Below are 125,905 nucleotides of genomic sequence, written 5' to 3'. Positions count from 1 at the left end.
GTCACGATCCTGTTAGTTGCCCGCTGATTGCCCTCACCTGCGCTCACTCCTTCAGCCCCAGCTGCTACTCATTTCCTAATTATCCCTCTCCTTGTTTAAGCGCTTCCTTTCCGGTCACTCTTTGTCAGTCCGTCAGCGAACCTCAGCACATTCAAGGCAAGCACTTTTGACTCAGGCTCTCGTTTATATTCCCACCTGTTCCTGCATCCTGCGACCTGCCTGCCTACCTCGTCTTCCTGCCTGATTCCCTCCCCTGATTCCTGCTATCGATATAATATAATTTCTTACTAGCTCGTAATATACTTATCAATTTATCTGTATAGATTTTATATTGGGATTCGGCTTCCTTGGTTCTTTAAGAATTGTATATATAAAGTGTTTCACTTCTTACAAGCATTGTATAAACCCTTAGTCATCCAAGTAGGCTTTACTGATTTATTATTATATTTTTTCTCATCAGGCAATTTTTATTACATTATATACTGAATATTTCCAAAAATATATCAAAGGCACTATCAACATCATCTGTACCGTATATAGCAGGAGTCCCCTAACTTTTTCCTATGAGGGCCACATAACCTTTCCCTTCTCTGATGAGGGACCAGGGTCAGTTTGTAACAGAAAAAGTGTGATGATTGCAGGAGTGCCTAAATGTAAAAAAAAATTTTTTTCCAGAAAGTCACATTTAAATAACCCTTTCTGGATTCTTCAAATAACAAAAGTCAGAAAATAAATAACACTATTAATGAAATAAATGATAACCAAATAACCCTCTCTAGGCTCTTCACAGAAAAAAGCCAGGAAATAAATAACACTATTTATGAAATAAATAATAACCAAATAACCCTCTCTGGGTTCATTTGTTTTATATATTTTTGTTTTTGTTGTTTTACCTGCAAAATAGATGGTAAATGTCAGTCTCACACGACACCATTTACTTGTTGACATTAAGAGTGATTTATTGAACAAATCTCATTAAATTACGTGAGGTCCCGTGAGACTTGCCCCAAACACCCTTCCCTGACCTGTGAGACTATGTCATCTAGTGGTGATATACTGGTAATCACTTTTTCTGCTTTACAAAACAACACCAAAATCCCAAAATATAACATTTTAACAAGTCAACAACCCTTGTTGCGCCGTATAAAATAGTTACTAACTAATAGTTAATAATGAAAATAGTTCATAACTAAGGAACATTTTATTGCAAAAGACCAACTTTATTATCAAATACAAATACACATATATGAAAAAAAAAATCAAAATGCTTTCTGGTATTGTTCAGGGGGCCGGACCAAATGCGGAGGCGGGCCGTATCTGGCCCGCGGGCCGTAGTTTGGGGACCACTGGGGGTCTTGTTGGACTTCAACAAGACTGGAATACTCTACAGTATACTATATAGTCTTGTTGAAGTCCTTATAAAGTGATTTAATTGTCTCTTCATTTCTTATCCATTAGCCATCCATTATCTGCACCGCTTATCTTTAGTTGGGTCGCGGAGGTGCTGGAGCCCATCCCAGCTATCTTCGGGCAGTGGGCAGGGGACATCCTTAACTGGTTGGCAGCCAGTCGCAGGGAACACAGAGACAGACAATTCACTCGCACATTCACACCTAAGGACAATTTAGACCGGCCATTAACCTGACATGCATGTTATTGGGAATGTGGGAGGAAACCAGAGTGCCCGAAGGAAACCCACGCAGACACAGGGGCTGCAGTAGCTGGACTTGAACCCTGAACCTCCACACCGTGGGGCTGCGCGCTAACCACACAACCACTGTGCCGCCTACTCTTCATTTCTTATTTGTCATGATTACTGATTCGGGGCACTGTGTCTGCCCCGTTCGCCCCAACAGCCACGGGACCTGATTGGCTGTTGGACTCTTTTTAAACTCCCTTCTTCCGAAAATAACTCGTCAGACCGTCTGCAAACCTATGCTTTCAGCTAGGCAAGCTTCTGTACTCTCCGACACTATCTTGCCCTGTTTCCTGCCTGATATCTGTTGCCGACCTCTTCTCTGAACCTGTTTCTGTTTTTGCTCCTTCGCCCTGGCCATCGACCTGTTTTTTCTCGCTGCCAACGACTACCCTTGCTCGACACGAAAGTGCCACTTCCGCGTTCCTGCTATCTGCTACCCGTGACCGACGATCATCGGATCGTGGATGCAAGCACTGTTCTCTTTCTTAATAAAAACTGAGTAAAACAAATGCAATTGGGTCCCGTTCCTGGTCCGTGACATTATTTGTTTGTAAATATATTTAATATTTGATTTTTGACTAGTTACCTCATCATTATACACTGTAAAGACTGGCAGGTGGTCAGAAATATCACGAACCAATAATCCACTCACGTTTGCACATACTATATTATTTGTTAATAATTTTTGCACTGTGTGAAGTACTTCTACTCGGTCTTAATATAGTTAGGTATCAACTCATGTTGTACATTCTGTTAATACAGTCATCATTTTTTTTATGATTGTTTGGATTCATCAGGTCAATGTTGAAATCTCCACTAATGAATAGTGGTTCGTTGTTTAACACTGAATATGTTCTTTCAGTCCAATTTGGGAAAATTTCTAAATTGAGCCCGGTGATCTGTACACCCGACAATATTTTTCCCTTTTTTGTTTATGATTTCTAATGTTGAGCATTCAAGCAAATCATTGATTACCATTGACATTACCATTATTTTATAGCAATTCCTTCTCCTGTTTTATTTGATCTATTTCTATAGTTTAAATTATAATCACTTATTTTAAAATCGACTCCCTTTTCCTCATTTACCCAGGTTTCAGAGACTGCAATAAAAATCACTGCTGCAAGTATTCTGCAATTGCTCCAAAATTTGCACGCTTGATTGATGAACTAATGCGATGTATGATAAGAGGTAGACCTAAGATTTATGGCCCGAGCCTGAACCCGAACCCGAGGCAATTTCGGGCCGGGTCGGGCCTGAAATGTCAGTCATACGGTCGGGTCGGGTCGGGTTCGGTCCTGCTTTTTTTTTTTTTTTTTTTTTTTTTTTTTTTTTAAATTAATTAATAATTATAAATATATGTTCATTAAAAATATATACTTAAACTATGTATGGATACTAGACCAAGAAATACTTGTTATAAAATAAATAATTTGGATAAAACGGAGAAGGAGCTGTAATTGCTTTTAACGGAGCCAGAGCATGCTCTGTGCACGTGACGTGACGTGAATGCTGTCCTCTTAATAATCTTCCCCTCCGCAAATTCGCGTGATTTTGGCCTGGTATCCCCGATATGGAGTCGGACCAACAAGAAGTTAAGGATAAACTCAAGAGAGGAGAACTGACGAGGAAAACGCACTCTGGTAAGAGTGAAGTGTGGAGCAATTTCAAATTGATAGTAGAAAATGATACAGAGACTTGCGTTGGCTTCGCTGAGTGTCAATGTGGCAATTTGCTCGCATACGATAGCAAAAAGACTGGGACCTCGACGCTGATCAGACATTTAAAAAGCTGTCCTGGCAAAAGTAATGAACGTCAGACATCTATATTATCATTCGTCCCAAAGACAGTCCCTCTTCGCGCTAAGCAAGCCATCACAGACAAGTGTGTAGACTTTTGCTGTCGAGACCTCAGACCCTTCTCAGTAGTTAGTGGCGAAGGTTTCAAATGTCTGGCCCAAGAATTAATCAATGTTGGGTCAACTTTGCTGCTGTGGATTATGGCCCAATGATCAAGTCGTCAAAATGACGGACGCCCTAAATGTTTTCGCTACCTCAAAAAAAAAAAAACGTCAATGACAGATTGTCGCTTAATGTAACATCTGCAGTGCAGACACAGAAATATAAAAGATGTAAATGTTTATACAGTTTTATTTAACTTAGGCCTAGATGTTGTAACAAAAGGCAGAGTTTAATTTGTTATCATAAATCACCCCTCCTTATAAATAAAATATGTAATTTCGGGCCCCTTTCGGGCCGGGCCAGCAAATCCAGTTAATTAGTCGGGCTCGGTCCGGGTCGGGTTTAATACCCCTCGGGCCTGCGTCGGGCTCGGGTGCTTTTTTTTGGCCCGATCTTACCTCTAATAAGAGGTAACATATCAGTCTCCGCCTGAACGTGCTTCCCTAAAACAAGTTACTTACTTTTTACGCTATCTCTTAATTGCAAACACGCTTTTCCATCATAGACATAGGCATGTCGGGATGAGTTAGCTGAGCTGCTACTCTCACGTTATTGTTTCTGCTTCAGTGGGTAGTGAGGAGGCGAGGAGGAAGAGGGAGTTTTGACAGCATCTGAGACTTAAAAATCGGTTCATGAAATTTAAAAAAATGTAGATACTAATATCCGTCATATCCGCAAATACCGTAGCCGATAATCGGCCCGCCTGACAATCTGCTCACCCGCTATTTGGTCGACCTCCTGAATCCAAAAAACGAACAAATATAATCTTTATTACATTAGAAAACAATTTGATATTCTGCTTTTGTTTTGTGGTGGGTATATCATTTTGACCCTGTCATTTTTAGAAGGTCCTAAGCGGAAAAATTGCGAGCACCCGTGGTCACCCGCTATTTGGTCGACCTCCTGAATCCAAAAAAATGAACAAATATAATCTTTATTACATTAGAAAACAATTTGATATTTTGCTTTTGTTTTGTGGTGGGTATATCATTTTGACCCTGTCATTTTTAGAAGCTCCTATGCTGAAAAATTGTGAGCACTCGTGGTCACCCCAAGTGGAGTGCTCCTCTACAAAACGCACTTCTCGCTTCCTCTTTTCGTCACTCAGTAGCACAACTTGCGTCCCCTCCTCCGTTCACCAAAATCGAGTAAGATTCAAAAAGTTATTGAGAAGAGCGGATACTTTGAGGTGCAAACCCTTAAGGATATGGTTGAGCATGAGATAGTCAAGAAAAGTTGAAGAAGTTTAGCGTCAGGCGGAAAAAAGGCCTCGGTTGGTTTTTCAACTCGTCGTGTTTTGGAAAGAAATGAAAAGATGGATGTAGAAGAAAGCTGTGAAACAATATTATCCTGGTATGTCATTATGTACTATTCTTGTTTTTTTTAATTTTTGTTTTTATATTTTAAAACAAAAAAATCTTTCTTTTTTGGGGGGTTATTTGTCTTGCCAATAAAAAGCCCATTTCTGGAGACTGATAAAAATAACTGATATTTTTAACATATTAGATATTTTTTAACACATGATATATTTAGGATTAATACTTTGTTATTCTGTAATCTTTCTCTCTCAATCTCTCTCTCTCTCTCTCTCGCTCGCTCGCTCTCTCTCTCTCTCTCTCTCTCTCTCTCTCTCTCTCTTATATATATATATATATATATATATATATATATATATATATATATATATATATATATATATATATATATATATATATGAGTGTGTGTTGTGTACATGTATAGAGAGAGAGAGAGAGAGAGATGTATATACTACAGAAATAAGGGTGTCGAACTAAATAACTTCTAAACAATACACAAGCAGTGCAAGACTAATCAGAAGAAATGTCTTGGCCAAGTAAAATATATCACTCATTCATACCAAGTGGCCTTAACTTAGCTCAAAAATTTGGTAAATGTAACATTTGGCCAATTACAGCTCCAGAGGTCCTAAAGTGGCACACTTTAAGTATATTTATGGGAGCAATAATTAACTAACTGTAGTGTGGCATCAAGTTACTATCAGGTCTTAGTTAGAGGTAGAGGGGAGAAACGACCAAATGATTCCATAGAAAATCAAAACATATTCGAAAGAGCTACATAGATGATCAGAATCTCACTAGTAGTGTCGCCTGTTTGAGTATTGTAGCATGGCTAAATGTGATAAATTATTGAGGCGGTAGAGAGGAGACACGACCAAGTTGTGCTAGTACTTACATAGGAGATCTAAAAAAATATTTAATGAGGAACATAAATCTTCAGGATCTTTTTAACAAATAGTATTGACTGTTTGAATATTATAGTGTGTCTAAAAGTGAAAAAATATTGAAGAGGTAGAGAAGAGACATGACCAAGTTGTGCTCCTACCTTAATAGGCGAATTCAATATTTTTTAATGTGGAACACAAATGCTCGTAATCTTTCTAAGTAGTATCGGCTGTATCAATATTATAACGTAGCTAGAAGTTACAAATTATTGGCAAGGTATAGAGGAGATATGACCAAGATGTGCTATTACTGGAATAGGAGATCTAAATATTTTCTAATGAGGAACATAAATGCTCAGAATCTTTCTAACAAGTAGTTTTGGCTGTTTGAATATTATAGCGCGACTAAAAGTGACAAATTGTTGAAGAGGTATAGAGGAGACACATGTTATTCTTGCAAGAGAAGATCTAAACACAGCATATTCCAATGAGGAACATAAATACTTAGAATCTCTTTAACTAGTAGTGCAGCTGTTAATATAGCTTGTCAAAACGGGACTATTAACTGGGTCTATTTTTTTTAATATCGGGCTGATGTCATAGTAACACATTCTGAGTTTGATCAGTCTGATAGTTGTAGTGCATCCTTTATTTTGAGTATAAACACTGTTTTTTGATGGTTGTACCTCGGTTTTACGTAAGAAACTGGTAGTAGTTATGTTTCAAGTCAAGTCATGTTTATTTGTATAGCCCTTAATCACAAAGAGTCTCAAAGGGCTGCACAGATCAAAGACTATTGCAAACTATTATTACAGACTATTAAGTGAATTGACATCTTTGATATATCTATTTTCAAGTTCCCAAAGACGAGAAATACAGCCCACTAGTGCTTGTGGCCATGCCGGCGTAAGTCGATTACCTTCAGTGACTTCAAACTTCTGTATCATAAAATGTTCAACTCTCTTCTTATCTTAGAAGAAGAGGAAACAGGACTCACCCCCTGAACCTGTGACCAGAATCCAAGAAGTGAGTTTGGTCTTCTTTTACTTAATGTTTGTGGAGTACACGGGTTGTGATCATTTTCTAACCGATTGTCTTAAAACCTTGAGTGTTTTGATCACTGGTAAGGCGTCGTTTTGCTGGGCTTTCGACACTCTTCCTCTTCGAAAGAGCCACACAGGAAACGAGAAGGCCACGCCACTCAACCGCTCTCGTTCCACTTTCCTCATCGTATTTTTTTCTTTGTGTGTCTGTAAAACTCGATTTGTTAGTTTAATCCTGACCAGTTACGTCAGGGGTCAGCAACCCAAAATGTTGAAAGAGCCATATTGTACCAAAAAACAGAAAACGGTACTGTTTGTATCTATATTAGGTATATTAGCCTACTATCAAAATGACTAAGTTTAATGCAGCGCATCATGTGGAGAACGATGCACCACATGACTAGTATTTGTTATTGCAACATCCATTGCAGCCTAGTCATCCAGAAGGGGGGATTTCCTCATGTGCCTTCTCAAGGTTTCTTCATTTTCCTCATGTTGAGGTTTTCTTTGCCCTCATGTAGGTTTTGGATCAGTGGATGGTGTAATAATAGTCTGTGGTTTGCAATAATCTGTGGTCTGCGCAGCCCTTTGAGACTCTTTGTGCAGTGTCTGAAACTCATGAGAAAAAGTTACTGGGCACAACTTTTCAGAGTTGTCTGCCCAGCCATAAAGTTGCCTGCCCCATTTTTCACAAATTGAAAAACAATAAGACAACTAATTGCAAAAAAAAAAAAATTGTTGCAAAGTATTAAGGATTGATAATCAGAATATATAATGGAACAACACTTTAAAATAAAATTTATTATAAATCTACTTATTACATTCATTGCATGTATACGACATCACTGTTTTCCATCTGCCATCAGTATGTGCCTCTATTTACTCATCTTCACTCATGCAATGTTTGCGTTGCGTCGTCTGCTACAAGCCATGTGAAATCCTCTTTCCACAATGCTTTCAATGGACGTTTACATTTTGTAGCATCATACATTTTATTAGCTTCTTTTGAATCTTTCTTCTGGGGCTGAGGTTTTGGCTTGATTCCTAAGCACTTTACCATTTTTATTGCGTTTTCTGTGCGTCTACTTTGTAAAATTATATGCAAATGCACAACCTCATAACGCTCGGGAAAGTCCGGAAGCACAAAGTTATTCGATGCAGGCTTTTGATTGGCTGCCAAGCATGCAAATTGCCAAACAAACCGAAATTTCCAAACCAAATGAAGATTTCGAAATCAGAATAAAGCAAACGTTTGATTTTTTTTAAAAAAAGAAAAAAAAGAATAATAAAAAAATAAAAACAATTTTTTTTTTTTCCCTTTCGTTAAAAAGTTTTTGGCAACCCGGGCAGAGACGTTGTGTTGAGTCAGGGTAATGTAAGCAAAACAAAAAACAGAAACACATAAAGTAGATAACCAAATTGTATTAGATAGACCCAGAAACCTGGTGGGTATCTCTTGTACTTGTTTTGAACTGTTTTTTTTCCATCCTCACAGAATGGCCTTTCAGAGTAAGTATGGATGTATATTTCTCCAGAACCCATGACATTACATGTGGGGTTCCCCAACTTTCAATTCTAGGCTCGCTACTTTTTAATCTGTATATGCTTCGCCTTATGTCATCAGGACACACCGAGTCAATTTCCATAGCTGACGAAACCTAGCTGCACATTTCCATATCTGCTGATGACACAAGTCCAAAAGATACACTTTCAAAAAAGCATTTTAGATATTAAGCGATTTTAGACATTCAAATTGTGTTAAAAGTGTGGGCGTTATTTTCAAATTCGAGCTTGATTTTATTATACAAATTAAAAATCTAATTAAAATTGGGTTCTATCATCTCAAGAATGGAATCATGGTCCACCCATTTCTTTCTCAGGCAAAAACAGAAGTGCTGATGCATGCTTTTATATCTTCTCGTTTAGATTATTGTAATGCCCAGTTATCCGATCTTCCTAAAAGGAACATTGCCAGCTTGCAGCTAAAAAATTCAGCAGCACGTGTGCTTTCGGGGGACGGGGGGTGGTATCACATTGACACAGTTTCAAAATCGCTGCATTGGCTCCCTGTGCGTTTCAGGGTCGATTGTTAAGGTGCTTTTACTAGTTTTGAAATGTCTTAATGGTCTTGGGCTATCCTATCTGTCTGATTTACTTTTATTATATGGGCCCTCGCGGCCCCTGAGGTCCTCTGGCAGCGGTTTGTTGACTGTTCCTAGGGTGAGGACCTGCACCTATGGTGAAACAGCATTCAGACACTTTGGTCCTCACTTATGGAACAGTCTGCCAGAGGACATCATGTCTGCAGGGACCCTTAATATTTTACAGAGGAGGCTTCAGACCCATATTTTTGTATATGGTGTTTAATCAGAGGTGGGTAGAGTAGCCAAAAACTTTACTCAAGTAAAAGAACTGTTACTTTAGAATAATATGACTCAAGAGAAGACTTGAGGTAAAAAGGGATCATCTATGTACTGTTTAACTGTAGTAACATCTTATTTATTGTTTTTTGTTAAAACAATCTTTCAATCAGATCAGCAAATTATTCAAGTCCATCCAATCAACAATAAATTACAAGTCCGTGCAAATGTAACAGTTTGTCTGGGTGAAGCCTATGTGGATTAGAAGAAATATATATGTGGGGCTACAGCTATATACACTTGTATACAGTACAGTAATAAAAACGTTTTAACCCTGCTAACAAGTGCCAAATGGTGGTTGTTTTGGTCACTGGTCAAATCTAAACAAAGAAACCGGGTCTCTGACAAAATAAATGTGCCGTAGCAAAGACAGACAGACACGTTCCTACATGGAGGGGATTTAGGTAGCGGGTTCATCGTAGCCTAATGTAGCGGAGTAAGAGTGCTGTTTATTCTTCACATATCTACTCAAGTAAAGATTATAGTGATTTAAAAATACTTCGATGAGTACAAAATGCCCCAACGCACACTCAAGTAAATGTAACAGAGTAAATGTAACTCGTTACTACCCACCTTTGCTCTTAGCTGATCTTTTTTATTTTGTTTTCATTTGTCTAACCTCTAACCTTTTACTGTAACACACTTTACTTTTTATTTCACATTTGTATGTTCTGTTCTAAAGTTGTTTCTGTTTATTTTTGCATATTTCAGTGTTTCCCTATTTGGGGGGCCCACACTTGTAGGGTATGGTTCAATGACTGAAAATCCTGAGGCAATTTCCTGCCATCACTATCAGTGTGGATAATCCTCTGGCAGATCCCTTTCCTCACATATATAAAAACAATTCAAATAGTATAATGAATAGTCCATACCATGTTATAAATAGCATATAAATGCTATGATTGTATTAAAAAAAACGTTGTGCTTTATATCCATTCAAAACAGACAATGATTTGTAAAAAATAAAATAATAAATCCATTAAAGGCCATTACTGAGAATTGATGAGAAATAAGTGGTAACTTACGAACCAGTTACATAACGAATCGATTGATTTCAATTCAACACAAATTGATTTATTGAAAATTAAAAGAGTGAATATTCAAGCTCAAGCAAAAAAATTAATACTGAGAATTTTAAAATTTCTTAACAATCAGTCATAGATTTATCAATTCGATGATCAATTAGTTAACAATAAATCATTTCACAGCAAATGTCCTTGTGAAGTTTTGGGGAATTTTCAAAGCACTAAAGAGGCATCTAGAATTTTTCCCGCAACACACAAAGACGAGACAAAAGTGGTACCAAAAAACAACATTTTTTATCAGTATTATTTGAATTACCATTATACATATATTATTATTACTTTAATTATTTTTATTTTCACCATGTTTGGCTGAGCCAGATGGAAAAGCCAGATGGGCCACCTGTGACCCGCGGGCCATACCCACCCTCGCCTTACATTATCGCTAATCCTATCTTTTCATGAGGGTTTTATGAAATCCCAATACTTGGTAACTACTATTGGCTAATCATATCTGTAAAAAGGATTATGGAATTTTTTTTCAGTATGCCGTTTATCTGTTTTGATAGGACGAGGAAGAGGAGGCGGAGCAAGAGTCTGAAATGCAAATGGAAGATTCAGAGGTAAATTTTATTGACAGGACTTTTTTTGGACTGTTTCACTCCTATTCTGGAGGGATGCAAAATAATTATTGAATCAGGAGTTGTTCATTAAAATATGATTTTCTATTGAAGTAGTAACACAACTTGGTCAGGTCTCCTCTGTATTCCTCCGTAAATTGTGCAAGGCACTGAAGGACTACATTTATATTGATTCATTGTATCTACAAATGTGTACAGCAGTGTCTGAAACTCATGCGAAAAAGTTACCAGACACCAGGGCAGGTAATTCTGAAAAGTTGCCTGCCCAGCCACAGTTGCCTGCCCCATTTTTCACAACTTGAAACGCAATAAGACAACTAATCGCAAAAAAACAAACCATTTTTGCAAAGTATTAAGGATTGGTAATCAGAATCTATAACAGAAGACTTTAAAATTAGGTTTATTATTATTCTACTTATAACATTCATTGCATGTATATGACATCGCTGTTTTCCATCTGCTATCAGTGTGTACCTGTATTTACTCATCTTTATTCATGCAATGTTTGCGTTGCTTCATCTGCTACAAGCCACGTGAACTCCTCTTTGCACGAGGCTTTTAATGTACGTTTACATTTTGTAGCGTCATAAATGTTGTTAGCTTCTTTTGAATATTTCTTCTGGGGCTGAGGTTTTGGCTTGATTCCTAACCACTTATCCATTTTTTTGTGTTCTCTGTTTATCTACTTTGGAAAATGATAAGCAAATGTACGACCGTAAAAGACTCGGGAAAGTCCGGAAGCACAAAGTTATTCGTTACAGGCTTCTAATTGGCTGCCGAGTATACAAATTGCCGACTGAACCGAAATTCCGAAATTTCCAAACCGAACGAAGATTTCCAAATCAGAATAATGATAACGTTTGATTTGAAAAAAAATCTTTCTTTTTTTTCCCCTTGAGAAAGTTGTCGGCCACCCGTGCGGCGACGTTTTGAAAAGTTGTACGCCCGACGTAAAAGATGCACGCCCCGGGCGCCGGGCAGACGTTATTTCAGACACTTAGTGCACAGCTAAGATAATGCTGCTTAATAAGAATTAGTGAGATTTTTTTTAGCCAAGGCATGTGTGCCGTTCATTATTGGAACACTTGGATAATGTTAAGAAGTGACTTGTTTTCGCATCATGAAAACACTCATAAACCGTATGCACATTTTGCAATATTCATGTCAATGTTTATTACTTTTATAACACTATCTTGTCATTATAGCTATTAAGTATTGATCACTGTATTGACAAAGTCATGTTCTAGTCCATGGATCGTCAACGGAAGAGCCATAACAGACCCAAAACCAAAGAACAAATCTGTCTGGAGCTGCAATGAATTAAAATCCTTATATAAACCTATTTTTACATTAAAATGGAAACGGTAAATATTTCAAAGAGATAGGGTGTGTGATTTAGCACCTCCTAATAATAACATACTTCATTCATTTTAACATAAATAAATTACCTCTCCTTCTGAGTCCTTACAAATAAAATATGTACTTCAGGGTGTGTCCAGGCTCGGTCCTGCAAATTAAGTTAATTGGTCGGGCTCGGGCTAGGTCGGGCTTTAACATCTGCGGTCCTTGGGTCGGGTCCGGCTGAATTTTTTTTTTTAGGCAAAATCTTTCCTGTGACGAATTTTTACACCTATATTTATATGTACTCTCTGGAATATTCATGACACTTTCATGGTATTGATTATAATATTGTGTCTCCAGGATCTTTGTATCATTGTTATTAGTAGGATATACAATTATTGTGCATGGGTATCATTCCGGTTCAAGTATCTTAGGGTCTTGTTCACGAGTGAGGGTAGGATGGAACGGGAGATCGACAGACGGGTCGGTGCAGCGTCTGCCGTCATTCCGACCCTGTACCGGTCTGTCGTGGTGAAGAGGGAGGTGAGCCGAAAGGCAAAGCTCTCGATCTACCGGTCAATCTACGTTCCTACCTTCACCTATGGTCATGAACTTTGGGTTATGACCAAAAGAACACGATCCCGGATACAAGTAGCCGAAATGAGTTTCCTCCGCAGGGTTTCTGGGTTTTCCCTTGGAGATAAGGTGAGAAGTTCAGTCATCTGGGAGGGACTCTGTGTAGAGCCACTGCTCCTCTGCATTGAGAGGAGCCAGTTGAGGTGGCTCGGGCATCTGTTAAGAATGCCTCCTGGACGCCTCCCTCGGGAGGTGTTCCGGGCATGTCCCACCGGCAGGAGGCCCCGGGGGCGACCCAGGACACGCTGGAGAGACTATGTCTCTCGGCTGGCTTGGGAACGCCTCGGGATCCCATCGGATGAGCTGGAGGAGGGGGCTGGGGATCGGGACGTCTGGGCTTCCCTTTTAAGGCTGCTGCCCCCGCAACCCGACCCCGGATAAGCGGAGGATAATGGATGGATGGATGGATGGATGGATGGATGGATGGATGGATGGGTATTATTCCGATTCAAATTTCCCTTGCAGGAGCCGAGCTACAAACGGGTGAAACCGGTGGTCAAGTCCAACAGCCTGACGGGCGCCGTCAGCCCGGCAAAGACGCCTGCCCTCAAACGCATTGGACAATCCATTTCGGTAACAGCGCCAAATCTTCCGCCCTCTCAAATTATGTGCAGCGTATTATTTGAATAATTAATCGATTGACAAATGAGTTTGCCTTTTGGAGCAAAACAGTGAATTTTGATATTTTAATCGTGATAAACGGCTGACAAACCTTGTGATTACAAGTGTGGCTACATGCACAATTCATATACTATTTCTGTATTATATATGTATATTTTAATCAAGACACGCACAATCGAATATCTTTCTGGAATTCCTTTACTTCAAATCTACTGAAGAAAATTGAATAAAACACAACACTTGGTACTTAATAATAAAACTGAGGTATAGAAAGGAAGATAGGCACTTGTAGGATATGGAGAGGGAGAAAAAATGGTTGTATTTAAATTTTTATCAGGAAAACAGGGCAGTTATTCCAATCCAGTGTTCGGCAACCCAAAATGTTGAAATAGCCAAATTGGACCCCCAAAAAAACAAATAAAACAAATTTGTCGGGAAGGAGGCGCAGCACGGCAGCGCAGTGGTTAGCGCGTGTGCCGCACAGTTCTGAGGTCATGAGATCAAACCTCCTGTGTGGGTTTGCTCCGGGCACTCCGGTTTCCTCTCACATTTCAAAAACATGCATTTCAGGTTAATTGGCCGGTCCAAATGGTCCCTAGGTGTGAATGAGCGAGCAGATTGTCTGTCCCTGTGTGCCCTGGCTGGCATCCAGTTCAGGGTGTCCCCTGCCCACTGCCCGAAGATAGCTGGGATAGGCTTCAGCACCCCCCGCGACCCTACTGAGCATAAGTGGTGCAGATAATGGATGGATGGAATCGATGTCGGGAAGGATAAAAAAAATTAAAGCTTATAATGAATGCAACTTGTGCTGTGTGTTCCATTTTTAGCTATCATAGCGTACTATTAAAACCAAGTTGAATGCCACGTGACTACTCTATTGTAGGATACCTTCTCAAGTTTAACGTCATTATAATATGGATGAAATACGGCATATTTAGTTTCTTTAAATATTAAAGAAATTGAATTTTTGATGTCTTTTTCATTTTGAAGATTTGAAAAAAAAAGAATGTGCATAAAGTACTCCTTATCTGGGCCATAAAAAGAGTGAAATTAAACATAGCATTTCTAAAAACAATAAAACAACAGCCTTTTGATAAGGTAAAGTACATAAAATCATATTCATGTAGTTTGAGTTTAATTTCTATGCAAATGTCCAAAAAGTCGGTGCATGGGGTAAAACACAGCAGCAGCATTTTCTCTCTCTCTCTTTCTCTCTCTCTCTCTGTCTCTCTCTCTCTCTCTCTATCTCTCTCTCTCTCTCTCTCTCTCTTTCTCTCTCTCTCTCTGTCTCTCTCTCTCTCTCTCTCTCTCTCTCTCTCTCTCTCTCTCTCTCTCTCTCTCTCTCTCCTGATACTATACTAAAAGCAGCCATCCTCAGACCTAAAAAATATTCCGACGTGTCATACAAAATATGTACAGACAAAAATCATAAATCACTTATTAAAAACAGCTACTCTGTTACTAAAAAGTGCTTATGATAGCATTATGCTTTTACCCGTTTATTGCGACTCCTGTGTTGAAATTAGGCCCATACAGGAAAGACGAGAGAGGAACTGCCGATTTACCTCTTGTCTCATAGTTACGTACGTAGTAACACCCAAGGTTGAGATGTAATATTTACACATTTTTAGTTTATGTTATGTTTGTCCTTCGATAGAAACCATATCTATAGGCAAGTAAGTGTGTTTCCCTCCATTTTTTTCCAATTTGTAAATGTTTTGGGAAAAGTGCCAGGGAACCACTACCCCAGTTCCAACCAGATATTCCCTGGACCACCACAATTTGTAATCTGACTAATCAAGATGTTTTAGGTCACTTCTTGATCAGGAGGGTGAACCAGTCCAGATTGGGAAGGTAATCGTAGAAAATCAAAGCACAGAAGATAAACTGAGGCCGAAAATATCCTCTTTCTGGACGAAAGCTTGCAGGTAGCATCCACAGAGTCTCATTAACTCACTGGGACCAGAATCGCAGCCTTTGGTGACGAGAACACAGGCGAAATGGCGAGTCTTTGTCACCGCAGGTCGACTTCTGGCAGCATGAATGAATAGAATTTCTTCTTCACATAGATCCGGATAGGCCTAGATTTTTTTTTGGGGTGCCTTAATAAATGGAATCAACATTCCAATACTGCATTTCGTATTACCTTGGGTTGTCTCTGTTCAATGGTTAAATTGGTTTGATGATCTGAAACCTTTGTGAGTGATAAATATGCAAACAACACAGAAATCAGGAAGAAGGCAAGTACTTTTCCACGCCACTGTATTTAACCTCAGTGATGAACAAGCGTCTCTGTATTCTCATTGGATTTGTTCTCTTAGCGCTCCATCAGTTTCCGCACGGAAGCTCGGCCTTTGCCGCCGCCGCCGCCGCGTTCTCGCTCCAAGAATTCGTCTTTTCTTCGCCGGCGCTCTAGCCAATGCTGGAGCGACACAGTGGAAAGTCACAATCTGACCGCTAAGGAAATCAAACGGCAGGAGGTAAGTGAAGGGGGCGGAGAATAATGGCCAGGCTTAGGGAGTAACAGAATACATGTAACGACATAAAGTAATTGAAATACAAAGTAAATGTAATTGTATTCCGTTACAGTTACAGAGAAAAAGATGTACAGTGGTACCTCGTTTAATGATCAATCCATCTTACGAATGTTTCGGTATCCGAATTTTGTATCCGACTAAAATCTTCCTCCTTATACGATCAGTTTTCCAGTATCCCAAGTCAGTGACGCTACCCCTAAGGGTTATGTAGGTACCCATCAAAAGCGTCCTCATGGTTCATCCGCTAGGCTGACGCTTAACCCCCCTGCATCAAATTGCCAAATGGTTTAGTCCGTTAATTGATTGGTTGCAGCCATCAGGGTTGACTGCGACGGGTATCACTGTTATATGTACAGTGGTACCTCCACTTACGAATGTATCCACATATGAAAGTTTCAGGTTACAAAGTACCTGAATGGGAAAATATTGCCTCTGGTTACAAAGTCAAAAATACAGTACAGTACACACTGCTATTCGCCACTCCCAGATTTTCCCCAACATAAACAAACGGACTATCGCTTCAAATCTCCTTGGCAACCAGTGTGCTTTCGTGTTCCCAGCAATGACCATCATGTCACTGTCACAGTTCCGAGATCACAGACAAGGAGGAGGAGGGGTTCAATCAGACCAGAGTTAAGACATTTGAGCAAAATTCCACCAAGTCTCGGAATTTGTGGAAAGGAATCACTCAGAAAAAGTGTTGACAAGTAGGGCTATTGCTACATCTGCTCTGCTCATTTCCGACGGAGTGTCAAAAGTTGGCGAAGGCAGACGTCAATTGATCAGTTTTTCAATAAACACGAAGCAATAAGGCAAATATTTTTTTTTACATTTTCCTTTATTCTTCATTTTGTATGTGCAGTATTCTAACTTTAACGTGTTTGTTTCATGTTCTGATGCTCTCTTATTGATTCATTAGAAAAATATCCTACTGTACTTTTGCGGGGCTTGGAACGGATTAGCGCACTTACATGCAAAATGCATCTCTACTTACAAAGTTATGAGGTTACAGTACTCAGCGACTCTCAGAGTGAATTAAATTCGTAAGAAGAGGTACCACTGCACTTGTAAATGTATACAGCCCTTTAGGACAGTCGTTTCAGTGTACCAAAGTGCTTTCCAGTAAATCAGTGCTTTTCATTCTTTTTTAAACCAAAGCACTTTTTTTTTCATTGAAACAAATCCCGCGGATCATCACCCGTCATTGTCATTGCATCTTTGCTTTAAGTGAATCCAAATAAAAGATAGCTTTTGCTAGACAGCACAGGCACACAAATTGGATAATTTCTCAAGGAGTATGACAAATATTTACTGTGCCGCAGCATACAGTGTGTCGTGGCGCAGTGGTTGAAAAAAACAAAACAAAACAAAACAATAAAGACAATACAACAGAATCTAATAAGATAAAAGATAATAAAAGTTTTATAATACTACTGGGTATTAAAAACCATCATGAAGAGGTGAATTTTAAGAGGTCTAGGTCAGAAATTAGACACATCTTGACCGGTAGCTAATTCCAGAGCCTGCTGGTGGCAACAGTAAATGATAGGTCACCCCAGTGTTTGTATTGTGACCTGGGGACTTCCACCAGAATTTGATCCTTGGCTTTATCAAGCCAGAAAACAGCGATAAATGGAGACATGGAAAAAGAGCTTGCTCGGGACATGATCATCTTATAGATAGCACAAACTAAGGAAGCGTTCGCCTGTTGGGAAAAGCTGCAGGATTTGATCACAAATAGACATCCCAATAAAGCTAAAAGCGGACGGTCAATAGAGATGTTCAATGAAAACTGTCTGAAACATCTAGATAGATAGATAGATAGATAGATAGATACTTTATTCATCCCCTAAGGGAAATTCACATTTCCAGCAGCATCCCTGAGCTGAGAACAATAAAATAATACAGCCAAAAGAATATGACAGACACATCAATCGCTCGATCGCGAGCGCATGTGCGGAACAGTTCTCTGATCATGAGATCCAACCTTCCTGTGTGGAGTTTGCATGTTCTCCCCGTGCTTGCGTGGGTTTCCTCTAGCACTCTGTTTTCCTCCCACATTCCAAAAACGTGCATGTCAGGTGAATTGGCCGGTCTAAATTGTCCCTAGGTGTGAGTGAGCGAGTGCGTTGTCTGTATCTGTGTGCCCTGAGACTGGCTGGTAACCAGTTTAGGTTGTCCCCTGCCCACTAACCGAAGATAGCTGAGGTGGGCTCCAGCACCCCCGTGACCCTACTGAGGATAAGCGGTGCAGATAATGGATGGATGGATTATTACACCTTTGGCCAGTTTTTCTAAGCACTACGTTGTAAATATTTATTTTTTGCCCATTTATTCTGCTAGTCGTTTTTTATCTCTTCAAAGTCTTCATTACATGTTTTACCCTGGAATGCCATGTCTTAACTCTTTGCATAAAATATTTCACAACGCTCATATCAATGACAATAAAAACAATTTTAATTCTATTCTATTCTATTCTATTCTATTCTATTCTATACTAAGGCTCTGCACTGTACAGTAACTATATCCTTTGCATTTACTTAGCCCCATTTCTTGTTTTATTCATGCTATGTGGTATATCTATAAAGATTGACTGTACATTAGTGTATCTCCAGGGCCGTTGCAGTTCATTTAATGGGTGCTTGGCTGAATTTGACGACCTTGGAACGGATTCATGTTGTTTTAATCCGTTTCAATGGGAAAACGTGTTTCCATTTGAAACGGTTTCATTATACAACATCACTGCTGGAACCAATCAAAAGTATAAGTAGAGGTACCACTGTACTCAAATCATAGGTATATTTTGTTCTAATACGGATGATTTGGCAGGATTACAATTACTGGTAATTTTAAAGTACGGTATATTTACATATACATAATGCGGCAATAGACGTATTGCGTCTGTCATAATTTCAAACACTGACACTCGATAGACAAAAAAAAATGCAGCGCGCATGTGTTAGTAGCGTGGTATATTTTAAAGTTAACCCTCCCAACCGTGTTAATGGCGAAAGAGGAAGTGAACTCATCTTTCCTGTATTATGTTTTTAGGTGATCTACGAGTTGACAGAGGGAGAGAGGCAACACATCAACGACCTTAGTCTTGTCAAAAAGGTATGCAATCCAACAATAACAATTGGTTTGAAAAGCTCTTAAAAGGATATTGTGTGGTGGAAAAATGCCATTCTTAGCATGTTCTTACCAGCTGTCACTGAATGAGTTATTTTCAAGTTCATGCCAGTGACAATTGTTTAATGGGTGGCAGGTATACTATGAACCCATGCTGAAATTGGACATCATGTCGGAGTGCGAGCTCAGGAAAATTTTTGGAACTCTCGACTCACTCATTCCTCTTCACGAAGGTGAGTGACTTAGACTGAAGACATGTCTGCAATAGTGGTAGTAACGAGTGACTTTTTTTCTTGGTGAAAAAGAAAGTGTACGCTTACTCCGCTGCATTAGGCTACATCAAACCTGTTACTTGAATCTCCTCCATGTAAATATGCGTCAGTCTCTCTCTGCTAAGGCACATTAATGTTGTCAGAGACCTTCCTTCTTTCATTTAGATTTGAAGAGTAACCTAAACAACCACCAGGTGACACTTGTTAGCAGGTTTAGTAACATTTTTTTACTATGCTTTATGTGCAGTGGATATTGACCCTTTTCACATGATGTTACGTTGTATTTCCCGGAAGTATGAGCCATGACAGACGGCAAAAGCATCCCAGTTGAATGAACATTTGAGTTGAAACAACCACAACTTTTTACGGTGGTGATTTCTTTCTGGGCGGTGGGCTGTGCGGTGGGCTGTGCAAACCAGAAAGGTTCTAAGCCAAATTCGGCATTCTATCATATTTGTTTTGATGAAGTCAGAAGACGGTGATGCATATATCCAATCAATTGGAGGGACTCATAGCCCTCAAAGTAGTCTGGGATTTGCAGCAAGCATTTTTTTACAAGGTACTTTTATGTCAAGTAGGTATGAGTCAAGGGCGGCACGCTGCTGAGAGGTTAGCACGTACGCTGCACAGTTCTGAGGTCATGGGATCAAATCCAGCTTCGATCTTCCTGAGTGGAGTTTGTATGTTCACCTTGTGCTTGCGTGGGTTTCCCCAGGACAGTCTGGTTTCCTCCCACATTCCAAAAACATGCATGTCAGGTTGATCGGCCGGTCTAAATTGTCCCTAGGTGTGAATTGAGCAAGTGAGTTGTCTGTCTCTGTGTGCCCTGGGACTGGCTGGCTTCCTCTCTCGGCCCACGTTTTTCCGCAAGCTAGTGTGCCGGCTCCTCCCATGGGCATGCCAGGAAAGCCCCCACGTGGGCCCCACCATCTCGGTGAAGAGTGTCGCGATGTCTGGAAAAACTCAAAACAACTTTTCCAAACAATGCCTGCCGTCCTGTGTCAGAGTCCTGTTATCAAAATTCCGCAGGCAAAACATTCCGCATTTGGAACAGCGTGACCTGAAGCCCACTCAGTGAAAATCTTCATTGCACTCAATAAATGTAACTTGTTTTCAATCGTATAAAATCCCTTATCATCAAATGTATAAAATCTTTCAGCAGCAATCACATATTTAAATGCAGTGTATAATGTTGGTCACTAGATGGCGTGAGAGTATAATAAATGATACATCACAGCAGTTGATTGTTTGCACATAGATAGGAGTCTTGGGAAAATCACCAGTGGTCTCCAAGTTGTAGAGACCTTTGGCTTGGGAAACTCATGCTCCTGTCCTTGGGTTGTTTGGGTCAACCGAAAGGAGCTCTGTGCACCTGTTTGATACCAGATAGGGAGCCTCCAGAGCTGGAGAAACAAAGGTCCTTTGGCTTGGGAAACCCACGCTCCTGACCCTGGAGACGCTCGCTCCGGAAAACAACTCGAAAATGCAAATGCACAATTATTGAGTATAAAATATAGTACAAAAGGCACGTTTAGACCACAATTTCCCTTACACATTGGCATATTCAAAATTACCAAAAGATTATTAAGGATTCGATGGCACCCAGGATGAAACATGTTAGTTTACACAGCTAACGTTTGTGTCTTACCGTTGGGATTTCTTACCAACTCAGGGATATGTAAACAATTTGCCAATATTGCGATAAACCAGCGATTCAAAACAGTAACCTTCCGAATATCACGTGTTAAAAACTGTTATGTGCTCTACCACAAAGCGACGAGACGAAAGTGCATAGGAAAATGCGGTGTCGTTTCACCAAAGTAGATATTTTCAACTTGCTCAAAAGTGATTTCTATACAAGGTGCAAATTCTCTGTGCTTTACTATTTTTTATGTCATTTTTATTTTGAGAATAGGAAAAAAACTACAACAAAGTTGCAGAATATGCAACAAAAAGAGTGCAATGAAACGTAGCATGCATTTATAAAACTAAAAAAAAAACATTGAAAAGGTGTCACAAGCCAGGAACGGAGACAGGACCCAATAGCGTTACTCAGTTTTTATTGAGAAAGAGAGCAGTGCTTGCTTCCATGATCCAATGATCGTCGTACACGGGTAGCTGATGGCAGGAACGCGAGCGAGGATAGTCGTAGACAGCGAGAAAACAGGTTGATGGCCGGGACGGAGGAGCAAGAGCGGTAACGAGTCCAGAAAAGAGGTCGGCAACAGGTATCAGGCAGGAAACAGGGCAAAACAGGTCGATGGCCGGGACAGAGGAGCAAAAGCATAAACGGGTCCAGAAACAGGTCGGCAACAGGTATCAGGCAGGAAAACAGGGCAGGATAATGTTGGATAGTGTTGGAGAAATTGGAGGTTCGATAATCGAGAGAAAAGTCTTCTCATATGTGGATAAGGAAAACAGGAGCCAGCCTCGTGCGGAGGGAGATGTCACTTTATTGATGCGTCAATGAAGATCTCAGAGAGCTGGGAACATGATAATGTATTTAAAGCTGGTAGTGACGATTAGGCTTCGATTGAGTACACCCCAAAAGGCGGTCCTGTATCACGTATCAAGTACAGAGCGTCCCGTCCCTTGCACGCTATCTTCAAGGAAACTTAATGTCTGCCAAGAGTATCTTCAAGGATGTCTACCCGACCTTTTCCCACACCTGTAAGCAAGTCTTTCTAAATTTCTACATGTAAGCAAATCTATTCTACATTTCTACATGTATGCAAATCTATTCTACAAATGCAAGTGTATTTACCACAACATATCCCCCCATTGGGAGTTTATACTCCCATTCTGAACAGAAATTAAAATCAAAAATGAATACAGGGTAGTGGTAAAGTATTACAAATCATAGACATCAATACACGGACAGAGTTTACGCAAATCGAAAATAAAATTCTGGCGGTCAACCTGCTGTGATCATTCTAACTTTCATTGTTCATGTTTCATTTACAAAAACCCCCAACACTCCAAACATCTGACCCATGCACTAACCCCCCCCTTCATTTATCTTTATCCGTACATACTGGATTATACACGTGGACCGTCGACGGTTGATCGGTACGTGATAAAGGTAAATGAATAATTGAACTGATAAGTGATAACAAATTTTGGTAACAGTCGTCGATACATTTCAAGATGAGTGCATGACTGGATAGTGATACAGCATACACACTGGCCTTTGGCCTGACCCCCGTGAACAATTTGAAGACCATGCACTGTCGTATTCGTCAACGGGTGTCGTGAAGTCAGATGTTGGAGTGAGTGTTCATCCCAGCAGGCATCACGCTCAGTTTCCATGCAGCCAAAAACCCGGAAGCGACGATGCATCCTGACCATCCCAGACAGCAGCTTGCTCCCCGGCAGTGTGACATACCAACAAAAGAATCACAATCAGAAACCAATATATTTGTTGCTGTTATTCCTAGTGCTATATAGTGTGTTGCGTGTTTAACAATAGTGCTAATTGATATCGTATTCAGTCCAGATCATCATATGTGTCTCTTTCCGCAGATGCTCCATTTTTTATTATAATGTAGACTGACTATTAACGTTTGCCAGATAAAATTCAAGGCGTTGAATTTAGTTGAGTCATCTGTTCTTCCTCACTAAGGAATAGGCTTGGATATTTAATCACTAACTGTGCTCATTGAGCTTCCGCCACCCTAGTATTAGCCACTACTGTCATTCGTTCTCCAAAAGTCTTAAGAATTCCTCTTTTAAGAATAGGTATGGCACAGAAACACAACAAACACATAATTATTACGACAGTTAGTACAAAAATTTCCCCTTTCGCTAACAGACTACCCCAGTACCCCAATGTAGACGAGAACCAATCAAAAGAAATACTGTTCTTCTCAGTATTCACTGTCACTTCATTGCTCAACTCACGAATTTTCGACAGTGCTTTTGTGAAGCTTCCTGCTTCGGCTGTGTTTAAAGGTATATAAGTACAGCATTCCTCCTTTATCATATGACACACGCCTCCTTTACTGGCTAAGAGAAAATCGAGGGCCTGACGATTCTGCCAGGCCATCCTAGATGTCTCATGTAATTGTTCTCCTATTGCACTAAAGGCCTCGTTAATGTAATTAATAAACGTTGTTGGTTGTAATAAATGTAATTAATGTAATTAATCCATTCTGCGTTCTTTTTCGGAGTTATCCAGATAAATATCGATTCCAATCCAGACTTAATTTCATTCCTAGCTTTAAATTCATCTGGAATTCCTCTCGGTTGTCCGATGGTATCTAGCTATACACGTCCACCCGGAACATATGCTTTCTTTACTCCGGCCAATTGTCAACAAAAATATTTCATTCAATTACCTTTTCCCCTTTACATTCCTTCCCTTTGTCACTTGCATGTCCCCCTCTTCTCTTTTCCTCAATGCCTACTATCTCTTCCCCTTTTTACCTTCTTTTACTAACTTTTATCTTTCTGTATTTGTAACTTCCTTACTTGCTCTGCCAACAATCCATTTTCTACATAACTTTCCCTTCTCCTACGCCCTCTAACACTTTAGCCCATGGGAAATTGACATATAACCATCTCACTTATTTATTTATTTATTTATTTTTCTTTCCAAACCAATTCAATCTACTATCTTAGCTTCACCTACTTAATGTGAAAATGACGTGCATTGATCTACAATGATTCATCTTACTCATTTTTATTCGACTCAATGAATTTTTCCTCCATATTCAATGAAAAGAAAGAATTTACTCACGCTATTCCACTACTTTCGTATAACAATGCTTCTCATTCTCAAATTACTCCATTCCAATTCACTCAATTGGATTTTTCCTCGTCTTCACATTCCTTAATTTTCCAATTTTGACCTGAAAACCGGAATAGGTTAACTTTTTTCTTTTTGTTATTATTCTATCCTTTCTTGGTGTTATTCCGGCATTAACACAATCTAAAGCACCTAAAATAACCAAACATAATTTTTCTAGACTTTTCACCCCTAAATTCATCGTTTTCCAACTGAAAAAACATTTATTATTCTGGGAACTCCATAGGCTCTCGGACGTTATGTTGCACACCCTTAGCTTCAAAACGATTTCCCAAAAAAAAAACGAACGTTTTCGATTCCTAACGAGACGTGCTATCGGTTCGATCTAAAACAATACATTTTAAACCGTCTTACTCTTTAAAAAAACGTTTTTCTCGTCTTAATGAGTACTGTATTGTTCCCTTTTTCCTTTTCCTTCGATATTTTTCTGTTAATCCTTTCAGTTACGTGGGCCGATTAAACGCTGGACAACCATATAGACAAGAAAGATAAGAATACAGGAAAGAATACAAACACTTACAACATTGAACAAACATAAAACAAGACAGATGGCCCACAAAAATTTAAGTTAATTAGTCTAATTAAGGCAGTGCACATTGAGACCATGTGCCTACACAACTACCGAGTTAGGGTTATGGTTTTCCTCTCCTACACAATTTCCCGAAATTTACGTACTGGCCGTGCACTCATTTTTGGCTGTCGGCGTTGTAACCTCACTCTTCAGTGCTGTCGCCGTAGGTGTAGGTTTTTCTGGACTTTGGTGTGTCGGTACCCTTCTCGCCTGTATCGTCACATTAAGGTTTAGCATATTATCCGTCACTTTAGTCTGTACTGTCGTTAACACATTTGGTTTCTGGCAGTCCATCGGCACTCCGACTGGTTGCACGTCTTTATATTTATTTTAAGTGAAAATCAAAATCCCCACTATAAGATGCCCTATCCATTTTGAGCATTCTATCCCAAAATTCTAACTAGAAGATAAACAATTTATTTTTTAAATTGTCAGTTCTAAATTTCAAATTTTGCTTTTTCACTAAATACAGTCACTGGATCAGTTTAACCATTATCCTTGTCAGAATTATTTACCCTGATTTGAGTGTTTGAGTGTTCTCTTTTGTAGATTGATCACATCCGAGAAAAAAATTTGTATGCACTTTTTATTTGCATTTTCTTTTGATTTTCAACGTGTTATCTTGCTGTTGGCCATTCCCCTCGAGGCAGATGACCAGGATAGATTGTTAAATTGTCAATTTAACCCAAGAAAAGACGTTTTTATTGTTATGATTCACTCTTTGTTTTGCCTTTTATAAAAATCATAACCTATATATGATCTTTTCAGTAAGTAAATTTGTTCAAAATAACAGCATTTTGCAAAGAAAGCAGGTAATTCACGCTCAAAGTGAATGATTTTGCCAAAAATGAAAAATACCATCCCAAAATGTTCTCAATGTGGGCGATTTTCTAATGGTGAATGGTTATCTTAATTGATTTTTGTTAATCAATTTGACAAACATTGTAAATTTTGTAATATTACAACATTTCTTCTGTGTAATATTTTTCTATCCGTCCAAATTTCGTAATTTGAATCTCAAAAAACAGTTATATGGAGAGCTTATTCAGAAGACAATTTTTCATCAATTTCGGAAAAAACTAGGTTTTAACTTATTTTTACGGAATGTCTCAACTTCCCCCTTGAGTTAAAACCTAAGTTCACAATCTATGTCTCTCTTTCGTCTGACTCATCCCATAATACTCGGAATTTCAGTAATTCAAACTTGTCTTCTATCGCAATCGCACTATTTATACACGTCCTTCTACTCAATCAAGGAAGCAAGGTTTAGGGCGCTCTGAGGAGAGGGATGACTGAGTATGGGCGCCAAGAGTGGACTGAGAGTGTGATCGTGGCCACTGTGTTGTGCGGTGCAGAGACGATTCAGTTTTATTAAGACGACAGCAGTGTGCGTGTGTGTGTGTTGTCGTATCGATACTAATAACTAAATGGAGTGGAATGGACCTATGATGACTATAACATGAAACCAAACGAGACGTCACGCTCTATAGAGAATTTATCGACCTATTTCATCATCGCCTACAATCAGCTCAAAAAAATTTTCCAACATTCTGCTTCTTAAAAAGAACCTAAAAAGAAATCCGTCATTAAAAGTGCAATTAACCACCAGTCCATCGTCCCAAAAACAATGGTTCTAAGTCAAGGGTGGGCAAACTTTTGGCGTCACGAGCCTGGGGACACATCCAGTTTTTCTCATTTACAGTTATGATGTTATATTTCATTATATTTATTTCATGTTTATCTATTTTGTGTATATGTATGAACCCCTACTGAACACCAGCATACCTTCAGGGCAATTGCAGTTGATTCAACAAGGTTTGTTTGCTTTCGGAACGGACTAATCCCGTTTCAATCCAACTGATTCAAATTGATAATGTGTTTCGATTTACAATAGTTTCATCATTCCATATTTACTGCTAGAACTAATTAAACGTATAAGTAGAGGTACAACTGTGTTATTGTAGTTGTGCACGTATGTAGTATTTCTGTCATGTCCAGCATGGTCGCCGTGGCGACCGTCTAATTTGCGTGTGTCCTTCTTAAGGGCTTGCCCGTTCTGAGTAAAAGCCTGTTTTATGAGTATTCCTAGTCTGAGTTCCTGTTTGCCTGTAGGCCAGTTGCTGTTTTGTTTTTTTCCCTGAGCGTTGGACAATTTTGCTGAATAAAAGTAACTGGTCGTTAAGCGATTGAGTTCAGGTCCGGTCTGCACTTAACTCAACCATTCCTGCAGTAGTATCTTATAATATTTACAAAATAAGATTCTGTAATATTTTCGAAGTCTGTTGTAGTATTTTTGAAGGATTTTTTTTTTTTTTTTAGTAGCGCTAGTATTAATGCTGTTGTAGTTTTGTAGCAGTATTCTTGCAGAATTTCTGTAGTTGGTCTTTTTAGAATTATAGCCGTACCATATACTATGTCCCGGTTTTCAAGCTCTATATTCCGTTTTCTAGTAATTTCATAGAATTTCTGTAGTAGGATTTACATTATCGTAATACTTTACCATCCCATTTCTTGTTCTCCTTTGGTTTACTGCACATGAATGGCTGGATTAAACCCTAGAGGTTTAATTCTGACCCAATTGTGGAAAAATGTATTTGATAATGTTACTTCCGGCGCCGTCACGAATGGCAGCCACTCCAGCAGCTCCCGTGTTATTTTCGCTACTTTTGTGATTTATTTATTTGTTTATTTATTTTTGCTTACTTTATCAGTGCCTTGCAACACTTGGATTACTTTCTATCCTATGGATATGGGTTTCAACTCGCAAAAATATGTACATTAAACAACACCACCTACATTGGACATTACCGAATCTTACTGCAATATGTATTCTGTGTAGCACTATTTAGTTACTCTATATAACATGCTAAAGTGGGCATTTGCACGTCACACTGGGTATTTGTATATTGTATTCTTTTGGCTTTATTATTGTATTGTTCTCAGCTCAGGGATGCTGCTGGAAATGTGAATTTCCCTCAGGGGATGAATAAAGTATCTATCTATCTATCTATCTATCTGATTAATTCGTTCACCCCTGTGCTCAGCATCTTTTTCTATAACAAAATTTTATGTATTGCGTGGTACGTATCTTCTTATTCTAAAGCAAAACAACATGTTATGTCTATGTTTATTTGCCTTCAATTAGATATTGATCCTTTTAATTTCCTTTTATTTTTATAGCTTATCTATAAAAATACTGTTATATGTTTTGCACAATGCTGACAACTTCTTTTTTGCACTACAATGACTATTTTTCACCAAATGCATATTTACACAAACCTCAACTGTATGTAACATTTTAAATGCACATTCTTGTGTAAATATTGTATTAATTATAACTATAACCTTATCTTTTCCGATCCTTTACCTAACTCTGAAGATGGAGTGTCATGCCAAATTTAATTGTCAGTTACAATATGTGAACCCGTTTTGTAATTATGTCCGTAAAGGTATATTCCATTCCATCATAAATGGTCTGGATTTATATAGTACTTTTCAAGACCCTGGGGAACTCCAAAAACACTACCTAATGTGTTGTTTTTCATACTTTTGTCTCAAGTTTTTCATACCCAATTTTCAGCAAATTATCCTTATTTAAATAACTTATGTTGTATGTTTGTCTTAGTGTTTCTTTTTCCTTTTCTTTCAGAATTAAAGCAAAACAATATACTAGATTAACTTTTTGGTGGAATTCAGGGGCACTTAGAGTCTCGTTAAGTTTTATCGTGATTACGTACTGAGATGTTTTAGTGAACAGCTGTCAAACAGGCGGCCCGCGACAACACTCAGTGAAGCGCAAGAGAAAAACAAGCTGCAGGTTGAAATATGTCAACTTGATGTTGGCAAAGCCAGGTGGCTCTCACAAACGCTGTACTTGTATATTCTTTCTCTCTCTTCCTCCCTTTTTCTCTCAACCATTATCTCTCTTTCACTCCCCTCGTCTCTCTTTTTCTCTCAGTCTTTTTACTTTATTTTGCTCTCTCTTCATTTTCTCTTTTTTTTTCTCTTTCTCTCTATTTTGCTTTCCCCTTCTCTCTTTCTCTATCATTTTCTTTTGCACTTTCCCATTTTCTTTCTCTCTAATGTACTAGTCCGGCCCCCGAGAGAATGTTTGTTCTTTAGTGTGGCCCCCGAGTTAAAATGAGTTTGACACCCCTGTTTTAGTGAATTAGCCAGGTTATTCAATTTCTAAATTTTTCTCTAAATTTAAGTACTAGTAGACATTATCTTAGTTTAATTAATTTCCATTCATTTCCCATGCAGTTATATTTTTAAATCACCATGATATGTCTCGAAATCCATTAATCCGGTATTTTTAATTCATTTAATCCTTTCCAGGATTGATCAATCTTTTTCTCATTGTCGTCCAAAAAAAAAATGCTCTTTTCCATAGACAATGTTTCATTTTAACTTAACCAAACCATAAGTCAGCTATTGTTTCACATTTATTAATCATTTGTCGAACGTAACACTCATTCTAAAAAATTCAGTGTGGAATCAATTGTCCTAAAAAACTGCCAACTCGAACTCAATGTCAAAAATTTCTAATTGTCTTTTCATCCCTCTGTAATCATAATCTCTTATTGTTGATTCGATATAAAGCAATACCTACTTGTCACTCATGAATTATCTTGTTGACTCGTATTTATTTTATATTACTATCTTAATCTTTTATTCCGTGCAACAATCTTCCTTTTTACGCAATTGTCTTAGTTCCCTTTGTTTCTCTTTTTCTTTTCTTTTTAAAAGAAATATTTCATTCAGCTGAAATAGCTTCAGCTACGCTATTAATGATTTCTAGTCTCCAATTTTCTTCCCTGTGATAATATGTCGTCATTTTCAAACTCCTTTCAATTTTTGATAATTCGAAATCATTCATACCACTAGTAATCTATTATTGAATATGAGAAAAACTAAGGAAACAATCCTTTTACGTATTACGCCTCTTTTGAATTTGTCCATTTATAACCAACGAAAAGATGGACACTGAAATTATGGACGGTTTTCAGTCGTCTTCTTTGTTTTACTCGCCCTTGCTTTATTAGGAGCATAACTACACGTCTTAAAAATTCTTACCCTTTTGCCATTCGCATATTCAACGAGAGATGATTAGTTTTGTTATTTAAACATTCTTTCTTTTTAAACTATTCTGTATAATTATCTTGTATTATACACTCAGTGTTTTCATTTCACCATGTACCTGTGTCCCAGATGCATCATTCATGCTGGGGACGCAAACTTTTCCTTTAAATTGTCATTATCATTTAATTCCTCTTTAACAAAGATTCAACGCATTACATCATCGTTACTTTGGTCTTGCTGTATGAGACTTTATTCTTCTGCACGCCGATCTTAGCTAATGAGATCTCGTCGCTTCGAGATTACGTCATTGCTGTTGGTAATTGGTTAAGTCAGTCTTTTTCATTGGACAAAACTGCTTTTTTCTCAATTTATTGAAGAGAGCCAGCTCATAAATGCCCTTCTTGCACTTAACTTGGTAATTAGTTCCGTAGTTATTTTATTTTTAATTGATGTAGTGTACTATGTCTTTGTTTTAAAGTACTATATTGAATCGTTAGTTTTGTGATACTGTTTAGTATACCTCTAGGGGCATTTCTCTATTACCGTATTACTGTCGTAGTATTTCTACGGTACTTTCATTCAGCGATTCTAATTTTCACTGTGTGACGTTTTGAGTGTTGAGTGACTTAAAATTCGACTCCCTCCCGCCGTCACTTATGAGTGCTGAGGCTCATTTTGTCTGTCATTTTGTCTCAAATTATTGATTCAAAACCTGATGCAAGCCAAGTTATTTTGTAAAAATGTCAAAAATTCTTACAACTGAAGATACTTACGTATTTACTTTTAGCACAGGCGCTGGGCAATGGAGTAAAAGTGCGCATGTCCTGTTTATAGTTCCTAGCACTTACCCAATCAAAACGTTTGAGTTTCTTTGCTACAGCTTCTGGATAAAACGTTCGTTCTCGGTTAAGGTTTTTTCCTGCGAGTTTTTATTAGAAATGTCTTGATAGTGAACCTAAATCGTTTAATTAGCTTTCTTATAAAGTATTTTTATCAATTTACATCCAAAACAGGGACTGCTGGTGTGACTACGTGACTGTAAACTGGAGTTACTGGAGTTTTCCATAACATGAGCATCACCTAGAGGCAGTGAAAAATAGTGCTTATGTGGGCACTGTGACTCTCCTATTCATCCTGTTAAGCACTTTTATTTCGGTTGCACTCCACACTGCAGAGACATCTTGGGGTCAATTTATACACACTGTCCCTTTAAAAGATTTCGAGTGCATGTTTCTTATGAAACCATATTCTAAAAATTATATTTTACACATTTTCGTCATATCTCACATTTTTTCTTTTTTCCTGTAATATTTTTAATTTTGGTACTTTCGAGCTTCCATACCTCAGGGCCATTGAGCCCTTCATGAGGTAAAATGTACTTGTACTTTCCAAATCCTCAACCGTTTTGGCATGTTATACAGTAGTGTCACACTTAACCGGGCCGCTGTCTCTAGGATGCGTCGTGGTCTGCAACTGCAGCGTCGCTTTTTGGATCTCCGGTTGCACTTTCGGAACCGCAATTTCCATTCGCCGCTGCGATTTCTCGAGCTCTGCTCCTAGTAACAATCATATCAGACAATTTATTATCACACACAGCTTTGTCACCCACACCTTGTTTTCCTAATTTAACGTTACTGACCTGTTGATCTTGCTTGGTCTCGTTGACGGCGGCAGCGTGAGCCGTGGTACCGTGGTTCAGATGGTACCCTTTTGAGCTGCCCTCGACCTGGACTGCGGCCAGCGTTGCCCTCACGACGGTGTACGGTCCCTCACGCCTCGGATGGTTCCACTTTCGTTGAAACCTTGTTGTAGACGAGATCCCCTGGGACGTCTTTTCAAATGGTTGTTCGACCTTGGACTCTTGTCAGCCGGTAAAGCTTGCCTAGCTGAGAGCAGAGATACGCAGACGGTCTGACGGTTCCCTCTTGGAAGACAGGGGTTTAAAAAGAGTCAGGGAGCCAATCAGCGACCAGGGCTGTTGGCGCCAACGAGGCAGTCGCAGGTGCCCCAAATCAGCAATCATGACAAAAGGTAAAGTAAATAAAATCACAATAACACAGTTAAAGTTAGATTTCTGTGCAGTTAGTTTCCTCTTTTTACCTTTGGGTTCCTTGGCATTTCACACACACGCACATGCCAGTTTTCTACCTGTACTGCTCCTTTAAAAAGGGCGGGACACAGCCCTGCTCCCAGTGAGAGCCTCTTACTCAAGGGACACAGGAGACAAGAAAACAAACAAAGGAGGAATGTGCAAACTTACGTAAGTAACGGGTGATGCAGCAAAATAACAGTAGTTTATTCTTCACAAATCTACTCAAGGAAAAGTAAAAAGTATCGTCCCAAAATGTCGCAAAAGGTATTCAAGTAAATGTCACTCGTTACTACCTACCTCTGCTTATAGCAGCCACTTAGATTCCACACCCGAGCCATGCATGTGATGGTCTCTAATGACCCCATGGTCATTTAGGCTTCTGGCACTTTTTTCCCCACTTTTTCTTTCTCTAGCCACTCATCTTACTTCTAAGGAAGCCCGTAGTAGGTAGTTTGTCCGTAACCTTCGCTCTGAAAATTCTGGTCTACTAGTGATCCCAAGAGCCAAGAAGAGATCCGCAGGTCCGAGAGCGTTCTCCATTCGGGCCCCAGTGCTGTGGAATGCTCCTCCCCCTGCGATTCGATCTGCAACCTCAGTGGAAATGTTTAAATCTAAGCTTAAAACACAATTCTATTCTATAGCATATGAAACACCTATATTTTATGTTGACAATATCTGTGTATTATTTGCCCTCATATAGGTTTTAAATCAGGGGATGGTGTCATAATAGTCTGTGGTTTGCAATAATCTGTGGTCTGTGCAGCCCTTTGAGACTCTTTGTGATTAAGGGCTATACAAATGAACATGACTTGACTTGACTAGCACTTTACAGCCACTTCCACAACTGAGCCCAACATGTGATGGTCACCTAGTACCATGTTTCAGTCATCTGATCATTTTTTTTTCACTCTTTTAGCTTTAACCACTCATGATAGCCACTTAGCTGCAAGCTATGACAAGCCATTACCTGCTATTGTTATTTGGTAGCTTCTCTGTGAAAAAAAAAAGATAGCTTAATCCTTAAATTCCACAGCTAATTTCCCCGATTCTTGATGTTTTCTGGTTTGCTCTTGCTGTAATCTTTAACTGGGCATTTTAGTAGCCTCTCCTGTTAGCAATTCAAGTTAGCCACTTACCTAAGCTCCAACCAAATTCAGCTATTTGCTCTTTTCAGGTGCTCAGGGTGTATCTGGATACATTTATGCTCTGTATCTGGATACACCCTGAGCATCTCTTGGTGTTTTGTTGGGATTCAGATTAGATTTCATGTCCTGTTACAGGCAGAAAATCATCCTTGTTTAGACAAGAATATTTGGAGTAGGCCTAGAAATGATGCAAAGCGGTATGCTTCAGGCTTCCGTAGAACGTCTTCTTCAAATACAGACTCTTCAGCTCCATTCCAAGCTAGTAGTAAATTATTACATGCCGTCACTTCAAGGCAAAATGGCTGTTTTTTTTCTCCCCAAAAGATCTGCTGAGCCGTCTGGAACGTCTGAGAGGGTCCAAGAAAACTGTAGGTGAAGTAGCTCCCACCTTGATGAACTGGGTGGGTCCATTATCCTTTTTATTTATTTCTCCTAACAAATAATTGAGTTTCCTGAAGTTGTTTAATCTCTTCTCCCCGAGCAGTTTCCTTGCCTGGAGGCTTACGTGACGTACTGCTGCAACCAAGTGGAAGCCAAAGTGCTGCTGGACCACAAGAAACAGGAGAAGCGGGTGGAGCAGTTCTTGCGGCTCTGCCAGGAGTCCTCTTTCAGCCGCAAACTGGACCTGTGGAACTTCCTGGATCTGCCGAGAAGTCGCTTGGTGAAATATCCGCTTTTGCTGAAAGAGATTCAGAAGTGCACGCCTGCCGAGCATCCCGATGAGTTCACCTTGCCTGACGCGGTTAGTGAGCGGGGAAATCAGATCTGCTGTACGGCAATTTTGGATGCAAAGAAATGACGCAGTACTCGTTTTCGTTCATTGTCAGTTGGAAATGATCCAAAGCATCGTGGCCGAGGTGAACATAAAGACGGGCGAGGCCGAGTGCCAGTTTTACCGTCGGGGGTTGGCTTACCCGGAAGACTGCCAGCGCCTTCCGGAGATCCAGCAGTCTCGTTTTCTCTATTGCCACGGGAAGCTCAAGTGCAACAAGGGACAGGTTACTAAGGGGAAAATTCTTACCTCGTTGAAAATCGTTTTCTAAGAAAAAAAAACATAGAAAAGAAGTTTGTCACACTTTTACAGTAGCAAATATTATTCGCCTTTTTTTGAAAAACTCTTTTAAAACTGTCAGTTTATCTTTTAACACTTGTTTTTTTATGTTTTAATTTGTCTTTTTTTTCACAATACTTATTTTCTAGTTTTTCAAGGTGAAAAAAAATTCTCTTTTTTTTTAGGTTTTTTTTTTTAGTTTTTTGACATATATTTTTTCCTGTTATAAAAAGAAATAATTTTCTTATTTGCCCTAAAAAATAAATCATTTCTTCATGCTTTCTGTTTTTCTGAATGTTTTTCTGTGTTTTTTTTGTTTTGTTTTGTTTTTAAATATGTTTTTTTTTTTTTTTTTTTTAGTATTTTTACAATTTCTTTCTAGTTTTTCGGACTAGACTTTTAGGGGAATTCAAGCTTCGGTTCTTCTAATATTCGGGAATAGTCTTTGCGCAGACTTTTTTAAATTAATTTAGTTTCTTTTTAGAAATACATATTTTTCAATTTTATAAATGGTTTAAGTGGTTTTCAGAAAAAATAATTTAGTTGTTTTTTTTTAATTCTAGTTTTTTTCGAATATTTCTTGCTGTTTTCTGTTGTCTAAATATAAAAAAATATATATTTAAAAAAAATAATCAAAAATCATAATTGTTTTTCTCTATTTTGGGGGGATTTCGGGCATGTTTTTTAGGGGGTTCAAATTATTGTTTAGTTTAGTTTTTCTGATTATTTTATTGTATCTTTTAAAGAAACATTTTCTGTGTTTTTTTTTTTACATTTTGGGGATGGCAAAAAACGTAATTATTTTTTTTACAATTATGAGTTATTTTTTTCCCATTAGGGAAAAAATTATGTTCAATTTCCAGTGTGATTGAAGCATGCCGGTTTGCATGCCCCCAATGTCCTTTACAAACTTTTTAAAAAGATGACTAAATCTTACATTACAACGGTGCTTCTCAATTATATTCTGTTAACCACCCCCCCATCCCTCGCTTTGATAAAATAAATTCTAGGTGCCCCCCAAATAAGTCGGTGTCCTTATCCTGGTTAATTATTTTTTCATGGGGTCACTTAAGGGTCTTCTCTACTTCATGTTTACACTTCATGTTCAATGCTAATACGGGTGTGGAGGGTAAACGTAAACAAAACACTGCCAATGAGACCACCACTGATCCCTAGTGTAGCACTTGATTCTTAGAAATTAAAAAAAAAAGTTCCTTGAGATCAAATGCACCCGCACACCCCTTGACGGAGCCCCTTTTTTTGAGAACCACTGATTGCTTGTAAGACAACTGTTTTTTTTTCCCCTCATGTGTATTACTTTAGCGGCTGCACGTTTTTCTATTCGAACTGGCCCTGGTGCTGACCCGGCAGGGAGAGGACCGTGACGGGGTTCAGGTCTTCCAAGTCTACAGGCGACCTCTCCCCAACGCTTCCCTCAACTTGGAGGACATCCCAGACGGGGAGGCAGCAGGAGGAGGGGGCTCCTTCAGGGGAGCCTTCACGGGGGGCAATGACAAAGGTTAGTGATCATATTTGAGTCAGCCCCTACTGGAAAACGTGGCCTGAAGAGGGATAGGGGCCCACAGGCTTTACTTGTCTCAACACAGCACCTAAAGTGGGGCCTTGGGCTCCATGAACCGTGGTATTTTTTAGGAGATTTCTGAAACGAATTTTCACGAGAGATCATTTGCATACCTGTTATAACTTATTTCATGTTGTACTCCAGAGGTGGTCAACTATTTGAAATCGCGGGCCGCATTGACTTAAAAAACATGGCCAAGAGTGTGATCGTGGAGAGAGATCCAATTTTTTCATCTATGAATAAATATAGACATTGACATGTATTTTTATTTTGAAAGATAAGTGTCATTGAATTAGTTTTGAATGGATCACAATCAAAGCAAAATAATATATAAAATACTGTACTTGTTTTAAGTAGTTTTGAAGTATTAATGTAGTTGTATATTTTTTTAGTAATATTTTAGAATTACTGGAGTCGTAATTTTTTGGGGAAGTTCTGTTGTTGTTATTTTGTAGTATTATTTCCATAGTAGTATTTTCCTAGTATTTTGTTGTATTTCAATAGTAGAATTGTTGTTGCATTTCTTTAGTATGTTTGAAGTATTACAGTAATTTTATGATTCAAGTATTTTGTAGTATCACTGTAGTATTATTTTTTTTAGTATTTTTGTTGAATATTTGTAGTATTTCTGTAGTACAGTATTACTGTAGTTTTATTTTTGTAGTATTTTTGTTTTATTTCCATAGTACACTGTAGTTTTGTTGTAGTTGTATTTTTGCAGGATTTCTGTTGTAATATTTTAAGTAGTATTTCTTTAGTAATATTTATCTAGTAGTGTTTCTTTCTTTCTTTCCTTCTTTCTTACCCCCTCTTTTCTTTCTTTCTTACTTTCTTTCTTTCTTTCTTATTTCCTACCCTCTTTCTCTACTTTCTTACGCTCAGTTTTTTTTCTCTTTTTTTCAGTTTTTCTCTCTGTTTCTCTTGCTTCCCTTCTCTCTTTTTTCTACTTCAAATAATTAACTTGGTAATAACATTGTAACTACATAGTAAGTATTACACAATGAGTTGTTATTTTAGAAATGTAACTCAAACTTGGGGCCCTTTGTGCCAATAAGTTGCAAGAGGTAGCTCTCAGCTTGAGAAAGGTTGCTCTAGAGTCATATATTTACTCCACAAATTTCTCACCTTTACAGTATTTCCATTGTTTTTGATGATTCTCATGCAAACAATTTGAATTTCTTCTCTTTTAAATCAGTCCAACCCTTATCTTCCTTTGGCCCCCACCCTTTCCAGTGAGAAACTGCTTCCGCGTGAGCAGCAGAGGGCGCTCCAAGGCCCCCTCGTACCACCTGCAAGCCAACGATTCCTTCAGTAAGCAACAATGGATAACAAGCTTGCGGCAGGCCGTGGTCCAGTCCCGAGACCGCAGGACCCACAACAGACAATCGGGAGCCCAATTGGGGGCCCATCTCCGCTCCGAATCCCCCTTGTGCCATATCGCGCACCTTAGTCTCGACCCTGTTACCGGTCGCTGACGAGTCGGATCTGGTTTATTTTCTACAATACAACTGTATTGTTTGTTTTTGTTGTATATTAATAAACTTGCACCTGCAATTTTTTTGATGTGAAGGCGTGGCTTCTAAGTCGAGCTCGAAAAGATTATAGATGATTATCCTCTCTCTCTCACCTCCCTTGACACCGTGACAGGGAACAACAGACTTTCATTTCCAGGCTGCACACACACTCTCAGTGAAACTGTAGACAACCTTCCCTTCACCCTTCCATGCATTTTTCAAAGCTCAGCAGGTGACAGGAACATTTCGGCCAGGACTCTCGCGCATAAGTTGAACCCGGTGAGCAGGTGAGTGCAAAATGTTTCTATTTACTGGCTCGGTTCGCTTAAAACAACATAGCGTAAGAGTGTTACGTAATAGTTGTCCACTAGTACTGTCAGTGTTTTTCAGGAGGCTAATTTGGGTTAATTTTACAATACTTAGAACATATGCTTTCCCCTTTACAGTTGGGCGAGTAAATATTTAGTCAACCACCTATTGTCCCAGTTCTCCTACTTGAAAGACTATGGGAGCAATTCTTAGAAAATTATAATCTCCCTCTATATGAGGCACCATGCAAGATCTCACCCTGTGGTGTCAAAATGATCACAAGAAAGTGAATAATCTACAGAGAGCTGGGACCACAATAAGAAAGGCTACTTACAGTAAATCAATGCACCACAAGGGACTTAAATCCTCCACAGCTAGACGTGTCCCCCCTGTTGAACCCAATACATGTCGAGGCCCGTCTGCGGTTCACTAGAGAGAATTTGGATGATCCAGAGGACTGGAAGAATGTGTTATGGTCAGGTGAAACCAAAATAAAACCTTTTGGGAGAATACTGAATTGTATCCAAAGAACACATTACCCACTTTGAAGCATTGGGGTGGAAACATCACGGTTTGGGGCTGTTTTTCTGCTAAGTGACCAGGACGACTGATCTGTGTGAACCATGGGGGTGAAAACATCATAACTTGGAGCTGTTTTTCTGCAAAGTGACCAGGACGACTCATCTGTGTAAAAGAAAGAATGAATGGCGCCATGTATCAAGAGATTTTGAGTGAAAAGCTTCCATCGGCAAGAGCATTTAAGATGAGATGAAGCTGGGTCTTTCAGCATGACAATGATCCTAAAAACACAGCCAGGACAATAAAAGTGGCTTCGTAAGAAGCATTTCGAAGTCCTGGAGTCGCCAGGACAGTCTCCAGATCTCCATGACATAATGCAGTGCTTCAGTTGTGGCAAGCGCCCTTTTCTATGCGGCAGTGTGTTGAGGAGGCAACGCTAAAAAGAAAGATGCCTCTCGTCTTAATAAACTGGTGAGGAAGGCGGGATCTGTTGTGAGTGCAGAGTTGGACAGCCTGAGCACTGTAGCTGAGAGACGGGCACTGAACAAGCTGCGGTCAATCATGGACAATTCATTAGATCCACTACACCGCATCATCTCCAAACAGAAGAGGAGCTTCAGCGACAGACTGCTGTCACAGTCTTGTTCCAAGGACAGACTGAGGAGTAAATTTCTTCCTCATGCCATGAGGCTCTTCAACTCAACCCGGGGGAGTAAAAGCCCACATTAAACCACACCCACACATTTGCATATTACCCTATTTGTATTACAGTGTGTATTTTCCGTAGCAATATTTAATCTATAGCAAAGCGTTATATTGTGTACTTTGTATTCTATATATTAATTTTATTATTTTATTTTTCAACACAAGAATACGGCTGGAAGTGTGAATTTCCCTACGGGGATGACTAAAGTATCTATCTATCTATCTACCTACCTATCTTCATCGGCTAAGTATTGTCTTTCCATCCTGCCCAAGTCAGTGTTGGTAGGTAATGGTCGCTGGGTTGAGTTGACCGACCACAGAATATATTACTACTTTGCATTACAGTGTATTTTGCCTGAGAGGTCACGATCCACTCAGATTCAAACAGCTGACTGTAAATAGTTGAGAGTTGAACTTATTTTTATTTGAATTGTTTACCTTTCCCATGGGAATCATTCAGATGCTTCTTTCTCACGAATCAACACGCAATTGCATTGCTTTGCAGAAACTTTAATGCAAAAGAAACATGACGCGTGTGATGTGCCACAGTGTGCAATACCATTGTTGTGACACGGCAGTCAGTAGTTTGCATGCAAAATTATTATCATTAATATTATATTTAGATTTTGTCTCTGATCAACAAAATGTTTTACTTTGCATACAATTGACTCCATGGCACTGAAGAGAAAAATACCAAAGATTATGAAATATAATGGCTGTCCAAACAATGTACATAGCACACTTTGTGTGTAGTATGTGATTTGGTCCTAAATGCAATAACACATACATTACAGCACAATGCCATTTTGAACATCCATATGTTCTCAGACTCTTTGGGAAGTTTGAGGTCCTATGTGTTTACTTTTCAATGCTCTCCCTTTGATTGAAAATGTACATAATATGTACTTGCATGCCACGCAGGTTGAAACATCAAAAAAAAAGTAGACTACTGAGTGGTACTTACGCTTCTCCTTTTATGTCACTGGGACCAAATGGGACCAAAAAAGAGGAATGACCCAAATATAAGAATAATAAATCTTGAACAGTATATTTTTTGTAGGCCTCTGAAAAATGTAAAAAAATATATTCCTGTCCATGACGTTAGAACACACTTTGGCACTCATCAGGTTACTGTAAAGAAACACTTCCAATTTGCAATTTTTAAAATGACCTCCATCCTCTACGGCTCAGTTGAATTAATTTGAGGTAAAACACTTAAAGGGGAAGCTGGTTTTCCACCTAATCCTGGTTTTCCACCTAATCCTGTTTTTCAGGTGCATCTGCAGAAATAGCGGATAATACCATCTTCCTCTCCGTGGCGAAGCTTATGATCCTCCGGCGCTCTAGAACCTTGTCCCCCTCCCTTGTAGGATGCCCGGCACCGACCGGGAAGGTTCTTGCGAGGCTTTGCGCCGGAACCTGGTGACCCAAAACGGGCTTCCAAAAGAAACGGCTGACATCTCACAATCAGTTCTCTATACGTCCCTGATGGGGCTCCTGCTGGTCGCTGACAATGAGGTGCAGTTTCACACCGGCCCTATATTGCAGTAACGAGTGAAAGTGAAAAGCTTCACCATGCATCTTTAAATACAGACGGTTCACAGCCGAAGGTGGAGGCAAAAAAAGACACAACACTGATTAAAAGACTGAGGAAAGCTGGCTTGCTGCTAGTTGGGCATTAAAATGTCATCATGCAGTGTATTTGGCTGCCAGAATCAGAGATTTTTTTTTTTGTGATCATAAATTGGAGTTTTACAGGATCCCAGCAGACACTCCTGCTCAAAGAAGAAGAGAAATTAGGTGAAATGCAAAAAAGCGAAAAAATTGGATCAAGCAATTCATCAAAAAAATGCTCAGGTTTGAAGTGCATACTTCAAATCGGGTACGAGGAATTTAACGTTAATGATTGTTGCTATCGAGTTTATTTTACTTATTATATCAGCTAAATCTCTTGTTATCTTCTTAGCTTCAGCTAGTTGTTAGCGTGTAGCCTAAATACCAGAAATGCTTGAAGAAATACTTCTCCTTAAAAAACACAATAAAAATATGAATAATTAAATATATCTAACAAATAACCTGGATTGTGTACCTAATGTTTGTCTGCAATGTGTACCTGTTTTTATTTTAGACCAGTGTTTTCAACGCTACCGTTGGCATTTAAGTAAGAGCAGTTAGCTGAAGCTAAGAAAAAAAAAGATATTTTGTTAATATCAGAAGTAATATGGACTCGATAGCGGCAGCACGGCTGCTGAGTGATTAGCGCGTCCATGGCACAGTTCTGAGGTCATTTGATCAAACCTTCCTGTGTGGAGTTTTGCATGTTCTCCCCTTGCATGCACTGCGTTTTTTTCCCGTATTTCCAAAAACATGCATATCAGGTTAATTGGCCGGTTCAAATTGTCTTTAGGTGTGAATGAGCGAATGAACTGTCTGTCTCTGCATGCACTACGACTGGCTGGCAACCAGTTCAGGGTGTCCTCTGCCCACTGCCCGAGGACAGCTGAGATGGGCTCCAGGATAAGCGGTGCAGATGATGGAAGGATGGATGAATGGACTTGATAGCAACAATCAGAAACGTCTGATCCCTCACATGGTATGAAGTGTGCGCTGCAAACAAAAATGTTTAATTACTGTGTCGCTCCAATCTTTCTGCTTTAGTTCATTTAATTACAACTCTCTACTTTTTCTTCGATTACAATTCCTTGCAAAAAAATTGAATCACCTCACTCAGACATTTTATTCTGTACAATAAAAAAAATTAGAAAAACATTGCAATGGTCAATAAATGTTACTTTTATAGAGGAATTGAAGGGAAATACATGTGGAATCACTCAATTCTGAGGAAAAAAATATGTAATCAGTGCATTTTGAGTAGAAAATAAGGACACACCCAGTCAATTTCCTTTCCATAATTGGGCACCTGGCTTAGATGAAGTCTGCTCGTTAGTCAGCAGTTAAAAACAGTGCAGGTATCACACCTTGGAGGGCTCCTGGGATAAATGGATTTCCAAGAATCATGGCTCAACAAAAAAAATGTCTCTTGAGATCAAAGACAGGACTTCTTAAAGAGGGTAACTCTACCTGCATGGTTGCCAAAGATGTTGGCTGTTCACATTTTGCTGTATACAAGATTTGGACCAAGTACAAACAGCATGGGGAGGTTGTTAAAGTCAAACATACTGGTAGGCCAAGGATGACACGTAGGCGTCAAGACAAACAACTAAAGGCCATATGTCTTTAAAACTGAAAATGCACAACAAAACAAATAAAAAGGAAATGGGAGGAAGTTGAAGTCAATATATGTGACAGAACTGTGCAAAACCGCCTAAAGGAAATAGGATTTTCATATAGGAAAACCAAAATGAAACCATCGTTAAAGCTTAAACACAAAAGAACAAGACTGCAATGGGCTAATGAGAGTCACTTATGGACAGTAGATGACTGGATGAAGGTTATCTTCAGTGATGAGTCACAAATCTGTATTGGACAAGGTGATGATGCTGGAACTTTTATTTGGTGCCCTTCCAGTGAGATTTACCAAGAGGACTGCCTCAAAAAATGTCCAAATTCCCACAGTCCCACAGTTATATGGGGCTACATGTCAGGCAAAGGTTACTGACTGGGGAGATGGCTGTAGTCAAATCTGCAATAAATGCACAAGTTGACAGTGACATTGGACAGCTTTCTTATTCTTTCAATTGAAATGGGGATGATGAACTCATTTTCCAAGATGACAATGCATCATGCCACAGAGCAAAAACTGTGAAAGCATTCCTTGGAGAAAGACACATCCAGTAAATGTCAGGGCCTGCAAATAGCCCAAATCTCAACCCAACTGAAAACCTGTGGTGGAAATTGAAAAAATTGTCCACAACAAGGCTCCGATCTGCAAAGATGATCTGACAACTGCAATCAAAGAGAGTTGGCACCAGAATGATGAAGAATACTATTTGTCACTCATTAAGTCCATGCCACAGATACTGCAATCTGTCTGTCATAAAATGTGGTGCAACTAAATAGTAGTCAAATGTTTTGATTGTTATTTCTTTGTCTGTTTTTCATGATTCCATATTTTTTTTCCTTAGAATTGAGTGATTCAATATTTCTTGCTCTGTAAAAGTAACATTTACAGACCAATTTAATGTTTTTTTCTTAAATTATTTTAGTGTTTCTGAATGCCAATATCTTGCACTTAGGAATGAGGTTACAATTCTATACAGAATAAAATGCCTGAGTGATTCCATACTTTTTGCTAGAGGTTGTAGGAATGCCCGTTGAAATCCTGTAAAACTTCAATTTACGATTAAAAAGGTTTTTTCTCCGCTTCTGGCACCCAAACACACAACATGACAGTAGGACCCCGAGCAAAAATATGCTCGATTCAGGTGAAAAATCAAATTTCTGCTAACATCTACACCAGAGGTGGGCAGATGAAGCCCATCAGTATTTTCATCCAAATGAAAATGGTCAAATTTAATGACAGCAGAAAGGGCAGCTTGGTTTTCCTCAGTCTTTTGATAAGCACGATGTCTTGTTTTGCTTCCACCTTCTACTGTAATGTCACAGTGATGTAGAATATTAAAACTAACATTAAAGCCATCCATTTTGATGATGCAAAGCTAAACTTACAGCGCAGACCCTTGTTGACATATTGTCTAAGTGTAGCTTTTGCCTCCAGGCTAAACCCTGCCCACAATATACATCAAATGTTTACAGACAAAGTAAAGGTTCTATAGGAAACAATTACAATGTAGTGTGTATTATATAGCAATCTAAAGTGGTGTTTAAATACTTTATTCAGGTAAATAAAAACTAAAAATATTTGATTCAAATAATAAGCAAAAATACATCATCATCAATCATAAAAATCATTTTACGTTTTTAAATTAGTAATCATATTTCACATCTTGCTGACATGTTTGGCCACCATCTTACTATTACGGAAGCCCGAATAACCATTTTGCCAAGTTAGCTTGCCGCAGTGGGGCTTTTAGCACTTAACTGCCACTTATCCAACAGCGGAGCTCTGCCTGTGATAGATTCCGAGTCCCATGTTTTAGGCATCTTTTGCTTTCTTCCACTGTTTCCCTTTTAAGCCACTCATGTTAGCCATTTGTGTACAGGCAATAGCTCTTCACTAAATGCTATTGTTATTGTTAGCAGCTCTGTGTAACCAATGCTCGTTTCATCCAAGATTGGAAAAACATATCAGGCATTATGTTAAAAAGATAAGAAAAATTGTTAATTGTTTGGGGCGGCAGTAGCTCAGGAGGTAGAGATATCGTTTTAGGATTAAGGGATCCCAGTTCGAATCCCGGCTTGTCCGTGTTACATGCCGAAGTGTCCTTGGGTAAGACACTGAACCCCCAAAACCCCAATAAGCAGGTTCGCGCCTTACATGGCTGCACAGATTACGGCCGCTATTGGGAAATGTGAAGCACAATGTAAAGCGCTTTGGGAAGTCATTGACTTGAAAAGCGCAATAGAAATGCAGATCATTTCATTTCATTAAACATTGAATATATTCGATAATTATAAAGCAAAATATAATTTTTTATTTAAGCTGCAAAAGTTCCCTTTAAATAAGAGAAAAATAAGTGTTAAAGAATATCTAAATAAAGAAAAAATGAAATACATTTCTAAACATAGCACAATTAATAAAGACTCCAAAGTATATTGTAACGAAAAAACGCACGTTAAAATTTTATTGGAATTCTCAAATAAAAGTTTCTCTCGTCAGCATTTCCTTAATTGGAATGGTGAAAAAACACAAAGAGCCTGATATTATGTGAACACTATGAGTGGAGCAGCTCAAGCCGAAAATAATTCTCGAAGGGGCGAGTGTAAATTGTTATTCTTTGCAAACAATTCCTGAAGTAATCCAATTACACCAAGAATATATAAACATGTACATGAGAGTTAAAAAGAATGACATGACCTCTCTCCAAGGTTTCTTAATTTTCCTCATGCTGAGTTTGAGCTTTTCCTTTCCCTTGTGTCATTTTTCGATCAGGGGATGTTGTGATGGTGTTCTGTGCAGCCCTTCAAGACTTTTTGTGATTAAGGGCTATACAAATAAACATGACTTGACTTGACTTTTACATTCTAACAACTTTGCATTACTGTATTTTTGAATAACATAGCCTGGTCAAAATCTGGTAAAAAAAAAAGAAATGTAGATACATGTATATGTACCAACAATGAGACATTTTATATATAAATGTATAAATGGACTGGGTGGAAACATATGTTAGCCTTGAAAGGGATGGGCGCCCCCAGGCTGTACTTCCCAAGACACACAACAAGAAATGTGCCACTACAACCTTAGTGGTTAACGGATATATATCTATTCTAGTTCTGAAGTCAGGGCAGACATGGGACCAAGTCACACATGTGCAAGTCTCAAGTAAGTCTCAAGTCTTCACCTTCAAGTCCCAAGTAAGTCCCAAGTATTTTTTTCTTGGGCAAGTCAAGTCACAAGTCAAGTCCCGAGTCTTAGATTGCCAAGTCCAAGTCAAGTCACAAGTCATAAAAACAGCGACTCGAGTCGACTCGAGTCCAAGTCACTAAGTCTCAAGTCCCCATGTCTGAGTCAGGGGTTCAAATCCAGCTACCAACTTCCTGTGTGGAGTTTGCATGTTCTCCCCGTGCTTGCATGGGTTTCCTCCGGGCACTCCTGTTTCCTCCCACATTCCAAAAACATGCATGTAAGGTTAATTGGCTGGTCAAAATTGTCCCTAGGTGTGAATGAGCGAGCAAATTGTCTGTCCCTGTGTGCCCTGCGACTGGCTGGCAACCAGTTCAGGAGGTCCCCTTCCCGGAGATGGCTGGGATGGGCTCCAGCACCCCCGCGACCCTACTGAGGATAAGCGTTGCAGATAATGGATGGATGGATGGATATATATATATATATATATATATATATATATATATATATATATATATATATATATATATATATATATATATATATATATATATATATATATATATATATATATACAGTATATATCAAGCATTGCATTTTTGGTCAAAATAAGGAAAACAAAATAATGCCAGATAAAGGAAATTTAATGTTTTCCTTTCACAATTTATACAAAACCGATGACAATCAAAAGTAATTCTGTTTAAAAGAAAATAAAGTTATTTAAAAAGGAATACGTTTTCCGAGTGAAAGAGGACTACAGCTGATGGGCATAAGTTTGCCCATCGTCTGCGCACACACTGACACACAGATGCTTAAGCACTCCATGATAAATAATTGAATAAATGTTTGATTTATTCTTCTAAATAATTGAACGAATAATTCTCAAGATGAGATAAAAAAGACGGATGAATAAAAATTCAAAATATCTGAGAAACCACAGCTGCTGGGCGAAAGTGCCAGGCCGCAGGTTTGCCGTCGTGCACACACGGACAAGCGGGCGCTTAAGCACCTGTCAGCATTCCTGGCTCTCTAATTGGATAAACTTTTGTCACTGCCCTCCCTTTAGACTTTCTTGTTTCACTAACGCGATAAGAAGGCTAAATGTGTCCTAACATACATACAAATAGATCCAGTGACACGCTAGGGCTAATGCAGATGTACATGGATTATTTTCATTTTTTAGACGGATCTCCTCGCTTTGGGAAACGGAAGGGTCGGTCTGAAGAACATCGGCAACACGGTGAGAACAAACTTTGCTTTTTACAGAAATGTCATTTGTGGTCAGCAGGGTAGGGGAGTTATGGAATACATGTAATGGTGTTAGGTTATCAGAATACAAAAAACATATTTTTTTCCGTAACAGTTACAGAAAAAAGGATGTAATCAGACTACAGGTACATTTAGTACAAATAGGGATTACAATTTTATTTTAAAACTACATTTCGTATACATAATGAGCCGATAGACAAATTGTGTCATAATTTCAATCACTGACACAAGAGAGAAAGAAAGAGATTAGGTTTACACACGGTGCGCACAAGCCACATCTGTTGCGCTGATTTAGAAGTAAATTCTTGAGCCCAGGCCCGAACCCGAACTTGAGCCTTAAATGTCAATCATGAACTTAAGCCTGGGCTGAGCTGGGTTTCTCTCTCACGTTGTTTTTTGTTTGTTTAATTACGTGTTATGCAGCGATAAAAAACGCTTGTCCCGCAGTTTAAGGTCCGTCGTGTACTCAGCTCGTCCTCCAAACATCTGAACCTTCACTGTGCCAACACTGCCGTAAGATAATTCGGGGCATCATGATGAAATGTTCTGAGAGCAATGCAATACAAGTAGCAAATTTCCTGGCAGGCCCGAGGCTTCATAAGATGCGTTGACCCTCACTGCATAGGTCCTCAAAAGCCACATGCCCTGCATGTTTTGGAAGTTTCTCTTCTCCAACTCAGGTGATGCAAATGTTCAGCTTGTTAGCAGGGGTTGTGAGAGCTTGATAATGATCCAGAGGATTGGAATCACCTGGATTCAAGCAGAGAAAATCCAAAGACATGCAGGACATGCAGTATTCGGATTGCGTCACTTACTACTTTTTAACAGGTAACCGCTAAATGTTTTGGATTACATTTTTAAAATCACCCTCCCAACCCTGGTGGTCATTTAGTTTACTGTGCTTTTGGGTTTCAGTGTTTCCTGAACGCAATGGTCCAGTGTTTGGCCCACACACGCGTCCTCCGGGACTACATCCTCCTGAAGTCCTACAAACTTGACAAATTCTCCAAGGAGGAGCCAAGACTCACAGAAGGTAAGCAAAAACACAATTTTGGATATTGGTTTGAGTTCCTTTACGCTTATTGCTGTTATCTTCCAATACAAGCTTTTTTTCAGGTGTTGTCGGAACTTTGGGACACAAAAAAGCAGGACGCGGTTGTGAATCCAAGACACTTTTACAATACCTTCCAAGACGCCGTGCCTTACTTCAGTGGTTACAGGTAGGGAACATTTTCTTGAAGAATTGTTGTTCACTAACAATGAATATATTACAATAGAATTTTCTTCATTGTCATTGATAACAACGTTGTGAAATATTGAATGTAATGATTTTAGATTCCAGGGTAAAACATTAATTAAACAGTAATTAAAGACTTTTATATATATATATATATATATATATATATATCAGACATGGGGACTTGAGACTTAGTGACTTGGACTCGAGTCGACTCGAGTCGCTGTTTTTATGACTTGTGACTTGACTTGGACTTGGCAATCTAAGACTCGGGACTTGACTTGTGACTTGACTTGCCCAAGAAAAAAATACTTGGGACTTACTTGGGACTTGAAGGTGAAGACTTGAGACTTACTTGAGACTTGCACATGTGTGACTTGGTCCCATGTCTGATATATATATATATATATATATATATATATATATATATATATATATATATATATATATATATATATATATATATATATATATATATATATATATATATAAAATCCAGCTACAGGCCTTACTGTGCGGAGTTTGTATGTTCTCCCCGTGCTTGCGTGGGTTTCCTCCAGGCACTCCGGTTTCCTCCCACATTCCAAAGGCATGCATTTCAGGTGAATTGGCCGGTCCAAATTGTCCCTAGGTGTGACTGAGTGAGTGAGTTGTCTGTCCCCGTATGCCCTGCGATTGGCTGTCAACCAGTTCAGGGTGTCCCCTGCCCACTGCCCGGAGATGGCTGGGATGGGCTCCAGCCCCCCGCGACCCTAATAAGGATAAGCGGTACAGCTAATGAGATGAGATGAGATATACATATATATATATATATATATATATATATATATATATATATATAGATAGATAGATAGATAGATAGATAGATAGATAGATAGATAGATACACTTTATTCATCCCCGAAGGGAAATTCACATTTCCAGCAGCATCCCTGAGCTGAGAACAGTACAATAATAAAGCCAAAAGAATACAATATACAAATACCCAGTGTGACGTGCAAATGCCCACTGTAGCGTGTTATATAGAGTAACTAAATAGTGCTAAATAGTGCTACACAAAATACATATTGCAGTAAGATTCGGTAATATCCAATGTAGGTGGTGTGGTTTAATGTGGGCCTTTACTCTGCCGGGTGGAGTTAAAGAGCCTCATGGCATGAGGAAGAAAAGATCTCTTCAGTCTGTCCGTAGTACAAGACAGTGACAGCAGTCTGTCGCTGAAACTGCTCTTCTGTCTGGAGATAATGCTGTGTAGTGGATGCGATGGATTGTCCATGATTGACCTCAGCTTTTTCAGTGCTCGTCTCTCAGCTACTGTTGTTAGGCTGTCCAGCTCTTTGCCCACAACAGAGCTCGCTTTCCTAGCCAGTTTATTGAGACGAGAGGCATCCTTCTTCTTGACGCTGCCTCCCCAACACGCTGCCGCATAGAAGAGGGCGCTTGCCACTACTGTCTCATAGAATATTTTCAGGAGCTTTTTGCAGATCTTGAAGGATGCCAGCCTTCTGAGGAAGTAAAGTCGGCTTTGCCCTTTCCTACATAGAGCTTCTGTGTTGGCAGTCCAGTCCAGTTTGTTGTCCAGCTGCACACCCAGGTATTTGTAGGTCTGGACAAATTCTACACATTCTCCCTTGATGGTTACAGGAACCGGGTGAGTTCTGGTTCTCCTGAAGTCCACCACCATCTCTCTGGTCTTGGTGGTGTTTAGGTGCAGGTGGTTTGCGTCGCTCCATCGGACAAAGTCCTGAATCAATTTCCTGTACTCCTCCTCCTGCCCGTTTCTGATACATCCCACGATCGCAGTGTCGTCGGCAAACTTTTGCACATGGCAGGACTCAGAGTTGTACTTAAAGTCCGATGTATATAGAGTGAATAGGAACGGAGAGAGAACGGTCCCCTGCGGAGATCCTGTGCTGCTAACCACAGTGTCCGATGTACAGCCCCCCTGTTTCACATACTGGGGTCTGCCTGTCAGGTAGTCAGTAATCCATTCGACAAGGTGTGAGCTAACTCCCATCTCTGTCAGTTTCCTACTCAGTAGCAGAGGCTGTATGGTATTGAAGGCACTGGAGAAGTCCAAAAATGTAATCCTCACAGCCCCCTTCGCCCTATCCAGGTGAGAGAGGGATCGGTGTAACATGTATACTATAGCATCCTCCACTCCCACCTTCTCCTGGTAAGCAAATTGCAGTGGGTCGATGGCGTGACGGACCTGTAGCCTCAGGTGGTGCAGCAGCAGCCGCTCCATGGTCTTCATCACATGTGATGTCAGGGCGACCGGCCTGAAGTCGTTGAGTTCCTCAGGTCTTGATTTCTTTGGGACTGGGATGATGCAGGATGTTTTCCACAGCTGAGGGACCCTCCCCTGTTCAAGGCTCAGGTTGAAGATGCGCTGTAGAGGGTCTCCCAGCTCAGACGCACAGGCTTTCAGCAGTCGGGGGGATACTCCATCCGGACCAGCTGCCTTGCTGGTTCGTAGCCTTCTCAGCTCTCCACATACCTGGGCTGAAGTTATTTTTAGTGGGGGGATGTCTTCCATGCTAGTTTCCAGAGGGGGAGGGGGAAGGACAGCTGCATTACTCAGGCGTGAGGATGAGGCGGAGTGGTCAAACCTGTTGAAAAAGTTGTTCAACTGGTTGACTCGCCCCACATCTATATCCACAGCCACACCCTGCTTGGTGCTGCAGCCAGTAATTGTTTTCATCCCTTCCCACACCTCCTTCATGTTGTTGTTCTGCAGCTTTTTCTCCAACTTCCTCCTGTACTGCTCCTTCCCTTTCCGGAGCTGGACTTTGAGCTCCTTCTGTACTCGTTTTAGCTCCTGCTGATCACCATTTTTAAAGGCCCTCTTCTTTTGGTTCAGAAGGCACTTGATGTCGCTCGTGATCCAGGGCTTGTTGTTGGCATAGCAGCGTACCGTCTTTATAGGAACAACATTGTCCATGCAGAACTTAATGTAGTCAGTAGTGCAGTTTGCCATCTCAAATACATCATTTGTGCAAAAACTTTTGATGAATAAAAATATTGCCAACTTTTTCCCCCTGACATTTGTTTCCCCTCCAGTCAGCAGGACGCTCAAGAGTTTCTTCGCTTTTTTTTGGAAAAACTGCACACGGAAATCAACCGCAAGCCATACATCCGACGCCTGCCCAAGGACCCCGAGCAAAAATATGCTAGATTCAGGTGAAAAATCTAATTTCTGCTAACATCTACACCAGAGGTGGGCAGATGAGGCCCATCAGTATTTTCATCCAAATGAAAATGGTCATATTTAATGACAATATATATAATAGTAAATAAAGTATTACTAAAAATATTTTCTGGGTGCCAAGTTTGTCCCATTGTCCCTTTGTATCTACAACAGAAATAATAGTCAAGAAATGTCTGTGTGTCTGTCTGCCTGTCGGTCCGTCTGTCTGTCTATCTATCTATCTACCTTGGTCATATCCCTCAAGAGGGGTTGACCGACAGCAAGACAAACACATACAATAACAAAGAAAATAAAAAAGGGAAAACATACACAAACATTTTTGGACCATGGCCAACCCAAATGCCCAAATAAGTCAGGCACCTCCGCATCTAAGTTGGTCATGCTCCCTCCCGATGAAACGGGACACAAGAAAGCGGCCATGTCACTCGGGTCAGTGTGACACAACACACTCTTTTGTTCAACAGCAGGGCCCGACAGCTTTCACTGGTTTACCCCTGCCGCATCATACAGGTGCTCTGCCCATCCCTTAGAACGCGTCCAAACATCCCACTATCCTTTTACAACACCTCTCCACTCATTCCTATTACCAACAGGAGCTCAAGCTTCCACTAGATTTAGACCTCTTTCCTGCAGTGCATTCATAACACCATCCATCCACGTCAATCGCGGCCTTCCTCTTGGTCTCCTTCCATTCAATTCTGCTCTGTAAGATCCTCTTTAACATTCACCCCTCATCCATCCTCTCCATGTGTCCAAACCAACCGAGTACTCTCTTATCCACACGCTTGCTCAGTTCCACAACTACTCCAGTTCTGTCTCTCACAATTTCATTTCTCAATCTATCCAATCTTGTCACTCCTAACATTATCCTCAAACACTTCATGTCAAAAACATTTAATTTCCTTCTCAAATCTGTGATCAGGCTCCAAGTCTCTGCACCATACAACACAGTCGGCACAATCACTCTCATAGTCCCCTCATAACATCCATACTCATACTCTCGTTGCTCATCACTCTCCTCAGAGCACCCAAAACCTTGCTTCCTTGATTCACTCTGTGCAATACCTTACACTCCATTCCACCAACTGCTGTCTCATCACAACCCAAGAACCTAAAGCTTTCAACCTCTTCCGGCACCTGTCTATTCAACCTTATTTCCAACGCCATGTCTACTCCATCACGTGAACACTTCATCACCTTACTCTTGCCAACATTCACACATAACTTACACCTATCACACACTCTTCCAAACTCCATTACCAACCTTCTCAATGTTTCCTCAGAATCGGCCCGAAGCGCTGTGTCATCTGCAAACAACTACTGACTTACCTGCCACACCGTTCCACTGTTATCCATCATCTCTACACCTCTGCCAAATACTTTTGTATTCACCTCTCTCACCACACCATCCATGTACACATTAAACAGCCCTGGTGACATCACACACCCCTGTCTCACACCAGTCAACACAGGGAACCACTCACTCCCTACTCTTACACATGCTCTGCTGTTCACATAAAAACTCTTAAATGCTGCAAACAACTTTCGACACACTTCATACATTGCCATCAACTGCCACAACGCCTCTATATCAACTCTGTAATTCGCCTTTTCCAAGTCCATGAAAGCCAAATAAACATCTTTACCCTTTGCAAAATATTTCTCACATACCTGTTGTACTGCAAACACCTGATCCACCAATCCTTTTCCTTTCCTCATCCCTTCTTCCTCTCTCTCTCTTAATCAAGACTCTTCCAGACATCTTACCCGACACAGACAACAAACTGATACCTCTCGAAATGCTACACTCATCCTTATCACCTTTACCCTTACAATGGCACCACACATACACTACAACTACACCAATCAACAAGAACCACACCACTTAAAAAGCATACATTAAACAAGCGTACTAACTAGTCAATCATAGCCGTGCCACCTTTTTTCAAGCATTCAGCAGTACAACAATCAGACCCAGGCGCTTTCCCCCGTTTCATTTCTTTTACTGCCTCTTGCACCTCCCATTTTTCCACAGGCTTCACATTTAAATCACCCAACGCGGGCATTCTCTCCAAACCATCGATAGCCTCTCACTTCTCTCCCATCCTCCACATTTTGCAACTCCTCAAAATGTAATTTTTCATTTACATACACACACACACACACACAAATACATATATATACATATATATACATATATATATATATATATATATATATACATATATATATATATATATATATATATATATATATATATATATATATATATATATATATATATATATATATATATATATATATATATATATATATATATATATATATATATATATATATATATATATATATATATATATATATATATATCGTTGCTGTCATGATTGCTGGGATGGGCTCCAGCACCCCCGCGTCCCTACTGAGGATAGGTGGTGCAGCTAATAAGATGAGATTTATATATATATATATATATATATATATATATATATATATATATATATATATATATATATATATATATATAATATATTTATTCATACTAATATGTATTGTGATCGTATACCTTAATTTATACTATTTTGGTATTTTGATGTTTATCTGCCAGTACCAGGGGTTTAAAAGTCATTAGCTACATATAACTACAGGTGTCCATCCCCCGCCGTAAGTCAATTTTGCTTAGCAATCCCACCTCAGCATGGATCAATGTCGAGTCCCAAGGGCGCTACCTGATTTTCTGAAATGTTTCCTTAGAATATCTGAAGAAGCAGCTGCAACGTGGAAGAAACATTTGGAAAACGACGACAGCAAGATCGTGGGTAAGGAGTGAGCTCCACACTAGCATATTTTTCCTTTATTTGCCTTTCAGAAGAGCGCTTCTATTCTTGTGTCTCGATTTTCAGATGTGTTCTCAGGTCAACTACGAAGCTCACTCCATTGTTCAGTGTGCTCCCACTACTCCAACACTTTTGACGTCTTCTGCGATTTGTCGCTACCCATTCCCAAACACTCCGCTGGCGGGGAAGTGACCCTCAAGGAATGCTTGGACCTTTTTACTCAAGAGGAGAGGTTGGACAAGGAGAATTCACCTGTGAGTTCAAAGACTCTTTAACTTAAATGCGCTTCTTGTATTTTTTTTTGACCGGGATCAGATACATAGTATCATCAGGGGTGTGTGCGACATGCAAACATGCAAGCCAAAATAGTGAATACAGTGGGACCTCGCTACTTCGCGGTTCCACGTTTGCGAGTTCAGAGCTTCACGGGTCTAAAAAATAATAATAATAGAATAAGATTTTTTTTTTTATTGTAAGCATTTTTGAAGGGGCGTCGCTACTTCGCGGTTCCACGTTCGCGGGTTCAGAGCTTCGCAGGTCTCAAGAATAATAATAATTAAATAAGATAATTTAAAAAGAAAAAAAAACTTTTTTTTGTAAGCATTTTTGAAGGGCCGTCGCTACTTCGCGGATTTTCACTTTTCGCGGGTGGTTTTGGTCCCCATTAACCGCGATAACCAAGGGATTACTGTACTAACTTTTTAATGTTGATGCCTATTCTTTCCACTAGGGGTCATACTGTGAAACTGTATTTTGTTGCATTACCATCCCAAAAAATAGACATACTGTTTTCTGTCACAAGCCAGGAACGGAGACAGGACCCAGTAGCGTTAGTTTTACTCAGTTTTTATTAAGAAAGAGAGCAGTGCTTGCATCCACGATCCAATGATCGTCGGTCACGGGTAGCAGATGGCAGGAACGCGGAAGTGGCACTTCCGTGTCGAGCGAAGGTGGTCGTTGACAGCGAGAAAACAGGTCGATGGCCGGGACGGGGGAACAAAACAGAAACGAGTCCAGAAAAGAGGTCGGCAACAGGTATCAGGCAGGAAAACAGGGCAGGATAATGTCGGAGAGTACAAAAGCTTGCCTAGCTGAGAGCATAGGTTCGCAGGCAGTCTGACGGGTTCCTTCTGGAAGACGGGAGTTTAAAAAGAGTCCAACAGCCAATCAAGTCCTGTGGCTGTTGGCGCCAACGGGGCAGCCGCAGGTGCCCCAAATCAGTAATCATGACAGTTTTCTTCAAGTGACAGTTTAATAATTCATCACTAGACGTCATTTTCGGTTAGAATGGTGCTGGGGAGTGTGTTTTGGAATACACTCTACGGAAGCCTAAAGTAGAAATTTGAAAGCCTACTTCTGCATTTCATCAAGAGAGCAGAGATGAATTTCAGCCAGCAACGGGCTTTCTATCCAGTGACAACAAAAGACTGAGCGAACTGGATACACCTAGAACAGCTGAAAAGAGCCAATAGTTGGAGTTGGTCGGAGCGGCTAGAAGTGGCTAACTCGGCTAGTAGTCGAAGATAATGGAAAAATCGAGCAAAAGATAGCAAGAGCCAGCTTTATTTACATGCAGCAACTAAGAATAATTACAAATAATCACGGCTAACGGCAAGCTATACCCTGCAACCAAGTGGCTAACGTGAGTGGCGAGGGAAGGAAACGGCAAACAGAGTGAAAGATGCTTTAACCATTGACTCAGAGACATTCACTTACATGAACAGTTATGGAAAGCAAGTGACACTGAGGGATGTCGCAGAAGCAGCTACAAATAGCAGCTAGCAGTGACACACGGTCTGTGGCCAAGGTGCTAACATGTGTGGCTTGAGAAGGAATCTGTGGGGAAAAAAACTTGACAAGCACAACATTCTTAAATCACAGGACTTTGCAACGTTACATAGAGCAGATAACAATAATAATATTGGCTAGCAGTAAACCATAGCCTGAAGCCAAGTAGCTAACAGGAGTGAGTAGAGAAGGAAACCATGGAAAAAGGAAAATATGTCTGAATCACCTGATCCATACGTGGAAGGAAAGTAACAGATAATCTAACATGAGTGGCTAGAGAAGAAAACATTGAAAAATGTGGCAGATGCCTCAATGACTACTTAGCGACCATCACATGTACACATTACTCAGCTTGTACGGCAAGTGGTCATGAGTGCTAAAAACACCACAGGGACCACTTACTTTGGGAAAATGGTAATTCGGGCTTCCGTAGTGGTAAAAAGGTGGCCAAACATGTCAGTCTCTTAAAAGTACATCTCAAGTTGCGTAAGATAACTGCCTATTTCTAGACCCATATAGTACATGAGTTTTAGCATCTTATTTGAATGCATAGAGTTTTACTTAAATGATTTAAGTATTTCTACACAACTTGTGGTCACTATATAATACACATTGCAGCTTTAAAGGCACCGTGTGTAGTATTTAGTGGCTCCTAGTGTTACAAAAAGCTTTGATTCAGTAAGAAAAATGATTTGAATATCGGGCAAAAATACATGAACTATAAAGCAATATTAATTTTTTGTATGAAAATCGTAGGTCGAGAAGTTTGTATTTCTTTTACATAGTGGAATCCTTACTTAGAATTTGCCGCCGTGTTTGTCGGGAATTTTGCTACTACATTGTGCACTTGTCACTGGTTTTCGTTTATGTTAGACAATAGAGTGCCATCCAGTGGTCAAATATTACACCTCGGGGGTTCAATGTGTATTTTCATGATAGCAACGCAATCGTCAACGACGGTTCTGGAAATTCCCATGGACCTTGAAATCACTACTGACTGAAAACACGATGGGATGAAGGCGACATTCCTGCTCAACTGTGCAAAGACGATGCCAGGCCGCATTCCTCGGTTATGACTTCTTCGGGGGACGATCTCCGAGATCGATGCAGAATAACTCACGCTGCGGAAACTTTTGTGTTTCAGATGTGCGAGAGGTGCAACAAACATACAGAGAGCACCAAGGGGCTGTCCATCCAAAGGTTTCCTCAAGTACTCGTCATACGTATCCTTAATCAGCATGTCTTAAAGAGACAGTGTGTACTGTATAGTTTGACCACCAAATGTCACCGTATGGTGTCGTGCAACTGAAAACGAGTGCTAAAAAGCACAAGGATATAAACTACGAAGACTCAAAGTGACCAAAGCTCACCATTTTACCTCTCATTTTTTCCCTAGCCTTTTTGAGGTTATTGGGTACCCATACCTGTCAACCTGTACGGTTTTGCCGTACAAAGTACGTTTTTTATGCATTTTAAGACGAGTATGACGTACAAGTAAATCGGTACGGAAAAACGCAAATTTGTCAATCGCATGCATCTGCCGCCTGGGCATTTCCCATCATGGATCATTCCAGAAAAAAAAAATATGGTGTATGATTATTTTGTATTTTGTACAGGAAAATACGGCAGTTTTTACGGGCATGGAGCCGTGGAGGTTGACAGGTATGGGTACCTGTCGCAACAAGTTGGCTGACAATTATGTCATCTCCCTTTAGGTCAGGTGTCTCCAACCTTTTTGGAGCTAAGAGTTAATTTTGTTACTAATTAGCGCAATAGACTACCAGTTTCATATGCATCCCTAAAATAACTATGTATTGTGTTATTATTGTGTTGTTAGTATGTTATTACTGAGTTAAGTGTTGGGAATAGGGGTAAATAGACTCATTCATCTTTGAGTATTTAAAGATAGATAGATAGATAGATAGATAGATAGATAGATAGATAGACAGACAGACAGACAGACAGACAGACAGACAGACAGACAGACAGACAGACAGACAGACAGACAGACAGACAGACAGACAGACAGACAGATAGATAGATAGATACTTTATTCATCCCCGAAGGGAAATTCACATTTCCAGCAGCATCCCTGAGCTGAGAACAATACAATAATAAAGCAAAAAGAATACAATATACAAATACCCAGTGTGACGTGCAAATGCCCACTGTAGCGTGTTATATAGAATAACTAAATAGTGCTACACAGAATACATATTGCAATAAGATTCTGTAATATGCAATGTAGGTGGTGTGGTTTAGTGTGGGCTTTTACTCTGCCGGGTAGAGTTAAAGAGCCTCATGGCATGAGGAAGAAAAGATCTCTTCAGTCTGTCCGTAGTACAAGACAGTGACAGCAGTCTGTCGTTGAAACTGCTCTTCTGTCTGTAGATAATGCTGTGTAGTGGATGCGATGGAATGTCCATGATTTACCGCAGCTTTTCCAGTGCCCGTCTCTCAGCTACTGTTGTTAGGCTGTCCAGCTCTTTGCCCAAAACAGAGCTCGCTTTCCTAGCCAGTTTATTGAGACGAGAGGCATCCTTCTTCTTGACGCTGCCTCCCCAACACGCTGTCGCATAGAAGAGGGCGCTTGCCACAACTGTCTCATAGAATGGGACAATAAGTAATATTTAGTGCCTTATAGTGGTACAAAAAAACTTCATTCAGTGAAAAATAACATTGATTTGGACAATAGGCAAAAATACATGAACTATCATCCCAATGTTATGTGTTATGTGTTTTTGTTTTACATAGTGGAATCCATACCTAGTAGCCACAGTCATGTCCAAGATGATCTTGCCATCTAATTGTCATATACTACACAATGTACCTTTAAAAATAGCATGTTTAAATAATATTTCATGTATTTTTTGCTCATTATTCAAATCAATAGGTTTTTTAATGAAATAGTTTAGGAGGTGTTAAATAATAGACAATGTCTTTTTAATTTCTCCTGATGCATAAAGGGACAGTATAGAGGTTTTAATTATCTTTTGTGGTTGCTGTGGCTCATTTTGATGAATAATTTTGCAATCATTTAAAATTTACTTTATTTTTAATGATTTGTAAAGTTTAAACATACAGTAATTTATTTTTCTAGAAAGACAGAAAAAATAATAATTTGAAAGGAGCAAAATCATCTGCATAATTGTTTTAGCTACGCTCATCAAGAGCTTGGCACTGATGGGGACATATCACATTTTTTAAAGCGAACACAATAATGGTGGGAGGATATCTCTTCTAACCAAGCTAAAACTACGCCCTTACGTTTAAAATAATATTCTAAATCAGCAAAATTATGCGCAAGATTTTTACCTCATGAGTATATAAGTACGGTATACAGTATATACAAATCTGCTGCATCTACTGATATAATCCTCTACTAAGCCAAAAAAGAATAGAGTTGTTTTTATTTTTATTGATAACAACAACGTGTACATTTTTCACAATAAGATTAAACGTGACACTCCAGGATAAACGTGTAATAGAAGACTTTCAAGAAAAAAAATAAGCCACTGTTATACTTAACACGCTGGTTTAGATTTGAACCGGTTCACCACCTCACGGTGGTCCATTAGTAAAAGCACCACCTTTGTGTCCTTCCCCATCACCAACCTCGACCTGGGACCCTATGGACCTGTTGACTGCGGTAAGACTTTTGAATGTATCATGCGTGGATTATACTTGCTGACAATTAACTACATGCTATGTCTAGAAGAAAAAAAAACACTAAAGTTTAGTTTACACACAAAATAAGGAGAGAAGACAAATCATTTTGTGCTTATAAGAACAGGAAATGACTGTACAAAAAACGCCTCACAGGGCCAAATTCCAAATATTGTCATCTTCTTCATCATCTTGACATCATATTGTCATCACAGGTGAAAGACTTGAGCAGGGTTCAAAGACAACTCAGCAAAGTAGAACGGGAGGCTGGCTTATTTATACTAGATGTTGGCTAATTGGCTGATTGGGAGCACCCAGACATTGGAGTTGAGAGGGAGACTTGGAAATTGGGTAATGTGGCCATCTCATGAGAATGACAATATTATAATAAAGAACAAAAAAACCTTCAAAAGGTTAGTGCTTTGGGTTTGCAAATAGATGGCTCGCACACATGATGAAGAGGTAGAGAGGAGTCATAACCAAGCTCTGCTACTACTTGTGTAGAAAGTAAAAATCTATTCTCATGAGGAAGATAAATGCCTTGAATCTTTCTAACAAGAAGTGTCAGATGATTGAATACTATAGTATGGCGTCAAGTGACTAACTATCAAGTTTTTTTTTAAATATCAGGCCGATAACTAACAATAACCATCCGCCTAATAATTATAGTAATTATCAGACATGGGGACTTGAGACTTAGTGACTTGGACTCGAGTCGACTCGAGTCGCTGTTTTTATGACTTGTGACTTGACTTGGACTTGGCAATCTAAGACTCGGGACTTGACTTGTGACATGACTTGCCCAAGAAAAAAATACTTGGGACTTACTTGGGACTTGAAGGTGAAGACTTGAGACTTACTTGAGACTTGCACATGTGTGACTTGGTCCCATGTCTGGTAATTATCGTGCATTCCTATATTTTTTGCACAAGTATAATGTATTTTCTATTCAAGCAGCACTTGGATCTTCATTTTTATGTACGAAAATTGTCATATAAACAACGTTACATTTGATTGCTTGAAAAACATAATGTCATCAATTTGTGTTTTTGCATGTCCCCAAAGGAGTCGTTTCTTACGATTTATATGCCATATGTAACCATGTGGGCACCGTCAACATGGGTCACTACACAGCCTGTTGCTCGGACGAAAACGGATGGTGTTACTTTAACGACTCCAGGTAAGCCGTTTGGCTCCCATTTTTTTTCTTCAAGAAATTCACCCTCTGGTGGGTCGAAGGCAGTACTGCAGATCCCATTATAAGTCAATGGAGGCTCATTGGCTCCAATTTTTTTTCTTCAAGGAATTGCCCCCCTGGCAGGCCAGAGTTAGTACTGCAGGTCCCATTATGAGTCCCATTGGCCTACATGTTCTTTCTGTAAAATATGCACCCCCTGCCAGGCTTTTGGGGGTTCCTGCATCTCCCATTGTAAAAACCTGGCAAACCAATGGCAACCCATTGACTTCAGTGAACCTTTTACATTACGCAGATTTCAAGCTCGGGAATTCATTGACTTTGCTTTACGCAAAACTAGATCTTCTTCTCATTGTTCGTTTTTATTTCCTCGCAGTGTGTCTGCCGTTTCTGAGAATCAGCTTCAGACCAATCAAGCCTACGTGTTATTTTACCAGCGCAGTGACAACGCCATTACCACGAGGAAATAAAAAGACAAGTGGGGACGTTTTTTACAATCAAAGATCTAATTGCTGTCGAGATTCATGCTCTTGCAAGGATCTATCGGAGCATGGTTCCTTTTGTTTCTATTTTTGTGCCACCATTTTGTAGAAGTAGATGTAAATAGACAAAAGAAATAAAATACACTTTTTATAGATATATTTTAAAGTGTATGTATATGGATTACGATCAACTTTGCCTTATTAATGGCAGGGTTCACCAATGTGGTGCACATGGGCCGCAGGTAGCCTCCTAAGAACACCCGGAAAACCCGTGGACTAGTTCTAAAAATAGTTCACCAATGATGGGTAACGGTGAGCTGCTGGGAAATTTTTCGCATGATGTTTTAGTGGTTGATTTAGGTTATTTGAAGCCTACTTCTAATAATCGCAACCTGGTAATAACATAGTAGTGACAGAGTGTAGGAAGAATTGCTAAAACTTATATTCATTTGGGTTTAAAATTGGATTTGGTGGTGACCAAATCAACCATTAGGTGGGGTTGACGATCGATATAGTCAAAAGGAGCCTATCCATCTGTAATATATATCATGAAGGAAAAAATATTGTATTTTAACCTTAAATTATTTATTTTGCAGTTTGTTGATATTGATAATGATTGATCAATCAGAAGGAAGAATAAAGACACACAAATGATTGATGCGATGTATTTTGAATCTAAACAAACTACAATTTATTTACATGGCAAGGAATATCAAATCAATAAACTGCAGCGTTAAAGAGAGAGGATTCTTTAGGGGTTAAAAATAGTGAACAATAAGCCAGATTTTAATATAATCAACTCATTTCAATGATCAGGAATGACTTCAACGCGTGTCAGAATGATATTATTCAGGCATAGCACTAAGCGGTTTGTTGCAAAGTCTTTTTCTTGGGTTACATTTTTGGTCAGACAAAGCATCACGTGGAGTCACGGTTCCAAATGGAGAAAAAAACAGATTTCACTCCCACGTAGACTCCATTGGTGCTTCTTTCAGCCTATCGAGAGGGAGGGAAAGAACAATGGACCATCCAAGCTGCTCGGTTGGATTGCGCCAGGCTTCCTTGCCAAAGGACTAAGGCCCTGGGTTTGTATTTGTGGCAATGTTACCTACAATAGTAATAACATAGGTTGTGATTTTTAGAAATGCTTATAAAATAGGTGGCCCTTCGTGCTAATTGGTAACAAAAAGCTACAGTAACATGGACCTAAAGCTGTTCTAAAAATGTTCTTCGTAGTATTTTTCAAAGTACTTTTTACTTGTTGTTGTGATTGCTAGGTCTTATGTTTAAACTTTAGTAGACACTCAAAATAAGGAGGGACGGCATCAATGGATTTTGTACTTGTAATATACTAGATTTGATGTATGGACATTGACTTGTAGTTCCTTTTATGTAATGTAATGGGGCACTTTCATTTTGGTGAATTCAACTCAAAGGACAAATGATATATTCAGATTCCATATTACAATAACTCAAAACTAATGTTGTAAACATGTTTAAAATTAGTTAAACGCTTCGGCTTCAGCCTTCACCCTTCAGGCACATTATAGTGAAATATTTAATTTGTTAGGGTCTGGCATACCTCCCACCACCAGAGGGCCCCACATGGCATTTTAAGTGAGGCACAGGTTTGTCCAATTATCAAACACCTGTGCCCAATCATCCTAAACCCTTTAAAAGGACATTTTCATTCAACAATCTTTTTTGACTTATTTTGAGTTCTTCTGTCATCCTCCTTGTGTAATTTTTACTGCCACGCCTGGTATGTTTATTTCTCGCTTCTTTGTTACTTTGCTGCTTGCAGTTCTGGGTTTTAGTTTTGGCATTTTGTTTGTCGTTTTGTGCCCACTTGTTTGTTTGGTACTTTGGTCCTGATTTTGTTAATAAATTCCATCCTTGTTTTAAGTACCTCTGCCTGCAGTTTCTGATTCCGCAACATGGGTCGATCAACACTAACATGGTATTATAAAACTGTGCAAATAGTTAATTCTTTTGTTAATTAATTACTGATGCGACTTTTTGCTTATGTGGGCTGTGCCTAAATATAAAGCCACGATTTAAATTGAATAAAAGAATCATTGCTAAAGTATGAGTTTATTTTTGCATTCCTATATGTTCCTGAAATTTATGTTGATTATCTAAGCTAGGGGTCGGGAACCTATGGCTCGCGAGCCATATATGGCTCTTTCTATAAGTACCTATGGCTCGGAGACAAATTTGATTGCATGCAAATTTTCTCCATCTCGTCCAAATCGTAGGCTACTAATGGGGTTTTGGGGTTTTTAAGGGTTATTGATCTATCTTCGTTATTCACTATCCATTATCCGTTATCGGTCAGTTCATAATACGCTACAAAGCCCAGGAGCCGGGACTCTTACTCTCAGCCAAAAGGCCAAGCTAAGGTCCTAACCCTAAAGCTTTGCTGCGATCATTGCGAATGCACCGTTCCCGGAGGTACTGCAATACCGGGCCGATGCGTGGAGTGGACAGAGCAAGCTCATATTCCATCTCCGAAAGCATAAAGTGCTCATTTCAACAACCACAGCCAGCCAGAAGGCTGAGCTAGAATCCCAGAAATCCTGTTCAGATACACACAAAGTCAAAGCTGTCATTGAGATGGTGCTTGGCAGAATATATAGGGCACGTTTTCACTACAATTTACAGTCAAGGTGTCACACGAAAAAAAAAAAAAAACTCGTTCTGGCTGTACATCGCTAAAGAATCCGTTATATAAAACCTCACTATATGATCTCTCTTTAGTGTTCAGATACCTTATGATGAATCCACAGAACACACTGTTAAGAGAACTTAAAGTTTTTTGATTGGGTGAGTGGGAGGGATGGGTGGAGCTATGCAAAAAGTGCAAGCTCTCCCTCCCATCTCTCGCCCTACGCATAAGCACATCAGGCTCCCTGTTTGCAGAATGTTGTGACGTTTTTACAAAATAACAGCTTACATCTGGTTTTGAAACCAATATGTATGAAAAAAAGGGTCAAAATGAGTTTAACCTATCTTGAGTAATTGCAAGAAAGACACAAGTTTAAAATGGTAAGTTTGTTGATTTTGGGACACGGGCTCTGGCATTATTCTCTTTTCATAATTTTTATCAAATCATCAAAAATAAATGTGCTGAAGACTAAGCTTTTGTCTGGGGCGCGGGTTTAGCAATTGAGTAAATTTGTCTCATAATATATGGTGTGGCTCTTTCCCAAAATAAAATTAATATATTTTGCTTTTATGGCTCTTTGAGTCAAAACGGTTCCCGACCCCTGATCTAAGCGTTTAGGCTTTCAGTTACGACTCACTACAAAAAAAATGAAACAATTTTCTGCTCGTGTTCTATAAGTATAATGACCAGGCGTTTAGGCTTGGTGATGCCGGGCATTTTATTTGAATGAGGTTGTTGGGGCTGAAGTTTGCTGTAAAAGTGTCAGGGAGCCACTAGGGAGTGTCAAAGAGCAGTATGACCTCATGCAGTTTTAGAGCTGCTTGTACATGAAAGCAGATGGTCATTGATTAGACTCCCAGAAGGCTTAAGTACTACAGTATAAACTTTCACAAATCAGTAACATACAGAAAATGCACGCACTTAAATTGGAAGTTGTATCATAGTCAAAATGTTATTAATATTTTGGATTTCATTTGCATTTTAAATGCCAATATTAACTTTGGAATTCATCTAAATGTATTCTAAAATATTGAGTAAAAAATATATAATATTTTCTCCCTGTATTAAGTTAGATGTTTGACGTCAGGTCCCTATTTAAGATTTTAAACAGCTTTATAGATGTATTTCAGTTTCTGAGAAGTGTTGTACGAATAGATCTAGATTTTATCTAAAATGGTGACTGGAAGTTGGCATCCTCACCAGTCTTAAGTTATATTAGGCCACTGCATAAAAACCATTTGTCCATGTCATATATTCTATTGATTTAAAAGGTACAGTATGTAATGTTTACTCAGTGCCTCCTAATGGTATAAAAAAACTTACATTAAAAAAAAAAAAGATTTGAATACTATGTAATAATGCATAATCTATAATACAATGTTAATTTTTATTTGAAATCAACGGTTGAGAAATTGTATTTTTCATAGCTGAATACATACCTAGTACTCACTGCTATGTTTGTCATCTTGCTCCTACGCTGTGCTCATTTGGCACTGGTTTTCGTTTGCATTAAACAGTGCCTTCTGTTGGTCACATATTACACACTGGGGGTTTAAGGAATTAACATATCAATCCTTGACGAAAAATATCTAAAAATAAAGTATGTGGCAAAATGGATAAATGTACATGTACCTCTTTCTATGAAAGGGAAATAGTACAGAAAGAGACAGTGTGTAATTATTGCCTCCTGGTGGTAAAAAACATATCCATTAAAAAAATATTGATTTGAATACTAGGCAAAAAAACACGATCTATCATCCTAATGTTGATATTTGCAAATGTTGATATTTGCAAAAAAAAAAAAAATCTTGGGTCGAAATTTTTTTTTCACCTTGGAATCCCTTACTAGATCGGCGCCATGCTCTTCAAGCATCCAGCTGCCACACTGTGCTGTGTATCGCTGGCCCTCGCTTTTACCAGACAAAGTGCCATCTCCTGGTCAAACATTCCACTTTGAGGCCTTAAGGAGGGGAACGATTCGAAGGGAAAAAAATCTGTGTACAATGTACATGGTGACTCAAACCATTGGGTATTTTCTAAATTGAATAAAAACATGAATCTTATAATGATGTTTGACATTAAAATGAGTTAAAAAGAAAACAAACGTCCAAATGTATTTAGGGGAAGGGTCACTTTGGCCTTTGGCTTCAACCTTCATCCTTCTTTTCGTTTTGGGTGGTTAATTTTTTTTTGTATTTGATATTTGTTGCTACATGACTGAAAAAAAAATTGAAGGCAAAGCAAAACAAGTTTTGACGCCTAAGTAAAAAAACAAAAGATTATACGTATTATGCGCATGCGCTTCAATACTAGGCGGAGTCAACAAACAGACCAGAAGAGAAGGAAAGGCGGACGCAGGGACATTAAGAGGTAACTATTCAGTGACAACTTCCCCAATTTTACACAATTATGTTGTACTGACCATAAACAAATAATGCAGCAACGATTTATTTTATATTTTGTATTCATATTGAAGCGTAACCGCCGAGGTAAATCACCAATCCACTCCTAGTTTCTGCCTGACTGGTGGCTAACGTTAGCCGGATTGACGGGCCCGGCCTACGGTACACTTGACGCCGAACTTCGAATTCTTCTTCGAACGAAAGTCGAACTTTAGTTTCTGGACAATTGATATAAACTCTGAAGTCGTATGTCAATTTAACATATTGCGTACTAATTTGGCCTCGTTTTAGTCAACACATTGACTTATTTTTTTTCGACGATACTAGATGGGACGATATGTTTTCCGGTTTGCACTATAATCATGATACTATGTGATTTGATAGGGACTTGTGCATTGTTTCCGTGAATATCACCAATGTAAAATAGTTTAAGTCATAACGATTTAATATAATTAAATCATAATTATCTTGTCATTGATTACAATTTAGAGTACATTGCTTACGAGATTAGACGTAGCACTCCAAGATCCATCCATCCTTTATTTGCACCGCTTATCGTCAGTAGGGTCGCGGGGTGCTGGAGCCCATCCCCGCTAGCTTTGGGCAGTGGGCAGGGGACACCCTGAACTTGTTGCCAGCTAGACACAGGACAGACAATCCGCTCGCTCATTCACACCTAGGGACAATTTGGACTGGCCAATTAACCTGACATGCATGTTTTTGGAATATGGAAGAAAACCTGAGTGCCCGGAGTAAACCCACGCAAGCACGGGGAGAACATGCAAACTCCACACAGGAGGTTTGATCTCATGATCTCAGAACTGTGCCGCACACGCGCTAACCACAGCGCCGCCGTGCTGCCCGTGCTCCAAGATAAACATTTAATGAAATTGTTGTAATCAAAATAAGATTTAAAAAAAAAAACAAAAAAAAAACACTAATGACAATAGGAAATATTATTCTAGTTCTTGTAGACCTCCCTGAGTTTTAAGTGAATCATTGAATTATTAAATAATTAAGTCAAGTCATTTTTTTTTTTATTTGTATAGCCCTTAATCACAAAGACTCTCCTAGGGCTGCACAGGGTAATGGATGAACCAGTTAAAATCTAGTGATATGCCCGTCAGTTATTTCTAATTTTACCCCAAACCTTTTTTTTTATAATGTCTGTGCAACATACATGTTTATGTATTAATAAATGTTTACAATGTAAATAGTGAAAAGCATTTTCCTATACAAAGGCAAGTTATTATTTCAGTTTTGTGTGCTTATTTAGGGCAGTGATGGCTCAGGGGAAGTCTTGTCAAATGCATTTTACCATGTCAAGTATATTGACAATGTTGAAAAAGAGTTGCCCCCTTATTAATTATTTAAGTAAAGATAATGTGTTTATTTTTCTGATGAGCAAAATAAAATAGATGTATTAAATAGGAATTTAGTGGAATTAAAATTTTGGGTTGGACAGTAATCAAGATAGAATAGCATGCAATATGCATATGGGCTTATTTTTTTTTCCCTTCAAAATACATTAAATGTAACTTAGGAAAATAATACCCCAATTGGCAACCCTTTGAGACTCTTTGTGATTAAGGGCTATACAAATAAAAATGACTTGATTTGACAGATCTTCTCAGAGATTTCAATAGAATCCAATTATTATATTGTCATTGATTACAATGTTAGAGTACATTGTTTCTGAGTTTACACGTGGCACTCTGGGATCAACATGTAATGAAACACTTAAAAGAAGAAAGGATAATAAACGTTCAACTTTAAAAGAATTCCCTTTTAAATAATTGAACTTAATGATTTTATATATATATATATATATATATATATACTTGTTATTATTATTGATGCACAAAATCAAAGCTATGTGCTGAAAATGACAATTTAAAAAGTTTGTCAGAAAAACTCAAACACAAAAATAAAGTACCATAAAACGGTAAACATTTATTTTGCATTGAAATTATACAAAAGGTTTATTGTAAAATTATAACTGATTGGCTTATAACTAGATTTAACTAGTTATTCCATTAAATTCTCTTAAAACAAAAAGGAAGTCATTCTTCAAAAAAAGGAAACTACAAGCAAGTTCAATGAACTTAATGATTAAGGTGGCTTTTTCTGTTGATAGTTAGTAGATGTTCTCCTTTTTCAAAGTACATATTTGGGAGATATTTTTTAATACCACCTACTAACAAATCTCAATGCCATGTTTACAAGGCTTGTTTTGAAATTCTTTCTGTAGATGGCTGCTATCAGGAAAAAGTTGGTCATAGTTGGGGATGGCGCATGTGGAAAGACCTGTCTGCTCATTGTCTTCAGTAAAGATCAGTTCCCGGAGGTTTACGTGCCCACTGTGTTTGAGAACTATGTGGCTGACATTGAAGTGGATGGCAAACAGGTGAGACATTTGTTTCTCCTATCAAGAGCTCCACAGTGTGCTATTGTGAGATTACAGAAAGATAGAGTAGTTCTACATCTTTCAAACTTAATCCAATTCAGGTTGGTGATCAAAGTCCTACTTTATCTATCCTTCATAGTAAAATAACCAGTGTCAACCCCTCAATGTTCCGCCGGCGGGCCATCAGACTTTTGAGAAGCAAATACTTGTCTTTACGATGTTACCAGTCACTGAAATGCATCATGCCGTGTATCATTCGGAATGTTGAACTTGTTATTCAAGATGTGATGATCATTTCAAAACGTACTCATCACAGAAAGATCACGATCATTCTTAAAAACTGGTACTGAAACCTATAAAGACGGTATAACTCACCCAAAAAGTGACGTAGTATTCCACTAATGAAACAAGTCTCTGATAAGCAAAGTTGTGTCTTTACGATGTTACCAGTCACTGAAATACGTCATGTCACAATTAATTGTACATCTTAAACTTTTGTAATTTGTATAAAGTCCACATCTTTTCAATGAAGTGTTTATCTAACTAGCAATTTAGTCATTAGCATGTAGATTTATATAAGTAACATAGATACATTTATTAGAAATAATAATAATGCCTTAATATAAATGTTGTTTTGTAAACTAACATTCCTTTGGATTAGCGTGCAACTGCATTTTTTATCTTCTTCAGAATGTTTGTATTGTCTTGGTTGAACAAATTCTTCAGCCTTTATGTACTAGACTATTTATATCACATATTTATATCATTCTGCTCTCTTACTCGAGAGCGATTACAATAAACGTCTTCTACCACTTCTCAGTGCTTTCTGTCATTACTATGATAAGGGCTCTCGTAAAGATAAAAAATATTGGTAATATTAAAACTTGAATCAGAGCAAATAGACATTATTCTACTCTGATGCTGTATTCAATTGAAGTGTTTGTAATGAAATTAGTGTATTTTTTTCATCTGTGCACCTCATTTTTGCACTTTGTTCAATTTTGTACTTTATTACTGCAATATTGAATTGAAGATTTTGCAACATGTTACCTCACCTGTGCATTGTTCCTTAAAAGGTTTTAACCTCACGGGCTGAAGTCCTGGACTGTTGCATTTGTTTTAATAAGAAGAACATAATGTTAAGTTAATAATGATTTATTGATTATTTCTTGACCATTAAATTACTCTTCTTTGTTAGGCTGTAGACTATGTCTAATATTAAGCTCATATTATCATAGTAGCAGATGGGGGAAAATGATAATAGATTTGTCAATTGTGATTATTTGTGTGACAATTGTCTCTAGAAATTGTTATGACAGCCTTACTATGACAACTTATCACTCTAGCCTTGTGTGTGCATCTTCTTAACTCCTCTAACTCCTCTTCTCTATAACTTATACCAATGTATGAAGCAATGAATAAAGTAAAAAAATATTTCGAATTTTACGGATACCAATTCTCTGCCTAGACTTTTCATACCAGCCACGACTGGCTTCAAATGCGATGCTCTTTTTATCACTATTAAGATGCTCCTCGCACACAGTTTTTTTTCTCCAGATAATCATAAATGGCAAGAACTAAGACCTGTTAGACACATGGTTCGTCTCACTCAAATGCTCTTGGGTCGTTCGAAATCTGAAATTCAGTTGAAAGCGAAGGCTAATTATCCCAAAGATGTTGTTCAAGGGGGCAGGTGTTCGAAAGCTGAGACATCTCTGTATTTATTTCATACTAAGTTGAATGAAATCTGATGCAAAGCAATACATTATTGCCTTCACTCTCATTCCAGGTCGAACTAGCGCTTTGGGATACAGCAGGTCAAGAAGACTACGACCGACTGAGGCCTCTCTCCTACCCTGACACTGATGTGATTCTCATGTGTTTCTCTGTCGACAGTCCGGACAGTTTAGGTAGCGTTTGTGAAAAATGTATGTTGTTGACCTTTTCCTGATAAATAAAGCATTATCTGTTCTTCTCCTGGCAGAAAATATTCCAGAGAAATGGACACCGGAAGTAAAACACTTCTGCCCCAATGTTCCCATCATCCTTGTGGGTAATAAAAAAGACCTGCGCAACGATGAACACACCAGACGAGAGCTTGCAAAAATGAAACAGGTAAAGGGATTTTGTAAGATTTTATATTTTTATTAAGTATGCATCGAAAATCAATTTGGGCCTTGGCCAAAACACCAAAACCACACCACCGGAAAAAATTACAAATTAAACGAAACTTTTAATTAGCTTGACTAAAAGGCCTAAAATAAAATGATAAATAACTGCCTGGCATATTACTTGCTGATGATTTGAAATTGAATTCTCATTTACAAAAAAGGCATTTTAAGTGATTTAAAGAAATTTCTGAACAACAAAATACAACAGATAAAGTAAAACTGCTGAGGTATCTGAAATGAAAATAAACACAAAGTAATTTTAATTTAGTACTTTGAATATTCTTTCGGGTTATAACGAAAAATAAATGGGTTTTAGCTGCTGCACTAAACAGTCAATCTCCCTTTTTAGTACATATTTTTTGCTAGTTCTCCCCCCTGCGTGTGTTGGTTTTCCCATCCCATAGGAAAGCAATTAGAGCTTTGTCAATAGATTTAAAAAAATATTTGGGGAGATAGTGTGGGATACATTGAACCAGGTCAAGTAACTTTGGAAGCACACTTGTTTTTGTTTTTTTGTTTTTTTTTTCCAATTTACTTTCTCTGCTTAGATCTACCCACAATACACATAGCAACTTCTGACAGATACATTTACTTTGCACCACAGATAAGTGTTTGATGAGAAGTAGCTGTCAGACCAACGTGTTTTTCGCCATATTGGCCACTATGGATTGTCTGCAAGAAATATTTGTGTTTTTTTTCCCCTCATGCTTGTCTTAAAATTGTTTTCCAAAGGCATTAAAAAAGTCTTTGAAAGTCTTGAATTTAACTTGCCTTAAGTTGTAGGAACCATGGAATGTTTTATTTTTTCTTTCGGCCAAAACCGCAAAGGTTTTTTTTTTATCATTTTAGCGAAAATAATTCTGCATAATATTTGGTGCATCCCTAATTCTTTATATTGCATACATTTGTTTATTACAAATATAAACACATCAAACAATTTGCAGGAGCCAGTGAGATGTGAAGACGGCAAAGAGATGGCTAACCGCATCTGCGCCAGCGGCTACCAGGAATGCTCAGCCAAAACCAAAGATGGCGTGCGGGAGGTCTTTGAGATGGCAACCAGAGCTGCGCTGCAGGCCAAGAAACGCAAGAAGTCCACCTGCTCTCTTCTATAGGTTGTCACAACGCAACCTTTCCTTTTAAGTGCAGATCAAAGCATTAAGAGATAAGGGCAGGGGGTGGGGTCAAAAAGTGATATGGACTCTCAATTTCTGATCATCCATCCTTCATCGGGCTGATTTGACGTAAAATTCATCCACTTTGAAACTTTGGCCTGTGTGTACATTTAACTTGTATGTAAAAAATACTTTGGAAAGGTTGATGGCAATATTAGGCGGGGAGGGGTTCAAATGTGCCATAATAGGAAAGAGTCGACAGGGCCAAAGATAGAGACATTTGGTTAGTCCGGTATGTAATTTAAGAGAGATTTTGAGCAAAGACAATGTCCTAAGTGTTTTTTAATGATTATGTCACCTACTCATAGTGCCTTGAGAGCAGCAATAGGGCTAAATAAGGGTAAAATTAAACCTTTTTACAACTGTCGTCGTTGGCCTACGTTCCGACCAGGGTGCTATGCATGGGGAGGCTCAAACCGGATTGAATGAGATTTTAGTCCTCCAACACAATGTATTGTGCGTGTGACCACATGGTGCTTACTTTTCTCTAGTGCCGGTATGTATCCCACGAATGTGTATGTGTGTTTATACTTTAGTCTATTGACTACGTGGTAGTGTATGGCTAGGCCTTCTGGGACATTGACAGAAACGTCTTTATTTCCAATTATTTACTTGTGAAAGCCATATCCTGTGGCTACGGCTGGTAAAGGAAGAGTGATCTTTTAGTATCCTGACTTCATGAAAACCATAAATTGTAGACACCTGGAATATGACGAATCTATTCAGAAGTGGGTTGGTATATTAATTGTCTTATGGCAAAGAAAGAAACATGATAATAAGCTAATGCGTTCCTTACCCCGGACGAGAACAGTAAAAATTAAAAAGTAGTATATATTGGGGGCGGCAGTAGCTCAGGAGGTAGAGCGATCGTTTTAGGATTAAGGGATCCCAGTTCGAATCCCGGCTTGTCCGTGTTACATGTCGAAGTGTCCTTGGGTAAGACATTGAACCCCCAATTACCCCCAATAAGCAGGTTAGCGCCTTACATGGCTGCACAGATCACGGCCGCTATTGGGAAATGTGAAGCACAATGTAAAGCGCTTTGGGAAGTCATTGACTTGAAAAGCTCTATATAAATGCAGATCATTTCATTTCATATAGTACTTCTTATATGTAATATACGTGTATAATAAACAAGTAAAGGAATAATGGTGTATGATTAAGTTTAGCTGGCACAGTGGAGTTAGTGGGTTGATGCAGGAGGGAAATTGATTTGACTAAAAACTGATTTTAATGTAAGGGTTGTCAAGCCTTTACAATATAGCCTTGTCTTAATCAACTCGTATTTTAAATAATAATCCGATCTTCAATAGGTTAAGGCCATGCAATTTAGCAAGCATAGTGATTTGTGTGCCTTTTTCGTATTTCTTGATAACTGCAAATTTCGTTTCTATTGTAATCGTTTTTCTCTCCCCTTTAGCATACCTGCAAGCCTTGGGATTTATAGCGAATAAATACAATACCAACTTACAGTATTGTACCACCGACTCGCAAAGTCTTTTCGAAGCACAAAAACTTCTGAACGGAACGAAGAGAGGCATTGTGGGTGAAAGTTCATTCTTATGATGCGATGAGCAACCAATAGCAGACCAGCATTTTATATGAAGTTGACAAATACCAGACCGGCATCTTGGAGAGGTAACTCGCGCAGTCCTACGCCTGAACACGGAAAAGATTTTGGCCGCACAAAATATTTTGTTGTCGTATGGTGGGGAAAATGCCGTAAAAAGGTTTCCCCAAAATATATTCTCCCACACTGTAAAGTGAAAAGATTAGAAGGATGGGACACTATCCCGGGGGTGTACTGTACTAAACAAAGGTAAGATTGAATTAAATTTCTTGTGACTTTTAAGACCTTGTGTGTGCTCACATTTAAGATGAGATTTGTTTCAATCAGTGGTTAAAGTACAGAGTGTTGTGGTTCGTACATTGAATATTACTTTTTTAAAAATCATCTTAATTACCATTAATTTTCAAGATGTACTGTTTAAGTCAAAACGCCTTTTAAGGACATTTTGATGATGTTTTTACTATTTACCAGAATTTTGTCACCATTCTTTTAGATGTTCACTAATTTTCTTTGTTTTCTGGATTAATACCGCTATTCTATGTTTAGTTCATCCTCACTTACCAGCAGTGTCATATAATTCATTAAAGTCTCTAAGGCTTTACAAGGGTGTGATTTGGTTTTGGACCGCAACTGCTTAGAATATTTTATTTCCTCAAATAAATTGGTATTGGGGTTTTGTGTCTATCAATTGCATGTTTTTGTGAATATTTACTGCACTATGTGCTTATTCAGTGTGTCGAAATAGAACCTGTCTGCAGCTTACTTGTGTTCTTATGGGACTATTTGGTGCCAACCAAGTATAACTTAAAGATAAAATGGGTATTTTAATTATCAACAAGGTTAAACTTAAAGATTTTTCATGATCAATTGAAGTAGGAATACATTTCTAGTCTTTTTCATTAAATTAGTTTGTATAGTCTAGATTAGAAATATAAATCTAATATAGGTTCTAATCTGACTGAATAATCCATTTGCAATGGCTGGTTAGTCATTCAATTTTCCAATTAATTTTGCATATAATGTAATGTGCTGGCGGTGCGGCAGCTGAGAGATAAGCGAGTCAACGGCACAGTTCTGAGGTCATGGGTTCTAATCCAGCTACCAGCCTTCCTGTGCTGAGTTTGCAAGCTCTCCCCCCTGCTTGTGTTGGTTTTCCCATCCCATAGGCAAGCAATTAGAGCTTTTTCAATAGGTTTAAAAAAAAAAAAGATTTGGGGAGATAGAGTGGGATACATTGAACCAGATAAAGAAACTGGAAGCACACTTGGGTTTTTTTTTTTTCAATTTACTTTCTCTGTTGAGGATAGATGGATAATTCTCCTTCTTTTGGTCCAATTTTTCTTTCTCAAATAATGGAAAGAAGTGTTTTTGGCAAAGAATTTGCACATCCTTTGTAATCTTTATACCCAAATATTTAAAGCCATTTTTAGAGAATTTCCAGGGGAGCTGATCATCTTATATTTGGAGAGCTAAATTGTTGAGGGGTAACAATCACTTTTGTTAAAGTTTAGTTTGTTTCCAGAGATGGCACCAAAGCTTCTGAGGTCGTGGATAATCCGGGGAGAGCACGAGACTGGGTTTGATACCTACAATAATCAATTATCCGCATATACTCTGTCTTGGTCCTATGAGCTGTTACGGAGGGAGCTTGGAGATTATCAAAAAGGTGTTCCATTTCAGAGACATCAGTAATCAATTCTGATTTTTACAAATTTGAATAGAAGGTTGTGAACCTGTTTTTAATTTCTTCCTGGTCGATGGTTAGTTCATCGTTGTTTTTTCTTTTGAATTTGTAGGATATGTTGAGAAGCTGAGCGACATTTAAGTTGGTGTGCTAACAATCGTCCAACTTTGTTGCCATGCTCATAAGTATACCCCCGTGATTTTAGTAAAATTCGCTCCGTTTTTTTTCCCGTTGATAGTAAGTTATATTGTGTTTCGAGGTCCAGCTTCCCTTTACAAAGTTCAGGGGAAGGGAAACCGTATTGAGTATCCACCATGGATATGCCTTCAATTGACTCTTGCCTACTTATTTTCATTGTATTTGTTTTGGTCGAATCTGATATAATTTCCCCCTGAATACAGCTTTAAGTGTTTCCCATTGGAGAGAAGTGGAGATGTAATTTGTTTGGTTGAAAGACATAAAATCCTCAATCAGCCACAAGCGCTGTGTCATCTGCAATTGTGATATCAATTCACAAAAGCTCTCAGTTCTGTCTAGTTTCCAGCAGAAGGGGTCTAATGGTAAATAGGGGATACATGGTCCAGAACAGTGTTTCTCAATCTTTTTTAAGCTGAGGCACACTTTTTTTAGTCGAACAGAATCTTGAGGCACACTTGTCGAAAATGTTATGATAGTAATTCCTAGCACGATTTTTTTTATATATTTCTAAGGCATAAATGAACATGTTGCCTAAATTGACAGTGTAACATTTTTATCATTGTTTCTGGTCACCGTGGATCTGGAGGTAATACAGGTTATTTATTTTGGTTTATAATTTTACAGTAATTTGAGATTTTACTATATCACTTTTATACGTTTTTCTACATATTTATTTTTCTAAAATACAATAGTACAAAAATAACACTTTAAATGAACAAAAAGATTTGCCAGTACGACTTTTTATTTCACTACATTAACTTTTTCTGCTTGTTATTTTTAAACAAATTATCAATCCAAATGAGTACAATTAAAAGCAATATTTTTACACTAAATAATTGTATTATTTGTATTGGAGTACAACCTTGAACAACTTCATTAAACAAAAGAGGTCATTAATAACATTTCCCTGTCTACCTCATAATTAATATATAAAGGGTGAAAGAATAGGAAACTGCTGCTGGGTAGATGAATGTTAAAGGTTTTTGGCTGACCACTGTAATAAAAGGAAATATACTGAACAATGGCATGTTTTTTTTTTTTTTTTTTATGGAAAGATAATATCGGGAAATTTCCTGTGACACGCTAGACAAGGTCTCTCACCACACTAGTGTGCCCCGGCGCACTGGTTGATAAACGCTGGTCCAGAAGTAACTGGGCATGATCTGACTCTGTAATTGCTGAGTATTCAACTTTTTGAAGGAGGAAAGAAGGTTCTGGTCTATAAAAATAGTCTATTCTGCTATATGAGTGATGTACATTCGGAAAAAAAGGTAAGGACTTTCTCTGTGGGAACAAAAACCGCCAGGGGTCAACACTACCTATCTGATCCACAAAAGCAAACAGTAGCATGGCATTCTTGGAGAGATTTTTAGATTTAGAATTGGAACGATCAAGCGTCAAATTCATCACACAAATCAAGTCCCCACCAAAAATCAGTTTTTGTTAATTCCGATCTGGAATTAACAAAACTTTACCAATAAACTCATCATCCCAATTTGGGGCGGAAATGTTTACCAAAACCACAGGCTTATGATGGAGAAGCCCTGAAACCAGCGCACAATTCCCTTGTGGGTCTGAGGTGACAGCAGTTGCATTAAATTGTATTCTCTTGTGTATTAGTACGGCCGCTCCACAAGTTCTAGAATTAAGACTAGAGTGGAACATATAGAGGGCTCCGAGCTCTGTGCTAAAAATAGTAACAGGGCTTCGTTTTTAGCACAGAGCTCGGAGCCCTCTATTCCCCACCCACCCTCTTTTAAATCTGATTTGATCCTTCACCAACATGTGAGTTTCCTGTAGAAATGCAATATCACATTTTAAATATTGAGATGATAAAATATCCCGGCTTTTTTAACATGCCAATTTAAACCCTTCACATTCCAACTAATAAATCGTGCAGCAGGAATCTCTGTATCTATATTGTTTACCGCGTTTAACTAATAAAAATAAGAATTACAGGAAGATAATTCAGATAACAAAAGAAAAAGTAAAACAAACATGTCAAGGTGCACAGTTCGGATTATTTTTGCTCTCTTGTGAATAGAGAAGAATGTGGGTTGCAAAAGTTGTGGTGGTGTCCCTACCCCTGCCCAAAATTAAGAACAAAAACAGAACTAAAACTAAGCCTATACATGACATTCACCCTGAGGTAAGCTGCAGACTAAACACTATTTCAAAAAACTTCCGGTAACACGTCTTCTTCTACCTTGTACACTGGAAGTGCTCTAAAAAAAAATCAAAATAAAATTCAACGACTCTTCTTTGTAACATATACATAAGAAAAAGTCAAGTCATGTATATTGTCAAGCAATTGAGTAATATACAAGATGACAACCTCCGTATCCAAAAATATCAGCGATTATACATAGCGAGATTCTAGGATATAGAACAGTTATAATATTGATCAGTCAAGAAATAGTATCAATTTTCATACCTTCGTTCCAAGGATCAGTAACACATGTTGAAGTAGTGAGTTTACACATAGTCAGGTTGGATGAATAATCATCACCAGGATGACAGTAAAAATCACGCTACATCCAAGTCCTTGCCAAACCTCTGGTCAAAAAACTTTTGAGCTTCATCAGGCAAGTCGAAATGCTCAGGTGGTGTAGAAAAAACATTGGGCCCCATCATTTCCATCAAAACCTCTGACATAAACTTTACAGGGTACAAATATTGTGACGGGAGGCTGAAAGCCTCTAACTTAGAAAAAATATTAAAAAGAAAAAAAGTTATAGAAAAAATTGTCCAGGCGATACACTACTTCAAACCCTTCACCTCAAAGGCAACAAGCTATGACACTACCAATGAACCAAAGGGCAAAGCAGCTCTACCAAAGTAAATAACCATCTAGACATGTGCATGATGCTGTCCTTATACTACAGCCAGAACTGAGATTCTAGGTGCAATTGCGGATCCCATTTTATGTGATAATGGGATAACTGGACTGCTCGAAATTAAGTGATCATTTAGATCAAAAGACATGACTATAGAAGAAACTGCCTAAGCTGTACAGTACATCCATGTCATAGACAATTGACAAGCATGGTGTACATCATTCTCTCCACGTTATGGCGTAATCAAGTAAATTAATCACCTTGAAGCCCCCTGCTATGTGTGAAACATTTCCCTGCAGCGCTTCACTGTTCTATGGCGCTTCATTTTACCACCCCTCGGTTTGGGAAAGCGTAAAACTACACCAATGCTCGGCCTCTCAGGATACCTAGTATCAGATTTCGACCAGTTTAAAGCTTAAAGGTGCAGTTTGTAATATTTAGTGCCTCCTAGTGGAACACAACATTGGGCCCCATCTTCTTCTTCATCTTAAAACTTTATTTCAGTAAAAGAAAAAAAAACATTGATTTGAATACTAGGCAGAAATGCATGAACTATCATACCAATGTTGTTGTTTTTTATCAAAAAAGAAATAGAACGAGAAATTCGCAATTATTTCACACAGTGGAATCCCAACTTAAGTCCCCGCCATGTTTGTCTGGCAGGAAGCCTACACGCTCTGAGGCACTGGCCCTCACTGGTACCAGACAACACGGTGCCATCTATTGGTGAAATATTACACATTGGGGCTTTAAAATGTAAGTAAACAAATACACCCACACACACAAAAACTGAAGAACTTCAACGTGCAAGCAGAGAATGTCCAATTTTAGTGGGTTAGCAATGTGCACTGTGCTAGTCTCATCGCGTTTGAGGGCGGGGCCTACCCATCGTTTTGTGTCTTATCGTCCAATTACAGTACACTTTACTGTGGCTGCTGTCCAATCACGAAACAGAGCAGATATCTTTCCGTCCCAATATTATGTTGTCTCTCTGTGGCCATTTTCTAGCTTCCGTTCGAAATAAAAACATTGAAGTTATTAACGGCATCGATTCATCAATTTGTTGAGCCTTGGTTTAATAAAACTCGGTAAGTTGTCGTGTTTTACTTTTTTGATGTTTTGCTTGCGATGACTGAACTCGCAGACCGAGAACTTGCTAGCATGCTAACTGGTTAGCATGTTTGCTAAAAGACCGCCTACGTCATTGTTAAATATTTTCATATCTTGTTACAAGCAGTTAAGCAGTCTTTTGCAAGGGTTTCATGTAGTTTCTCTGAAATGTATTGCTCATTTTTCAATGTAAAGTTAACCACAGGCAGAAGGTCACCTGGGTGCACGCTTGTAGGAAGTTGCGCAATTATTTTTAATGATTCGTTGATCAAATACGACATTGACGGTGATTTCATATACAGTAATACATATTGAGACTGCAACGAGTTACATTTCACCAAAACCAAGAAACTTTCAGAAAAACAAATGTGTGTAAAGTCCACCTAAATAAAAAAAAACTACAAATTTCCGGTGTGACCTTTTCAATGTTGTTGTTAAATCCACCTTTTAAACTGCTTGTTTTAAATTATTTCTTAAAATTTGACAAAATCTAAAAGAGTTTCGCGAACTGACCCAAATGAAATTTACTAACTATAGTGTTGGTGCAGGTTTTTTTTTCATTTATACGATTAGCATTGTTTCACAGTTGCATTCCAATGTGCTGAGTCATTTACATTTACACACTAATTGTGCACTGAAATGGATATTAACGCTAAAAATGTGGAATGCTTGGATAAAAATGAAATATTGAAAACAAATAATAAATGAATTAAATATTTTTTTCCACAGGATTGCTACAAAATGTTTTATTTAAGGTAATAAAAAACGGACACACACATTACTAGATGTTGATTTTAAGTGTATCATTTGATACAAATTTTAAAAGACAAATGGGCATTTAAGTACTTAAAAAGATAGTCAGATAATAAGTTGTCACAAAATAAGCATAACATTTCAGGTATCTAAAATGAAATCACACAAGAAATTTTAATTCTCCTTTGATACTTTAAATGGTGTCCGTAACATTATAATATTGTACATGATGAAGCCATCTTCTGGCTAAAAACATCATTGCATCCTCTGTTAAGGTCCTTTGGTTGCACGTGCAAGTATGTGAAATTTTTAGATGTGCTTGGTTAAACTACAGTATTTTTTGATCTTTTGGGGATTGAGTTGGAATTCGGACTGTATTTGAAACGATCCTTTTCTTATTTTCACCATTTCCCTCCTATAATAAAAGAGCATGTGCGCAATATCACTGCCTTCTGTCCGCCAGCATAATGTGCTCAGTGGTTGGGAATCAGAGGGTAAAAGTAAAAATATAAAGGCTCCTATAACTCAGTCTGGCATTGTTTTAACAAACTTAATAGAGGAAATATTTAAGATTTGCGTAAATAAAAAAAACCTTTCAAATGATTCTTGGTTAAATGTCGCGTCACATCAATATAATATTCTTGAGCACATTATTGTGACTCAATTAAAGTACTTTGTTATGTGTATCAGCTTCTTCATGCTGGTGAGCAAAGACTGAGATTAGTGTCATCACTTACAGGATGGATACAGAGCGTCGGTGAGTTTTGTTTTTCTTCCTGAATGAGTGGAGCTGTCAGGCAAGTTTTCTTAAATTTCCTATTTGTGTTGCAGGGGAGGCAGAGAGGATCGCATTGGGCGTTATGGCAACAACCACGACGACCGAAGTTTTCAAGACATGGACTATCGTAGTTATGGCCGAGATGAAGAGGCGATAGAAGCAGAAGATGGCAGGCCATATGTCCACAATGAAACAAATCCGTGCATTGCTGAAGTCTTACCGGGGCGTCTTCAAGATCACAGAGGTTTTAATCAGAAAGGGGACGTCGGTCATAAGGCTGAGGGACTCCTGTGGCCTCCTTACCCTCAATCTTCAGTTGACGTATTCAACGAGGAGATGACTAAGAGAGATTTTGAACGTCTACGGACTGGGTCAGAGCGAAGAGGGAACAATAGGAGAAATTTGGCCGAAAACTCCGCTCGAAATTTTGGCAGCGGCGAAGAAAACTACGGTCGCAGAGGCAGCGTCCGACCTGAACAGCTCGAGCACGGCCCAGACGACGGACGACCTTCAGCAATGAGACAGGTGAGCCTCTAAAGACTGGAGCTTCTACATGTTGCTTATATCTAATCCATATTTCAGACGTTTCCAGATGAGCCCGAGGAGCACCATCATAGTAGTTGCGAACCAGATCTGTCTCAGGATGACTTGGATCTAAGAGACCCGGATTACCGAGCCGATCTTGACCATAATCAGAGGCCCAGCAACATTATAATGCTTCGCTTGCTGCCACCCAACGCCACTGCCAATGAGGTACAGTGGTATGGAAATGTAGCGACCCTTCTGGTATTTCACACTCTTCTGCTACAAATCACCATCAAAAGTGATCGGGTATTTATCAAAATCACAGACATGAAAATACATTGTCTGCTTTATCTAACACCACCCAAACTTTCATAGGATTTGAGGGCAACTGGTACTCTGGTCCGCATATTCGATGCCACTTCTCTGAAGGAAATGTGCCTTTCCATATTTTGATGTGGATGGCAAGCAAACAATGAAAACAGGGGGAGGAATAAACAACGGAAACCTCTCACTAAAGACACTTGGAGAGCACCACTCAAAACATTTAAACAAGATTAGTGTTGGTGTGCTAATTTGTGAGTTTTTTGTTTGCATAAACCCAAGTGGAACTTAATAAAGTATTTCTTTCCTTTGTTTAAAATGCAGTGATTAAAAGTCACAATTTTATGAAAGCCTGGCTGATCTGCAGCTCCAGTAAGAATCGAGTTGAAGTTATTGATGTCAAAGAGGGGGCCACAAAATCTTAAATGTGATTATTCAGTCACTCTTTCCTCTTCCTTCTGTCATTGTTTGCATGCTATCCTCATTAAAATGTGAAAATTCATATCTTTTTGGCTGTTTAAGTTAAAGCAGACATATTTCTCTTTGTGTCTCCTTTGCTGAAGGTTCAGTTACTTATTCCTCCCCTTGTGTCATTCTTTGCATTACATCCCCATTAAAATATGGAAGCCTTTAAACATTTGGGTGGTTTAAATTGCTTTCTGAGTCTTCTTTGGTAGAGGGGTTAGTTGCTTATTCCTCTCCTTTATTTCATCGTTTACATGCTATCCCTGTTGAAATATGGTAATGTTTTAAAAAAAAAGTTTTTATTTTTTGTTAGGCATACCGTGTTTGTTTCATCTGTGATTAAAACCAAAATCGTATTATGTTTTGAAGCTGATACTATTCAGAAATGTGAAAAATTCCAAAAGCTTTGCATACTTTTCATGCCAACTTATGTCTATGTCATGGAGTTCTCTTCCCTCCTCACGGGGATTTTTTAAATGTCTACAGATCTGGGCGATACTTCAAGAACAGGATATCCAACCCAAAGAGGTTCGACTCATGAGGAACAAATCATCAGGTGAGAGAAGTTGCCTGTGTTCTCTTTGTGTTTTTGTTTTTCGTCGAGACTCCTTAACCTTTTAATTTTATTCACGATACTTTTGTAGACTTTTATATATACTATAGAGTATCAAACCTACTCTGAACTTTCGTCTCATGTATTCAATATGGGAAAAACCCTTTATGATGCAATTCGGCACTCACCAAATATGTGTTTGTTATTAGCGAGTCTTCCAATCTCATCTAATCTTGGAGCAAGCCTAGTGAGGAACAATCCATTTACATATCAGCTCTCTTAATGCAGAAGTTATCATTACAGATTTTCCAAAAATAATTACAACGTGTGGACCCCACTTGTTTGAAAAGTTTAACAATAATGATTGTATTTAGGGACCAGAAAGCAAACACAAAGTTCAATCTGTTTTCAACGTAAGATGAAATGAGATAACTTCCTGCAGCACACCAGACGAGGTCTGATGGCACAATATTAGAAAAACTGGTTTGAAAACCACTGCCCCGAGTTACTGAACTCTATAATTCAGTGAGTCTCTCCCTCTTTTTTGTCTTTTTTTTTTTTTTTTTTTTTGCGGCCCCCAGCAAGACACGGACCTTGCGTCCTCTCACCTCGCAGAAATTTTTAACATCTGCCTGTCAAGCCTCTTCATTCCAAGGGAGAGCGGTTGTTGATTTTTTTTTTCTTTTTGTTAGTGCTGCTGATACAGGGTCTCTCTCTCCTGTGTACACAAAGCACTAACCCCTCACTGCGTTATGTTGTTGTTGTTATTCGGTAACCATGGCGCCGGGCGGTGTCCAGGTCAGAGCCGAGGATTCGCCTTCGTCGAGTTTAATCTCATACAGGAGGCCGCCCGCTGGATGGAGACCAACCAGGTCACTCTCCCATACACACATGACACGCACATACACGCAAATGGGAAAAAGGCAAGTTTACTACTGTCACGTAACACACCTGCTTCACCTTTGAAAGTAGCATGTCGCTGGCTCGCCAAGGAGTGTTTTGTGTGACTGACGGAGTGGTCATTTTTACGTCTTATTCATAAGTGGGAGAAAAACTAGTTCAGAAACCGCTTTTTGCCGCATTTGCAATACTGATTTGATGGAGGAAGAAAAATAATTTATTTCCTCTCTTCTGTTTAAAGTCAGATCTGTGGGATGGAGTTGTGTTTAATATTTGGAATAGCAGCAGTCGGGGGAAAAAGGATGTTTTATTTTAACTCGTAAAAATTACAACCTGTTCATAACATAATTGTAACAAGGATTAGAAGATGCGTTGTTAATTTAGAAATACCTATCAAACTGGTCGCATTATGAGTCCCTAAATCTATAAACAAATGTTTCAATGTATTGCAGATGATCTTGAAAAAAAAAAAGAACCTTTAGCATGATCCACTCAACATACCATGACCTTCACAAATGTCCAAAAACTATTGTGCCATTCAATTTTAGGTCAGTGTTTTTCATTTCCTAAAATAAGAATTTAGGTTTATATTCTGTAAAAAAAAAATAATTAAAAAAGCCAAACTTGCAGTGTCCTAAAAAAATAGTTAAGAATACTTTGTGCTCTACTGGCTTTTTCCACGACTGCTATTATCCTGAACGCTTAAAGATACATAATAATATTGATCACCCGTGGACTTTGTGACTGTATATTCCTTTTTTTTTTAAACTATATTCTACTTTGTTGAGAGGATGGAGAGAGGTCAATAAATAGTGGATATATAGTGACATCATTCAATATTCTTTCCAAAAAGCTGAAGGTTGCCATTTTGTATTCTGTCTTTCAGTCAGGTTTCTTTCTTTCTCTCTCTCCCTCGTCCGCTTTGTTCATTCTTTGCAATGAGGGCCTCACTCAGATGCGTGTGGCCTAATTCTTTCCCACTATCATCCACTGTAACCCTTCCGTCTGTCTCTTTCTATCAGGGCATGCTACTGATTCTTGGACATCGAGTGACTATGCACTTCAGCAACCCTAAACCACGAGCCAATGAGGACTGGCTTTGCAGCAAGGTTGAGTACAATAGCATAAGTGTGTGACTATCATGATGTTAATGTTAAAAATATCCCAACAGTGTGGAGTGCAAAACTTCAAAAGGAGGGAAAGGTGCTTCAAGTGTAGTGCGCGCAAGTCAGGTAACACCGTAGTGATCTATGTTGTTTCTGGTACAAGTTGTTGTCATACAATGAGAATGTTTACATGCAGGGAATAATTTGACAGAATACAGTGAGACCTCGGTTATCGCGATTAATGGGGACCAAAACCACCCGCGATACGTGAAAATCCGCCAAGTAGCGGCGCACCTTCCAAAAAAAAAAAAAATATATATATATATATATATATATATATATATATATTTTATTATTATTTTTTTAGACCCGGTTAATGGGGACCAAAACCACCCGCTAAAAGTGAAAATCTGTGAAGTGGTAGTAAAAATAAATCTCTTCTCGTTATCTGCACCGCTTATCCTTATTAGGGTTGCAGGGGGGCTGGAGCCCATCCCAGCCATCTTCGGGCAGTGGGCAGGGGACACCCTGAACTGGTTGCCAGCCAATCGTAGCTGCAAATCACATTAGTTCTCGCAGCTAGCTGCGTTCTTCATCGACGCACGAGCCGAGTGATCCACCGCTAAGAGTCGTACAGCTGGGCGATTTTACGTCCGCCCGGGACGATCGGAGACAAATTCACAGGGTTTATACTTGTGCCGCACCGTGGGTGCCGTTCGGTCGCTCCCACGAGCGAGCCCCTAACCTGCGGCGCAGGTACCTTCGGGCGCGATACGCACGACACTGGACAAGCCGAGCGGGTCGGGCGCTTGGCGCGGAGGCCGCTCTTAGCGGCCCACGCGCGCGCTACACGGCCCTTAATGGCTCCGGCCGACGGATAGGCGGCCGCGGGGGAAAGGGGTAGGAGGGGGGACCTGTGGGGTTAGGGGGGCGGTGAAGCGGAAGCCGCACCGAAACCGCGCGCCGGGAAACGAGAACGGCGCGCCGTGCTAGGGTCGTCGACCGAGGGGGATTCCCCAGTTACGGGACCGCCGCGTGCAGACGGCCGCCTGTCGTCGCCCCGTGCTACTGGGGTCGTCGGACGAGCGGGGGTAGCCCGATCACGCCCGCCGCCTTTTCTTGCGTCGCACCGTGTGACGCCGCGTCCACCGAACTCGCTCCTTTGTGCGGCCTGGGAGTGAAGTTTTCAGTAATGATGTGGCTCCCGTTTCACCCTTTGTAATTGAAATATTGGCTAACGCCATGTACATGGGTTATTCGTTTGTCTCCAAGCCTGTAATCAATTCATCCGGATTGTACCAGTAATCCAAAATTCAGTTTTCAATCTGATTTCAATGTCAATGGAATATTAACTCTCTTTTCAGAAGCTGAGCTCAAGTTGCCCCGTGTCAACATTGACTCATCGCCCGGTCTGCAGGACGGAGCTCCAGGCTTGCTTCCCCTACCCTCGCCCTCGCATTCCTGCGTGTCAAGCAGCCATTCAGGTCAAGTTACGCATCAGGGGGATTTTGCCAATGACAGTAAGTTAGTCTTAATAAGTCAGATTCTTCAAATTATTCACTAACTCGTGTCTTTCATCAGCTTTGATCATCAGAAACCTTGGAACACATACAACAGTGGAAGCCATTTTGTCTTCTTTAGCCTCGTTTGCCACCCTTTCACCTTCCAATATTCGCCTCATCAAGGACAAACACACCAATCTTAATAGGGGCTTTGCCTTTCTGCAGCTCTCTACAACAGTGGTAAGCAGGGATGAAAGCCGTAGGCTCATCCTCCTGCGTTCAAAATTATGCCCCGTAATTTCGATGAGCCAATAGTTGCTGACGTCACAGCTATCAGCCCGATAGGTAATGATGATTACAGTATTCTTCGGACTCTCTGGAGCACAGGTGTCAAACAGGCGGCCCGCGGGCCAGATCAGGCCCGCTAAGGGATTGAATCCGGCCCGCGAGACAACACTCAGAGAAGCGCAAGAGAAAAACAAGCTGCAGGTTGAAATATGTCCACTTGATGTTGCCAAAGCCAGGTGCCTCGAACAAAGACACTGTACTTGTATTTCTCTCTCTCTGTCTCTTTCCTTCTCTCTGTCTCTTTTTCTCTTTCTTTGTTGCTCTTTGCCTCTTTCTTCATACCCTTTGCGCTTTCTTTTCCCTTTTCTCTCTTTTTTCCTTCTGTCTTCATACCCTTTGAGCTTTCTTTTCCCTTTTCTCTCTTTTTTCCTTCTGTCTTCATACCCTTTGAGCTTTCTTTTCCCTTTTCTCTCTTTTTTCTTTCTCTCTTCATACCCTTTGAGCTTTCTTTTCCCTTTTCTCTCTTTTTTCTTTCTCTCTTCATACCCTTTGCGCTTTCTTTTCCCTTTTCTCTCTTTTTTTCTTTCTGTCTTCATACCCTTTGCACTTTCTTTTCCCTTTTCTCTCTTTTTTTCTTTCTGTCTTCATACCCTTTGCGCTTTCTTTTCCCTTTCTCTCTTTTTTTCTTTCTCTCTTCATACCCTTTGCGCTTTCTTTTCCCTTTTCTCTCTTTTTTTCTTTCTCTCTTCATACCCTTTGCGCTTTCTTTTCCCTTTTCTCTCTTTTTTCTTTCTCTCTTCATACCCTTTGCGCTTTCTTTTCCCTTTTCTCTCTTTTTTCTTTCTCTCTTCATACCCTTTGCGCTTTCTTTTCCCTTTTCTCTCTTTTTTCTTTTTCTCTTCATACCCTTTGCGCTTTCTTTTCCCTTTCCTCTTTTTTCTTTCTCTCTTCATACCCTTTGCGCTTTCTTTTCCCTTTTCTCTCTTTTTTCTTTCTCCATACCCTTTGCGCTTTTTTTTCCCTTTTCTCTCTTGTTTTCTTTCTGTCTTCATACCCTTTGCGCTTTCTTTTCCCTTTTCTCTCTTTTTTCTTTCTCTCTTCATACCCTTTGCGCTTTCTTTTCCCTTTTCTCTCTTTTTTCCTTCTGTCCTCATACCCTTTGAGCTTTCTTTTCCCTTTTCTCTCTTTTGTCTTTCTCTCTTCATACCCTTTGCGCTTTCTTTTCCCTTTTCTCTCCTTCTGTCTTTCTATTTCTCTTTGGATTTCTTTCCTCATCTCCCTTTCTTTTCCCCATCTCTCAAGACTTATTATCTTTTGTTTCTCACGCTCTGTCCCTCTTTTACTTTCTTTGTTCCGCCCTCTCTCCTTTTCCCTCCCTCTTTCTCTTATTTCTTTATCTCTCTTTTTCTTTCTCTTTAATCTACTAGTCCGGCCCCCGAGAGAAGTTTTGTTCTATCTTGTGGCCCCCGAGTTAAAATGAGTTTGACACCCCTGCTCTGGAGGATAATTGCATAATTAGGAAGGGGAAAAAAGTATAAGTCGCACTCAGAATAATTTGGCTGAATATGTTCTTACGGAATATGAACGTTACATGATTGACATGCCTCTCAATTTCTGTTAGGAATTGAGGTATTTCTACTAACTACCATAAATAACATACTTATCAAACTATTATTTTCACTCCAGATCACAAAATCCAATGACACGTGTCACTCACAGTAAACAATATGCTGCTTCCGGGTCTACGTCGCTTACGTCAGACTCATCGTCACCTCCGCTTTCCGCTTTTCACTGTTTACAGCTGTAATCTGCAGAGTATGATTTTCAGTTGTTTACATAAATTAGATAACACTTTTGTGCAAGTTGAAAATATTTTCTTCTCACGGGGGGACATTTCTTGAAACGGCAAGGTTAAAATGATCGTGACAAGTGTAGAGCACCTTGTTGCAGTTAGGTGGGGAAAATAACGTGAAATGATATACCTAGTAATAATGCATTAATAATTTCACATACAAGTCTCACCAGAGTACTTGGGCAACCCCGGCCAAACCATGAAAGAAAAAAGCTGCGAATTATAGTCCGTAAAATACGGTAATCGAAAATATGGACAGTGCGTTTGTTTTTATTTTCTAAATATAGCATGCATTAAAAAAAAATCGCTAATCTGCATTTCTACCGGTCTTCAGAAACAGGATTTTAGCGGGTGTCAGTAAGAAAAAACAGTACCATGTCCTCTGGGTTTTTCAACAGGAAGCATCTCAATTGCTGCAAATCCTGCAGGCTCTCAAGCAGCCTGTTTCTATTGATGGAAAGGCGATTTCGGTGGAGTTTGCAAAAGGCTCCTCCAAGCGGTAAGCACATGGGAAAGGTAGAGTAAGCATCATTGTGAAGGTCAAATTATGAATACACTTGAGAACATTTGATGCGAAAGCTCCAGCAATCGTATTGATTTTGTTTTAGAAGGAATAATAATTATAATTGTATGATTGTTTTGACTATTATTGGCTTCAAAACCATTGGAAACATTGACGGGCTTCAGCGTCATAAAACCATTCTTACTGTTGTATCTTGCTTTGACTAAGTTGAATAATGAAATGTTGCCGCTGTAATGTGATAGACATATCTCATATTTCTCTTTTTATTTTGGGGCATACTTGCATATTTTACATTGTAAGCATTACATTAAAGCAAAAAATGACAGCGATGCGGAATTTTCACATGCAACAATATACAGACACTCCCCCATTTACCAACATTCAAGTTACAAAAACGGTAGATACCAAAAAAATTCCGGGATGTCGAAAAATATCCAGATATTGCTGTAAGTTAGATTTTGTATTGTGCACCTTTCTCCAAGCACAGGACAGTACTGTAGTGCTTCTTTCTGTCGCCGGCGTGTGGCGCTGTGAGAGCTCACCCAGCATCCACCGGCTTTCTCTTCCTAGTTCGTGTTTAAACATACTGTACTGTATCTCCAGCGCACTAAGAACTTTGACGTTTTTATTGTTTAATACCTCGTGCATCCATTTAATATGGTTGATGTAAAGTGTAAAGAAGAAGCGAGCCATTTCCTTTTAAATGAAAGTGGATAATTGAAGCGTGATGCTGTTGAGAAAATGGTTAGATAGCTTTTTTTCGGCCATTTTTTACCACTGAGCAGGAAGTAGCCTAACTCTTGAAGCCCATCTTCCAAAATTAAGTTAAAAACTTTATAGAGTATATTATTTTATGAAACGTTTTTTTAGTACAAAACAATACAGGTTACTTATACAAACCTTAAACATACAAAATATAGCACATAAGCAACTTATAAACAACTTAAACTTAGGAACGATCGTCCAGAACCTAACTCGTTCGTAAGTCAGGCAGCGTCTGTACTCAATAACATTCTTACCCCATTAGATGAAACTTTTGCTCATTTTAAGTATTTCAATTTATTTTTTCATTGAATAGGAACAATATTTAAAATGAGTAAAAGTTTTACATTTCATGTCCTGTTTAAAAAAAATAAAAAACCTAAAATAAGAAATTACCAAATCTCATTTAAAAAAAACGTCACAACAATATGAACTACGAAAAGATATTTAAACAGAATAATGATCTGCCATTTGATGTATTGCTTGTTTTATATATATTTTTAAAGCCCCAGTGTGATCTATTCGAACATTAGATGACACTGTTGTATGGTGCGAGGGAGGGCCAGTGCCACAGGGCACAGCAAGGCGGCTAGATGCTGGACAAATATGGCACCGACCTCAGTGTGGATTTCACTGTGTTAAAGAAATACATTTCATGACCAATGATGTTTTTTTTTTAATATAAAATATAAACATTGAAATGAAATCAGTGTCTTTTTTTTCCTACAACTGAAAGAAGGGGGGTTTTGTACCACTAGGAGGTACTAAATATTACACACTGTCCCTTTAATCATTTTTTCAGGATTATTTTCGTTTTACACCGGAAATGTTGGTTTATATAGTTAGAATTAAACACAAATTACACAAAATAGAATTTCAGGCCTTGCCTTCATGAATATATTTTTTCTCTCTTTGTCAGTGACGGATATATGCCAGATGGCGGCCGGGTTAGCGCTGCAATGGTGGCCAGCACTGCTATCGCTGCTGCCCAGTGGGCTGTCACACAGGTAACATGAAGCTTTTCCGTCAGGTTTTTGTGTTCATCAGAGATGTCCAAGCTTATCAGAAAGCGGGCCGGATTTGGTAAGCTGAAAATGTGTAAGGGTCGACTATTCAGCCTGGCATTCTTTGAAAAGTCTTTAACAAATTTACCCACCGTGAAAGATTTGCAGTTCTTGGTGATGAGCGTCGCAACCTCATAGCTTGCCTTTGTAGCATTTTCATTTGACTCGCAGGATCTCGTTAAAAAGCACTGCTGTGCCGTTAAAACAGCTCTTAGTTGCTTCACCCTTTCACAGCGTTTGTTTCCAAAGCTTGTCGTAGTCTGCATGTTTCGTCTGCCAGTGCCTCATATCATATTGTTTGAAAACAGCTACAGTCTCTTTGCAAATAAGGCAGACGCAGTTGTTTCAAATTTCCACTTGTCCTAGAAGCGGTGGCCCTAACAGTTAACTTTCCTTTTTTACTTGCTGTCGCCATGTTGGGTGGGCTTAAATTCTCACAAAAAGCCAAGGGCAAGGTGGCTACTGCCTTCATCTGGTGAAATTGTGATATATTTTTTTCTGTTGTTTTTTTTATTTTTTTGTACCTTTGTATTTTATTCTGCTGTCAACATTACTGGCGGGCCACATATTGGTATTTTCATGACAGGGCCCGTGGGCCAGTAAAAATTTTGTGCGCTATAATTGGCCCCCAGGCTGGACTTTGGACATGTCTGGAGTTATTTTTTTGGGGCATTTCCTGTAAATGACATTACACAGGCATTCCTGTGATCTGAAATAAGCTGACAACTATGCAAACTGCCATTTTCCCCCACAAAAATGTAACAATTTGAGGTAACATTTTGTATGTTTTTTTTCAAGTGTTTGTGCTTTGTTCTCTTTAATTTAGAATGCACAAAATGGTTTAGGTGGAGATTATCGAGAGATGTACCATCAGGGTGCTGCGATGGCGTACAAGCAGGACGGGCACGATTACACTGTACCAGATGGCTCTCTTTTTCAAATCCAGACAAACCCGAGGCTTGCTTCCTTGCCCGGTCCAGGGGGACCCCTGAGAGGGATTTATTCGAAAGCGGCTTCATCAGGTTTCTACTCCAAGCTTGGATATTTCATTTACAGTATTCCCTCGTCATTTTGTGCTTCGACTTCCTTGTACCCTGTACTGTATTTTTTGTCTATTAATTAGTTCCAGTGATATATATGATACTTCACAGAATTATGGCGTCATTTTGCAAGCGCCTTTACACTCAAACCAATTGGAGAATCGCCTTCTGTTTTCCTGGCGCTGATGGGATGAATCCGAATGAATCATGATTAAGATTATTGGCAATCAAATGACCCAGAAAACGTGCCATTTATGGGCATATCAATTGTAGAAATGGGCGGGTCAGGCATGAGTGAAATCATAACGCAAATGGATGTAGTTCCCGCATATAACTTTTGACATTAAATAAGGATTTAATTCATGTCACTCACCAAAATCAAAGTACCCTGCTTGTTTGCTAGACAAGTGTATTTCATTTCTGCATCTTGTCTGTTAACAAGTTATGCTTGTAGTACATAAGAAAATCAAATAGAATTGTACTGGAGAAATAAACCAATTAAATGAGGCTTTAAAGTGAGCAAGCCATAGTTGGGTGTGATTTGTCTGTCCAGAGTGCTTAGTGACATCAAAATATCCTGGTTGAGGGAAACTGCACATGCACAGTAATGCGCACAAGTAAACCGATTGTGATATGGTATAATTATTGTAATAATATGTGTATTTATGGTTCTTTGTGGAAATGTACTTCATACGGGAGGTTGTGGAACAGATTATCCGCAGAAATCAAGGGAATACTCTTATTACTTTGAATGTAATGGGCGTGTTTTTATAACGTAACTTTTTGACCTAATGCAGCTGCAGTGATACCAGGAGGGGTTACCGTACAGCAGTCTCAGAATCCGGCTTCTTCCTCTCAGGTACTGTTTGCCTATGCCAATTTAATACATGGTATTAAATATGGATGCACCAATATTAAAATATTGGGTCAAACTGAAGATATATAGTGGCTTGCAAAACTATTTGGCCCCCTTGAACTTTGACCTTTTGCCACATTTCAGATTTCAAACTTCAAGATATAAAACTAATTTCTTGTGAAGCATCAACAATAAGTGGGACACAATCATGAAGTGGACCACACTTTATTGGATATTTTAAACTTTTTTAACCAATAAAAAGCAAAAAAGTGGGTGTGCAAAATTATTCAGCCCTTTTACTTTCAGTGCAGCAAACTCTGTCCAGATGTTCAGTTAGGATCAATGTTGATCTAAATGACTAACAATGATAAATAGAATCCACCTGTATGTAATCAAGTCTCTATAAATGCACCTGCACTGTGATCGTCTCAGAGATCTGTTTAAAGTGCAGAGAGCATCATGAAGAACGAGGAACACACCATGCAGGTTCGAGATACTGTTGTGGAGAACTTTAAAGCTGGATTTGGATACAAAAACATTTCCCAACATCCCAAGGAGCATTGTGCAAGCAATAATATCGAAATGGAAGGAGTATCAGACCACTGCAAATCTACCAAGATCGGGCCGTCCCCCTAAACCAGACATGGGCAAACTATGGCCCGCGGGCCATATACGGCCCGTTAGTCTTTTTAATCCGGCCCGCCAAACATCTCCCAGTTATATCAAAAAATATACCAGCGAACCTTGTTCATTTACTTTCCCCTGTAATGCCCACATTTCCCCAATAGATGGCGTGTTTGAGTATTTGCCCCCTTTTCTTTGCGCTTAAGCTTTTCCCAGAAGAAGCACTCTCCTCAGTTTCCGCGGTAAAGCTTTCTCCCTTCTAAAAACAAACATGAGTTTATCAAAGAAAAGTCGACAGTGAGTGCAGAGTGTTTAAAACAGAATGGACAACAAAATATTTTTTTAAAGAAGTCCGATCAAAGGCTGTATGCTTGATATGTCAAGAAAGTGTCGCGATTTTTAAGAAGTACAATATTAGCTGTCACTTTGCTACGAAGCATTCAATTATGCCAGCAAGCTGTCGGCGCAAGAACAGGGAGCTACAGCTGAGAGATTGGCGGCCAATTTACTGTCCCAGCAAAAAAAATTTCACCGACAAACTGCGCTTCAGGAGTCAACTACCAAGACAAGCTTTTTGCTGCCATTCAAATTAGCAGCAGCTAGCAAGCCTTTCTCCGAAGGTGAATGTTTGAAAGACTGCATGGTGGAGACTGCATGTGTTCTGTGTCCGGAAAGTCGAGGCAATTTCGAAAAAATCAGTTTGTCACATCGGACTGTGACTCGCCGTGTGGAACTAATTGATGAACATATAGCTAGCCAGCTAAACAAAAAGGCAGAGTTCTTTCAGTTATATTCACTTGCACTGGATGAAAGTAATGACATGAAAGACATAGCGCAGCTCCTAATTTTTATCCGAGGAATAAATGACAGCTTTGAGATAACGGAGGAGTTATTGACCATGGAGTCCCTGAAGGGAACAACGCGGGGAGAGGACTTATATGACAAGGTGTCTGCTGCAATCAAGAAACATAAACTACCTTGGAGTAAACTTGCCCATGTCACGACGGATGGATCACCAAATTTAACAGGAAAAAACGTTGGGCTGCTGAAATGAATCCAGGATAAAGTAAAAGAGAAAAACCCTGAACAGGATGTTATTTTCCTTCACTGTATCATCCATCAGGAATCACTTTGCAAGTCTGTATTACAGCCTTGTCATGTTGCAAATCCAGTAGTAAAACTTGTGAACTTTATACGCGCAAGGGGACTCCAGCATCGTCAGTTCATCACGTTCCTGGAGGAAATTGATGCGGATCATCAGGACTTACTTTACCACTCTCGTGTCCAGTGGTTAAGTTTGGGCAAAGTGTTTCAACGCATTTGGGACCTGAAAGAGGAGATTGGCGCATTTTTAGAATTCAATGAGAAATCTGACGAATTTCCTGAGCTATGAGACCAGAACTGGCTTTGTGATTTTGCGTTTTCTGTGGACATATTTTCACACTTCAATAAGCTGAATGTGAAACTGCAGGGGAAAGATCAGTTTGTGCACAACATGTACAAACATTTAACAGCGTTCAAATCTAAGCTCATTTTATTCTCCAGACAAGTTGCGAACACATCTTTCACTCATTTCGCCACATTTGACACTCAAAAAGAGGCGAAGCGATATGCAAAGAATTACAGCAAATCACTGGATGACCTGCACAGAGAATTCAGTCCCCGGTTCTCTGATTTTGAAAACATTGATGAGTCACTTCAGCTCGTGTTTTGTCCCTTCTCACAAGACCCGGAAACAGTACCACATGAGGTGCAATTGGAACTGATCGATCTTCAGTCTGACGCCACCTTGAAGGAAAAGTTAAGTTCACCACTCTAAAACTTAACGACTTTTATGCTTCACTGAACGAAGCCACCTTTCCAAACCTACGGAAGACGGCACAGAAGGTGCTGGCCTTGTTTGGCTCGACCTATGTATGTGAGCAGACATTCAGTATTATGAACATTAACAAAGCCCATCACAGATCCAGGATAACTGACCAACACCTCGGATCTACCCTGAGAATCGCCACTACAAAACTTACTTGAGACTTTAATGCACTGACAAAACAGGGAGATCAACAACACTTCCCACTGAAACGGATGGTGAGTTTTCCTGCTTCGTTTATTCAACTGAAATGTATTTAAATTAAACATTAATAGGTCAAATCCTGTATGTAATTTCTATAACAATCCATTTGTTCTTGGCTCAGCCCCTCTGTCAAATTTGAGAACTCATTGTGGCCCTCTAGTCAAAATGTTTGCCCACCCCTGCCCTAAACTTTCAGCTCATACAAGGATAAAACTGATCAGAGATGCAGCGAAGAGGCCCATGATCACTCTGGATGAACTGCAGAGGTCTTCAGCTGAGGTGGGAGAATCTCTCCATAGGACAACAATCAGTCGTATACTGCACAAATCTGGCCTTTATGGGAGAGTGGCAAAAATGAAGCCACTTCTTAAAGATATCCATAAAAAGTGTCGTTCAAAGTTTGCCACAAGCCACCTGGGAGATACACCAAACATGTGGAAGAAGGTGCTCTGGTCAGATGAAACCAAAATCGAACTTTTTGGCAACAATGCAAGACATTATGTTTGGCATAAAAGCAGCACAGCTCGTCCCCCTCAACACACCATCCCGACAGTCAGGGGGGGGGGGGACACACGATGGTACAAACATTCTCTTGGGGGCCGGGTTAGTAAATAAGAGGGAAAGAAGACTAGAGAGAAAGAAATAAGAGAAAGGAATGGAGAGAAAAAGAAAGGGTGGGACAAAGAAAACTCATCAAATGGAAAGAAACAAAGAGAGGAGACAAAAATGAAATGATCTGCATTTATATAGCGCTTTTCAAGTCAATGACTTCCCAAGGCGCTTTACAATGTGCTCCACATTTCCCAATAGCGGCCTTGCAGCCATGTAAGGCGTTAACCTGCTTATTGGGGGTATTAAAGGTTCAGTGTCTTACCCAAGGACACTTCGACAAGTAACATCGACGAGCCAGGATTCGAACTGGGATCCCTTTGATCCCAAGACGAGCGCTCTACCTCCTGAGCTACTGCCGCCCCCAAAAGAAGGAGAGCGAAGGGAGAGAGAAAATGAAAAAAAGGAAAAGAGCAAAAGAAGACACAGAGAAAAAGAGAAAGAAATACAAGTATAGTGTTTGCGCGAGGCGCCTTTCTTGGGCAACATCAAGTGGACATATTTCAACCTGCAGCTTGTTTTTCTCTTGCGCTTCTCTGAGCATTTTCTCGCGGGCCGGATTCAATCTCTTAGCGGGCCTGATCTGGCCCGCGGGCCGCCTGTTTGACACCTTTGCTCTAGCCCATACTCCTTTCCCTCCCGTTCTCATCTCTCTTCTACCCACCCAGCACCTTCTGATTGGATAAGCTTCGGGGACGGAGCCACAAATTCAGCTAACTTGCCTTGACATGCCTGTGTCTGATAAGAAAGCATGTTTGTGATAAAGATGGAACGTAAAAAGTGGAAGTTAACCTGCTTTATAGAAGCACATTTTGGTTTAGACTGATATGTTGTGTTATGTTATGTTAATATCTTTTCATAAGATCAGTTTGGCCATCAAGTGTGCGTGTTTTTCATTGAGAGGACCACAAAAAGCATCCTAATCAATCTGGCTCTAAATTAGAAGTGCCCACACTTTTCAATTTGACAGTTCATTGAAATTTTGATGCGCACAAGTTGCTGCTAAACCTAATTGTATTTACGGCTGGGTCAGTTTTTGGTTAATGTGAAAAATATTTTATGTTGTGTTAAAATTCTCATGTATTTACTGTAAAATGTTTCAGAGAGCTATTAAAGTTCTATTTGAATTTATAACAAATATAATTTGTTTCTTTTTTGCATTATTAAACATTTATTACGCCAGAAAAAGCTTTTACAACTAATGAATTTTGGCTCCAAATTACTGTATTCTGCCTCATACTAAAAATTGGTATAGAGCAGGGGTGGCTAACAAGTTTGACACAAAGAGACGAATTTTTCTAAAAAATGATAATAAAATACAATCATAATTAAAAAAAAAAGTTTTTTTTTTTTTTTTTAAGCATTTTTGAAGGGGCGTCGCTACTTCGCGGATTTTCACTTTTCGCAGGTGGTTTTGTTCCCCATTAACCGCGATAACCGAAGGATTACTGTATTTCCCATAACACACTCCTCTCCTTACAATACAACAAGTATTGTTCTTGTGTTGATTTCAAGGAAAGTGTCCACCCTCAATACACACAAAAAAAAACTAAACATGAAGCATAGCAAAGAGCCACAGTCTATAGAACATATGATGAGGCAAAGAGCCGCATTCTTATTGGCCAAAAGCCGCATGCGAATCTAGAGCCACGTGTTTGCCATCCCTGGTATAGACCCTGAGAAACCCATATGGGTCGATCCCTAATCACAACATTGCTCTTTCTGGAACTATTAAACATGTTTCTTTTCATCCAAAACTGAAAATGCACCTTTGATGACGAAAATTTTTATTGCTCAAATATTGGTGCATCCCTTGCATTAAATTGCTTGAGCTGAATCACCCACTGTGTCACGTACTTCGTCTAAAAGGTTCAAATTGTGGGAAAACCACAGCCAGCTTCTTCCAGCCAGCCTGCCACACCTGGCACTGCACATGAGCTCCAGAAATATCGTATGTACTTCCTATTTTGCTTTGTGTGTCTCTAAATGCAGTACATATATATATATATATATATATATATATATATATATATATATATAAAATTATAAATAATTTTAGCTGTGCCAGATGTGACCACGTACCAATATGATGAAAGCTCGGGCTACTACTATGACCCACTGACAGGACTTTATTATGACCCCAATTCTCAGGTAAAAAGTGTAACAAATAAGAATTTGAAATTGTGTGACATTGCTTACCTTTCACTTACTTTTCCAGTATTACTACAATGCTCACACACAGCAGTTCATGTACTGGGAGGGCAACAAGCACACGTACCTTCCTGCAGCTTCTGAGCAGGGGAAAATTGAGCAGTCGAACACAGAAAGCACTCCTGCTGGTGATCAGGCAGTCGCCGTGGACGGCAACAAGGAGAAAAGAGATAAACCAAAGAGCAAAACCGCACAACAGGTCAGTTTTTTTCTGTTTTGTGACGATTACAACTGTCACTAACAAGTCAATTTATTTTATAAATGCTTCTATTGACCCATTTGTGTCGATAGATTGCCAAGGACATGGAGCGCTGGGCCAAAACCCTTAACAGACACAAAGAGAACATGCGTTCGGCTTCCGCTTCGTCGGCGTCCGGTTCCACGGATCGCAGAGAGTCTGCCACTGCTGACGCAGGCTATGCCGTTCTGGAGAAAAAGGTGTCACGTGCTTGTGCATAACAGAGTTATCAAATTATGATCATAACTAGAGATGGACTGACATGGGTTTTTCATATTGTTAACCGATATTTGGAGCGGACCGCTTTAAAAATTTCCCTTAGGATTTTTTTTATAATGCAAAAAAACATGAATATTATGATTTCGTTCTGTATACACGTGTACTAGAATGACAATAAAGTAGATCTGAATCTGAATTAAAATACAATTTTAATGGATCTCTTAAACCTTTTAAAGGATATACGTGATAATTTCAACACTGCTAACATAACTAGTCTTTGACTTAAACCAAACACTTTGAGTCTCAAACAATTTATTTCCAAATGAGAGTGGAAACTTAAGTATTTGGTCACCTACAAACAAGCCAGATTTCTGTCTGTCAAAGAGGTCTAACTTATTCTAACGTGGCTCCACTCGTTATCTTTATTAATGGCACCTGTTTTAACTCATTATCAATATAAAAGACACCTGTCCACAACCTCATTCAGTCACACTCCAAACTCCACTTTGGCCAAGACCAAAGATGCCAGTCGGAAGGACATCAGAGACAATTGTAGACCTGCTCCAGACTGGGAAGACTGATTCTGCAATAAGTAAACACCTAGTGTAAAGAAATCAACTCAAATGGGAGACATACAAGACCACTGATGATCTCCCTTGATCTAGGGCTCCATGCAAGGTCTTACTCCTTGGCATCAAAATGATAACAAGAACGGGTCATGGATCTAGTGAATGACCAAGAAAGGAGCTGGGACCACAGACACAGAGGCTAATTTCAGTGACTCAAAGCCTGCAGTGCCAGACGTGTCCCCTCGGTAAAGCTAGTACGCATCCAGGCCCTTCAGTGGTTCGCTAGAGAGCATTTCAATGATCCAGAGGACTGGGAGAATGTTATGGTCGGATGAAGTAAAATACAACTTTTTGGTAGAAATCCAGGTTCTCGGGTTTTATGAGGAAGATGACTAAATTGCATTGGAAGAACACCATACCCACTGCAAGCATTGGGGTAGAAATGTATTGCTTTGGGGCTGTGCTTCTGCAAAGGAACCAGGGCGACTGATCTATGTAAAGAGAAAAATGAACATGGCTATGTTTTGAGAAATTTTGAGTAAAATTCTCCTCCCATCAGCAAGTCCATTGAATATGAGACATGCATGGGTCTTTCAGCATGACAATGATCCCAAACACGGAGTCAGGGCAACAAAGGCGTGGCTTCGTAAAAAGCATTTCAAGGTCCTAGAGTGGCCAAGGCTGTCTCCAGATCTCAACCCAATAGAAAATCCATGGAGGGAGTTGAAAGTCCGTATTGCCCAATGACTGCTCCAAAACATCACTGCTCTAGAGGAGATCTGCAAGGAGGACATAAGCTTGTAAAGATTTATAGAAAACCTTTGGCCTCGGTTATTGCTAAGAAAGGGTAAATAAAGTACAATTAACTTTTGATATTGACCTTATACTCATTTTCCACCATGATATGTAATTAAAATATTTAAAAATCAAACCATGTGATTTTGTGTTTTCCCACGATTTACCCATGTTGACAATTATAGGCCCCACCAATATTTTTTAAGTGGAAAAACCTTGTCGGTCGACTAATAACTATTAATTTGCCCCACTTTTGTATGTTTTGCAACCTTAAAGTGTAGTTAAGAAAAGTTATCAGTATTGGTCTCCAGAGGTAGGATTTTATCGGGTATCAATAGGAAGAAAATTGTCTATTTTGTAGTCTTACGTGAATCTCATTGAATGTTTTTTAATTCTCCAGGGGGCGCTTTCAGAACGGCCTCAAATGTTTCTGGACCAACTCAGACACTCGGAAGTATGCCATTTTGATCGCTTTTTCATTATGTCATGATTTGCCGTAGCTTCATATGAATAATGTGTCTTTATTTATCTCATTTTTATTTTCGTGTAGACTCCTACTCTTCAGCACCTGGGTCTGGTTCCAGCATACAGCGGGGAAAGCGACAGTGAAGAAGAAGGAGGCGAAAAAGAGGAAAATGAAGGCAGGATGACCGACTGGGAGAAACTGGCCTGCCTGCTTTGTCGGAGACAGTTTCCCAGTAAAGAGGCCCTACTTCGGCACCAACAGCTCTCTGAACTACACAAGGTTGGTTTACGGCAGTGGTTCTCAAACAGTTGAGCGCAAGTGTCAAGGGGAGAGCGGGCCAGTTTGACTTTTTTTTTTTTCCCTCAGAATAAAGTGCAATTGCATTTCCAGTACACTAGGGGGCAGTGGCATTCTCAGTGACAAGTGACATTTTTTTGTCTACAGTTAGCCTCCATCCAGTGTATTAAGTACACAGTATAAGCATTGAGTGTGAAGTGTAGCCGGCCATCAAGTGACCCCATGAAATTAATAGGTAACACGGATGCAGAGACAGGCGAAAAGAGACTGGACAAACACTGGATAGGGTTCCTTTTTTTTTTTTTTTTTTTTTTTTTTAAATTAAACTTTTAGAATTAATTTATGGAGGTTTTCCACCTTATGATGCTGCTCTTTGGTGGCCATGTTAAGTACAACAAATGAGCACACCTTTCCTTATCCAAGCTGTGCAGACTTTCATTCCATGCAGTTTCTTTTAAAAAATAATTTTATTCATTTGCTAAAGCAGTATTTTCTTCTGTTTTTTGTGATATGCATCATTATGATTACAGTGGAACTAATATCTATCTTGGACCATTACTGCATGAAATTAAATGTCTCAAATGCATAAGGTGATTTGTTTGATATAGAATTAAATTTTCTAATCCTGTTTCCATTTAGCAAAATCTAGAACAAAAACGAATGCAGGAGGCTTCAGGAAAAGAGGTTAGTTGTGCATTCTCTCGGTCAGGATGTCACAGATGGCATTGATTTATACATAAAACAATAACACACATATTATTACAGAGACAAACTGATGGATTACAAGCTCCTAATTCCAAGAGGAGGAAGCTCAGTGCCATGTAAGCATACCCCTTTCATCCTTTTTACTTTGTTGTCGTTTATGGTGAAATCCTCCTTTAATCATTTAAAAATCTACCGTTCACATATATTTTATAAATTAAACTCAATATATGACCTGTTGAGGTGTTTAAATACTAATTTGCAGCTGTATCACACAAATAAATCGTTAAAAAAAATCATGAATTGTGATTTCTGGATTTTTTTTTAGTTCAACTGGTTTTAGTATATCTCTCGCACAGTGGACATGCACCTTCATGATTTCTAAGTGGGAGAAATGGCAAAATAACAGGGTGTTCAAATACTTATTTTCCTTACTGTATAAAGCCTTGCGATTCACTGCTTTACAATGTGTTTCAAATTTACACATTCACACACACACACACACCGATTGAAGCAACAGCCATGCAAGGCACCTTACCGACCTATCGGGGCCATAAGGGTTTCAGTGCCTTGCCAAAATTTTACTTAAGGCTTTAACTGAACTTTATTTATTATTTGTTTTATTTTTAGCGGGCGTATAGTTGTGAGACAAAATACGTAGTCACTAACATCAGCCCGATAATTATCATTCATCCCCAAAGACGAGATTTCACTTTGTATTTAATTTATAATCTTACCCATGTTTTGACACAGGGATGGGATCACAGGCTCAAGCCTCGGTGCCAGAATGCTCCAAGGAGGTGTGAAAAAAGGATTTTTGTTGCGCAATATGCAAACGGACTGAGCTGAATGAACCCTGTTTGACTGATACCAGTCAATTTTGGCTAACTTCACCTTTGTTGCTTTGCACCAACCATATCCTATGATGGGAAATTCCTTCTACAGGATGCCAACCTTTTTTTCCCCCAATGATGCCAAGTCTCCATAAAGGGTATTTTCTGACCACAGATTATGCACCATGGTTTGTTTTTGTTTGAATGCTTTATGACTTGTCATTCAGTGAAAGAGTCTTTATTGTACAATATGGTTTGTTTACTATGTATACATTCATGCTGTCATTTAATTTTTGTGGTTTCACTAAAAGAAAAGCCTTTTTTGTGTGCAATTGGTCAAAAATTTATTTTTAAAAATAAGTGTGAATTTACTTCAACCTCCATGTGCATTTTGTTACGTATCAAGGGTCCTTTAATAACAGCTATGTAGCCTGCAGACCAGATCTGATAAATCGCACACCACTGATTGCGATATTTTAGGAAATTTTATTTATAACTTGAATCAGAAATCATTGACAATCACTTTTTTAAAGTATGTGATCAATTCTTATTAGCCTATAATATGTACCCCCGGATTATGGTGTTAAAATAAATTTTCTGTTTGTCAATTTCCTTGTACTTGACATACAAGGAATCAAAATCTTGTTCGCACACTCTCCCATGCACAGAAAAGGATGACAATTAAGTGCTGATGCACAGAACACTCCTGACTAGGGATAAGGGGAAATAAAATTGCAAGTAACATTTCGGCTCATACTGGAGAAATACAGCTGACATTTAAGAGGCGACATATAGTCAAATGTTCCAAGCAACCACAGTAGTGTCAGTAATATAATAAAAGATAAAATAGGAAAAAAAGCAATACAATCAGCAGGTGTGTGCAAATTGATATGCAGTCATGGGTGATTATTTTTTTACCCGATGTTGACAGTCTCACTGTCTGCTGGATGAAGCTGTTACTAAGTCTAGTAGTGTGGGATGATAGGCTTCTGTATCTCCTTCCAGAACAAGTCAAGTCATTTTTATTTGTATAGCCCTTAATCACAAAGAGTCTCAAAGGGCTTCACAGGATTATGCAGACTATTATTACAACATCCCCTGATCTGGAACCAACATGAGGGCAAGGAAAAACTCAAAAAACCTCAACATGAGGAAAATTAAAAAACCTTGAAGGGACCGCACATGAGGTATCCCCCTTCCAGGAATACCAGACAGCAGAGGATGTTGCAATCGCAAATAATACAGAGATATTGTCCACGAAAAGTTTAGGTTATTCATATGCTATAGAGTAGAAGTGAGTTTTAAGCATAGATTCAAACATTTTCACTGAGGTTGCAGATCGGATCTCAGGGGGAAGGGCATTCCACAGTACCGGTGCCCGGATGGAGAACGCTCTCGAACCAGCGGAACACCTCTTGGCTCTTGGGATCACCAGAAGAACGGCGCTCTCAGAACGAAGGGAACATAGGGGGGAAATCAGATCTGAAAGATATGAGTGGGAAAGTCCATGTATGATATATAATCAATCGACAGTGTGTGTGATTTGTATAATACTAAGAGAACCTTGAAATCACATCTTAGGCTAACAGGGAGCCAATGCAGGTTAGCCAAAATCGGGGTGATGTGATCGGACTTTTTTGTGTCCAGAATGGGTTGTGTCGTTTGCAATCGAGATGGTCCTGTGGCTGAGGCTGGTGGTGTGGATGTTTTGCAGGGAGAAGAGTGATACCCCTAGTGTCCCTAGTTTACTATGTTTGCACTTCACAGTGTGGCATAAGATGTTTTTCGGCCCCTTGTTACAGTATCTTCCTACCTTAAGACATCAGAAACAAATTCTTTCATATCCACAAAATGTAAATTGTGTGGCGTTACTGCATGAGTGTGTTTCACGTGCCTTTCATGTCTCTAAAATTCCTGTCTCATTGTGGTGACTTTGAATATGTTGAGTTTAAATTGTTATGAATTAATTTTTTTTTCTTTGTACACTTTTTGTAAAAATTTTAATTTATGTTTTTCATAGTTTACGTTTAAGTGATAATTTTGCTTCATTTTTCCTCTTTCTTAAATGACTCTCTCTGAGAGAGATTTTACGTCCGCGCTCAACCCAACTGATGTGTTGGGAGTCATTAGCTGACCAAGTATTCTGGTTTCCTCCTGCATTCCAAAAAACACACATGTCAGGTTAATTGGCCAGTCCAAATTCTCCCAAGTTGTGAATGAGCGAGTGAGTTGTCTGTCCCTGTGTGCCCTGCGACTGGCTTGCAACCAGGGTGTCCCCTGCCCACTGCTCGATGAGCGCTGGGATGGGCTCCAGCACCCCTGCGACCCTACTAAGGATAAGCGGTGCACACAATGGATTGATATATTATAAATTATCAGATGATTATGATACTAAATTATTATTTTCTTGGTAATAAAACAGTGTTGCAACCCTCAAGGTCAGGCGACACAGCTTAATCTGTAAAGTGTATGATTAGAAGTACAAAGTGTTGAATATCATTGTCTGATAAATCCCATTCTTCTTCTGTACGTGTGTGTTTGTGTGTAATCTGTTAGAAATAAATGAGTAAAACTGGGCATAGTGTAGTAATAGTGTTTCTGCTAACCACAAATTCTACTGTGAAATTCACAGTTGGGAAGTGACAGTCCTGAACACTGTTGAAAGATCCCAAATCACTTTAAAGGTGGTGTGTATCATTTAAAATATTAAGGCTGCAATCCTGACTTCAAACCAGGAGATAGTAGCAGAGCAACACGTATTTTGTGTGCGTTTCTTAAACATGCTAAAATAAACTCTTCTTTTTCATCTTTTTGAAGGTTGGTTCCGTCCCGAACAGGCCTGATAAAAGTAAAATAAAACCACTGTATAACATACTCTCACTGTAATACACCAGTGCCTTCACAGATTCCGCTGCTATGCCGCAAGTGACACTAGCTGAGCCAAAGAAGAGGCTAAGGCGAGGGGGCTGGAGCGATGCTAGGAATCAAATGGACTGAATCGTTTCAAGGCAGTGGATTATTTCCGATACAGCGTCGTCCATATTTTTGTTTTGTTCAAGTAAAATTTTTTTGTCTTGCGTTTTTCTGCTTGTTAAGCCTATCCAGTCATTTATTAAGGAAAAGTGCAATAACCTTTGGGTGTGCTTAAGCAGCCCCAAAAACGACCTGGTTACGCCCATGCTCAGTGCTACTTATTGGTTTGAAATGTGCTTCAAAATAATCAACAGACATGGTCTTGAAATTAAAAAGTTGCAAGGTGGAGTGGTTTTCTCGTCTTGTGTTTTTCTTGTTATACAATTTACAATTGCATACTGACGAATGACAAAGATCACGTGGCACGCCACATCTCGCGATAGTATTGGCGGTAGTCTGTTTCTATGGCAACGGGCAACACTAGCGGCTCCAACTTGGAACCCGGGCCTTTAACTGAGGCTCGTTAACATTATTTTTCTTTTCGAACAAAGACCGAATTGTAGATGATTGACTCAAATGGACGAGGAAGATGTGTCGTCGGACGTGGAAACCGGAGAAGAAAACCAGGACGAGGACGAGGAAGCCATCGAGGTAAAATCATCTGGCGATTGTCACGTTACAAAGTAACCATATCCCTTTAACTGCATTATTTGTTACTAGTTGTTTTGGAAGCAACCGACTTAATTATAGCGAGTTTCACCAGTATTATAAACGACAATTGTAGCAAATGAGAGGAAAGTTGCGTTGCTGCTCATAAACTTAAAGCAACAGTGTGGCAGGTTTAGTGACTCCTAGTGGTACAAAAACTTTTCATTTGGTAATGTATACTGTATACTGTATACTACTTGTGTATATATATATATATATATATATATATATATATATATATATATATATATATATACATACATACATACAGTAAGACCTCGGTTATCGCGGTTAATGGGGACCAAAACCACCCGCGATAAGTGAAAATACGCGAAGTAGCGGCGCACTTTCAAAAAAAAATTTTTTTTAAATTATTATTTTTTTAGACCCGGTTAATGGGGAACAAAACCACCCACAAAAAGTGAAAATCTGCAAAGTAGCGAAGACCCTTCAAAAAAAAGGAAAAAAAAAATCTCATCTCATCTCATTATCTGCACCGCTTATCCTTATTAGGGTCGCGGGGGGCTGGAGCCCATCCCAGCCATCTCCGGGCAGTGGGCAGGGGACACCCTGAACTGGTTGCCAGCCATTCGCAGCTGCAAATCACATTAGTTCTCGCAGCTAGCTCCGTTCTTCATCGACGCAAGAGCCGAGTGATCCACCGCTAAGAGTCGTACAGCTGGGCGATTTTACGTCCGCCCGGGACGATCGGAGACACATTCACGACAGGGTTTTTACTTGCGCGCACCGCGGGTGCCGTTCGGTCGCTCGAGCGAGCGAGCCCCTAACCCGCGGCGTGGGTACTTTCAGGCACGATACGCACGACACCGACACAGTTACGGGGGTCCCGCGCACGTCCGCCGCCTTTTGCCCGCTGCGCGCGGACGGCCACCTGTCGTCGCGCCGCACTACTGGGGTCGTCAAACGAGCGGGCTCCGCCGAACTCGCTCCGTCGCGCGGCCCGATCTCTTTGATTTCGTTGGCAGCTCGCCCTGTAAACTGCCAACAAACCCCGCCTTCCGGTCACATGTCAAAAGCCAAAACTAACCCTACCCCATACCAGCAGGTGGCACTGTTGGACTCATCATTGCAGGACACTTACCAAAACTATACACATTTCAGCAGGAATTTCAATAAAACAAAGGTTATTATTACACCCGTTACATACACCCCCCTGAAATTCTGCTAAATATGGGAGTTCTTCACTAAACAGAAAAAAATCACATGCAAAAGTGCAAATACTGATGAAAAAAAGGACACAAAAACTGGTACAGTATTACAAGGAACAAACTGAAGTGCATGTCAGTTCTAAAACTCTCCCAAAAAGGAGTGTGAAAAGCATGGAGGTGATCAAACTCCCAACCAAGCACAAACTCAAAGATGCCTGTTACATCTCTGAAACATAAAACATTGTTCTTGTAGTTTCAAGTACTCACATAGGCACAATTCTTGTTTCTTGCTCAAGCTTTGTTACTCAAACTGAAAGTGCACCTCTAAAGAACCTAAACAAGGAACTAGCAGATATTGCGGACACAGAATTGTCACCTACCAACTGATCATTCATCTGACAAATAAGACGACTGGGAGGCCTGATGACCACAACGGTTAGGTTGAGCACAAATAACCTGAGCTTGAGGGTCTGGGACAGTCAAGTCTAAACAGTCAGTATTAGGAGCGCCTGTCTCATACGGGTCAGTACTAGGGGAGACAATGTCCGAGGGGTCAGTGTTCAATGGGGTCCCGTCTGGGAGGACAGTGTCTGGACGGCCCATACCCAAAAGCATCATGTTTCCAGAGCACCATGGTGGGCTTTCCGCATCTTCACTTGCAGTATGATCAACATCTTGTTTGGGGATGTGCTGACTTCCTTGACTAGATGTATCGGCTGTGAGAGATTCAGACTGGGCATCAGATCTGCTTTCGAGTGAGTTATCCTCCACCTCTGAATGAACTTGCTCTTCACCTGACTGTATCACCCAGTTTACTGTACGGACATCACTGTCTTCGACCGCGTCAGGTACATCAGGGCATACATCACTTCCGTGCATAGCAGCGTCACACCGTGAGTGTTCAGATTCGCTGGCCAGATCTCCCTCATAGGGCAAGAATCTAACAGAGAGCAGCAAATTCCTGTGAACTACCTTCTCTTTGCCCGTCAGGCAGTCCTTGACTCTAGACATTGAGATCAGGCTTGACTGATATGACTTCATATGGGGTTGACTCCTACTTATCTGCAACCTTGCGTTTCCCTGGGACACCTCTGTTGGCGATCAACACCCGGTCTCCCACGACGAGGGGTGATCCTTTGGCCCTCTGGTTGTACGGCTTGGCATGGCGAGTCTGTTCTCTGAGAGTATTCCTCCGTACAATCTGAGCAGCTTCATGTAGATCCTTCTTCAGATGGGTTACAAAGTCAGAGTAGCTGACAACAGCATCATTGGTACTAGCATGTTGAAACATGACATCGACAGGGAGACGAGGGATCCTCCCAAACACTAGGTAGAATGGTGCAAATCCTGTTGCCTTATGCTCTGTGCAGTTGTAGCAGAAGGTGAGCCACTTTGCTTTGGGCTGAGGGGGAAGGGTTCTGATCATATCTCCCAATGTTTGGTTAAATCGTTCTGCGATACCATTTCCCATGGGGTGGAACAGAGTCGTATGGGATTTCTGCAACCCAGCCATCTCTAGAAGCTCTTTGATCAGTTTGCTCTCACAATTGGCTCCCTGATCAGAGTGGATACGCCGAGGGAAACCATAGACAAGAAAGAAATCCTGCCACAGACAGCGAGCAACTTGTTTGGCGGTTTGATTCCTACAAGGGAAGGCGTGCGCCATCTTGGAGAAATGATCAGTTACGACCAGGACATCTACAGACCTGTTCTCTTGCTCAGCAGTCCAAAAGTCTATACAGACCAACTCCATAGGCTCAGAGGTCACTATGTTCTTGAGTGGTGCACGGTTGTGTGGTTCCGGTGTTTTCCCTACTATAAAACGCTGACAGGATTTAACATAGTTCACAACATCACGTTCCATGCCATTCCAGAAGAATCACCAGAGACAAAGTACGGTTCTGGCCTTGGTGACCTGCTGAGTCATGGAAACCGTGGAGGACTTTCTGTTTCAATGAGTCAGGCACCACAAACTGGAAGATCTTCTTGGCCATGCGAGGATCTTTCCTTATTTTGTAGAGCATGCCATTCTGTATGGTGAGTCTGCTCCAATGCTTCAGTAGTGTCATCACACTAGGCGACTCGACAGCTCTCTTACGCTTGGTAGGTCTCTTGTGTCTATGCACAAAGTACATGGTTCTGCTTATTGTGTTGTCGTGTTCATGTAGACCAACAAGCTGACTCTGTGGGAGTGCCGTTGACTGATCTTCCTTCTTCAGAAGATTGAAGTTACCATCCGTTCCCATCACTTGACCCACGCCACCAGTGGACTGAGCACTGAGGACAGCAGCAACTTCTTCTGATGTCACAGAACCGTTCGTGCCTGGTGGAACTGCCCTTTTCGCTGACTCATCTGATGTCTCAGCACTCTCGTCAAAAACAGCGTGAGAATTGTTGGATACTCTGAACACCTCTTGCACAGTACTGTTGTTCACCCCGTTGACCTGGTCCAACAGCGAGGTATAGGGCTCGGTAACAAGGCGATGACCCACACATGACCGTACATATGGCTCACGGCTCAGAGCGTCGGCTACGATGTTTTTTGGGCCAGGAATGTACTTCAGGTCAAAATTGTATGCAGCTAGCTTTGCTACCCACCGCTGTTCACACGCGGTGTCTTGGTTTGGTCAAAATGTATGTCAGCGGGTTATTGTCGGTCCACGTGATGAAGTGTCTTTCTTTCAACCAATGGCTGAATTTATCACATACCGCCCATTTCAAGGCAAGAAATTCGAGCGGGTGTGCAGGGTAGTTGAGCTGGGAGCGAGAGAGCGTTTTACTTGCATAGGCGACTGGTCTGGCTACTTTTCCACCAGGTGGCAGCTGTGACAGGACTGCTCCAATCCCATCGAAGGATGCGTCGACAGCCAGAATGAACTGCGCATCAAAATCTGGGTGGGCCAGAGTGACACTTGTCATGAGGTCGTGTTTCAGTGTTTCAAATGCGTTCTGGCATGCATCGGACCAATCAGCAGGCATCAGCTTCACTTGACCTTTCCTCACTAGTTTGCGGCCTCTCTTGCGCTTATGCTGGGCACCAGATTCAGATGTGAGCCTGAACAGAGGTTTTGCCTTCGCAGAACATGCTTCAATGAAGCTTTGGTAATACATCACCATGCCTAGAAAAGATCTGATTTTACTAGGGCACGGCCTCTTACCGTCCGACTCCATTAGGTCAGCAACTTGTAGGTCATTTATTGCTCTCACCTTCTCGGGGTCAGTCTGAATTCCATCCTCACTGATGACATGCCCAAGAAATTTCACAGTCCGTCTGAAGAAAAAACACTTTTTGGGTGCGAGCTTGAGGTTGTGTTCCTTGAGGCGAGTAAACACCATCTGCAGTCGTTGGAGTGCAACTTCTTCTGTAGGGGCAGACACCATCAGACCGTCGAGGTAACACAATAGGCTCATGAAATTTTGATCAAGAGATCGCAGTTTGAATCCCGGCTCCTGTGTGTTACATGTCGAAATGTCCTTGGGTAAGACACTGAACCCCTAATACCCCCAATAAGCAGGTTAGCGACTTATATGGCTGCACGGCCGCTATTGGGAAATGTGAAGCACAATGTAAAGCGCTTTGGGAAATCTTGACTTGAAAAGCGCTATATAAATGCAGATCATTTCATTTCATCATCACCGAATATCGACATCATCATCCTCATAAATGTTGCTGGGCTGTTGCAAAGTCCCTAAGGGAGCCGGTTGTACTCGTGAAGCCCGAAGGGTGATGAGAATGCCGTGTACTTTTTGTCATCAGGGTGCAAGGGGACATTGTAGTAGCCTGACGTAAGGTCCATCGTGGAGAAAAAGGCATTTCCCCCAAGTGTGGCCAAAGCATCAGCTTGATGCGGTAGTGGGTAGACATCCTTTATGGTTCTCGTATTAAGCCTTCTAAAATCAGTACATACTCTGAGTTCTGCATTCCACTTCCATATGAGAACAAGCGCAGATGCATTGTCGCTAGTCAACTTCTGAATAAATTCTTTCTCTTCCATCTCGTTCAGAGTCGTCCTCAGTTTTTCATACTGACGTGGTGGTATACTTCTGTAAGGTAGACGGAACGGCTTATCATCAACAAGGTAGATACGATGTACAAACTCTTTGGCCTCTCCACAGTCCATCTTATGTCGAGAAAAGATTGACTCGAATTGTTCGATGATATGAAGGAGCTTGTCTTTACACTGCAGCGAAACCTCGCATGACTTCAGGTCAATGTCTTGCAGTCCCAGAGCTTCCAATGTACGCATCATGTCCTCTTCTGACCTGGGTTGGACCTCTTTGCTCTGTACACTCTGCATGTTGCACTAGACCTCCTCTGCACTGGGCAGGTCTTCCGCTGCGATACAAGGAGACACATCTGCAATTTTTCTGTTTCTTCTCAGCACCACAACTCTGTCCGTAGGATTAAAGATTTTAACAGGCACCCATCCATCTCCCCAGAGTGGAGTAACAACTCGTCCGACAAGGACTTGTCTGGGCCCAGCATTAGATTGGGTTGGCTCACCGACCACTGTGCTGCCCGCTGACATCCTGGCTGACTCAGGTAACTTGCCCCAAATAAGGTACTCGGTCCGTGGATTCAGCGTCATGCAACTCTTGATTTTCACTGTCCCAACCTTACCTGGAATGCAATCACCTCTCCATCCCTCTGTGTTAGAAAACATTGACAGGAATTGACTGTGGTTATCAGACAGACCATTGTCAGGAGTGGAAACTAATCTTTAATAGCCGTCAGTGCTCTTCAATTGAGTTAAAATATGTTTGATGGCATTGCTGCCAAGGATCATCTGTTCTGTCTGGCCTGGCACAACCATTACTGACATTATCATTTTGCATCCGTAAACGGTGACGTGAATGTCGTACATGTCTCTGGGAGAAACTTGGTGTCCACCGCAGCCTACAATTACGTAGTTATCGGCCGTGTAACTCATCATGTCAGGGAATTGCTGCAGCAGGGACTTGGCAGTTGCCTCACTTACTGTACAAGCCATCGACCCGCTGTCTAACAGCACTCTGAAAGTGGGGCCATCTTGCACAAGTACAGGTGTGTAAAACAGTTCGTCAGTCTCCGCTATTCTCTGAAACCCCTGAAAGATCAGCTTCTTCGATGGAGGTATCGTGTTTCTGTATAACTCATAGATGGATTGATTATCTTGCATGTCAGGCATCACATTAGTGGTGGGAGGCATACTCAGTTGATCTGTTCTCCCCTATGCGCAGACCAGTCAGTTTCCCTGAGGCAGTGGGACAGCTTTCTTCACTGGACAGTCACGTTGAGATTGCCCTGGGGCATGGCAGTGAAAGCAAAGCTTTTTTTCTCGGCAATGAGAGAGAGCACTGTGTTCGTCATCTTTGCAAATAACACATGGCTTGTCAGTGAAACCATTAATTCTGTCTCCAGGTCGCCTGGTTGGAGTTCGCCTTCTCTCTTGAAACTGGTTAGAGGCACCAAGTAGCAGAACTTTCTCCAACATACTAATAACGTCTGTTAGAGGGACATACTGTGGGCTCTAAGTCTGAGGTGGCTCGTGCATGAGGGTTGGACCATGGTTCACCTCAGCTTTGTGTACGGCAATTTCCGCCCTATTCGCAGGTTGTTGTGGGGAAGCTGCTTTGTAGCTCTTCTCAGCGTGGTATTCATTCAGCACCTCTAGTACTTCACATGCTGACCACTTATCGATGGTTTTAGATCTGAAAGTGAGTGCCAGTTCTTTGCAGGGGCAGTTCCTAATAATTATGCGAGTTACCTCAATTTCAGGGTTGTCCAATGTTTTGCCCTGCTCTCTCAAGCAGTCAGAGGCAAGGTCAGCTGCTCTGTTTAGTCTCAACCAGTAGTCATAGGGGTCTTCCTGGTCTTTGGGCAAGGTTGAGTGAAAGTCAGCTTAATAGAAGTCACGGGTCACGGCACCAATGTAACCGCGGTGTACCTGTCCCACCAAAGATCCACATTCACGCTGGACTGGATGATGATAGGTTGGTCGTTTTGGTTGTAACATTTCTCAGAATTCACTGTGTGAATATAACTTGTTTTTATATTCCTAAATATAAAAACAATCTTTCACACACACACACACACACATGAAGTAACGGTTCAATAATCAGTCTGATTGCATCTTTTGTACGTTTATCAGTTTTGTACTCTTTTAAATTGAAGTTGCATTTCCGGTGTATTTATCTGTTTCCTGTGTGACTAAATTTAACTAGACACACGGGGGCGCGCAGTGTGGCCGGGAGCCCAGCCGAGGCGAGTGGTGTTTGGGCCATCACCAATGCTAATACATTTTATTTACCTTAATGCTTGTTTTTATTTGTTTAATTCTGCCAACATAGAGTTAATATAAGTTTTAACTTTATCAATTATGAGGTTTTTATTACAGTTTCTGCAAATGAAATGAGTCACAACACGTGATTAGCTTCTCTGCTGGCTTTAAACTCTTTGATCTCGTTGGCAGCTCGCTCTGTAGACTGCCAACAAAACCCCGCTTTCCGGTCGCATGTCAAAAGCCAAAACAAACCCTTACCCCATACCAGCAGGTGGCACTGTTGGACTCCAGTTATTTTGGTGTCCTTTTTCCTCCCCTTTTATCAGCAGGTTCGTCCCTTGGATCAAGACATTATTATCCCAGGTCTGTCTTTGCTGTGCCGGACAGGAAATGGATTACGACACGCGTTCATTAAAGTGGTATTAAAAGACAAGTGAGAAAGACAACTTTCCTGACAGTTGTCGCTTTATTCTTTCGTTAAATTTCAACTTTTGTTCTTGGTAGAAAGCTGAGCGACATGGCCGCCATCAGTAACTACGTCCACCTTCGCTTTATGGATGTGTCCAACAATCGGATTTCTGACCTTTCGCCTTTGGCATCCCTCACTCAGCTTCTTTGGCTCAAGGTAAGGATATTTCCTTGTACAGACCAACAAAAAAATTATGTTTTTGAGAATTCAAAGTCTTAGATCGAGGGTCGGCAACCCGCAGCTCAGGAGCTGCATGCAGCGGCTCTTTAGTGCTGCGGCGTGGCTCCCTGGAACTTTTAAAAAAATACTCACATATTTTAAAAAATGGGAGGGGAAAATATATTTTTGTATAAATATGGTTTCTGAAGGAGGATAAACATGACATGAACAGCTTTTTTAATGCTGTAAAAATGTGTAGAATAAATATTACATTTCAACAAAGAACTGGTACGATTTTAAACTCTTGTGCATCGCTCTTCTGCCTTTCTCTCTACTATCCTGGCGTAGTGTTCAGCCCACGCTCCGCCACTTTTAGAGATGCAGTGTCCCAAACCAGACAGGTGGCTGTTTACCCCTAGGTTAAAAAGAGAAAAATAACTGATGAGAACAGAGGCGTTAATGTTTCTTAGACATAATAATTTGCATTATTGCCAATACAGAAGGACTGCCTGAATGTTTGCTTTGAGGAGAGAAGTTATCAAATAGCAAAAATATGTGGAAAGACATTTCTAGGGAAGGCATGCTACATTTGCCGCTTAGTACCAGTGGGAAGTGAGAAAAAGTGTGATTGCATAAATTACAGGAGCGTGAATAGATTTAAGAAGTGGATTACATCTTTAAACTTTGCTACCAACGGAAGTTATGGTTATGGAGATAATAAAGCATGGAAAACCGTTCATAAATGGTGACAACATGAAGGAGTAATTCATCAACATATTAGAACACTTATTTGCAGAGTTAAAGAACAAAATCAAAATAAGACAGGCAACAACACATTCCTTTCCAAGAAAGTGAAGGAAATGGCCCAAAATAGCAGACAATCACACATCAGCAAACCCAGGAGATTTAACGCTAGCAGGGGATGCTGCTCTGTTTTACTATTGCACTGACTTGTTTTGAATTTGCTCTTACATCAAACTTAAACTTTATTAATTCTTTAATATACTTTAAAGAATTAATAAACGCTGCCTCCCCAACACGCTGCCGCATAGAAGAGGGCACTTGCCACAACTGTCTCATAGAATATTTTCAGGAGCTTTTTGCAGATGTTAAAAGAGGCCAGCCTTCTGAGGAAGTAAAGTCGGCTTTGACCTTTCCTACATAGAGCTTCTGTGTTGGCAGTCCAGTCCAGTTTGTTGTCCAGCTGCACACCCAGGTATTTGTAGGTCTGGACAAATTCTACACCTTCTCCTTTGATGGTTACAGGAACCGGGTGAGTTTTAGTTCTCCTGAAGTCCACCACCATCTCCCTGGTTTTGGTGGTGTTCAGGTGCAGGTGGTTTGCGTCGCTCCATTGGACAAAGTCCTGAATCAGTTTCCTGTACTCCTCCTCCTGCCCACTTCTGATACATCCCACGATCGCAGTGTCATCAGCAAACTTTTGCACGTGGCAGGACTCAGAGTTGTACTGAAAGTCCGATGTATACAGAGTGAATAGGAACGGAGAGAGCACGGTCCCCTGCGGAGATCGTGTGCTGCTAACCACAGAGTCCGATGTACAGCCCCCCTGTTTCACATACTGGGGTCTGCCTGTCAGGTAGTCAGTAATCCATTCTATAAGGTGTGAGCTAACTCCCATCTCTGTCAGTTTCCTACTCAGTAGCAGAGGCTGTATGGTATTGAAGGCACTGGAGAAGTCCAAAAATGTAATCCTCACAGCCCCCTTAGCCCTATCCAGGTGAGAGAGGGATCGGTGTAGCATGTAGACTATAGCATCCTCCAGTCCCACCTTCTCCTGGTAAGCAAATTGCAGAGGGTCGATGGCGTGACGGACCTGTAGCCTCAGGTGGTGCAGCAGCAACTGCTCCATGGTTTTCATCACATGTGATGTCAGGGCGACCGGCCTGAAGTCGTTGAGTTCCTCAGGTCTTGAATTCTTTGGGACTGGGATGATGCAGGATGTTTTCCACGCTTGAAGGACCCTCCCCTGTTCAAGGCTCAGCTTGAAGATGCGCTGTAGAGGGTCTCCCAGCTCCAACGCACAGGCCTTCAGCAGTCGGGGGAATACTCCTTCTGGACCAGCTGCCTTGCTGGTTCGCAGCCTCCTCAGCTCTCCACACACTTGGGCTGCAGTTATCTTGTGTGGGGGGATGTCCTCCGTGCTAGTGTCCAGAGGGGGAGGGACAGCTGCAGTAATCTGGGGTGAGGATGAGTTGGGGTGGTCAAACCTGTTGAAAAAGTTGTTCAACTGGTTGACCCTCCCCACATCTACGTCCACAGCCACACCCTGCTTGGTGCTGAAGCCAGTAATGGTTTTCATCGCTTCCCACACCCCCTTCCTGCTGTTGTTCTGCAGCTTTTTCTCCAACTTCCTCCTGTACTGCTCCTTCCCTTCCCGGAGCTGGACTTTGAGCTGCCTCTGTACTCGTTTTAGTTCCTGCTGATCACCATCTTTAAAGGCCCTCTTTTTTTGGTTCAGAAGGCACTTGATGTCGCTCGTGATCCAGGGCTTGTTGTTGGCATAGCAGCATACAGTTTTTATAGGAACAACATTGTCCATACAGAAGTTAATGTAGTCAGTGGTGCAGTTTGCCACCTCTTCAATGTCCCCACTGCTGGACCCTAGCAGGACATCCCAGTCCGTACGTCCAAAGCAGTCTCTCAGAGCCTGCTCTGCCTCAGTAGACCATTTCCTGAAAGAGGGTTAGGGTTAGGGTTATGACGTTAAACATCCATGCATACTTCAAATGAGTATTCTCGTGGTGCGTTCTCCTCAAAATGCGCTACAAGGAAAATAAACATTAATTTATGAAGGATCATTATGTATTTGTAATCAACTTAGCAATTTCAACAGTAGGCTAACACAGCTGATATAGATACATACAACATATGTTGCCTATATTATAAGGCTTATATAATGCTTTCAATTTTTAACTTTTTTTTTGCGACTCCAGACAAATTGTTTTTTTGTTTTTTTGATCCAATATGGCTCTTTCAACATTTGGGGTTGCCGACCCGCGTCTTAGATGGACAAGAATTACGTAACCTGCTTCCAAGGACAAACCTTCTCCCAGCTAGCTTACCTGCAATGGTTGAGTATGTCTGCCAACCGCCTCATAGAAGTGGAAGGTCTTGTTGGACCAGCTCTGGAGAGTCTCAACCTTTCAGGTCAGTCTCTGATTTCATTTAAGTATTGTTTTTTTTTGTCCCCAAAGCCATTCATGTCTTTGACATTCTCTTGCAGGCAACCGCATTCAGAGATTAAACGGCCTTGAGAGTTGTTTATTTTCTAAACTGGGAACTTTAGAGCTGAGAGGTAACAAATTGACGACGACGAGTGGCATCAACCTTCCCAATCTTCAGCGACTTTATCTGGTAATAAGACAAAAGTTTGCTAAATTGTCTTGTTGTTGACTATTTCTGCTGATAAAGCTGAAAAATAGCTTGCATTCAAGATCAAAAACGAGGACAAAAACACCGTTATTATCTTACTTTGCGGGAAAAGTTTGCATTGTCTTCTTCTACACTGAAACTAGCTTACTTTCACAAACGAAAACTAGGATAGTATCATTATCTTCTACAAAGAAAGCTAGCATTGTTTTCTATGACCGAAACTAGTGTCATTGTCTTCTCTCTGAAAGCATACTCTCTTCTTCTACACTGAAAACGTGTTTATTTTTAAGACCAAAAGCTAGCATAGCCTCATTATCTTCTACACGGAGAGCTAGCTTCAGTTTGGAGAGATTGGGCATTTTTTTTACACTGAAAACTAACTTACTTTGTGACCCCCAAAACTTTTGTGGCTTCATAATCTTCTTCTACATGGAAATCTAGCTTCTGTTTGGAAAGCTTTTACTTTTTAACACCAAAAACTTAAAAAAAAAAAAAAAAAAATAGATAGATAGATACTTTATTCATCCCCGAAGGGAAATTCACATGATTAACTCATTATCTTAAATCAGGGCAGCGTGAAACAAATGTTTCTTTTTGAATTTCTACACCAAAAACTACCCTGATTGTCTTCTTCTGCATATAAGTCAGGACTGTCTTCCTCTTTGCCAAATCAAGCTTTCTTTTGCCCAAAAACTAACATAGTTTCATTATATTCTTCTACAGAGAAAGCTAGCGTTGTTTCTATGCCTCAAAAATGTTTTATTATCATTTTTTTCTTCTACAGAGATATCCAGCATTGTTTCAACACCAACACTTTCATAGTTGCCTTCTTCTGTATTGAAGTTAGCACTCCATGCAAAAATGGGCTTACTTTTTCATCCCCAAAATTAGCATAATTCTATTATCTTCCTCACAGAAAGCTAGCGATGCTTTCTACTCTAAGAACCAGCGTCAATATCTGCTACGTGGAATGTGACTTTCTGCGGACCCTGTACCGGTCTGTTGTAGTAAGAAAGGAGCTGAGCGGAAAGGCATAGCTCTCAATTTAATGGTTAATTCACGTTCCTGTCCTTACATATGGTCATGAAATATGAATCATGACCGGAGGAACAAGATCTCGGATACAAGCGACTGAAATGAGTTTCCTCCGTAGGGTGCCTTGGCGAGCCCTTAGAGATAGGGTGAGAAGCTCTGTCATCTGGGAGGGAGTCGGTTTAGAGCCAGCAGAGGTAGCTTAGGCATGATAAGGACGCCTCCTCGGGATGTCTTCTGGGCATGTCCCTCCGGCAGAAGGCCCTGGGAATGACTCAGGACACGCTGGAGATACTACATATCAGTCTGGCTTGGAAACGCCTTGCGGTCCTGTCTCATGCGCTAGATGAAGTGAATACAGATAGGGAGTTCTGGGCTTCCCTGCTGAGGCTGCTGCCGCCGCGACCAAACCCAGTTAAACAGAAAATGACGGATGGATTGATGGATGGATCATAAATTTTTCGTCCAGTGCGACTTATAGTCAGGAGTGACGTATTGTCTGAAAAGTATTTGATTCTGCGATTGTGTTTTTGTGGATTGTGGTAGGCCCAAAATCTTATCATAAGCCTGGAGGGCATGGAGACGTTAGAAAACCTCACCACTCTTCATCTACGTAACAACAAACTGGCCAACCTGGACGGACTCAGCGCCAACATGAAATGTCTCCAGTACCTCAACATCAGGTAGACCTCGACAAGAAAACCCGAAACAAAAACCACATTCCTCATTCCTCTGTCTTTTACAGAAGTAATGACTTCCTGGATGAGACCAGTCTTCAGGCCCTCGGCCTCCTTTCCAAAACTCTGCGGGTTGTGGTCCTGTCCGAGAACCCGCTAGACGGGACTACGGACTACCGGCCTTACGTCTTAACCCTCATCCCCAACCTGGAACGCCTTGATAAAGAGCCTGTCTCTTTGGAGGAGAGGGCTGAGACGTGGAAGACAATTAAGGTAAAGTATTTTTCGTTTTTTTTCATGTTTTGTTCAGTAAGTCATTGTTTCAATATATTATGTTTTTTTTTTCCACATTTTGTTCTGTTGCATAAAGCTTGTGAGTGCAATATCTTTCATGTCTAATCGTCATGGAGATCTTGCTGTTCTGTCCAGTACGATAATGTTTTCCTACAGCCTCTGACTTTCAAATTCTGTTATTTTAAAATTGGACCATGGAGTGCTTTTACTTTCTTATTTCAGTTGGAAACAATCTTATCATGTGCCTTCTTATTTTCATGTTCCTTTCAGTTGGTTAGTGTTCCAATATATTCCGGTTGTCTTTCTTCCATGTTTTTTTTTTTTTCAGTTAGAGCTAGCTTTTTTTGTTCAGTTAAATATTGTTCTTTTTCCAACACATCTTCAGTCTTCTACTTTCATTTCTTGTTCAGTTAGTTAATGTTCCAACATATCCTGTGTTGCTTTTCTTTCATGCTTATGTTCTGTTGGATTGTTTTGTGTTGTATTATATTCCCTGCGTCATCCTTTCATTTTTTTGCTCATTCCGAACCAGTTGGTTATCCCACCATAGCCTGTGTCTTCTTTCTTTCCTGGTTTAGTCATTTATATCTACTTAGTAATTCAACATGATATAGCAAGGATGCGTAGTCAAGCCTGTGTAAGAGTAGCTTTGATATTATTGAATTCTGAAAATCCTAGTCAACGTTATTTTGTTTGGATCTGTACGCTATACAATATTGATTTTTTTTTTCCCGGAAATAAATCATTTTCTGAAATCTGAATTTGTGTCTACATTTAATCAGATCGGTTTCTCCAGCCACACCAGAACCTGACACTTGTATTGCAACTTGTGGGAAAGTTTGTTCCTTTATTTCTTGTACTGTATTTTGCTTTTGTGATTTCAGGAACTCAAGGAGGAAACAGGCTAGGCCGAGCATTTGCAATGGTTGCTCCACTTCCTGGAAAGGACCAGTTGGGGATTGGTCTCAGTGTAGAGACTTTTTTATTCATACATTGTATGATGCAGGTTACTTCATTTTGGAAATTCCTACTGTGCACTCAATGAGGGTTCGTTGTCACAGTCATTGAATTTCCCATACAATCATGAAGAAGCAATTATGGACTTGTTTCCCTATTGGCAGCTATCCAGCTACATTTTTAAAGAGACAGTACAACGCACAAGTGCAAGACATACAAGAAGTCCGGTTTCTACAGTTACATTATCGAGAAACCAGACCATGAACTTCTCATGTTGCTCAGAGGTTGCTCAAATCGATGGCATAGATAGCCTCCAGGAACCACCTGAGCAACGTTAATGTGATCATTTGAGCTGTAAAGAAATAAAAGATGCATCTATTATATCTGACTCCTATCTTGGTTAATCATTGTTTATATTTATAATGAGCATTAATTGACATTGATGAATAGAATTATTAATCAAATATTACACACTTGTATAAGAAACAGTTTTGTTAGTGTATTATTTTATTTTTTTCCAATTCTATAACCTGTCATTTAAATCAGATCAACATTTCAATGGCCTTGCTTTTGGTTTGGTCTGTTTTAGACTTGAAAAAGTCCAAAAATAGACCCCTGAATTGGGCTGTCTTAAAGCCCCAATGTGTAATATTTAACTACCGGAAGGCATTGTATTGTCTCATACGAGTAGGGCCAGTGATACAGGGCAGAGCATGGCGGCAGATGGCACCAACTTAAATGGCATTCCACAGTGTAAAAGAAATACACATTTCTTGACCTATGAATTTATTTTTTTTAATAAAAATAATACTGGTTTGGTAGTTCGTGTATTTTTGCTTAGTATTCAAATCAATGTTTTATTGTTTTGTTTTTACTGGAATAAAGTTTTTTTAAACCCCCTAGGAAGCACTAAATATTACACACTGCCCATTTGGCTTGTCCAATGTGGTCCAAATTAAACCTTGAAACAGTGGCTTTTGTTTCGAACTGGTCACAAAATGGCATTTAACCCGATGCCCCCGTTATACCTGCGCTATTTAAATTGCCGTCACTCCACGACCGTTGGGCTAAAAAGAAAATTCAAACCGTTCCTGGAAGAGGAGAAGGCAGCCTTTCCAGAAACATAAAAGAAATTTAACTGAATCAAAGTAGTTCTCCAAAACACCAACAAAGTGGCAGCAACTTCCCACATTGGTCTCCCCTAGAAATCCACGTGTGGCAACGGACCAATCACAGGCAAGAAATGACAGACGGGGCATAATGAGTAATGCATTTTGTAAAGCATGTTTTGGGTTATCTGTAACCAACAAAAAGAGAAAACTTGAATCATTTGAAGATGACTATTAGTTTTAATTGCCAAAGGGGCAATGAATTGGGGTACTGATGGGTGTCATGTATGATGTGGGTCTCTGTCACGAGGAATTGCTTCACCATTTACCACACAGGCTCATAAAACACCTGGTCATGGTGAAAAATCGTTGACAATATATGGAAGACAGATAGCAAGATTTAACATTTTTTTGTATATATTTATAACAGTTCAAATTTCCACTTTATCTTGCCTCACAATGTGTTAATGTTCAGTTCCAGTCTCTACTTAATTATGATCTGTTTTTGGTTTTGTTTTTATTACATTGTCTTAACACATATTTTCGTAGCTATTGCTAGATATTGAAAGTTTGGATTGTTCTGTAAATAAGGGCCAAAGATAATCCCTCATAATATGTTTTCTGATTCTTTCTTGGCTAAAATAACAGAAGTAATAAAGGGTTAAAGATTTCTTTCAACCATTTTTTTTTTTCAAATTTCAACCAAATACCGTCGTTTTTGGACAGAATATTGATTTCTTTTGAACCATTTTTTTATGATTAGTTTGAATAATTTACATTTGTAACTGATATTAAATAATGATTTACACTAATATGGTAAAGATGACTTCAGGAAGAATTTCCAAAAAGAGAACTCAATTTACTGTAGAATTAATTTTGAGAAAGCAAAAAAACGGACTCAATGCATGGTAGTTATTTATTTATTGATTGATTAATTTTCAAAAAAACAACCTACATAGTTATCATTGGAAGAATCGGAAAATAGTATACGAAAAATGGGACATTATAATAATAATAATAAGAAGAAGAAGAAGAATTAGAAAGATGTCCGTGAGTTTGAAGTCTTTTTGAACGTAGTGTTTTACAGGGAGTGCAGAATTATTAGGCAAGTTGTATTTTTGAGGATTAATTTTATTATTGAACAACAACCATGTTCTTAATGAACCCAAAAGTCTCATTAATATCAAAGCTGAATATTTTGGAAGTTGGAGTGGGGCTTTTTTAGTTTTAGCTATTTTAGGAGGATATCTGTGTGTGTAGGTGACTATTACTGTGCATAATTATTAGGCAACTTAACAAAAAAGAAAAATGTATACCCATTTCAATTATTTATTTTCATCAGGGAAACCAATATAACAGCTCAACATTCACAAATATACATTTCTGACATTCAAAAACAAAACAAAAACAAATCAGTGACCAATATAGCCACCTTTCTTTGCAAGGACACTCAAAAGCCTGCCATCCATGGATTCTGTCAGTGCTTTGATCTGTTCACGATCAACATTGCGTGCAGCAGCAACCACAGCCTCCCAGACACTGTTCAGAGAGGTGTACTGTTTTCCCTCCTTGTAAATCTCACATTTGATGAGGGACCACAGGTTCTCTATGGGGTTCAGATCAGGTGAACAAGGAGGCCATGTCATTAGTTTTTCTTCTTTTAGACCCTTTCTTGCCAGCCACGCTGTGGAGTACTTGGATGCGTGTGATGGAGCGTTGTCCTGCATGAAAATCATGTTTTTCTTGAAGGATGCGGACTTCTTCCTGTACCACTGCTTGAAGAAGGTGTCTTCCAGAAACTGGCAGTAGGACTGGGAGTTGAGCTTGAGTCCATCCTCAACCCGAAAAGGCCCCACAAGCTCATCTTTGATGATACCAGCCCATACCAGTACCCCACCTCCACCTTGCTGGCGTCTGAGGCGGACTGGAGCTCTCTGCCCTTTACCGATCCAGCCACGGGCCCATCCATCTGGCCCATCAAGACTCACTCTCATTTCATCAGTCCATAAAACCTTAGAAAAATCCGTCTTGAGATTTTTCTTGGCCCAGTCTTGACGTTTCAGCTTATGTGTCTTGTTCAGTGGTGGTCGTTTTTCAGCCTTTCTTACCTTGGCCATGTCTCTGATATTGCACACCTTGTGCTTTTGGGCACTCCAGTGATGTTGCAGCTCTGAAATATGGCAAAACTGGTGGCAAGTGGCATCTTGGCAGCTGTACGCTTGACTTTTCTCAGTTCACGGGCAGTTATTTTGCGCCTTGGTTTTTCTACACGCTTCTTGCGACCCTGTTGACTATTTTGAATGTAACGCTTGATTGTTCGATGATCACGCTTCAGAAGCTTGGCAATTTTAAGAGTGCTGCATCCCTCTGCAAGATATCTCACTATTTTTGACTTTTCAGAGCCTGTCAAGTCCCTCTTCTGACCCATTTTGCCAAAGGAAAGGAAGTTGCCTAATAATTATGCACACCTGATATAGGGTGTTGATGTCATTAGACCACACCCCTTCTCATTACAGAGATGCACATCACCTGATATGCTTAATTGGTAGTAGGCTTTCGAGCCTATACAGCTTGGAGTAAGACAACATGCATAAAGAGGATGATGTGGTCAAAATACTCATTTGCCTAATAATTCTGCACTCCCTGTATTTCACAAAAAACAAACATTTAAAACATAAAAAAAATCCACTGCAAGATAATTATTGCTCATTTTATGTTTTTTTCGTTGCTTTTTCTTTTGTACTTCTTTTTCTTTTGTTTAATTTTTCCCTTTTTCCTTATTTTCGCTTCTCTTTTTTTCCTGTGCATTTTTCTCTCTTGCATTTTTTGAAATTTTCTTTCTTCCCCTTTTCTCTTTTCTTCTTTCTTTTCTTTCCTTTTCATTTGTCTTTAGTTTTTTTCACATTTTCTCGTGTTGTTTTTTTTTTTTCTTTCCTTTCTCTTTTCCTTATTCCCTTTTCTCTCAGTTTTTTCTCTTTTAATCTTGAAGTTTTCATAGTTTTTCTTTTCCCTTTTTCTTCTTTGGTTTCTCTCATTTTTATTTTTCCTTTTTTCATATTTTATCCAGTTCGTCCATTTTTTTAACCTTTTCTTCTCTTTCTTTCTTTTTTTTTGTTTACTTTTTTCTCATTTATTTTTTGGCGAAAGGTTAGGTGAAAAATTAAGAAAAAATAATGTGTTTTGGTCACTTTGAGTCTCTGTAGTTTGTATTCTTCTCTGTGCTTTTAAGCACTTGTTTCGGTCGTGCAATGCCGTACAGACACACCTAGTGGTCAAATATTACAAACTGTACCTTTAATAACTTATTCTACACATTGTATTATTGTACTGCTTTATCAAACAATATCTATACAATTTCTATAAGAATATTTCACTGTAATGTTGCGTTAACATTATGTACAAACTGATCTTTTTTACGTTGAAAAAACTGTCCGGTGTCGAGTTTGGGGTTTGCTTCCGCCTTGTGATCGACAACTCATGGTAGGCGGGGCTTACTCTTACTTAAACGCACTTGCCTTCCATGCAATCCTACTCCTTCCTGCTCCACAGAATCGGTGGGCTAGCACCGAACCAGGCAACACCTGATCACACAATCGAATCCGAACCCTGAGACTTCTTCTGCGGCTGCTAAGGAGAACCAACCCGCCTAAGCAACCATGCAAGCGCTAAAGGACATTGCCAACAAGCTGCGCATCAACTCCATCAAGGCAACATGCGCCTCCAATTCCGGGTGAACTTTTATTTTGTCAAATCTTCTCCCAACTGTTTTAAACTGCGACGACAGGACAATGGCGTCTTGCTAACGGTCACGAGGCGAGATGGGGAGGAGGATGTGAACACGTGTTGCACTTTGGATTGTCGTTGTTAAAATAGAAATAAAATGCAACTAATTAATCAAATGGTGAGTTTACTTTGAAAATGATTCTGAGCGGTGTAGTAAATTAGCTTGTAGCAATAATCTGACGTGTGGCAATATTGCGTACTGCATTGAATTTAGAATTTTACAAAATACGAACAGAAATCTCCTTACGTCGCTTGTTGTCTTAAACTTATACACATTTTTCACTAGCGTGGTTGTAACGATATCACTTGATTGCGTCGAATTCATGTGGAAAAACCCACGTGCCCAAACCCGCAAATGTTACTTTTTTTATGAATGCTTTATTGAACAAAATACATACGTAACGTTGCAATGCAATTTGTGTATCAGTGTTGGGCACGTTACTTTAAAAAAATGGTTATACTTACTCACGTCGTCTTTTGAAAAGTTACTAGTTCCCTAGTTTTATCTACTAGGTAACCAGGGAAAGAAACTGTGTTTCCCTTAAATTTAAAAAGTTGTATGTCAAATAATTCGTATCTGTCAACCTTCACGGCTCCATGCCCATACAAAATCATCTTACACCATATTTTTTTTTTCAAACGTGTTAATGTAGTTTAACATGTTATATTTTACATGTGTTTCGTTATATCACATATATTGTTAATCGATTAAATTATTGTTGGTAATATACTGATTAAAGGGATAACTACAAAACTGTCTTTTTTTTTCATTTTTCCTTTTTATACTTCTTTATAAAACATAATAATTCGTAATATAATGCATCAAAG

The 125,905-nt window shown here is 39.7% G+C and overlaps 6 protein-coding genes, 1 long non-coding RNA gene and 2 pseudogenes across 18 annotated transcripts in view; 6 read left to right on the top strand and 3 right to left on the bottom strand.

The window, feature by feature from the left end:
- Positions 1-4,782: 4,782 nt before the first annotated feature.
- On the top strand, positions 4,783-37,421 carry arhgef3l (Rho guanine nucleotide exchange factor (GEF) 3, like). The gene is made up of 13 exons (XM_088332921.1): positions 4,783-5,013; positions 6,718-6,766; positions 6,836-6,886; positions 10,915-10,968; positions 13,429-13,536; positions 15,906-16,064; positions 19,173-19,235; positions 19,387-19,483; positions 33,544-33,620; positions 33,704-33,961; positions 34,047-34,217; positions 35,594-35,789; positions 37,086-37,421. Exons 1-13 carry the CDS (start codon positions 4,976-4,978, stop codon positions 37,325-37,327), a joined length of 1,563 nt encoding a protein of 520 aa, XP_088189047.1. The 5' UTR covers positions 4,783-4,975; the 3' UTR covers positions 37,328-37,421.
- Positions 37,422-37,510: 89 nt separating this feature from the next.
- usp21 (ubiquitin specific peptidase 21) lies at positions 37,511-62,915 on the top strand. Of its 7 annotated transcripts, none has more exons than XM_088332923.1 (12): positions 37,511-37,653; positions 40,174-40,417; positions 46,510-46,566; positions 47,511-47,628; positions 47,701-47,815; positions 50,895-51,014; positions 53,794-53,858; positions 53,943-54,130; positions 56,809-56,887; positions 59,206-59,313; positions 60,396-60,510; positions 60,902-62,915. In XM_088332923.1, exons 2-12 carry the CDS (start codon positions 40,271-40,273, stop codon positions 60,993-60,995), a joined length of 1,206 nt encoding a protein of 401 aa, XP_088189049.1. In that variant the 5' UTR covers positions 37,511-37,653; positions 40,174-40,270; the 3' UTR covers positions 60,996-62,915. The 7 variants fall into 7 exon arrangements, with proteins under 7 accessions (XP_088189049.1, XP_088189050.1, XP_088189052.1 ...); XM_088332924.1 differs by having other exon boundaries at positions 37,536-37,645; XM_088332926.1 differs by lacking the exon at positions 37,511-37,653 and adding an exon at positions 47,276-47,423 and having other exon boundaries at positions 40,339-40,417.
- Positions 57,699-59,493, bottom strand: LOC148370413 (uncharacterized). Its single transcript, XR_015850127.1, has 2 exons — positions 59,280-59,493; positions 57,699-58,263 (listed from the first exon to the last, which is right to left on the bottom strand). It is a non-coding gene; the product is annotated as an uncharacterized LOC148370413 (long non-coding RNA).
- A 524-nt stretch (positions 62,916-63,439) lies between the features above and the next one.
- LOC148370411 (U2 spliceosomal RNA) lies at positions 63,440-63,576 on the bottom strand (annotated as a pseudogene).
- A 2,411-nt stretch (positions 63,577-65,987) lies between these two features.
- On the top strand, positions 65,988-74,088 carry LOC148370410 (rho-related GTP-binding protein RhoA-C-like). 3 transcript variants are annotated; one of them, XM_088332933.1, is made up of 6 exons: positions 65,988-66,045; positions 68,329-68,484; positions 70,274-70,394; positions 70,469-70,599; positions 71,600-71,770; positions 73,251-74,088. In XM_088332933.1, the coding sequence occupies exons 2-5, from the start codon at positions 68,329-68,331 to the stop codon at positions 71,768-71,770; spliced, it is 579 nt and encodes a 192-aa protein (XP_088189059.1). In that variant the 5' UTR covers positions 65,988-66,045; the 3' UTR covers positions 73,251-74,088. The 3 variants fall into 3 exon arrangements, with proteins under 3 accessions (XP_088189059.1, XP_088189057.1, XP_088189058.1); XM_088332931.1 differs by having other exon boundaries at positions 71,600-74,088; XM_088332932.1 differs by lacking the exon at positions 65,988-66,045 and adding an exon at positions 66,086-66,239 and having other exon boundaries at positions 71,600-74,088.
- A 4,975-nt stretch (positions 74,089-79,063) lies between these two features.
- Positions 79,064-102,483, top strand: rbm10 (RNA binding motif protein 10). 2 transcript variants are annotated; one of them, XM_088332920.1, is made up of 24 exons: positions 79,093-79,207; positions 79,959-79,984; positions 80,673-80,739; positions 80,814-81,285; positions 81,343-81,513; positions 82,558-82,627; positions 83,423-83,496; positions 84,547-84,633; positions 84,696-84,756; positions 85,995-86,150; positions 86,212-86,372; positions 88,671-88,771; positions 90,477-90,564; positions 91,448-91,643; positions 92,459-92,520; positions 97,691-97,772; positions 97,881-97,972; positions 98,040-98,231; positions 98,324-98,470; positions 100,254-100,307; positions 100,404-100,598; positions 101,256-101,300; positions 101,382-101,437; positions 102,072-102,483. In XM_088332920.1, the coding sequence occupies exons 3-24, from the start codon at positions 80,723-80,725 to the stop codon at positions 102,160-102,162; spliced, it is 2,670 nt and encodes an 889-aa protein (XP_088189046.1). In that variant the 5' UTR covers positions 79,093-79,207; positions 79,959-79,984; positions 80,673-80,722; the 3' UTR covers positions 102,163-102,483. The 2 variants fall into 2 exon arrangements, with proteins under 2 accessions (XP_088189045.1, XP_088189046.1); XM_088332919.1 differs by lacking the exon at positions 79,959-79,984 and having other exon boundaries at positions 79,064-79,207.
- LOC148370409 (5.8S ribosomal RNA) lies at positions 85,116-85,261 on the bottom strand (annotated as a pseudogene).
- Positions 102,484-105,520: 3,037 nt separating the features above from the next.
- On the top strand, positions 105,521-120,566 carry lrrc23 (leucine rich repeat containing 23). 2 transcript variants are annotated; one of them, XM_088332918.1, is made up of 8 exons: positions 105,521-105,715; positions 113,534-113,637; positions 113,709-113,829; positions 116,859-117,000; positions 117,077-117,207; positions 118,804-118,940; positions 119,003-119,207; positions 120,113-120,566. In XM_088332918.1, exons 1-8 carry the CDS (start codon positions 105,641-105,643, stop codon positions 120,134-120,136), a joined length of 939 nt encoding a protein of 312 aa, XP_088189044.1. In that variant the 5' UTR covers positions 105,521-105,640; the 3' UTR covers positions 120,137-120,566. The 2 variants fall into 2 exon arrangements, with proteins under 2 accessions (XP_088189044.1, XP_088189043.1); XM_088332917.1 differs by having other exon boundaries at positions 113,531-113,637.
- Positions 120,567-124,794: 4,228 nt separating this feature from the next.
- The window catches only part of tktb (transketolase b), a 14,510-nt gene continuing 13,399 nt past the window's right edge, over positions 124,795-125,905 (top strand). The window contains exon 1 of one of the 2 annotated variants that reach the window (XM_088332915.1): positions 124,795-125,024. In XM_088332915.1, the coding sequence (XP_088189041.1) occupies positions 124,951-125,024 (74 nt within the window). In that variant the 5' untranslated portion in view covers positions 124,795-124,950. The other variant, XM_088332916.1, reaches the window with a different exon arrangement.

The sequence above is a fragment of the Urocampus carinirostris genome, chromosome 3 (genome assembly GCF_059441175.1).
Source record: "Urocampus carinirostris isolate Australia breed hairy pipefish chromosome 3, RoL_Ucar_1.0, whole genome shotgun sequence".
Taxonomy (NCBI): Eukaryota; Metazoa; Chordata; class Actinopteri; order Syngnathiformes; family Syngnathidae; genus Urocampus; species Urocampus carinirostris.
The sequence above is the reverse complement of the archived record's forward strand: the minus strand, read 5'-3'. Positions and strand labels throughout refer to the sequence as shown.

Excerpts from the sequence above, each read along its gene's own strand:
- usp21 (XM_088332923.1), top strand. The coding sequence starts at position 40,271 with ATGCCCGGCACCGACCGGGAAGGTTCTTGCGAGGCTTTGCGCCGGAAC. Across the intron at positions 40,418-46,509 it reads TGCTGGTCGCTGACAATGAG|ACGGATCTCCTCGCTTTGGG; the intron begins GTGCAGTTTCAC and ends TTCATTTTTTAG. Across the intron at positions 53,859-53,942 it reads CGACGACAGCAAGATCGTGG|ATGTGTTCTCAGGTCAACTA; the intron begins GTAAGGAGTGAG and ends CTCGATTTTCAG.
- LOC148370410 (XM_088332933.1), top strand. The coding sequence starts at position 68,329 with ATGGCTGCTATCAGGAAAAAGTTGGTCATAGTTGGGGATGGCGCATGT. Across the intron at positions 68,485-70,273 it reads TTGAAGTGGATGGCAAACAG|GTCGAACTAGCGCTTTGGGA; the intron begins GTGAGACATTTG and ends CTCTCATTCCAG. Across the intron at positions 70,395-70,468 it reads CGACAGTCCGGACAGTTTAG|AAAATATTCCAGAGAAATGG; the intron begins GTAGCGTTTGTG and ends TTCTCCTGGCAG.
- arhgef3l (XM_088332921.1), top strand. The coding sequence starts at position 4,976 with ATGGATGTAGAAGAAAGCTGTGAAACAATATTATCCTG. Across the intron at positions 16,065-19,172 it reads AGGAAATCAAACGGCAGGAG|GTGATCTACGAGTTGACAGA; the intron begins GTAAGTGAAGGG and ends TTATGTTTTTAG. Across the intron at positions 19,484-33,543 it reads ACTCATTCCTCTTCACGAAG|ATCTGCTGAGCCGTCTGGAA; the intron begins GTGAGTGACTTA and ends TCTCCCCAAAAG.
- lrrc23 (XM_088332917.1), top strand. The coding sequence starts at position 105,641 with ATGGACGAGGAAGATGTGTCGTCGGACGTGGAAACCGGAGAAGAAAAC. Across the intron at positions 105,716-113,530 it reads AGGACGAGGAAGCCATCGAG|CAGGTTCGTCCCTTGGATCA; the intron begins GTAAAATCATCT and ends CCCTTTTATCAG. Across the intron at positions 117,001-117,076 it reads GGAGAGTCTCAACCTTTCAG|GCAACCGCATTCAGAGATTA; the intron begins GTCAGTCTCTGA and ends ATTCTCTTGCAG.
- rbm10 (XM_088332919.1), top strand. Across the intron at positions 86,373-88,670 it reads TGCAGCTCTCTACAACAGTG|GAAGCATCTCAATTGCTGCA; the intron begins GTAAGCAGGGAT and ends GTTTTTCAACAG. Across the intron at positions 92,521-97,690 it reads ATCCGGCTTCTTCCTCTCAG|GTTCAAATTGTGGGAAAACC; the intron begins GTACTGTTTGCC and ends TTCGTCTAAAAG.